Below are 131,923 nucleotides of genomic sequence, written 5' to 3' on the forward strand. Positions count from 1 at the left end.
ATGATAATCTATGGGCATATTGACTTGCGGATTAGCTATGCAGGAGACCCACGTGGATTCCGCAATTCAAATATGCCCGTGGACATGAGGCCTAAGGCCTTGAGCACACTAGCATATTCGTGGTCATATGCTGTCTGTGTTACTTCATGCGTAGCACATGGCCCATTATAGCCTATGGTGCCATGCAGAATAATGTTTTTTCACGTGGGTTGATGGTCTGCGTGGAGAAAAAGATAAATATCACACTGCATGTTCTATTCTTGTCTGCATCACAGACGAAAAATAGAACAAGCTAATGCAGGTCTATGAGTTGTGTCCATGTAAATTGGACAGCATGCAGACTCCTGTGTGATGCAAGTTGTACCTGAGCCTCTTGGACACAACTCGGACACCCAGCAAGTGTGCACCCGAACTATATTTTCATTTTTTCCCCCCACAGCCCCTTCTAAGGATGCATCCATTGGGGATATGAATGCAGGGGGAAAAAACTGTCAACAAATTCCACGTGTATTATATGCACATTTTTTCATAGACTTTGCGGCAGATTTTACCTGAACGTCCACAGCATCGAGTGATCATCTCTGGATTTAGGACGTGAGCCTCGGGAAGAATAAAAGCCAAGACTGAAAGAAAACAATACCATTACTGCTTTATTCAAACACAAAAGTCTATGAAAAGCCCGACGTTGTATCCTCCTCGGAAGTCTTTCCAGCGAAATTTCTGGGGATTGGCACTTCAAGAAAATGTAAAGACGACCATAAATTCATGTATCACATATTACAAAACATAAAACACCACAACGGCTATGTAATATACAGTGAGACTATATACAACTGCCCTCAGAATACAAAAACGTAGACACAACATGACAAGAAGTAAGGCACTGGACCTGTATGGATTGTACGCGTCCTGAAGAGTCGCTGCATTCGTCTTTATACAATATTACCGGTCAGGACTGATAGTAGACAATACAATCATTCGCCCTCGATTGGGTTTCTCATTACAAACCATGCCTATTAATATCCTGTAATGGTTTGTATGTGGATCGATTAAGAACGGGGAGCTCTGTAGCATTAAATAAAAGGACAGGGTGAAAGACAATACTGAACAGAAACAGAACCCCCACGATGGCCATTTCTATAGGTCTGACATACGTTCCATTGCAGGCACAGTAATGGTGCATAACAGCATAGGAATTGGTCCATTTTCCCGGCACAAAGTGTCCTCAAAGCTGAGAAGTGGGGAAAAGATTATTAGTAAAAGTGGCTATATTAACTAATGTTAACAAATAAAGGTTTGACACTGCTTGGTACGGGGCCCATTGGCTAGTGGACCCATTCTTCATCGTTCTTGGAGGTCCAGAATACAAGTGTTCTCTTTGAAAAACCCAATCATTTTCACAAGTAGAGGAAAAGTAATGCAGCCCTTTCTTGAACGGGTGTCTTGCTTGGAACGGTCTTGGAACATCTGGTCCATGTTCATGGTCTCATGTACACCCACAAGTCTTTCAGAGAAGTATAACAGGCCTGGTCTGAATTGCATACAATCCTAGAGATTTCCGAACTCCTAAGAGTGGCTGAGTGGTTAGTTCTAAGGGTCTTCCTTCTATCTCTCTAGAGATACGCATTAGTAAATGCCACCTGGCAGACAAAACAAGAGGAGCGGTTTTGTCTTACGGTAAAGGTTCAGTCTCCTGAAGTTCGTCACTTGTTTGAAGGTTTCCTTTCTGCACCTCCAACTCCTCTGCACTCATCATAGCTGCGTCTATTGCTGCATATCTGGTGCCATGGAACTGTCGCAGGTGGATCTGGAAAAGAAGCAAGCAATGAAATTGCAAAGATCCTAAATGGATAAACATGATTGGCGTCCCGGCTTGCCATTGCCTGTGAACGCTATTGAAAGCAATAAGGCACTGGGGTACAGAAGTCCTGCAATGCATTATCATAGCCGTCATGGTTCAAGTCTCCAACAACGACATTAAAAGAAAAGTGTAAAAAACTTTTTTACGCAACCTCCCATTTTTAAAAGATCCCACATACTTGGTTTCATTGTATTCGTAGAGATCTGTACAATAAGTTGAATACGCTATTTATCCTACATGGCAAAAAATAAAATAAAAGCAATAACACTGATCAATAAAGCCGTATGTACTCCAAAACGGTACCAACAAAAACTACAGCCTGTGAAAAAAAAATAGGCCCTCACAGAGCTCCATCCATGGGAAGAAAAAAAATGTAATGGGACTTTGAATGCAACCACGTAGAAAAAAGAATTTCCAAAAAAGGGTGCAAAGACCTAAAACAAATTACAACATTTTGGTATCATAATTGAAAATAAAATGCATCATGCAATTTATGCTGAATGATTAACGATGATTTAAAAAAACTAAAAAAACTACCAATGGCAGAATTGATGTATTCTATCCTTACATTACATTAGCTGCACCCAAAAATGGTAGCAATAAAACTACAGTTCGCCGTGCATAAACACAAGCCCTCAAATGTCCATGTCCATGGAATAATTGTTGCGTCCTTTAAAGGATAAAGTATATGTGCACCTTTGCACTGTCTTTTAATGAATAGGTTTTTGGAAATGAAGACCTTTGTAATTGGTTTTTAGTAAAAATTTCAGATTGTTTGATTTCTATGCTTGTATTGTTTTTTTAAGACTGGAGGACTGAAATCTTAGTCAACTGTCATTCAGAGTAAACTGACAGCCCCTCCCCTAGCTGCTCCCTTGTTGTGAATAGAGGAAGTAGCAATGCCATTCCCTCTTCTGTACCCGGTGATCCCCGGCAACCCCCGCCACAGCAGGGCTACCGGGACTTAGCATGTTACTGACCGATGACTATTGTCACTATAGGGGAATGCTTTTCCCTGTAACTGGGGCTCCTTATGGATGCGCCAGTTACACTGAAAAACTAAATAAAAAAATATGACAATGTGAATGTCCCCCAGAGGTCTTATAGGACATCATGGGGGACATAGATTTTAAAACAAATGGTTACGAAAACCTCTCCCTACCCCCCCCCCCCAAAAAAAAGACAAAGCACCGCCCACATTAACCCAAGTAGTCGCCAAAACTGCCCTGTAATCCAAGACTATACAAGTTGTATATGAAAATCAGAATTTAAATGGGGAATGCATTCCTAGATTTTATCTTAGTGCCAATATACCAATTTTAAAATCAAGAACCTTGGGAAAAAAAGTGTATATAATATATTACATACATTTTTTCCCCCCAATACACTAATCATTAACCCCTTTATGACACGGCCCCTTTTTCTTTTTCCATTTTCGTTTTTTCCTCCCCCCTTCAAAAAAAATCGTAACTCCTTTATTTATCCATCGACGTCACTGTATGAGGGCTTGTTTTTTGCGGGACGAGTTGTATTTTTCAGTGGTGCTATATAATGTACTGAAAAACGTTTAAAAAAAATTCTAAGTGGAGTAAAATGAAAAAAAAAAAAAGACATTTCGCCATCTTTTAGTGTGTTTTGTTTCTATGGCGCACAAACAGCAACAAAAGCGACATGATAACTTTATTCTATGGATCGGTACGATTACTACGATACCAAACTTGTATAGGTTTTCTTACTATACTACTCTTTTTTTTTTTCAAAGACATTTAATTTTTTTCAATTATTTCCTGCAGTCATTATTTTTCTGTCGACGTAGTTGAGCAAGGGCTCATTTTTTGCGGGATGTCCTGTAGTTTAATTTGGAGTACATACGGCTTTTTGATCGTTTTTTTTCTGTAGTTTCGCTTTTTTGTCCTGTAGTTTCCTGTAGTTCAATTTGGAGTACATACGGCTTTTTGATCGCTTTTTATTGCGTTTTTTCTGAGTGACAGGGTAACTAAAAAAGTGCATTTCTGGCGTTCTTTATTTATTTTTTTCGGACGACGTTCACCGTGCAGGAAAAATAATGTGCTACTTTGATAGATCGGACTTTAGCGGATGCGGCGATACCAAATACATATTTTTATTTTATCATTTAGATTTTTTAATAATAGACATGGCAAAAGGGGGGTGATTTTTAAAGTTTAACTTTTTTTTTTTTTTTACAATTTAAAAAAAACTTTATTGATTTTTTTTAACTTTGAAGTCCCCCTGGGGGACTTTAACATGCGATGCTTTGATCGCTCCTGCAGTATGATGTAATGCTATAGCATTATGTCATACTGCAATTTAACAGGCAGTCTATCAAGCCACCCCACGGGGATGGCTTGATAGGCAGTCTGGTAAGGCAGCCCTTGGGCCTTTCATTAGGCCCCCGGCTGCCATGACACCTGCACGGCTCCCCCGATCTCACCGCGAGAGGACATCGTTCGGGGGATTTAAATGCCGCTGTCAGAATTGACAGCGGCATTTAAATGGTTAATAGCCGCGATCAGCCGAACAGCCGATAGCGGCTATTGCCCACGGGTGTCAGCTGTTATAAACAGCTGACGCCTGCACTGTATGAAGAGAGGTTGCCACGCAACCTCTCTTCATACATTTACCGCCGCTCCATGGCGTACCGGTAAGTCATGGAGCGGGAAGGGGTTAAAGGGTTCAAGAGGGCCTGGATGCCTTCCCTTCCTGTGTGTAATATTACAAGGTAGAATTAGATTACCGGAGATTGGTCATTGATTAGTGAATGTTTTAGAGTCTAGAAACGATTCTTTTGTTTAATTCGCTTCAGTTCTGATGGGTTTTTGCCCTCAATTCGATCAACACTGCAGGAGAACTAGATGAACTTCTGCCATTATGAATCTGACCAACAATGTTACTATGACAGAGTCCACTGAAGACTGATGCATACTTGTACGTAGAGGTTGACTTCTGCACTCCTACACAAGTACGGGAAGTTGCCCCCAGTTTTCAGGTGGGCCCTCCTGGCGTTGGGGTACAGCTTGTACATTTCTTCTTTGGCATCTGTTGAAAGAGCACTCTGATCGAAAACCTGCACAAAGCAAGAATAACACTACATGTAAGTGAGATAATAAAGTGGCTTGAGTGACATGACAGTTACATGGTAGGTTTCAAGTTCACAATCTACTAAGCTAAACACATCTGATTTTTTTGAGTGCACTTATGTCGACTTGCATGTTCAAATATATGGTTATATTCACAATTACTATGGTACATCCCATGTATTTATGGGCATGGGGCATTTTGTAGGACTACGGTAAGTTTAAGTGACTTCTCTTTGCCTTACTCTATAGTTTTCCTATACTAGCCTGCAGTCATTAGGAGTTATGGCAGTATCTGTATACTGCTCAGCTACTTGAAGGCTCATTGCAGAGACTGGTGTCTTTTCTCTATATTCTGGGACAGCCAAAATATCAGTTCTCGCATTTATGGCATTACATAGAGTGAAGCCGAGTAGCTCGGAGAATGCCCATACACAGCCTCTAGGCGGACCTCTGCAGGTAGGACCATTGCTGGTTGTCTACAGCCCGGTCTAACGTCATCTAGGGAAGCATGTCATAAGGGTATGTGATAGTAAGGGATTCATAGGGACAGTCATTTGGTCCCTTACTTTATATGTAGTTGCTGGAGATTGATCCGTCAATAAATAGAGTGATGTCGCACTGATTGTCTGGGATCCATCCAACATGTGAGAGAGCTGCTGGAGTTGGCAAGAACGTTCTAATTATTATGTTATTGCTCGCTTGTATCTGCTTATGGATTGTAAGCAAGATTGTAAATATTCATTATTAAAAGTTATGTTTTAATTTGACCATTTTTCACCCATTCTTGTAATTGATTGTGCCTGGCTGGTGATTGTCTTTGTGCACTAAACCATATAAAAGTCCTTTTCCTTCTATATTTCCATGGAAACAGCAAAGCATGGAGAATCACTGAATATACATTTACAGAAACACGAATGGTGCACAGACACGGCAACATATAAAGGGTTTTATAAAAGAAACGGAGTCACAATTGGTCCTGAGTCCTAGCTGAAAATAATCCAAAAAAGCAGTCAGTGGCATTTCTGGAAGTGGCTAGTCACTTCATGTGTGTGGCGTGCCATGGCTGGACTCCTGGTTATACATAAGGGTTATGATGCCTAAACGTCTGCCTCGAGACATTGCCATTAAATGCTATTCTAGGATGGCATAAGCAGTTACAGCACAACTTTGAGCCTGGCACTGTATAGTAGATTTCACCCCATATAGTTTGGGCCAAAAGTTTCCAATACACGTTTCGTATAGAAAGCTCTTATATGAAGATTTGGGTCTCCATGGTTATAGACTATAATCAAACTGTGTGTGGACCGACCCAGCAGTGTTACTCTACTCCAAGCTGATATATCAATAGCACTGCTATAAGTGTCAAAATGTCAAGGTATGTTTTCTGAACAGTCCTAAATAAGTAGTAAACTCTTGATTATAGCGAAGTTGCACTGCTATGCTGATGAAGAGGAACACTCACATCCATTATGGTGACAGCGAGGTCTCGGATTTTGTGTGGCTCCACATAAGAGTTCTGGCAGTTTAAGGTAAGACGAGATGCAAGTTCACTCTGATTGAGACTTTCCAGCTAAGAAACGAGAAAGGACCAAATTATTATTCTGAAGCCATTAGTTAAAAAAAAAAACCTGTTGTGTAATAAGTAACTAGCCTGTTAATAAACACATCTCCATGAAACAATGCGGTGAAAAAAAATCCACACCATTTGATACGGATTCGCTCTAGATTTGTAGAAAAACAGTTTTTTCTACCAAAAAAAAAAAAAAAAATGATCAAGATTTTGATACAGAATTTTTGGCAGATTTATTCCACTGCGGAAAGATTACAGCAAATTTTCCAAGTGTGAACAAACCATAAGGGCAGCCTTTGACGAGCATAAGTGCATATAAGCTTGCTATGGCACAAAATCGTGGGCTATTGTGCCCAGATCAGTGCATTCTACTGTACTTTACTGTGCTGCCGAGACCGCTCGCATCAGCACCAGGATGGAGTAGGCCAAGGCAGCCTACTTGTAAGCTGGTCAGCTGACTCGGGAGGCCCAAGTGTTTGATTAAAGGGGTTCTGTCATTAGAAAAACCTATACTTGCCTATTTCTCCCCAGGCAGTCTTCCTACCAGATCCTATGCCGGGTTATTGCAGAGACTGCACATGCACGCTGTCTTACCGCGAGTGTTCATATACTATTGCCACAAGACCATGCGCAGTCTCGGCATTAGCCAGTCATAGGATTTGGCATTCCCTGCTAGGCAGTGAACGCTAGGTCACTAGTGACATAGCATACATTGACCTGCAGGAAGGAGAATGCCGAGAATATATGTAACGTCACAAGAAGAAGAGGATCCGGATGGCTGGCGGTGAGGCGACCTGGGGGACTGCAGGAGCCAGGAGAAGATCAGCAGGCAGAAGATGCGGTAAGAAGACTGACGGGGAAGGAATAGGTAGGTATTGAATTTTATTCTAATGACAGAACCCCTTTAAGCCCGCGAAATCATGCAGTTCCCTGTGCGATTTGAGAAAGACAATGGCCTTCTGTGCACAACTGCGCAGAAAAATAGAGCATGTTGCTTTTTTTCCCCTGCGCTTGGAATGCACAGGAAAAAGACCACACGCGAAGAAACCCATTGAAGTGAATGTATTATTGCATTGCGGGCGCAGATTTTGCAGCTGTAATTGCGGCTGCAAGTGCACTCGTTTGAGGCTGCCCTAAGACCGCTTCTGCATGGAATTAATTTAAGGCCGGCTTCACATGGACACATGTGAGCACACAAAACACAGAGAATAGAACCCATTGATTTGAATGGATTCATTCACATGTGCGTATTATTCCTGCAAATTTCAGTTGCACACAAAAAAAACAAACACAAATACACAGAGCACGCTCCGCTTTCCTGCGCATTTGCAAACCAAAATTCCCCACAGAAGTTAGTGGGGATGCGCAAATGCGTGCAAAATACACATTCTGAACTCGTTAGACTAATTTGCCATTTGAAATCGATGAGACTTTGTTTGCTGCATGCAAGTGAACCAGGCTTGCGAGCGGAAAAAGTACAGTAAAATACACCAATGCATGCGCATAAAAAACAGTGTTCAATCTACAAAAACACTGCGTTCAGGCGCGTGTATATACGCATGCGCTTGTGTGAAGGGGGCGTTCGACAATCTGGACCTTTGCATATGTGGTTTTTCCAATTAGATGGTTGTCCAGATAAGTCTGAGCTTTACCTTCACATGCAGAGAAATGTCAGAATGGTTCCTGCTAAACAAGCGTCTGCGAGTCCCCATAAGGAAGTTCGCTTTTTATTAACCATTAAAACACCGCTACAGTGGTGGTTGAATCGTGAAGTCATTTACGAAGGGCAGATGATGGGAACTGGAGTACAATCTGTTATTTGTAGTTTCATGACGAGAATCGCTAGATGTACATTTCTACAGTAACGCCACCAAGGATAGTGATTGTCTGGATAATGCTCAAAGTGATCAGAGCTCCCAGAGCGGAATGTGCGTATTAGATAAAGGTTTGCTTACCCGATCCACCATAAAATCAATGGCATCAGCCATTACAGGATCCACAGGCCCAGAAGAAAAGTTTCCCAGGACAATCTTCTTAAGCATAAATGCAGGCATGAGCCAAAAGCTGCAAAGACATAACATCTACAATGAGACACGTCTATCTACAACCACTGTAAGACACCGGACAGAACACAACTAGAATGTGGAACTAGTGAAACAAAACCAGTGGTTAAGTGATTAGCGAGGAGTTTGGGTAGAATAAGGCCGCCTACACTCGAACGAGTCAGATTCCGCAGCAGAATCAGACCCTGTGCCTGGCCGGTGTCCGCACGTACCTGTAGTTTTGCCTTTTCTTCTGTACTGTAGATGGTCCGCACAGCTCGCCGTCGGACATGCGCAGTACAGATTTTTGGTTTAAACTTCTGCTTCTCGTGTCATTGCCTAGCAATGATGTGGAATATGTAAACCCTTCCGCAATGTCAATTGCAGAAGGACCGCAGGTGGGTCGGCTTCCACTGACTTCAATTGGAATCAGTCCGCGCAAAACCGGAGCATGCAGTGTTTTTTTTTCCGCAAGCAGAAAAATCACAGTCGCTGTCTGCTTGTGTGAGCGGACATGCAGATGCTCCGTTGGTTTGAATTGGTGCAGATGCCACGGATCGTCCATGCGGAGACGATCGCGGATTCTGCAATTCAAACCCAGTCGTGTGTAGGTGGCCTTAATCCTGTGTCATGTCTTCGTTTTACTATGTGCTCTGTCATTAAAGAGGTTCTCTCATGAAGACAGGTCCTTCTTGAAATGAGATTCGGCTTCTCTAACCCCATGAGCTCACTTTGTATCACCAGGGAAAGCTAGACTAGTTGTCACTTCCCATTATATGGCAATCAAAGAAATGGGCAACCAGAGCGAGAGCCATGCTCTATTCCGGTTCATAGAGCGGGGGATCCCCTCAATGATTGTCATATCCCTACTATGGTGACTATTGCTTATTCTGAATTTTCACTGCCCTTAACTACTATGATATGGGCCAAAATAATCACTATATTTGCAAGTTGTAATTGAGACATGACCTTCCCAAAGAACAATGTAGAATGCAAAGTACTTGGGGAAAGGAAGCAGGACAATAGCAAATCATGAGCAATTTTTAATAACATGCAGCCTGATGGGTCAGTAAATGAACACTTACCTGTTCGCCGTCCAAGTCTGGTTGAAAATGGAGGTGTCGCTGAAGGCATTACACAAGATGAGTGACTGGACCCTGGGAGACTTGTGTGTGTACTCTGCAAACTTCTGGGCCAGGAAACCGCCAAGAGATGCTCCAAACAAATGAACCTACATATGGAGAAAGAGATAGAGACTGTGTCCTGCCAACGGTAAGAGAGACCCAAAGATATGGATTTCACATGGTGCTTTGCCAAGGACCTGCCTGTAACGCGACACTCACAATAACACCCGCACGTCTCCCTGCAGGGAAGGGGTTACGGGAATTGACAGCGACATTTAAAGGCTTAATAGCCCCGTGGCTGATTGCAGCTATTGCCTGCAGGTGTCAACTGTAATACACAGCTGACGCCTGCGCTGTATGAAGAGAGGTTGCCCCGTGATCTCTCTCGATACATACTTTTAAATCTGTAATCATTTTTTTTTACACTTATTTTTTTAACATCTATAAACCGCATGATGTCATTTGTCTGGGGGCATTCATGACGTCTTTTTTTTTTTCTTATCTCACAGGTTTCCACTGTAAGGCTGGTTTCACACGGGCGATCGCAATTTTGCCGCAAGAAAGTCATGACAAAAATTGCAAATGTGTTTAGGCAATTTTTCATCATCAGCGATGCTTTTTCTTGTAAAAACATTGCTGCCGCCTGAGATTTTTTAGCGCAAAAGACAGGAGGAGTTTCTAATGTTTAATATGCGTTGTACAAAAAAAAAATAAAAAATAATATTGCAAGTTTGTGCATTGTGATGCGATAAAACGAAGGCTCCATAGGAAGACATGGGCGATAAAATGCAAGACAGAGAATAATAGGACATGCCGCAATTTTTTTTTTTTTTTTATATACCCGCAACAACGCATGACTGTAAACATCACAAATGTAAAGGAAACCATTGAAAAGCATGGGTTCCAGAATTCTGCATTTTCACGCGCTCTTGCATCGCACGGTTTTATCGCCCATGTGCATCAGGCTTAATGGGCATCCATAGGAGCCCCAGATACAGGAAAAACATCCCCCCTATAGTGACAATAGGGAGGGGGGCTGCCAAGACCTTGCAGCTCTGCCATGTTGGGTGTCACCAGCGACGGCTGGGTCAAATAATGGAGACTGCACTTCACTTCCTTTATTCTCTACATGTTGCTCGTTGAACGCTCTGTAGCCTGCAAGAGAGATGGCAGAAAAGATTAAAAACTGCTCTGTCTTCTCCCCGGGTCCTGCTAGGTTGCAGGAACTTTAAACCAGCGCCATATTTTTACTATGGCACAGGATTAAAGCCCAGGACCAAGCACCGTGCAATTTACTGCACTTGGTCCTTATGGGGTTAAGTGTCTTTGTCCGATGGACTGAACTATTTCCATCACACAGATCTGAAGATAGGATGAGTGAACACCCTGAAACTGGTAATCTTGATAATAAAAGAAGGACTTTGCTATTTGTATGAGGACAACCTCAGATCCTGCTTTACATGTTGCACCGTCAGTGCATGGCTTAAAGGGGAGAGCAATGATATACTTTTGCATTGAGGCAGTAATACACTAGAAGAGTTTCCTAGTCCGTCTGCTCTATGGTTTTATTGACTAAACCTGCAACCTAGCAGGACCAGGGGAGAAGACAGAGCAGTTTTTAATCTTTTCTGCCATCTCTCTTGCAGGCTACAGAGCGTTCAACGAGCAACATGTAGAGAATAAAGGAAGTGAAGTGCAGTCTCTATTATTTGACCCAGCCGTCGCTGGTGACACCCAACATGGCAGAGCTGCAAGGTCTTGGCAGACCCCCTCCCTATTGTCACTATAGGGGGAGGTTTTTCCTGTATCTGGGGCTCCTATGGATGCCCATTAAGCCTGATGCACATGGGCGATAAAACCGTGCGATGCAAGAGCGCATGAAAACGCAGAATTATGAAACCCATGCTTTTCAATGGTTTCCTTTACATTTGTGATGTTTACAGTCATGCGTTGTTGCGGGTATATAAAAAAAAAAAAAATTGCGGCATGTCCTATTATTCTCGGTCTTGCATTTTATCGCCCATGTCTTCCTATGGAGCCTTCGTTTTATCGTATCGCAATGCACAAACTTGCGATACTATTATTATTTTCTTTTTTTTTTTACAACGTATATGTAACATGGCAGATAGCACTGACATATGCAGTGGGGCTGTATATGTACAACTTGCTCATGCAACAATCCAGTGAGACTAACCTCTCAAAAGATTAGATATGAATGCCCGGAACAAGCATGCAACCTTTTTGACTCAACCATTAGCTGAACCTAATCAAAAATCACCACTTTTATCCTACTTTTGGCCTCTTTCACACATGCGATACTGCCACAAGAAAACTGCAGCGATATTGCACCACTACAAATTTACGCGACTTTGTAGCGCTCTTTTGCAGACATTTTTTGGGGGAGTGGGGGGCTTGAAATAAGCCCTAGCTGCATAAAAAAAAAATTATTAAAATACATCAACTAACAGCCGCGGTGCACTCCATCGCACGTCTTCTCTGCAGGTCCCCAGCACTTGTCTTCAGGCAACGCTTCCTGGTCAGAGGTTTGAATAACCCTGCCTTCAGGAAGCGCTGCCTCCGATTGCCTTTTGAGTGCCGTGGCTCAGCCAATCGTAGACAGCGCTCGATAAACCAATCACAGCCATGCAATGGCTGTGATTGGTTCGCTCGACCAGGAAGCTCTGTTGAGGGACTTCAAACAAGTGCCGGAGATGCAGAGGGGACGCGCGGCGGAGCCGGACAGCGCCCTTTAGGGGATTTTTTTTTTCCATGCAGCTATGGCTTATTTTAGGGGAAACAGTAGGATTTCCTACTGTAAAAGTTGCATCGCACAGCACTAAAACTGCGTTTTTGTGCAATGCAACACAAAGTACTGCTCCATAGTGAAACATGGGCTACAAAACCTTGTAAATTGCGGCGGTATTCAGCAACCCGCAATTTTTTTTTTTCACGCAATGTAGCAGCTTACAAAACATCTCTTATGTGAAGGAACCCATTGGAAAGCAGGGGCTTCACATACATGCAATTTGTAGCACTGTCGCATCACAAGAAAAATAGCGTGATTTTGTCGCCCGTGTAAAACTGGCCTTTATCCAATAGGTGTAGCAAGTTTTAGTTCGTGAGGAAAGCAAAAAATCCTAAAACTGTTCTCTCACCTTATCCAAGTGCAGGTCATCCAGAAGTTTTCTAAACCCATCACAGAATTCTAGATGATCCCAATACACCGGGTACTGCAGCTAGAAGAGGAAGCCGAAGAATTATGTTTGCAGAAAACTTATGTAAAGTTGTATTTATGCAGTTGTGAAAAAGAGTGAAATGCATTTACGTCAGGCCTTGATCACAGCAGCGATCTTCTTCATTGGGCTGCTCAGTTATAGGAGCAGGATAAAAAAGTGACAATGGTGACAAATCCCTCAAATGCTGGACACCAACAACACCTGATGGACTTCTCTGATGGGCTTCCGTGTGGCATTTTACGGGACTAAATAGCACAGCATGCTAAGCTATTTTGTCAGGGGTTTTTTTCCCCCAACGTATCTGTGGTGGAGGTCCGGGAGTCTCTAATGCGGATATGAACAAGACCTTCAAGGGGTTGTCCAGTTGCAAATGATTGATGGGCCCATCTGCAGCACAGGCCATCAATAGTAGACTGGTGGGGCTCCGCTGTCCTGGACCTCAGCTGTTTTCCAGGCAGTGGACCCCCGCTGATCTGTTATTGATTGCCTATCCTGCAGCTAGGCCCATCAATAGTTTGCAACTGGACAGCCCCTTTAAAATTAACATTTGGAACAGGTATCAATACGTGTAGAGAAGCCTACAGTACATACCTAGCTCATATCACCAGTTCTCAGTGTCTGCATCACTGCAAAGTTCAGTACTTACAGCAATGACTCTATATCCCCAGCCAGTCAGTGCCAGGATCTGATGGAAGAAGACGTCCGCTGTGCCACTGACTGGAGGTAGAAATATAATGGGACAGCGCACACTTCGGGGGCCAGCATCATACAGAGACCACACTTTACTGTCGTCATCATCCACGATGATCTAAGGCAGAAAAAAGAATCACACATTTATATCTCACCAACAGGACAACTTTTATCGACCACAGGACTGCTTACTATTACTAAGTGGGGCCACAGGGAGAACATTATTTCTATGGGAGGCACTGAAAAGTTAATTAGGGGTTGCAGCAGGGTGGGATGAGTAAACAGAGGCGAGTCGTGGCTGGAAAAAAAAAATCTCAAAAGGTCAGTCTGGGCCCAGAGAGAAGAAAACAGAGTATGGAGAACTCCAAACAGAGATGATATAACCTGTGACCACTGGAGGTAGCTGCGCTGTAAGCACTATTAGGAAACGTCCACACATGGTGGAAAGTGGTTGGGATTTTCCACAGTGGAAAATCCATGCCAAAATCCACATCATGTTCGGTGTCGAAATCCACACCATTTGTGTGGATTCTGATGTCAACTTTGGCACAGTTCCACAGTCTATGTCACACTGTCAATGGAAAGAGTGAAATCCGCTATGGATCCACACCAAAATGCACAGCAACTGTGTACATTTTGAGCCCTCCAATGGACAGGGGCGACTTGTTATAAATTCACAAACAAACCAGACCGCCTGCTGGCAGCTAGCCTGTGGAATAGGGCGAGAATTAACACGGTCTTTAAGGTTAATACCCCTCAGAGGACCACGGCGTCTGATGCAGATTTGATCCATAATACCTTTCACGACTTTTATACCACATTTTATAAAGCCCAGGACAGTCACGTTTCGTCCCCAGGAGTTGCTTTTTCAGGTGCATTAAATTTTCCCTCCCCTTCTGACCCCCAGAGACTCCCTGAATGCTGACATTCTGAATACCATCAAAAACCTTAAACTAGGAAAGGCCCACCGGGACCCGATGGATTGACCACTCTATTATAAAAAGACTCAAGGACATACTAGTCCGACCTCTGAAGAAACTATTTCAGGGGCTCCTGAACGGAGAGACTCCTCCGCAGGAGTTCTTGGACTCACTACTCGCGGTGATCCCTAAGGGTAGTAAAGATCATCTCTCCCCCGAAAAGCTACAGACCTATCTCAATACTTCATTTAGACTATAAGATCTTCACATCTATTGTAGCAACCCGACTGAACCGCTTACTCCCATCCTTGGTAATTAGGGATCGGGTTGGATTTATACACGAGAGACAAGCCCCGGACAATATAAGGAAAGTTCTAAACATTACAGATTAGGTCATCTGGGATTTTTTTGTGGAGAAACTATTGGCACTAGACTTGGAAAAGGCCTTTGATACACTATCATGGGGCACACTGGGTTCCAGGGGCCCTTTCTCTCCGCCCTCTGTTTCTTAAGCTTCCATCCACTAGAACTAACCCCATACAGATTTTACAATAATCTAGGACATCCCATCTAACAGATCTTTACTTCAAAAAGTCATTTCTTCTATCACATTTGTTTTTTTTTTTAAATGATTAACCCAAATACATGGAGTTAATCATTAAGGAAAGGAAAGCTCTAGATTTACATAGCACTACAGGGTGTAGTAAAAAAAAAAAAAAAAAAAAAAAAGAACAAAAGAAAAACTGCTCCAGTGCTATATTTCAGTACTAGTGTCCTATATTGAGATAATACATACTTTAACCCTTTAAGGACCAGGCTGATTTGCACCTTAAGGACCAGACACTTTTTGGGGATTTTACCCACCTGGTGGTTTAACTCCACTATTTTTCCCCCTTCAGCTACCAAGATTATTTTTGCTGTGTTCCCCCACATGACATATAGGGCTATTTTTTAAATATCTTTTTCACTGACTTTTTTTCCCATTTTTTCAATTTTATTGGGGTTAAAAAACTAAACAAAATGATTTTAAAACTTTAGTTATTTTTTTAATTAGTACATTTGTGCTAAAATAAAGTATGGGAATAGGTTTCTCATTTTGTTTTGGACGTTTTGATATATAATATGTATGGTTCTGGATTACAGGGCGCATACAGCAATTGTTTTGGTTGGCGTCAGCTTTGGGTTATTTTCTTTATGTATATATTTTTATTTTATTCTGTAATTTTGTTTTACTGATGTATGTAAATGTTAAGAAAATTGTAGATCAATGTATCAGTTAAATGTTCTTTTATTGCATTGTAGACTAGAAATATATAGCATGATGCTAGTATAAGTAGTAAAGGGGTTAAACGAAACCCTTCCATAGTGCATGTTTACTGATGGGACAGACAGGAGATAAGACAGTCTCCTAGACCCCCCCTGCATTCCTTTGCACTGAATTCATAAGGGATTCATTGTATGTTATAGTAACACCTTAAGGCTGGGTTCTCACTGGGCGGATTCCCGACGGAAATTTCGCGGTTTGGCCGCAGCAAAAAAAATGCGAGATTTCCACAGGAAGAACCACTGCTTCAAAACCCGCGGCGCTTTTGAAGCAGCCCGGCCGCTCACTTTTCCGCTGCAGCCGGCGCTCCCATAGAGGAGAGCGCGGCCGCAGCGGAAAAAAACCCCAAAAAAACAGACATGCTGCGGTCGGCAAATCCGCGCCACAGCAGCGGCTTCTGCCGGCTTAGCCGCAGCGGATTTGCCGTCCTCAGAAATCTCGTCCACATGGCTGGCTAATCCTGGGATTAGCGGCCGCATGCGGATTTGCCGCAGCGAAAATTCTGCACATAATTTCCGCGGCAAATCCGCCCCGTGTGAACCCAGCCTAAAAGGTGTAACTTATGTAAAACATTTTAGTTTCAGCCTATTATGTATTCTTATTAATCTTGGAGGTATATACTTTTTCTGTGATGTCATTTATGGTACATAAGCGGCATACACCTTAGAATAAAGTAGAAATCATCTGATACCGCAAAGACTGGTGTGATTTGTATTTCTCCTGGGCTCAGACTTCTGCACGAGATCTGGGATCATCTTCTCTTTGATAAACAGATAAATTCTCCTTACAGTAATTATTCTTTTTACTATCTGTGTCTCCCATGATGTCATATAAGACCTCTGGGGAGCATTCACATGTTTTTGTTTTTATTAGACACTTTTCCACTGTAGCTGGGGCATCCATGGGAGCCCCAGTTACAGGGGAAAACATCCCCTGTAGTGACATTAGTCACTGGCAAAGCTGATCAGGGTCTGCTGGGACCCTGCAGCTCTGCTGGAGCAGGGAATCCCAACGGTCACGTGACTGCCGGCTCGTGTAGTAGAAGTTAGGCTGGGTTCACACAGAGCGGATTTGCCATGGAAATTCCATGCGGAGATTCCGGTTGCGGCCGCTAATCCCCGAATTAGCCAGCCATGTGGACGAAATTTTTGAGAAATCTCGTCCACATAGGACGGCCAGTCCGTCACTGCAAAGCCGGCAGAAGCCGACGCTGTGACATGGATTCCCCGGCCGCAGCAGTTTTTTGTTTGTTTTTTTATTTCCGTTGCGGCCACGCTGCTCTCTATGGGAGCGCCGGCCACTACAGAAAAGCATGTAGAAAAGCATGTGGCAAAGCTGCTCCAAAACCCGCGGGTTTTGAAGCTGTGCTTTCCCAGCAGAAATCTTGCAGTTTTCGCTGCGGAAAACCGTGAGATTTCTGGTGGGATTCCGCCCAGTGAGAACCCAGCCTTATACTTCCACTTTCACGTTTTAGTACATAGCACTCATTGAACGTTATGTACTCGGGAAAGGAGAAGGCAGAAATGGTTTAAAACCATTCCTGCCTTCTCCCATGACTAACAGCTGACAACCCGACATGCTCCTGCTTGATTGCAGAAGCAGGGGCTTTAAACCTGTGCCGTATTTTTTACAATTGGCTGGGTTTAAAGCCCAGGACCAAGCGCCGTAAATTTACAGTGCTTGGTCCTAAATGGGTTAATAGAAAGGCATGGATGCAGTAAACCGTTGCAAAGTTGAAGAATAGCATGTGAGAAGCAGAAATCCCCTTTCTGTGTTTCTCTAAGTCCTGTGGGACCGCTGCTATGACTAAAGTAAGGAAAGCGTCTTGGAAATTGCTCCCTCCTGCTATGATGCACATATTAAGCCGTTTGACAGTGCAGTCCAGGGGTGACGCCATCATTGTGGGACTGTATTAGTGCACAGCGAAGTGTCGATTCAGTGCAGCTGCGATGCATATTACAAGTAAGAGTATGACCCAATCAGAAAACAATGCAAATTTCAACATACGGGATGGAATTTGGCGCAATTGCCTTGTTAGACCAGAGTTCATTCCGGGGACTCAACGCGGATTGGGACAAGAATCTCCTGCAGACAATGGTGGATGACTTCCTGGGAAATCTGCTCCTGTCATAGCATAGAATGGTAGAGTTGGAAGGGACCTCCAGGGTCATCGGGTCCAACCCCCTGCTCAGTGCAGAAGGAGACCACATCAAGTACGCTTTCCTTACTTCAATCATAGCAGCGGTCCCACGGGACTTAAAGAGATGTGGAATGCGGAATTCTGCTTTTCACATGCTACTCTTCAACTTTACTTTACTCTCTCTCTTAAAGGGGCCACAACACAAAATATAAGTCTATATTCTAGGGCCCCCAGGGGTCATACCATCATGTAGCGCATCCATGCCTTCCTATACAATATGCTATTATTTCAATATAAGTACACAAGTATTGAGATATAGTGTTGCGTCTTTTTGACTCCCCTGTATATCCTAGTGCATACTGACCAATGTATTCTGAGCATCAGATCATGGATTACCATCATTAAGGGTACAAAGTCCTTAAGATCACATGCTGTTTGTGAGAAAAATATTTCCTTACACGACTGAACATAAGATTCAGTTTCTCCTTTATTCCTTCAGTGAAATCAATAAGGAACGACAACCCAGAATGTATAAAAACTAGCGTCACGGTGCAAGACATATGCATCAAGAGTAGCCTTCCATTTATATGTATACAGTTGTAAGTCGCAGTGGACACTTCTTATTTCCCAAGCATAGTCTATACAGTATAGTAATACAGCGCTCATGGTTATTTGTACCCATCTTAGTTGCTACAATAAAGGGAATGTAGAAGCGATAGTGGATATAAGATGTCTACATACCCTCTTCAGCGGGACGGTGCTGCGGAACCAGTTGTAATCCGGGGAGATCTTGATGGCTCCCATGCTGCAGAGTGGCAGAGGAGGAAGATCTGCGGGGAGGAGAGCGGCATGTGACGAGTCAGTCAGGAGACACATAATGCTGCCACTTACACACAAAGCCTCGCTGTCTGCAAGGTCTTCCTATGCTGGGAGACCAGCAAGGAGATGACGGATATGGACACTGCAGATATACAGGAAGCGTTCCCCAGCATATAAGGGGTTATATAACCCCGTACCAAGAAACATGCTAGGCACTGCTGAATGATCGCTTCATGTCCTCCGATAAGCGCCGGCTGGACACGGACGTTTTCTACGGCGTTATTTACTTGTGTCTTATCTCGCCAGCATATAACGGTTATGTAGCCTCTCTGACAGAGCATGGCCGCGGGATTACTCAAACATACAGCTTTATTGCCGTCCATTGAAATTGGCTCAAATATGTGTGTATAAAGGTGCTTTTACACGGAACGATAATAGATTCTGGCGGTCCAGCGAGAATCTGCATGATTACTGGTCATGTAAATGAGCGCACTGACCGAACGGCGAATGAGAAGATTTCTGTTCAGGAGACCGAAAAAGGTATCGCTCCGTGTAATAAGGCTGTCGGCCACTTCCGAACGACCGCCTGCTTACTGTGAATGGAGGCGGACAGGCCGGAACGATCCCTTCCCGCTCCTCCTCTACTCATTAGCGATGCTCGTTCCTGTGTAATTACATAGAAGTGATTGTCGTCGGGACGAGCGATCAGGTATCTGTTGTCTGACAGATCATCCTGTGTAAAAGCACCTTAAGGCCGGCGTCACACTGGCGAGAGAAAAAAAAACAAAACGCATGATTGTCTCACGATGTGAGAGTGCGTAAAAATGCATGATTATGAAACCAATGATTTTCATTCTCATTTGCGACGTTTTCACTCCTGCGTGAAAAAAAAACGTAAATAGCAGGATCTCCTTTCTTTTTGAGATATAGCCCATTGAAATCAATGGGAAAAGATGGCGACCCCCTGCCACCAGGGTATCCACAGGTTGTCTATGGGGATGGCGGCAGCAGCGCCGGCCCGACTGAAAACAGTAGGAGAACATGATGACCTCCTGTGACAACCGCAGCGGGGATGAAGGGACCCCGAGCAGGGGCGCGAGGATGTTTCTATGTAAAAACACCTTGCATCCAGCAGTTTTCGGAAGGATTGCGTGATTCGCGGCCCGATATCGCTCTCGCCAGTGTGAAGGAGCCCTAAGGCTACATTTACAAGAATTTCGCATGAGTTTTGTGTGTTGCAAGACACACAAAACACGTGCGATTGTGAACTCCATTTTTTTGAATGGAGTCATACATATGAGCGATTTTTTTCCCCCTCACAGCAATGCTGCGAGGGAGGGAAAAAATGTAAAAATAAAAATTGCTGCGTGTCCTTTTTTTTTTTCATCCCTCGGAACGCATCACCCTTGGTTTTCAATGGGAAAGACGAACACATCGCATGCCGCGTGATGTGAGGTTTCCCACTGAAATCAATGGGAAACACTTACCGAACCTCCGACATGTGTGAAACAATTGCCGGAGGGTCAGAACTTCAGAGAATTTGCCCCTAGCAACCAATCACAGCGCAGCTTTCATGTCTTATACTGCTGAGGTAAAATGAAAGCTGCGCTGTGACTGGTTGCTATGGGCAACAAAGATTTTCTTGTAGGCAGCCTTCATAACCGGTCGTTGCTGGACTACTTTTTTTGGGCACCCTGTAAATCAAAGTCACCACACAACTGTGTGTGTGAAAATATTACATATCTCCATCCTGGGACGGGCTTTCTACTACCAGCCTCGTATACCATAATGGGGCTGCGTGCCGTCCACGGAATTACAGACAGCACACAGCCCAAAACGCCGCTAGTGTTCACCTAGCCTCAGGCTATATTCACATGTGTGCAAATCTCACACGCATTTTGTGTGTTGCGAGACGTGCAAATATGAGCGTCATTCTTTGGAATGGAGTCATACAAATGAGCGATGCTGTGAGGTAAAAAAACAAACAAAAAAAAAAAAAAACAACTTCACTGCATGTCTAATTTTTCACGTCCCTCGGAATGTATCGCCCATTGTTTTCAATGGGACAGTCAACACATTGCATGCTGGGTGATTTCCTATTGACATCAGGGGGAAACACGTGCCGGTCCTTCTTCGCGCGTGAAGCAAGCGCCGCAGGGTTGTCATTTTACTGAAGTGATGCAAGGATTTTTTGCATGAAAAGTGCCTCGCATCCGCGGGTAAAACGTACGCCGACGTGCGATCCCGCGCTCGCCTGTGTGAATGTAGTCTTAGGGCTCGTGTCCACCATTGTGCTTTCACCACACATCACACGTGTAACACGGACGCGTGATATGCAGTGGATGGAGTCAATGGACTGTCATTGATCCATGCACACCGGTGTATCGATACGCAAGAGATATAGACCGCAGCGTGAGCCCTATGCACTTGTATGAGCTGCGGATAATACGCTGTCCACATACAATACATCGAGTTTTCATACGCATCCCCGCTCTGTTCAAAAAACACACTGCGCATGTCTGTGAGCGTGTGATTCGCGGGCATACGCAGCTATACGTGGACTCCTCCAACAGTGCGTATGGCTGGAAAATGCGTAGAATGTTGCGGGGAGACCTGGCCGTGGACACGAGCCCTTAGAGATGTACAGCTCTGCAGAATATGTTGGAGCCATGTACACCAAGGACATAAAATAACTGAAGTTATCACATGATGGCAATTCGGCAGCAGCCAGTCACTGGCCTCAGAGGTTCAGCGCCGCAGCGGTGGGGACCTGCAGAGAGGGGGCGCTGGAGTCAACTCCTAAATACCGCTTATCTTGTGGAATTGTAACCAAATCTTTGCTCCATGACAGATACCATCCTGACCTAGTCACGCAGCTGAGCGTTTGCTACAATGTATTTCAGCATTCCTCCGAGTTCAGGCCCCCCTCACACAGACGGTTTCGTACAGCGTTTAGCGCTGCCTTTTCAGCGCTGCGCTCAACGCTGTACAAGGCTCCTATTCATTTCAATGGGGCTGTTCACACAAGCGGCAAAACGCTGCGCTTTGACAGCGATGCATGTTCTATCTTTGGCCGTTTTCAGCCCTGGGTCGCCAATTGAAATGAATCTGGCACACCTTGGTACTACGTTTTTGGCACTTGTCATCACCGACAAAGCATCTATTGCTAGCAACATAGATTGAAATCCCCGCCTCCCAGCAAGAGATTGCTCTGATTGGTTCAGGAACACCGGCTCCGCCAATCAGAGCCAACGCTTAATGCACCAATGACAGCCATTCACTGTATGGCTGTGATTGGTGCATCCAGTGCTGGCTGTGATTGGCTGAGCCTGCTGACACTCAGCAGGCTCAGCCAATCAGTGCAGTCTCTTGCTGGAGGCGGTGTGTTCAAACCCCAATCACTAGCAAAAGAAAAACACTGCATTTCTGCAAATGTCTGTGTGACGGAGGCCTAATACATACTACCTGCATCAATATATTGTCACACGGATTCACAGAATGCAAGCAGAGGTCTTGAAAAGGATCAGAAAATTAAGAAAAAAATATAATAAGAAGCTGCAGAACTTTTCATTACATTCCCAAGTAAATGGGATCCACTGGGATCTGCAGCCAGTTCCCTCTATAACACAAACCACACGCTAGATGAAAATGGAACCCAATCCCTGTTGTTCCACTGAAGTAGTCATTATACCTGGTACACACCCCTGCAGAACAGCGCCTCCCCGCGGCCGCCACCGGCCCCTGCAGAACAGCGCCTCTCCATGGCAGCCACATAATATCTGCAACACAGCGCCCCCAGCGGCCGCCACCTGCCCCTGCAGCACAGCGCCTCCCTGTGCCCATTGCCCAGTACCCACCTGTGTCAGGCCAGGCTGTACCGCAGTTGCAGAAATTGTTAATATGCGTACCGCTCTCCCTCCAGCACTGCAGAAGACCCCTCTCCAGCTTCCGGGTTCAGAAACAGAAGGTCGGGCACGTGACCCATCACATGCTTCAGGACGGTTCTGTTTATCGGGACCATCACATCCCGTGACGTCACGTTCTCAAATAAACTTTATTGTTCTTCTACGTAATGGGTAGTGTTGTAGTGAGCCGTACGCGATACCGCAGGTAGTAAATATTGCGTCTATACAATGACCTAAAGCTCTCATGTAGTAAAACTACAACTCCCAGCGTTCTCCGCAGCTAACGATCATCTCCACACATCCCATCATGCCTTGGAGCTGTCACATTCCTATCACGTGATAAAAGGAATGTAAGGTCAGGGTGAGTGAAAACGTCACGGCAGCGAGCCGCCATTTTGGATGCTGTCGTGAAGAAAAAGCACTTTAAGAATCAAGTACTGTGAATGCATAGTGTACAGGCCTGTTGACGCGCATTTATACATATTACCCACAGACGTGTGCAATAGCGTATCTCGCAGTGTAGAACAGAACTCCAAGTTCTAAACTACAACCCATCCATAAGTACGTCACTACTTGTCATTGACAGTAGTAAAGATGGCGGTTGCTTTTCTATTGGTCAATCTCAGTACTTGGAACGCACGTCAGTTGGGACACTTCAGCGTAGTGACGTAATGAGAACGTGAGAACTGAACGTCCCAGTCAGCTGTTCCAACCTGTGCTCGTGATTGGTTGGGTCGTTGAACTCAGCCGGGCTGACGACACAGTAGGCTGCAGGCCGGGCCCGGAACGCTTGGGCTCCGGCTTCACTCTCGTCTGTCTCAACTGGTATCGGCTGGGGCTTTATCGTGTGCAGACCGCCTTGACACCCGCGGCGGGACCATGTCTGGCCCCAGCTGTTCTTGCGCAGCCAGGATCATCTCCAGCTCCCTGCACAGAGGTGAGCAGCCCCATGGGAGTAGTAGGAGTAGCAGCCGTCCCTGCTGCCGCTTGTCAGATCGGTCATCTTTCTCTTAGTAACTATAACTTGTCTCTTCTGGCTCCATTATCTGCAGTAAACAAGGAAACTTCTGTAACTTCTACACTTCATCATTCCTTGCCTCCTCAGTGTAAAGATCTCCGCTTGCTGTCAGTGAATGGAGGCGTCCCCCCCCCCCCCCCCCATGTAATAACCTACTGACACAGTTGCAGGACTCGCTAAGGGCGCTCTCACACCAGCGCATGGTAATTGCGTATTACGCTGTACCAGTATCGCATAGGCAGCCGTGTTGCCGCTCACGCGAACTACATATATGACACGTGCAAGAAAAACCGCTGCGTGTTTTATCTTGGTGCATATAACACGCCAAGATAATACGAGGCGATGGGCGTCCCTGAGTACGGCGTGTGCGTATCTTGCAGCACGTGTTCAGATTTCCATTTTTCACTCCCGACATGGCGACGGAAAAACGAACCTGAAGGCAGCGTCAATCCGTCCCGTGATGGACGCCGCACCCCTGTAACTATAACGGGGTCCGTCGGGTTTGTATCGCGGTATCCCAGGAGGTTTTATTCCCCGCGCCTGCGTGACGCCGCAGTGGTGACGAGGATGATGTAGGGCAGATACGCAGGCCAGAAAAGACACTCCGGACCGTTTAGGTGCGTTTAGATGGAACGACCATTTTCCAAAAACCGCTCCCACGAACGAAAGCTCATTTCCTACACAAGCGACTAACAGGAACTGTGTCTTGTTGAGTGTAAGAGGGCCATGTGTGTGGAGCGCTCTACAGATTGGCGCACGTGTCAGTAGGACTAGATCCCAACGTATTTAGAGTCTCAAGCAAAAAGGTTCCCGTTCACTGACAGCAAATAGAGATCCTGACAGTGGAGGAATTGAAACAAAATGTATTTGACCGTTTCCCAAGTATTGTTTAGTTACACGTGGAGCGCGTTCACAATCTGCAGTATTTGATGCGGACCTGACAATTTATGCAGTAGGTTTTTTTTTTCAGTGGGTTTCATCCCCTTATAAGAGGGGGCGACATCCGCAGCAAAATCTGCATGTAAGGCTCCTGTTGAGGCTCATTTACACGCAAAGACAATCTCTCAAACAATTGAAATATTGACAGTTTTAGCGATCATTTTGCATAAAGTACTAATGGGCTCTAATCCCCATTAACACTTTATTAGCTTAAATTGCGTGCAAATAAGCCTCCAGGAGCTGCTTGTAGAACAGTCTGAGCTCTGCAGTCAGCTCCTGTTTGTTCTCACACAGGCAGTCAGCTGAATACAATGTAATCAGCCACTCCCGTGCAGAACATATTGTGTGGTCTGTTATCTACTCTCCTGCTGAACAATGAATTTTATCACCTTAAAATCATCACCCAGTCCAAGAATGAAAGATGGTTTGTTTTACACGCAACAATTATCATTCATATGCCATCGTTTGAATGAATATTGAGCGATAATTGTTGCGTGTAAATGGGCCTTTAGACGGCTCGAGTCAGTGACGTCACCAGCTCATTTGCGCTCGTACAGGCAGATTTACTTGTTCGGTGTTTTATATTCACCAAGTAAAACGCTGAACGAGCCAGTGATGATTTTTATGCCTGCAGAAACTGAATGACGAACAAGAAGCAAATGATCCTCATGCGTCATTCAGTCGTTGGCTCGCGTTTAGACTGAACGATATTGATTGTTCCTTTGAAGGATCATCGTTCCGTCTAACAGCACCTTAAGCCTGGATTCACACGGGGCGTATTCCCGTCGGAAATCTCGCGGTTTGGCCACAGCAAAAACCGTGAGATTTCCGCCGGGAGGCGCGGCGGCTTTGAAGCGGCCCGGCCGCTCGCTCTTTCGCTGCGGCCGGCGCTCCCATAGAGGAGAGCGCGGCCGCAGCGGAATGCAAAAAAGAATGGATATGCTGCTTCTTTTGAAACCGCGGCTGCGACGGCCGCATCCGCGGTTTCAACCGGATTTACCGCAGCGGATTAGCCGTCCCGTGTGGACGAGGTTTCTGAGAAACCTCGTGCACATGACTGGCTAATCCCGAGATTAGCGGCCGCGGGCGGATCTGCTGCGGCAAAACCGTGGCAAATCCGCCCTGTGTGAACCCAGCCTAACTTGTGCGGTTTGGACCGGGATCCACACCAAAATCCAAGGTGAATTTTCCGATCTGGGAATTGCGCAGGGTGTGAATGTTCCCTCGGTGGTCGTTTCCAGCCGTTTAAAAAAACTACTGTATATGGCTTATCTTACACGTCTTAGGCCGCCTGCACACGGGCGTATTTCCATTGCGGAATCCAGAGCGGGCGTACGCCTCCAGATTCCGCAGCAAATACCGCCCGTAGCATGCTATAGAAAAGCGTTTTTTCCTGCCCACGAGCGGAAATCAGCTGTAATTTTCTGCTCATGGGGAAAAAAAAATCGCAGCATGCTCTATTTTCAGGCGGATTCAATGGCTTCCATTGAAGCCGTCAGACCCGCAGCCATCCTGCAATCATTATTGTGGAAAGGTTGCGATATCCGTTATCGCCCAGCGACGGCGCAGCATTATTTGTACTGCGCATGTGCGCCGGCCGGCACATTCGCAGTACACAAAAGGAGAATCCAGACAGGTATGCAGGGTCACCGGCAGGGTACAAGGTCAGGCCCGCATGCGGAATCTGACCCAGCCGTGTGCAGCTGGCCTAATGTGGTCCCAATCGGGGGGCTTCACATGTTACGGTAGTGTGTGGAGTGATCAGAATCTATAGACCGCTCTGCCTGAGGCCGTGGTAATGGCGACCTCGATGAGAGTACAAGAGGGGCCTGGGCGCCTTACTATATTACATATTTTAGTCATAACTTCAGAAGGGTCGGTGATCCGCGGATTATTCTGATTGCCAGATTTGGGGTCAGGAATTTTTTCCCCTTAAATGAGGAAAATTTGGCTTCTGTCTCCTTGGGCTTTTTTTGTTTGTAATTTTGCCTTCCTCTGGATCAACATTGGGGTAATAGAGTGAACTGGATGGATATATGTCTACTATGTTACAAGGCTAGATTTCACATGTTTTACAGTGAGTTGCTCTGGTTTTGGGATACAGTTAGACCGTGCAGCAGTGATATCCTTTATGGCATCACCGCTACGACCGTGTAAAGAACCCTAACGGGGACGTGAGCGGTAGAACCCTCCGACTCCTTCATATGACTTCAAAGTGATGCATTGAGGCCTCTCTTGCATGGGCAACAATGATAACACTGTGAGAAAATCGCAGCAATATCGGAGCTGTGTTCTGTGCAGTAGCCGTGCGGTTTCTCACGGCGATATTATGTCTCTACAGAGTCGCGCGACTTTGTAAGACTCTTTTGCCAGGATTTTCAGGGGGTGGGGGGCATGAAATGTAAGCCCTAGCTGCATTTAAAGAAAAAAAAAAACATTCAATGCGATGGCTGTGATTGGCTGAGCCGCAGCACTCGAGAACCAATCACTGCACTGCTCGATGAACCAATCAGAGCCCGCGCTTGCTGGGATTATTGAAACCCCTGACCATGAAGTGCTGACTGAAGACTAGAAACAAGTATGCCGGAGCTGCGGAGGAGAATTGCGGTGCAGCGGACAGCGCCTATTAGGTAATGTGTGTTTTTTAAATGCAGCTAGAGATTATTTTAGGGGAAACGGCAGGACTTCCTACTATAATAGTTGCACCACACGAAAACCAAGTTTTCGTGCGATGCAACACGAAGGAAGGTCCCATAAGCAAACATGAGCTACAAGACACTACTAATCGCGGCTGTATAGATCATGGCGTGATTTTTATTTTTTTTTCCCGCTAATGTGAAGGAACCCATTGAAAAGCATGGGCTTCACATACATGCAATTCGTAGCACTGTCACATCGCGAGACAATTGTGTGATTTTTGTTGCCCGCGTGAAAGTAGCCTTACTGTAGTAGAATGGTAATAGAGGAGAGCGCGGCCGCAGCGGGCTAAAAAAAGGGACATGCTGCAGCCGGCTTCTGACGGCTTTGCCGCAATGGATTCGCTGTCCCGTGTGGACGAGATTTCTGAGAAATCTCGTCCACATGGCTGGCTAATCCTAGGACTAGCGTCCGCAGGCGGATTTGCCGCAGCGAAATTCCGGATGGAACCCAGTCTAAGGCTACCTTCACACGGGCGTGCGTGATATCGGGCCAAGAAACCCAGCCCAATATTGCATCTGTCAACATGCGCTTTACCCGCGGATGCGAGGTGTTTACATGCACAAAACACGTGCAAGGTTCTCACCGGTGAGAATGTAGTGTCACAGCGATGTAAGCAAAGCCTGGCGGTAGAACTGGACTGGCAGGAGTTCTATGCCGTTCCCTGCTCTTAAATAATCCTACAACCTCTTAAGTAAATGCGGCGTATTCAGCTGTCTTTTGAACGGTTGGAGAACCCCTCCAAGCCCGGGTCACATCTGCGGTGGGGGTTCCATGCAGAGCGGGCAGATCTCACATAAATCTCACTAAATGCTGTAGTGTGTTGCACTATTTCTTCTAAGAAAATGCCAGTTGGAGTGCCGGAAGTCAGACGCCCCATTATAGTCAGTGGGGTACGTACAGATCCGGCATGTGGCAGTTCTGGTGTTTTCTTTGTTTATCTCCAAGGAAGAAGCTAAATAATGGAAATGGACCGGAACCGCGAGTGCAGGTATGAATGACCCAACACGGTCCCGCATGTCCCGATGTCTGTCCACTTGGGCTTCTTTCACACAGTGTAATTCTGCTGTACATTTGGGTGCAGATTCTTTACCACGGGAGGTCCGGGAGTTAAAGGTGCCTATACACAAGTCTAATCTAACAATTAGACTAAAGTTGGTGAAAATGGACAATTTCAACTCGTTAACGGAAATATAACAACGAGCGATCATTCTAGCCGACAGACCATCATCGTCTGTAAAGAAGTTTTTGACATTTTCTATTGGCTGTCGGACAAAAGATCCTTCACAAGTACATCCCCAAAAAGATCGTTCATCCATCGGCCAGTATGATTGGACGTGGGCGGCCATTTTGAATCATAGTAACGACTAACATGGAATAAGAGGTGTATGGCTTCATCTGCAAAACGGACGTTCACCAGACGATGGCTCATTCGGCAGTTGTTCAACCGTCGTCCTACTTCTGTCTAGTATCTAACGCCATCTAAGGCCTGATGCTCAGCTGCTATCGGCAGGGGACCTCCATGCAGCTGCTTGGTCTCTTCATATCGTTGGGTGACCACAGGTGTCGGATCTTCCATTGTGGCCAGCCCTTTAATAGTTAAAGGGTTTCCCTCGTTAACTGTAGAAGAATAGTGATGAGTGGATAATTGCTCCTTTAATGATATGAAGCAGCTGTAGACCAGTAATGTCCGGTTTGGATCCCCCGCAGTGTAGATTAGTGCCCTGGTGGGCCGTACTGTTCTGTCCTTCAGACACATGTGGGATAGCGTCCTTGACATATAGATGTAGAGAGATATTAGACTGTTTGACAACTACCCCCGGTTCTATAAGCCGCTGCCGTATACAGATAACGGGGCTGCTTACGTGTCTCTGCTGGTTCTCTTTTGTAACTGGTGTGTGGAAAATCCCTGACCTTTGTTCAAGGACTGTATTATTCAAGGGGGGTTTGGCTCTTCCTTTTTAGTGTAATTATAATGTCCAAATTGACATCTGTATGCCTCAGGTTTCACTTTCCATAGTGCATGCCGTCCTTCCGCCGGTAATGGGAGGCTATACGATATGTCGAGGCTATACGATATGTCGAGGCTATACGATATGTCGAGGCTATACGATATGTCGAGGCTATACGATATGTCACTGCGTGTTTATTTTTTTTTCTCTTTCTTGTTCTATGTTGTCGGGTGACGTATGTAGCACATAAATATTTGCAGTCCTCCATAGCGTGCTACAGTGTCACAGAACTTACATCATACCTCTTATCTAACACACACAATGTGGGGAGGGGTTAGGGGCCCACATGACCCCATTTGCCCGGCTTTTGCAATTCTTTAACCTTCTCCAACCCAATTTCTCTGCCACCCACACACTCGTCAGATCTTATTTATTTTTGGGTGGGAAAGTGCGTTGTGGAATTCCTTGGAATTACTCAATAGAAACGCATAAAAATCACCAGTCATGATTTTATTAGCAATTTTTTTGAAAATTAGCAATTTCCAATCCAGTGTCTGCATCAAGATTTTCTTTCATAGCTCAGATGTCAGACAAGTTCTGACACGTTTCTGACACTAGGCAGGACGGAGCTCCGATGTCGGAGACCATTCTGCGTATGTATGTTACATTAGGCAGGACAGCGCTCCGATGTTGGAGGCCGTTCCGCCTGCGTATGGTAGACTAGGAGGGAGGCGGTTCCGCCTGCGTATGGTAGACTAGGAGGGAGGCGGTTCCGCCTGCGTATGGTAGACTAGGAGGGAGGCGGTTCCGCCTGCGTATGGTGGACTAGGAGGGAGGCGGTTCCGCCTGCGTATGGTGGACTAGGAGGGAGGCGGTTCCGCCTGCGTATGGTGGACTAGGAGGGAGGCGGTTCCGCCTGCGTATGGTGGACTAGGAGGGAGGCGGTTCCGCCTGCGTATGGTGGACTAGGAGGGAGGCGGTTCCGCCTGCGTATGGTGGACTAGGAGGGAGGCGGTTCCGCCTGCGTATGGTGGACTAGGAGGGAGGCGGTTCCGCCTGCGTATGGTGGACTAGGAGGGAGGCGGTTCCGCCTGCGTATGGTGGACTAGGAGGGAGGCGGTTCCGCCTGCGTATGGTGGACTAGGAGGGAGGCCGTTCCGCCTGCGTATGGTGGACTAGGAGGGAGGCCGTTCCGCCTGCGTATGGTGGACTAGGAGGGAGGCCGTTCCGCCTGCGTATGGTGGACTAGGAGGGAGGCCGTTCCGCCTGCGTATGGTGGACTAGGAGGGAGGCCGTTCCGCCTGCGTATGGTGGACTAGGAGGGAGGCCGTTCCGCCTGCGTATGGTGGACTAGGAGGGAGGCCGTTCCGCCTGCGTATGGTGGACTAGGAGGGAGGCCGTTCCGCCTGCGTATGGTGGACTAGGAGGGAGGCCGTTCCGCCTGCGTATGGTGGACTAGGAGGGAGGCCGTTCCGCCTGCGTATGGTGGACTAGGAGGGAGGCCGTTCCGCCTGCGTATGGTGGACTAGGAGGGAGGCCGTTCCGCCTGCGTATGGTGGACTAGGAGGGAGGCCGTTCCGCCTGCGTATGGTGGACTAGGAGGGAGGCCGTTCCGCCTGCGTATGGTGGACTAGGAGGGAGGCCGTTCCGCCTGCGTATGGTGGACTAGGAGGGAGGCCGTTCCGCCTGCGTATGGTGGACTAGGAGGGAGGCCGTTCCGCCTGCGTATGGTGGACTAGGAGGGAGGCCGTTCCGCCTGCGTATGGTGGACTAGGAGGGAGGCCGTTCCGCCTGCGTATGGTGGACTAGGAGGGAGGCCGTTCCGCCTGCGTATGGTGGACTAGGAGGGAGGCCGTTCCGCCTGCGTATGGTGGACTAGGAGGGAGGCCGTTCCGCCTGCGTATGGTGGACTAGGAGGGAGGCCGTTCCGCCTGCGTATGGTGGACTAGGAGGGAGGCCGTTCCGCCTGCGTATGGTGGACTAGGAGGGAGGCCGTTCCGCCTGCGTATGGTGGACTAGGAGGGAGGCCGTTCCGCCTGCGTATGGTGGACTAGGAGGGAGGCCGTTCCGCCTGCGTATGGTGGACTAGGAGGGAGGCCGTTCCGCCTGCGTATGGTGGACTAGGAGGGAGGCCGTTCCGCCTGCGTATGGTGGACTAGGAGGGAGGCCGTTCCGCCTGCGTATGGTGGACTAGGAGGGAGGCCGTTCCGCCTGCGTATGGTGGACTAGGAGGGAGGCCGTTCCGCCTGCGTATGGTGGACTAGGAGGGAGGCCGTTCCGCCTGCGTATGGTGGACTAGGAGGGAGGCCGTTCCGCCTGCGTATGGTGGACTAGGAGGGAGGCCGTTCCGCCTGCGTATGGTGGACTAGGAGGGAGGCCGTTCCGCCTGCGTATGGTGGACTAGGAGGGAGGCCGTTCCGCCTGCGTATGGTGGACTAGGAGGGAGGCCGTTCCGCCTGCGTATGGTGGACTAGGAGGGAGGCCGTTCCGCCTGCGTATGGTGGACTAGGAGGGAGGCCGTTCCGCCTGCGTATGGTGGACTAGGAGGGAGGCCGTTCCGCCTGCGTATGGTGGACTAGGAGGGAGGCCGTTCCGCCTGCGTATGGTGGACTAGGAGGGAGGCCGTTCCGCCTGCGTATGGTGGACTAGGAGGGAGGCCGTTCCGCCTGCGTATGGTGGACTAGGAGGGAGGCCGTTCCGCCTGCGTATGGTGGACTAGGAGGGAGGCCGTTCCGCCTGCGTATGGTGGACTAGGAGGGAGGCCGTTCCGCCTGCGTATGGTGGACTAGGAGGGAGGCCGTTCCGCCTGCGTATGGTGGACTAGGAGGGAGGCCGTTCCGCCTGCGTATGGTGGACTAGGAGGGAGGCCGTTCCGCCTGCGTATGGTGGACTAGGAGGGAGGCCGTTCCGCCTGCGTATGGTGGACTAGGAGGGAGGCCGTTCCGCCTGCGTATGGTGGACTAGGAGGGAGGCCGTTCCGCCTGCGTATGGTGGACTAGGAGGGAGGCCGTTCCGCCTGCGTATGGTGGACTAGGAGGGAGGCCGTTCCGCCTGCGTATGGTGGACTAGGCGGGAGGCCGTTCCGCCTGCGTATGGTGGACTAGGCGGGAGGCGGTTCCGCCTGCGTATGGTGGACTAGGAGGGAGGCCGTTCCGCCTGCGTATGGTGGACTAGGAGGGAGGCCGTTCCGCCTGCGTATGGTGGACTAGGAGGGAGGCCGTTCCGCCTGCGTATGGTGGACTAGGAGGGAGGCCGTTCCGCCTGCGTATGGTGGACTAGGCGGGAGGCGGTTCCGCCTGCGTATGGTGGACTAGGCGGGAGGCGGTTCCGCCTGCGTATGGTGGACTAGGCGGGAGGCGGTTCCGCCTGCGTATGGTGGACTAGGCGGGAGGCGGTTCCGCCTGCGTATGGTGGACTAGGCGGGAGGCGGTTCCGCCTGCGTATGGTGGACTAGGCGGGAGGCGGTTCCGCCTGCGTATGGTGGACTAGGCGGGAGGCGGTTCCGCCTGCGTATGGTGGACTAGGCGGGAGGCGGTTCCGCCTGCGTATGGTGGACTAGGCGGGAGGCGGTTCCGCCTGCGTATGGTGGACTAGGCGGGAGGCGGTTCCGCCTGCGTATGGTGGACTAGGCGGGAGGCGGTTCCGCCTGCGTATGGTGGACTAGGCGGGAGGCGGTTCCGCCTGCGTATGGTGGACTAGGCGGGAGGCGGTGCCGCCTGCGTATGGTGGACTAGGCGGGAGGCGGTGCCGCCTGCGTATGGTGGACTAGGCGGGAGGCGGTGCCGCCTGCGTATGGTGGACTAGGCGGGAGGCGGTGCCGCCTGCGTATGGTGGACTAGGCGGGAGGCGGTGCCGCCTGCGTATGGTGGACTAGGCGGTGCCGCCTGCGTATGGTGGACTAGGCGGTGCCGCCTGCGTATGGTGGACTAGGCGGGACATCTTAAAGGGGTTGTTCCGCGCCGAAACGGGTTTTTTTTTTTATTCAATAGGCCCCACGTTCGGCGCGAGACAAACCCGATGCATGAGTTAAAAAAAAAACCGGATAGTACTTACCCGAATCCCCGCGCTGCGGCGACTTCTTACTTACCTTAGTAAGATGGCCGCCGGGATCTTCACCCACGGTGGACCGCAGGTCTTCTCCCATGGTGCACCATGGGCTCTGTGCGTTCCATTGCCGATTCCAGCCTCCTGATTGGCTGGAATCTGCACACGTGGCGGGGCGGAGCTACGAGGAGCAGCTCTCCGGCACGAGCGTCCCCATTCAACACGGAGAAGACCGGACTGCGCAAGCGCGTCTAATCGGGCGATTAGACGCTGAAATTAGACGGCTCCATGGAGACGGGGACGCCAGCAACGGAACAGGTAAGTGAATAACTTCTGTATGGCTCATATTTAATGCACGATGTATATTACAAAGTGCATTAATATGGCCATACAGAAGTGTATAGACCCACTTGCTTTCGCGGGACAACCCCTTTAACATTGGCCGAGGTCAGGCACTGGTTTGAAAAGGCTTTAAAAACTTGTAGAAGAAGCATTAGAAAACTACATTTCAGGTACGGGAAATCTAAAGTAAAAAAAAAAGTAATTTTTGTAATTGTTCTGAGGATTCAAAAATCTGTTAAGTTATTTTTTTGGGAACTTCACTTTTTGTGTGTAGTCACTGTATGTACGAGCCACCAAACATGGAAACTGTAGGGACACTTTTAGGTTTTACGCAGCTTATTACAGTACTGAAGTTGCGTATGGCTGGAAGGATTGGCTTTCAAAAAACTGCTAGATCCTTCCAATACAAACAATAATTGTTCTGTGTAAAGCATGAAAATCATCGTTGGCTCGTTCACTAATCGCCCGGTTTAATCATTCAGTCGTTCTCATTCTCTGTTGGCGTGAATGTGAAGGACAGAGTGATTTAGCGAGTGTAAGATGTATCTGTCTGTATAACGGGCGAGGGGGACAAGGAGCTCCTGCGAGTAATAAATCATGACACGTAAGAGTACCCTAAACATGACCCCATGTCAGAGTGTTTCCCCGTGAACGCAGAGTCCCTCAAGTGAAGTCTTCTACTGTTTCACTCCGCTCCTAGTTCCTGGGACCGCTGGATGACTGTAGGTCCCACAAGGGACTATATGTAGGGCTTCCTAGAATCCTCATCCACCTGTATTATTTTCCTGGTTTTTATGGATTTTTTACAAGTAGAAGCTTGAGTATAAAACCTGAGGTGTGTGGAGATATACTGTATCAGCCGTAGCGGGCAATATGTCATATCCGTACAACTGATGTGTAATTTGTTTATAGCTGCTCTCGGGAATGGAGAATGACACTACAATGACCAGCGGGGCAGATAACTCCTGTTGGCTTAGTTGTATAGTAAAGCGCTACGTCAGCCTCTCCGCGGAACAATAGGTTACATTGCAGTAACATAGCGCCCCTCTAAACCAACAGTGCCGTTGTAGCAATGTCCGTACATAATGTAACCAGGGCCCAGCCGTGTACGTATCACTGCACTGCACATGTTTGTCTGATTGCTTAATACCGTGTCCCACTCCCCCACCCCAGACACGTTAATTTTGATGTTCCCCAGGTTGAAGAAAGGCTGGAAAAATTCTATTAGGATGAGGAATTTGCCGCTGTATAGCTTTTTTAGATTTTTTTTTTTTCATTGATGTCAGATAATTTATAGTAGTCCAGCAAAAAGTTAACAGCTCCAAGCATTGGGAACCAGTCCTAATAAACTCTACAGGATTTATTACATACCCTGAATGTACTTAAAGGGGTGCCCTGGTTAGCAGCTTGGTATCCAGTGGGCCCCTATGATGCTTATAGAAGCACTCCAACTTATTTTCGTTTGTGCTCCCCTTTTTGTAAATTACACTAGGTAAAAGGTGGTGCAAGGAACTCGTAGCCGGCGCTTTATTGCAGAATTATGAGCTATGGTTCCACTCGCCATTAGACCACATGACCATTGCTCTACCCAAATCCCATGGTGTCTGCTTTATGGACCGGAATACAAGCACTCTATGCAGGCCGACGAGACTTGCATCAACATGGTCGGTGATGGGAAGATGGGCCTATATCAAAATACTAACGATGACCTGTCCGTCTGTGCGTGAGTGAGTAGGAATGGTTTTATAAGTGACTAACATGCTCCGCCCCTGATCACATGCCACTGACTCCCACTCCACACCCACCCCAACTGAGGCCACAGGGGTTTGTAGTCCGTCCGTAATCTGCACAAGCATGCAAGGCCTTTGATGACGTCACCATCATGTGATAAGGGGCGGATCATGTAACTCCCTCACTTGCGATGAAGCACCTTTGATGGCATCACTGTCATGTGATCAGGGGGCGGAGCATGTAAGCCACTCGGAATGAGCGTCACCATCGTGTGATCAGAGGCAGAGCATGATGGTGGCGTCCTCACAGGTCCTTTCTCTCTAGTGCTGTGTTGCTTCTGATCAGTGTTTTATGGGATTAATGATGTATGTAGCAGAGCTGTGTGTGTGACGTGCATGTAGCAGAGCTGTGTGTGTGTGACAAGCATGCGCCACCAGAAACACGGAGACTATTTTTTCCTAATAGTACAAACCTAAAGAGCGATTTGCTGGGTGTCCCAGTTGGAGATTCCTCATAGATATTGATTTTCTGTTCTAGATGGGACAAACTTTGCATTTATTGTGATACCAGGGTGCAGAAAGTTATCTTATCTGATTTTCAGGCTATTGTTCCCTTATCGTAACACAACACCCATTGTAAATAAGTCAGTGTGAATAAACCACCCTGATAGCGCTGTATATCATGATATCACCTCAAACTATTCTCCTTTACCTGACGGAACAAGATGGTACCGTCCTCACCAGCTCATTGGCAATCGGGCAGCTGAGAACCATACACTCCCTGGGCACTAATCACCCAGGGGTCACATCCCTATGTAATACACTAAACCATCAGTGTTTGCAGGGCACATGACGTGCCCGAGCCGGTGCCAATGTTTATGCTGGCTGATACTTAACGAAGATGCGAGGATCTTACAATTCCTGTTTGGCGTTCAGTCGTTTGCCTGCTTTTCAACGGAACGGTTATTGCGCAGTTTCACTTGTTTGGACATTTTCTGAATAACACTGCACAACAGTTTTTTGTTTTTTTTTATTATTTCATAAACGAAAGTAATTGATGTTTCTGTAAAATTAAAACCTGATTACATCGGTAAAACTGAATATTAGCGGCACGTCTTCTTTTCAAGCAATTTAACCCTTTCCACTCCCATGTCTGACATGTTCCAACACCATGAGCTTCCTCTATAGCTCCCATGTCGGAACAGGTCTGCAACTGGAGTACATCTGCACCCAGTCATCAGACACATCGGGTGCAGATGCACTCCTGCACTGGTCCTCATCGAGGACCCCCGAGGAGAAGGCAGAAAGTGCTATGTAATGCAGAAGTGTTTAATTCCGCCCAGCGAGCATGTGACCACCGGCACCCTCCTGATCTCGGCTATCAGTCAAAGCCAAGATCAGGAGGGTGAAGAGAGAATGTAGAAGTATTACTGCTGATTTTGCCCAGCAATCATGTGACCGCCGGCACCCCTCTGATCTCGGCTGTCAAAGATCAGGAGGGTGAAGGGGGAATGCCGAATGGGCACTGAAATAAATTGGAGCTGGGGAAAATGGAGGGGGAAAAAATGGATTGGAAAGGGTTAACCCCTTAGTGACCAAGCTGGTTTTTTTTGTTTTTTTTCTTTTTTCATTTAAAAAAATCGTAACTCCTTTACTTGTCTATCGAGTTTGTTAGACTAGTACTTTTCAATGGTACTATTTAAATTCCGTCATCTTCTGGTGCATCTTGTTTCTACAGCACATGAACTGCAACAAAAATGACATGAACATTTTATTCTATGAATCAGTACGATTACTACGATACCAAACTTGTATAGTTTGTGGAGTTTTTTTTTTTTTTAAGTTTTTTTTTTTTTCAAAGACCTTTAATCTTTTGTTTTTGTTAATACCTTTTTTTATTTTTCCGTCCACATAGTTGTGAAAGGTCTCATTTCTTGCGAGACGTCCTGTAGTTTGCGTTAGTACCATTTTGGAATACAAACAACTTTTTTTTTTTTTTTTTTTTTATCGCTTTTTATTGCATTTTTTTTTCTTGGAGACAGAATGACCAAAAGCTGCTTTAGAACTCTCCCCGCTGTCATCTCCCTGCTCGGCTTTCAAATCCCCCGCCGTCAGCGCTGTGGAAGGAAGCTGTGGCGCTTGATTATTCACGGCACTGACGGCAGGGAATGACGGAGCCGAGCAGAGAGGACAGCCAGAAGGATTCCAGCCGCTGGAGACAGACGCCGGCTGGGAGGTGAGTATGGAGGGTGTTTTTTTGTCGCCCAGCATATACTAGAGTATAGCACGGCTAATACTCGAGTATATACAGTACATTATTCCCCATAACTGGAAAACCTCATGTGGCAGAAAATACTGACATCATATTTGAATTCAGAGCACTAAAGTTTGTATTTTCATGCTTTTATAAAAAATTAATGATAACCAAACGAATTCTCATTCATCGTTGGCTGTGTTTACATAATGAACAACAGCCAAGATGGAAATGAAGGGAACACCTTGCATCCAGGGGTTTTCACAAAGACTGCGAGGGCGATTTCAAGCTGTGTGTCACGGCCCGATATCGCTCTCATCAGTCTGCAGGAGCCCTTGTTGTCGTTGTCTTGCCAATAAACAATTTTCTTTAGTCTACTATAAGGCTGGGTTCACACGGGGCGGATTTGCAGCGGAAAATCTGGATGGAATTTCGCTGCAGCAAATCCGCCTACAGCCGCTAACCCTGCGATTAGCCAGCCATGTGGATGAGAATTGACAAAAATCTTGTCCACACGAGATGGCCAATCCGTCGCGGCAGAAGCCGACGCTGCGGTGCGGATTTCCCGGTCGCAGCATGTCTGTCTTTTTTTTTTTTTTCCCCTGTTGTGCCCTCGCTCCTCTCTATGGGAGTGCCATCCACAACGGAGAAGCATGCTCCAAAACCCCCGGCTAAGTGGCGTGGGTTTTGAAGCTGCGCTTTCCTAGCAGAAATCTCGTGTTTTTTTCACCCGTGTGAGCCCAGCCTAAGGCTTTCTTTGGACAATTTTTTTTTTTTCCATTTTCTTAATTCCTGCCGTTTTTTGGGAAGGGTCTTTTGGTCACACATGCAGGGTTTTTACCTACAGAGGAGCCTATCTGAAAATGCCAGAAAAAATGCCTGACCCAGAGCATGTAGCAAAAGTGAGAAAAATGCCATTAAAAAATAGTTTGTAGTGTGTTACATACTTTCCTATAGACCTATAGCTTTCATTTAGTTGTGGCATTTTGGGGGGTTTTTTGGGGTAGGGGGGTTGCAAAAGAAAAAAAAAATTCCTAAATTGGTGTTGTAGAGGCTGTGTTCCATCCTCCTATTGGAAAATGACCAGTGATACCAGCCGCGGGGCTCGTTCTCATCTGTGCCTAGGAGGTTCATTGTCCTGCTCCTTTGTGGGGGCAAGAAAACTGCTCCCACCGGCCAAATGCATTCATCTTATGACTGAAAGGCGTCAACCAAACACCATTGACGGACGCCAAACACACTCTGTTATAGTTTGATATTTCACAGGACAAAATACTGCTGCATGCTGTGCTATTTTTTTTGTATGCTTTAATGGAATTGAGGTTACAAAGAAATCTCCAACGTTGATGTGAACAGGCCCCTAGTCAGCCAAGGGGTGAGTATTAGTAGTGGAGTGCTGTGACGGGCCGGGTTTGCTCTTGTCTGTATAAATACTTTATGGCATTTCCTTTTGGGTAACTCTTGACCTTTGAAGCCCTGAGTTCTGCTCTGTAAGGGTATATTAACAGATCGGGTCTTTGTCTTCTAGGAGTTTCTTGCAGCCGGGGACATCTGTCCGTATTTAGAAGACCTGGATCTCTGGACGCTCCTGTAAGGAGGAAGATACCATTTAGATCCTTCTCTGAAACTTCTGTGTATTTCGCCTCTAAAGATGGTGCCAGCAAGGACGGATCGGGAGATGGAAAGGTAGTATTAGTCTGGCAGACCGTTGTTTCCTAATGCTGAAGAATCCTTTTTATTAATCTTATGAAACTTCTCTACAAGCAGAAAACTGCGAGTGAAGGAGGGGTTAAGAAGTCCTCTGGCGGTTCAGGGAAAGGGGGCAATCAGCTGCGCTGCCCAAAGTGTGGAGACCTGTGCACCCACGTAGAGACCTTTGTCTGTAAGTACTAGTGTTATCCAAAGTCATAGCTTGTCCTTGTCTTGGCCTAACCTTCCTAAGAACTTTTCCTCTTTCTCTCCCTGCAGCTTCTACCCGTTTTGTCAAGTGTGAGAAATGCCACCACTTCTTCGTTGTGTTGTCCGAAGCGGATTCAAAGAAATCTATAAACCGAGAACCCGAGACTGCTGCTGAAGCTGTGAAACTAGCATTTCAACAGAAACCTCCCCCACCGCCCAAAAAGGTGCGCGCAGCAATTCACCCACACCTTAAATGGAAATTGCCACTGTATTTGAATCTATTAAGGCCTCATGTCCACGGGCATAATTGAATTGCGGATTCCGCATGTGTCACCCGCACATGTGATCTGCAGTTCAATCAGCCCATAGACAATCATTGGGCATCCGCAGGTGATTAAATACCTGCAGATATAATTTTTCCCGATTTGCGACAGTCAATGAAGGGCTGTGATTGGGCATCGAGCCAGCGCCGACAACCAATCACAGCACTCTATTGCTGGCGGCAGGGTTCTCAAACCTAGCCTACGGCAATAGACTTGGAAGTGCAGAGGAAGCCCGGATCAGCGGCAGAGACTAGCGGCCGTCACCCGGACTGCAGCGGCTAGGTGAGTATTCCTTTTTTTTTTTCCAGCATCCTTGGCTGTGCTTTCAGCCAAGCTGAAAACGCAGCCAAAACGCTGGCATAAAGTATGCCAGCGCTGCTGAAACCGGGCGGCATCTGCAGTAAACGCAGCGTTGAAAAACGCTGCGTTTCTGCAAATGCCCTGTGTGAGGGAGGCCTAAGATATATTCATAAGCATGTTTGTTTTTGTTTGTGTGTGTTTACGTTGATCAGTATCAACTAAGGGTCCCTTTTAAAAAGGACACCTGTCGGACACAGGAGCGCCTAACAGTAGTCAAAGCAATAATCGCTCATTTGCTTTTACACAGAAGCGAGGATCGCTCAGTGAATGGAGGCGGAGTGCGACAATCGTTCTGGCCGACGCCTCCATTCACAGTAAACAGGCAGTTGTTCATAGATGACAGACTGCCTGTTCACACAGACCGATCATCATTTGATTTATATGCCTGCACAATCTGAACGATGAATGAATTCTCATTCACGTCATGCAGGAATTTACACTGACTCATTATCGCTTAGATTCCCGTGATCCAATGAGAATCTGATCGATAAACTGTTGGTTGTTGTTTTTGTTTTGTTTCCATCCCTCCGCTGCCACAGATACACAAGACATGTATTTGCATGACAGCTGCTGTAATGTTTAGTGTTGATGAATAATATTTCCATTCTAGATCTATAACTACCTCGACAAATATGTGGTGGGACAGTCATTTGCAAAGAAAGTGCTTTCCGTTGCTGTGTACAATCATTACAAGCGGATATACAATAACATCCCGGTCAGCATAAGACAGCAAGCAGAAGTGGAGAAACAGGCCTCTCTAACCCCTCGAGGTAAGTATAGATGCATGAGCAATACAGCCATTGGTTACTCTTCCCAAAACCTATGTGGGCATCTCGGGTGGCTGCATTCATCTCTCATACCCTGCCTATCAAATGGTATGCAATCAATATTCAGATATTTAAAAGGGCATGTCCATCTTGTAAAGGCAGAACATGTTGCCTAGGATATGTTACCTCTGTATGTTCGATGGGGGTCCAATCTCTAGGACCCTCAGCAATCCTGAGAATAAAAGGGCTAAAGCTCTTATTTTAGTACTGCAGCCTATTCACTTTTTCCTATACACAATAGCACTTACAGCCACCTAGCTGTGCAGGATGATCCATTTGGCCCGTTCACAAGAATGAAGTTTTGCTGTAGTTCCCCAGCCAAGTGGCTAGGAACATCACTGCCAAGGAAAAAAGTGCGAAGGGGCTGCATTGCTGAATCGGTGCTGTGGAGTCCTTGCATTAATAATCGGTGTGGTCCCAGAGGTTACAACCTACCCACCTTTCATAAAGTGATGCCATATCCTAGTGATATGTCTTAACTTTGAGCTAAAGCTTAAGACACTGAATTATGTACAATTTGTATTTTTAAGTATGCAGACTAGTCGGGCTACCAATAGTTCACACACTATCTTCAGGATCGGTCATCACCGCCTGGGACCCCCTGTAATCAGTTATTCCTTGTGGAATGTGCGTTCATGCACTGAGCTGATTTCTGCAGGAAGCAGACAGCTCCGTTCCGTTCTCCGTGCGGTGGTGAGGCTTGGTATTACAGGCAAAGGTTTGGGGATCGTTGCATGCAATGCAAAGTCTGATCACTGCAGTGAGAATGGAAATGTTCGCTTCCTACAAAAATCAGCTCCGTACGTGTACTCAGTACTGGCCTGGTGAACAGCCGATCAGCAGGGATCCTAGGCGGCGGACACCCACTGTTCTACTATTGATGACCTATCCTGAAGGTAAGTCTTCAATAGTTTACAACTGGACAGCCATTTAAATAATGTAAGTATGAATATAATAAATTGGAAGTGGTGCCAGGGGTTTACTATATGTGATGGTGTAGTCTGCACCCTGCTGACTGACTACAGGGAGTTTGCTTTTCTTTCTGCTTTCCTTCTCTAGCTGAAGATTTCCTTGATGAAAGTGTTGAATGGAATTGCAGATAGTGGCATTCCCAAATATACTTTACCCCATGTACATACAAACCAGAGTTACACATTATTCCAAGTGCAGAAAACAAAGTTCCAGGCAGCATCAAATAGGTGCAGTTTAAAACGCAACCAATATGGAAGAGAATCTTTATTGCACACAGCCCATTCATAGCAGCAACGTTTCGACCCAAAATACAAGCTGGTCTTTGTCAAGAGCTACACGTTATTGCACAAATATGATGATTCTTAACCCTTTCCAATCCACTGTCTGACGTCTGAAGACATTATGATTTAAGGCTGTACCGCTCCGATGTTGGAAGACATCTGTCGAAATTCTCTTACTGTATATTGCCAGCCTCTCTGCTGTCGGAGCCTATCCAATGTGTCACCCCATGCAGTACTGGCTTTAGCCAGCAGATAGCGCCATTGTTAACGGTAAAAAGAGAGTAAGCCCCCTAGAAAGACCAGGATACAAATTGGATTGGAATGGGTTAATAATCTTCCCCAATACAGAATCAAATGGGTCTGAACTATAGATTTACCCTGCGATGAATCTATGGTTGATACTATGTTTCAGCAGCAGTCATATACAGTCACTTTAAACCCGGTCATTCACACATCCAGTATACAGCCTTACTGTATTTCCAACCGTAGGTTTGTGTTCCCCTCTTGGGGGGCAGAAACTACTCTGCTAATAAGTATTCTTACTTCTGTATCTGTCCTTATAATAAGCAATAATCCATAATTTAACAGGTGGATAACAGACGACGTGGTCATATTGGATATTAGATACCATTTCCAACTTTGCTTCTGTCACCTATTGCTACACCCGTCTGTGAATCGTCCGCCATACATAGTGCTTGCGTATTGTACCTTTCTCTGGATACTGATTAACCCAGGTCTTCGCTCTATTGCATGCTTGCTCTCTCTGACCTTTCCGTCATGCTGACACAACTGGGCTTTGCTGTGTGCAGACGTCATGAAAAGTAAATTATTGATTGTTCCGTTTTTTAGTTTTCGTTGTTCCACACAAAAAAAATTGCACGTATTGATATTTCCTCATCTGTCACCTTGTTGAAAATCCTATTTAGCGGTCTGTACTGGTGACCACTAATACAGCTAGGGATAGGGTTCGCATAGAGATGGTCACAGAGCTTTCCCAATGGCTGAGATGAGAATACCCATCTCTACACCATGGCCGAGATTACAGAAAAAGCTGATCTGGTTGTTCCGTCCTTTTATCCCTATCCTCTATCAGTTGAGCGTATTTGTATATGTCTGTAATATGGATGTATTACATATGGCATTGCATCCATTTGTCATCTGTATTTCACCTACATTCGCTTCCGTATTTCTCTTATATTTTCTACTGGAAAAAACGGATCAGCTTTTTGCACAATAAAAATTACCATTGAATGCAAATTCAGACGACCTACTGATACTTCCATATTTTAACCTCTTTCCATAAACTTCAATGGGTGCGTAACATCCTTAAAACGCATGAAAATAGTGGATGTTGCATTTTTCAAATACATGTATATTTTATACACCCTTGTAAATAGATCCATGGATTTTAATTAGTTCTGTATTACAGTTTACAAAACGTGGATCAGTTATGGATTAGAAACACGATTGTATGAAAGCCGTCTAACTCGCATTGAAGTGAATGGGACTTATGGAATCTGTATATAGAAGCAGCAGTACTGGCTGCTCTAATCCTGGCCACCACAGCGTACGGATGGGGATTCTCATCTCGGCCGTCATTGATGGGGGAATACACTGTTAACTACTTGACAGGAGAGAGACTATTGGTAATTGGGTTTACTAAAGTCGCCATTGCACACCATGGATACATTTGCACGTGCCAATAGTCACTCTAATAATCGCTCAAATGAGTGATTACGTGCGACTGTTGGCCTGTGTAAACATGGCGCCTGGTGGCGTACTGAGCGAGAATATGCTCATTAGTCGCGTCGTTTCAGCTCACTAAAATGGAATGATTAGTGAGTGACTTCTCACTCAGTATAAACAGGCAGTTCATCTTTGAACGACTGCCTGTTTGCAGTGATTGGAGGCGGTCAGTGAATTGAGGTGGAGTGCGCCAGAGATCTCTTCCAAACGATTGTTGTTCCGCTGTGAAAGCACAGGAGCAATAGTCGGAGGGACAGCTGTCGGACGTTGAAGCACCCAACAGTCGTTCCAACTAAAATCACCCTTAGCCTTATTGTAATTCACATCCAGTTTACAAGACAACAAGATACTTGCACTCTTTGATATTGACTTGCCCATAAAATGGCCATCTGTACTGGGTTATGGAACAGGTACTTTCTATACAACGAGGTGAGATTTTCTCATTTGGTAGCGTAAAAGCCATAGATGTTGAATGTGATTTATAACTTCAGTCTCATTTGCATTTACACTGGACGAGCTGTTGAGAAAAAAAATGTCCAACAGCTCGGCCCAGTGACACTCGCTCTTGGGGTGTTACACAGGAGCAAGTATCCCTCACAGGACTGCCGGCATGGAGGTGGAGCGGCCGGGGAGCGTTGTTCCCCGCCCGCCTCCATTCACAGAAAGCGGATAGTCATTCAGAACTGAACGACTGCTGTTTATACTGAACGGCGCCTCCTTTAGTTTTCTGCACGCATTAAATGAACGATTAAACAATTCTTGTTCAGGCGCTGCATGCCTTTACAAGGGACCATTATCATTCACATTCCTGTGGGAGTTCTGAAAACAATTCTGAATGATAATCGCCCCTTGTAAAAGAACCATTAGGGACTCTCGTTCAGTAACAGAACCTCTCCTATGTAACTCTAACACCTTATCTGGCCCAGAGGACGATCGCTACACCTACAAGTACTGGGTTTTTCTCTCTTCTAAGCAGATTGCTTATGATTTCTTCCTGTTACTGTTTTAATCCCCTCTCCGTAGAAATAGAGATAAGAAGACGGGAAGATGAGTACAGATTTACAAGTAAGTCTCCTCTCTCGGCATTGCTCTCCCTGGATTTTGCGGTTCCCCTTTTATCTCGGCAGACTGTATGTTCAGGCAGCGTGTTTGCAGCCACAAGTTTACCTCCGTGCATTATAGTTTTTTTAGTATATTCCCTATAATGAGCACGGTCTGACCCTGATCATCTCATAAACTTACACGATTCATGACCCAGGATCCTATCACTTTAGTCGAAGTGTTGAGAAGATGATTTTATGAGCTATGATCTCCTTTCCTATTGGATGTTTATTGACTCTGCGGTCTGAACATATGCAAAGCTCTCCACGCATGACTTGTAATACTAACTATATGTCTGCTAGCTCCTGGTCACTCTGCATATCATCTGTCGACTTTGTGCATGAACACTCGTCACGTCATTGGCCACTTCTGTATAAGATGAGGTTTAAGTCTCACATATTTCATACGGTTTTGGGCTATATTGATCGCTAGTCCAAAGTTTGGTGATGGAACACATAAGGTTAATGCTTTTTGTGTGAAGAATGGGGTTGTATTTAGCTAGATTACATGTTCTCTCTCCAGAACTACTGCAGATTGCTGGGATCAGCCCGCATGGCAATGCCTTGGGTGCATCTATGCAGCAGCAAGTGAACCAACAGATGCCACAGGAGAGGCGAGGAGGCGACGTGCTGGACTCCAACAATGATGATATCAAGCTAGAGAAAAGTAATATCCTGCTGCTCGGCCCAACTGGGTCTGGTAAGAGACTTCATAACATGTTTTGTAGCACGTAATGAGAGACTGTTTCATCCACGACTGAGCAGTTGGCATTCCTTAATACTGTAGCAGTTCCTGGAAGGTATATCTTAGCAGCTTTAAGGACCATGAAAGTGGAGATTGGCATACTTGCTCCATGTGCTGGTGATCACCTGGGCACCTTCTAATTCCTGCCAACTCCATGTAGCTCTTGCACCAATTAATATGATGAGACTTATTCTTCCTATGCCTGCGGACTGTAAGTTGGTTGTTATACAGTTGAGGTGTATTTGCCTCTATAGAAAGCTATGAGGATTAGTCAGTATACATATGTATACAAGATGTGATACGGTTGGGCATGGAGGCGCTAGTACCCTGTTGTACCTCCTCTAGCTTGGATACAAGATGTGATACGGGCGGGCATGGAGGCTCTAGTACCCTGTTGTACCACCTCTAGCTTGGATACAAGATGTGATACAGGCAGGCATGGAAACTCTAGTACCCTGTTGTACCACCTCTAGCTTGGATGTAAGATGTGATACAGGTGGACATGGGGACATACAGGTTCCGTATTGTATCCTGTGGCATAATGATCCACATTTGCTGTAACTAAGCCTCTAGATCATGCAAACTCTTAAGCCCCATTTACACGGGACGAATGTCGGGCAACCGATGCCCGACACTCGTCCCTCTGTTCTCACTCCCATGCTGTTGCACAGGAGCGAGTATCGCTGGCTCTCTGACAGAGCGGCTAGCAGGGGGCAAGGAGGAGATTTCTCCCCTCGCTCTCCCCCGCCCCTCTCCATTTACTTTAGCCTGCCTGTCCATGGCCTTGGGGGAGGAGGGGGAGAACTAAAAGCTCTCCGCGATAAGCCTATATTAATGATAGGCTTACCACGGAGAATCGCGGTATTCTGCGACTTCAATCACGTGAGCGGAAAATCGCTGTGATTCTCCGCTCGTGTGCAGTAGGTTGCTCTTTCCATATTTCTCCTATGGAAAGCGTGTAATGAGAGCGCCGCATGCGATTTATCTCACTATGACACCTCGCTCATGGACAGCCAGCCTAACACAGCAACTGTTCAATACTGAAGGGCTACTGTTTACAGTGAACTATCATCGTTCGGGATTTTATGCAGCCTGAAAGATTCTCAACGATGATCGTTCATTGTAAACAGCAGCCCTTCAGTACTGAACGGCCGCTGTGTTTGTGAATGGGGAGGGGCGGGGGAGAGCGAGGAGTGAAATCTCTTCCAGCGATACTCGCTCCGGTGCAGCAGCATGGTACCGAGTACATGCGGGGACGAGTGTCTGGCATCGTTTGCCCAACAGTCGTCCCATGTAAATGGGGTTTTAGGCTGTTGAAGTTGGTGTCCCAAATCACCCCATACAGTCCTATTGGTGATAAATCTGGGGGGTTTCAAAGGCAGTACATGTAATGGTCGCTGTGAGACCAAATGTACTTCACTGAAGTGCCTGTAATGATGGCATCGCCTGTCTCTGGATGGCAGACAACAAAACGGTTGGAGCCGCTCGTGCTGGTCAGACAATCAGGTGATCTTCTCTACTGGTGGTCTGTTGAGGGTATTCTCAGCCTGGTCACCGTGTGTGCGTGCGTGCGTGCGCGCGCCTTCATATAACCACTTCTTCCAACACCTAGAGAGTGTGGACATGCCTCTCCATTCCGACCAAGGCGACATCGGACCAATGTTCTTATAGTCATGTGTAATTTTGATTTATTTCTAACTTTGCTCATTTATTAGGATGTTCAAACTCCTCCCCCCACCCCCAGTATATGTTCAGTTGGGTAATATAATGTTATGACCATTTCATCTCTTCTACGTTTTACGCTTTCCCACCTTTCAGATAAGCGGTGAGGGCAGCGTTTCTGTGGAAGCAGGATAATGGTATGATGTGGCCCTTCTTAGGCCCCCTGCACATGGGCGAAACTTCCGCGGCGGGATTTCCACCCGTGGAAGCTGCCATAGAATTGCCTTAGCAAACGCAATCCTATGCAGACGGTCGCAATTTGCACGAAATCGCGCACAGAAAACAAATCGCGGTATGCTCTATCACAAGCCCCGCACAGAAATCTCACTCCCCAGCCGCTGGCTTCGGTCTGCGCATGCGCCGGCACATCAAACAGCCGGAGCCGCAAAAGCAGCTGAGTACGCGCTGGTCCCTGCAAGGGTGCGGGTCGGGGCCCGCTGCGAGACTTCTCGCAGCTGGATCCGACCCAGCCGTCTGCAGGCGGCCCTAAACACCCCATTACTCTGTATCTACAGTGTGTCCTGTACATTTCCCTGAAGTGAAAGTGCCCACTCTTTACTGCACTGCATAAAGTATTATATAGGAAATCCAAATAGGTTTCCTTTAAATGAGGATTATTCCACTATTATCTGGTCACGTTCTGCGAGTTCCTGCGTGCCTTAGCAGGATTAATGACACCCATGGCTACCTGAACTGTTAGCCTGTACATATAATTCTATAATGCGATCAGATTATTAGATTAGACCAGTAATGTAGATCATGTCCGTTCCATGTGACTCGTGTCTTTTGAGCTTACACTGTTGTTCACGTGCTTATTACAGTTCAACTTCATATTTATCTACCAGGTATTTTCTTTGCAGTCAACTCTGTATTAATTTGGGTTTATTGCCTCACAGGTAAAACACTTCTTGCACAGACACTGGCAAAATGCCTGGATGTCCCCTTTGCTATATGTGACTGTACCACCCTGACTCAAGCTGGGTATGTGGGAGAGGACATTGAGTCTGTGGTTGCCAAACTGCTACAGGATGCCAATTACAATGTGGAGAAGGCGCAACAAGGTCCGTATATCTTATGTTCTGGTTTTTTAAGATTAAACGGGTAGTGCTACTATAGGGTTACTTATTCATATGCCAGATTAGGGCATATAAACATCATAGAGTGAAGTCCCTCACTCAGGACCCTTCGCTGCTCCCCAGAGCAGGGAGCTGCTCCCCAGAGCAGGGAGCTGCTCCCCAGAGCAGGGAGCTGCTCCCCAGAGCAGGGAGCCTCTCCCTAAGGCGGACCTTCTTCCATTTGGTTATTACAGGACAGCCATTTATGTGAATGGTTGTCCTGTAATACTTCATTTCCCCAGTAGCAGTCACTGCTGATGGGGTAGTAGAGATCTAGACTCGGGGTAACTAGTTGATCACCCGAACACCTGCATTCTCAAAGGGATTGTGCATCTTGGTACAATGCCCCTTTTAAGTATTTCTAACATTGGGTATATTCATCTTTCACATTGTTGATTACTCCCAGAGTAATCCATGACATCATAGTGACTCATGTGACCTGATGGAGTGCCCAGCGCTCGTGATCCAGCTGATGCAAACATGAACAGCCTGTAGAGGGAGAATCTTCTTTAACCCACTACATTCTAGCAGACCAGCCAGATCCCACCATAACTAATAATCAGACTGAGAACCGGCTTTATACTTAACAGGTGTCCTTGCAGTTTCTGCATCCATTTCCATGCTGCACAACAGTCTGTCCAGGATAAACTGCATAAGAACCTTTGCGCATCGCCATTTTGATTCTCTGCTTTCAATCCTGCTTTTAGATGGAGCACAGCCAGCACAATCCGATTATGTGCTCCAGTATTGACGGACAGCTAGAGCCATGTGTTCTACACTCTGAGCATGCTCAAAATCTAAAGATGAATATATCTATTGGTAGAAGGAAATAAAATCGCTGCACTCTAGGCAAAGGGTTATTCAATGAAGAATGAGGCTAACTTCGTTGAGAAGTCCACTATGGGAAGGGACTCCTCTAAAATCCAGAATAGCCTGTAGTAAATCTAAATAGATGGTGTAGAAATCCTGGGTTTTTTTTTTCTCTTAGTCCAGGTGAGGTGCCCTGCCTCCTCTGCCGTGTGTCTGGGTTGCCCGTCCTCTCCTCTCACAAGGCGCCAAACTCCAAGGCTCCAGACTGCGGCGCCCTGTGTAAGATGGGTGGCCAGGCCCCTGGCATAGGAAAGTTGGGCGCGCCACCTGGCCTGAGAGGAAAAAAAAACAGATTTCTGAACAATCTACTTTGATTTCCTACAGTCTTTTCTGGATTTTAGAGGAGACCCTTCAGATAGTGGACTCCTCCTACAAAGTAAATTAACCTCATTCTTCATTGATTAACCATTTGCCTAGAGTGCGGTGACTTTATTTCCTTCTGTTTTGTTTCATAGGAACACCCTGGGATTCTCCCCTGTGATGTTTTTTCTGTGTGCTGAAGACCTCTTCAGGGATTTGGTGCTTTGGAAATTTAAATACATGTAAAACTAACTTGGACCAGCGGTGTGGATGCCTGTCACCCAATGGGCGATCCATACTGGATGAGTCCTTTTCCAATCCACTAATTTACCATTGTTTGGAGTGATATCCATATATTCAATCAAAGTTTTTTGTTTTTTTTTGTTCTTTTTTCTTTTCCTCCTCAGGAATTGTATTCTTGGATGAGGTTGACAAGATTGGCAGCGTCCCTGGCATCCATCAGTTGAGGGACGTTGGTGGAGAAGGTGTGCAGCAGGTAAGGCTGATTTGTAGCTCTTTCAGTTATATGAGGAGTCTATGTACTTTTAGGGGTTAAACACATTTTACCAATTTTTTTTCACTCTCACCTGCTTTGTATATAACTTTAAAGCTCCTTTCTTGCAGGGTTTGCTGAAGCTCCTTGAAGGCACTATTGTAAATGTCCCAGAGAAAAACTCCAGAAAGCTGCGTGGTGAAACTGTTCAAGTTGACACTACAAACATCCTCTTTGTAGCATCTGGAGCTTTTAATGGCCTGGACAGGATCATCAGTAGGAGGAAGAATGAAAAGGTTTGTTTTAAATTTAAAGATGTGGTTTTTTGTTTGTTTGTTTGTTGTTTTTTTTTTGTTTGTTTTTTTTCCCTGCAGATGCTTATGGCATATCCCATGGGTATACCTTAAGGGCTCCTCTCCACGGGCGTTGGGAATCTCCGCCGCGGGAGCTGCTGCTCGGGAGCAAGAGCCGGCAGGTGGATCTCCGCAGTCAGCCTATCTGACAGGCTGACCGCGGAGAATTGCGGCAATTCGCAGCATGCGGAGAACTGCCGACCATGAGCGGAGAATCGCAATGATTCTCCGCTCATTGACAGGGGGAAAGCGTGCATTGCGTGCCCCGCAGATGGATTATCGCCGCAGGGAACGCAATTCAAAAACACCTGTGGACAGGCAGCCTAAATAATTGTGATGCGGGGCTCCCCTTTTAACCTTCCAACAGTTTAGGATGAGCTCTGTTTGTTCTGCAGGAAAAGAACATTACAATTTTGGATGATCAGAGCTTGTTCTATCAATCCTACTAACTTGCTTTGGTATCATTTTAAAGCTAAGATCCTTGGCTTTAAAATTACACAAACATGTCCATGTGTGTAGAGGAGAGGGGGAGAAGGGGCAAGCGGGCAGCAGAGAAGATCTGTGATTCTACTGTCTCTTCCCCTGTCCCAGAGGGGAAAGGCGACATGAATTTTTGTTCATTATACCCCAGTCCACATTAAAACAATCATGGAGAATATGTGCTCTCTGATTGTCACATATGGGGTTTTCCCCAGAAAATAAGTGAAATTATAAGGGCTCTTCTAATCACTTCTGTGTGCGGTCTAACCCCACAGATGCTGCAGTCATTGCAGACTGTGGCATCTAAATGTGTTTTACCTAAGAAAAAAAAAGGGTAAAACCTTCCCTTACACAAGGCTTTTAAATACTGCACAATTAAAAGGAACAAAAAACCCTTCACATAATTATTGCCACATCCTTAACAACCCATGCTGTAAAATATTACACTATTTATCCAGCATGGTAAATTCCAAAAAAAAAAACAAAATCTCAAAATAGCACTTTTTTGATCAACCCGCTTCCCCAAAACAGAAATAAATGTAATTTTAAAAAGTATATAGCCCACAATGGTACCAATAAAAACTAGATATTGTCCCACAAAAAACAGGCGTCATACAGCACTGTTGATTAAAAAATAAAATTGCTATGGTACTGGAATGTAGCGCCACACAAAATGTTTGTTTTTTGTATTAAGAAAAAAAAAGGATTGTGCAAAAATAGTAAAAGTGAATAAAACTTCTATAAACTTGGTGTTGTCATAATTGTACTGACCCGTGGAATAAAGTTAACGTAATATTTATATCACTTGGGGAACACCATAAAGATAAATCCAAAAAAACTATAGTGAAATAGCTTTTTTTTTTTTCCCATTACCCCCAGTGGAAAAAAATATATTATTGAATACATTATATGTCCCTGAAATTGGTTCCTAGAAAGAGTATAACTCGTCCTGTAAAATACAAGGTATCACAGCTGCATTGACGAAAAAATAAAGTTATGACTGCTGGGACACAAAAGGGGATATGATTTAGTGGCTCTTATGGCTAAAATTAGTTATGTCACTAAGAGGTTAAAAATGCACTTATGGATACTAAGTCCTGTGTAAAATATATATTTACATGAGACATAAATTACAAATCTACAATAAAAAAGTGACCTATTTTTCAGGAGGGTTTTTCCAATTTTAATATGACTTTTAGGGGTGTTTCCAGGGATACTCTCCCACCCGGTCTGACAATGAGCATGTGCAGTACAGTCACCCAGAGAGCCATACAATATTCGGAGCATTGTACACCAGGTTTCCCCCACCCCTCAAACGGCTCATATTTTCAGGATTTCCTCAGTATTGCCACAGATGGTGTTACTATAGGATATCCTGAAAACATGACCTGTTGGGGTGCCCGAGGATTGGAGTTGAGAAACACAGGGTATGGCTACCCAGCCAAAAGAAATCTGGGGATTGCTGCGCTGTTATCTAGCTAATTAAAAATCTCTGATGCCATGCTAGGACTTGGGGTTCAAGTAGCAGGAAACCTATAATAATGTGACTTTGTCTTCTGTTTGGAGTTTGATATTATTTGGATTTCTAATAATAAAACCTTCACTGTTATGGATGCTGGGCCTTCCTGTTTTCCTCCAGAGTATCCCGGAAGTTACTTTACAGGGGGTAGTCTCGCTCTTATCACCGGGGGGATAGTTATGGCCATCCACCTAAATATAGTGTTACATGGCGGATATTAAAATGAATGGCCATCCATGTAATAAAAGGACAGGCCTGATCTGCCAGACCAGAAGCTGATACTTAGGGGTCTGACTCGTAGAGGGGCATCCCAAGCAAGGAAGTAGTAGCATAGTACAGGCTGTGACCGCTTTTAAATGGACATCTGGAGGTGCTGGTAATAGCTTTGTATGTTCTAATGTTTTGTTTTCTCTGCTTTTCAGTATTTGGGATTTGGCATAGCCTCTAATATGGGGAAAGGCCGTAGAGCTGCTGCAGCAGCAGATTTGGCAAATGCCAGTGCAGAATCGAATGCGGTACAAGACATTGAAGAAAAGGACCGACTACTGCGTCTTGTGGAAGCAAGGGACCTCATTGAATTTGGCATGATCCCGGAGTTCGTGGGTCGCCTCCCTGTAGTGGTGCCCCTTCACAGCCTTGACGAAGAGACTCTTGTACGCATCCTCACAGAGCCACGTAATGCTGTTGTGCCCCAGTACCAGGCTCTGTTCAGCATGGATAAGGTTTGATTTTAATAGCTTTGAATTAAGCTCTTTTTTTTTTTTTTTTTTTTTTTTTTTAATATATATGCATGATTCCGTATCTTTCGGGGTTTTTTTTTTCTCATGGTAATCTATTTTATTTTTTTTTCAGTGTGAATTAAATGTCACTGAAGGTGCTCTGCGGGCCATTGCCAGACTGGCTCTTGACCGAAAAACTGGTGCTAGAGGCCTCCGGTCCATCATGGTAAGGCCACATAATTTCCCATCACTAGAGCTATTGTATCCTTCTATTGTTTAAATTCTAGACCATGACGGCGTTCCGCAGTGGCTTACAATGTGTTTTAGTGATGGAAGGTCTACTAGCTAGACAGCAATAAGTCTGAGGTAGTAGAGGGGATGCCAAAAGTTCACATCTGACCTGAGCTGCGAGGGTCTCTAATGGTATCTCAATAAATTGAGCAAGCCATAGATCATGTTATCCTAAATGTAAATGGGTTTGCCATTGATATTCCTTTCTTTCCTCTTTAAGGAAAAGCTGCTTCTTGAGCCCATGTTTGAAGTTCCAAACTCTGATATAGTTTGTGTTGAGGTGGACCAGGAAGTGGTTGAAGGGAAAAAGGAGCCAAGTTATATTCGGTAAGTAGAAGTTGTAACTCATCCGTGGGGGAAAAAAAATATACCAATGTTTGTCTAATGTCTTCCATATCAGATGGAACAAGATTGGCACTTTGCTAACTTTTTTTGACTTGCAGCACTTGCATGACATTCTGGGTATCCTTAAAGGGGTTGTCCACATTCAACATGTTTCAGTTTATATTTGTTTAATGTTGGGGCCCCTTTTCACTGAAGGATTATCGCTCAGATTCTCGCTGGATCACAGGAGTCTGAACGATCTTTCAGTGTAAATGCCTGCATGATCTAAATAAACGGCGATTATTCATTCGTCATTCGGATTGTGCAGGCATAAAATCAAACAACAATCGGACTGCGAATGGAGACGGACGAACCAGCACAATCCTAGGCCTGCTCGTCCTCCGTTCAGTGAGCGATGATCACTCCTGTGTAAAAGCTCGGGAGCGATTAACGCTGGGACAACTGTTGGGTGCTTCTGGGACAGTCATCTAGTTGGAAATGGCCCCTAATTTAGGAAACCATACAACTTTCTAAACATTGTCAAAAAAAAAAAAACGAGAGTTGTGCCGTGATTTAGATGAATGCTCTTGCCACCTGAGGCCCTAAAAGTGGTTCCATTGGCTCTCAGAAGCTTTCAGAGGCTCCTTGTGTGTAGGGACCTCTTCTTCCGCTTGTGTGGAGCTTGTTGACCAATCGACTCCTCTACGATGCACAGAAGAGATTTCGCCCAGTTAATAGTTTGAAAGGGGAGCATTATTGGGATGTGAGAAGCTGGATGGTTATATTGATGAGTTGTCCCCCACCGGCCATCCTGGCCAGACTGTTAGTGGTTTTTGGGACCAGTGGCACACCAGGCGACTGGGTTCAGGACGCCCTGGACAGACTATAAGTAGAGAGGATCATCTGACATCCAACAAGCACATACATGATACGTTTCCTTTTACTTGAAAATTTACTTTTTGCCTTAAATCTACATAATTTCTTTACTCTTTCTCTCCATAGAACCCAGAATAAAGAGGTGACGGAGGAGGAGTACGACTCTGGAGTGGAGGAAGAAGGCTGGTCTCGACAAGCCGATGCAGCAAACAATTAGACTGTTCTTGTTCACTACTGTTCTCCTTCAGTGTTAAAATTGCTTATTCCCCTTTAGCGACAAAAAAACAAACCCCTTTTCACAATGCTAAATCTAACTTTTATTACCTGGAAACCTCACTTTGGGAGAACAACTAAGAAACTTCATTTTAAGGAACTTCAGATTTCTACTGTAGAGAGCAGTGTTTATACAAGTCAGACGGTAACTGTGTATAATATCCAGGGCTTTTATAAGACGAGAATCTTTTTGTTAACACTTCTTAAAGCTTCATTTACTGGGATTACCATGGTTAATTTTAAGATTATGTTCTGTAACAGTTGTGCAGGCATGCACTTTGCTAAAACATGTTGGTTGTGTGGGCTACACAGGGGTCTCTCACCAGCTTCCAAACTTTTCCATTAGCGCCGGTATTTCTTGTCAATTTGGAGACCTGTTTTTATGTCCTTTTTGTTTGTGTTTTTTTATGTCACGGCTGGCGCAAACTGGAACCGTACATGAAGACTAAAGATTTTAGTGCTCTTATATCTACAAGGAATATGGTTATTATCTTGACCCCCTCTCCACCCCTCCCTTAGCATGAATTTATACCGGTGGGTGCTTTACACGTGCCTATGGTCTAGTCATCGGAGTCACTGCATGATATGATATAACGACAGCTATCGTGCATGTTTAATATGGGCACCTTCCTCTCCGGAGTTGTACCTGCTCCCAATACCGATGGAGCTGAGATAATATAACATGCTGCATCCGTGTCCGGCTGAAATCTGGTGGTTCTATGTCCACTGCTAACCAGCCCTAGGTAGCCTGTCTAATGAAAGCCTTTGACAAATTCTGCATTTCCCGTAACACAGTAACTTCTATAGTAAAGGGATTGTTGGTTCTTCATGCAATCATATTTGATTGATTTTTGTAATTTCCTGCTGGAAATGTATTATATCATGCTGCAGACCCCTCAGTAGTGACAGGGTTGATATGAGAAGCTTTTAAGTTATAGAGAAATGCTTGTCTGCTGAATTTGGTTTCGTTTTTTTTTGTTTTTGTTTTGTTTTTTGTTCTTTTTGATTTTAGAATTTCACAGAAACTGGCTAAGATAATGTTAATTCTGTATAACCGTCAACTGAATAAACGTCTTTAGCCAAAAACAAAGTAAAAAGTGGATAGAACTTTATTTCCTCTTAATGTGTTTGCAAGTGAAACAGAGTTAAAATTTATTTTTTGGGAAGACCATTTTCAATTGTTTTATACACTGATTTTACAAGCAACCCTCGGATGTCAGACAATCTAAAGAGGAGAGAACGCTGACTGGTGAATATGCTTAAACCCTTAACCCCTTCCCGCTTCAGGACGTGCATTTACGTCCTAGAGCGTCGCGGGCGTCAGCTGTTTACTACGTTATTAACCCTTTAAATGCCGCTGTCAATTCTGACAGCTGCATTTAAAAGCCCCTGTGGGATAGCTTCATAGGCTGCCTGTCAGAATGCAGTATGACGTAATGCTATAGCGGTGAACGTTGTCCAAAAAAAAAATAAAGAACGCCAGAAATTCACTTTTTTAGTTACCCTGTCTCCCAGAAAAAACGCAATAAAAAGCGATCAAAAAGTCGTATATATTCTGAATTAGTACTAACAGAAAATGCAGGACATCCCACAAAAAATGAGCCCTCGCTGAACTACGTCGACGGAAAAATAAAGTTATTGCGCGCACAAGATGAAAATAATTGAAAAAAAATTAAATGTCTTTGAAAAAAAAAGTAGCATAGTTAGAAAAAAAAAAGTTCAAGTTTAGTATCATAGTAATCATACTGACCCATAAAATAAAGTTGTCATTTTTGTTGCTGTTTGTGCGCCGTAGAAACAAGACGCATTGAAAGATGGCGGAATGTCATTTTTTTTTTTTTTTTTTTTTTCATTTTACTCCACTGAGAATTTTTTTAAAAGTTTTCAGTACATTATATGGTACTTTAAATAGCACCATTAAAAACTACAACTCGTCCCGCAAAAAACAAGCCTTCATACAGCGAAGTTGATAGATAAATAAAGGAGTTATGGTTTTTTAATGGGGGGATGAAAAAACAAAAATGGGGAGGAAAAAAAGGGGCAAGAGTGTGCCCCCCCTCTAACAATTTTTACTTTGGACAAACCCTCATTAGCAAGGCACACCTTAGCTAAGCACCACACTACCTGCAACCAAGGACAATCACTGCCTGGAGGTCACACCCGCTGCCTCTTCTCCTGGGTTACATGCTGCCCAACCCCCCCTGCACGACCCTGCGTCCACACCGCACACAAAAGTTTCCCTGCCCAGCCTTCAGCTGCCCTCATGCCACACGCTCGCTTCATAGCTACACCACCCTCATGTCTATTTCCAAGTGCGTCTGCAATGAGGAGGAACCGGAGGCACACACTGCAGTGGGTTGGCAGGGCCAGGCAGCGACCCTCTTCCAAAGGGGTGGGCGATAGCCCACAATGCTGTTGAGAATTGATGAGAAATTGACATTCGATCTTCACGTGAGCGGGCCCAGGGTCAAGCTCGTTTCCAGCCTCTATCTTGTGTGACCCAAGGTGCCACGAGTTACATAGCTGTGGGCAATCCGGGTCCCCTCACACTATTCATTCTGTGTTGGTGTCGGATAGCTCAATCGACACCGCAAGGGGAAAGCCATCTGCACTCTGCACCCTACCCAAGTCAGTCAGTGACTTTGTGCCAAACAGGTAAAATACCGCTATGGGAAGTCTGTGTGCACCCACAGCATAGATGCGTCCTGGGCGACCCAAGACATGAACCATGAAGAAATCAGAGTGCCCAAACATGGCAGACTTTCACTGCGCCGAGGACATAGGCCTTAGGCCACACCCTCAGCAAACGCGGGCATAGAGCGGACTCCGATGCTAGTACAGCTGTGAACGTCTCATTAAGGCAGTAACGCTCCTCTTCTTTGGCCCAAACGAGTTTCTCAGATAACTGGTAACACGAGAGAAAATCATATTGGCCTCGGCCCACAATTCATGCCCTAGTCAGTAAGTGTTTTTGGGCCAGATAGGTAAAACACCGCAATGGGAAGTCTGTGTGCACCCATAGTATAAACAGATCCCTGTAACATTCCAGTAAAAAAGGTATAAGCAGACCCCAGTAACATTTCAGTTGCAGTAGTATAGGCAGACCCCTGTAACATTTAAGTGGCAGCAGTATAGGCAAACCCCTGTAACATTTAAGTGGCAGCAGTATAGGCAGACCCCTGTAACATTTAAGTGGCAGCAGTACAGGCAGACCCCTGTAACCTTTTATGTAGCAGCAGTATAGGCAGACCCCTGTAACGTTTATGTGGCAGCAGTATAGGCAGACCCCTGTAACATTTATGTGGCAGCAGTATAGGCAGACCCCTGTAACATTTATGTGGCAGCAGTATAGGCAGACCCCTGTAACATTTACGTGGCAGCAGTATAGGCAGACCCCTGTAACATTTACGTGGCAGCAGTATAGGCAGACCCCTGTAACATTTATGTGACAGCGGTATAGGCAGACCCCTGTAACATTTATGTGGCAGCGGTATAGGCAGACCCCTGTAACATTTATGTGGCAGCGGTATAGGCAGACCCCTGTAACATTTATGTGGCAGCGGTATAGGCAGACCCCTGTAACATTTATGTGGCAGCAGTATAGGCAGACCCCTGTAACATTTATGTGACAGCAGTATAGGCAGACCCCTGTAACATTTATGTGGCAGCAGTATAGGCAGACCCCTGTAACATTTATGTGGCAGCAGTATAGGCAGACCCCTGTAACATTTATGTGGCAGCAGTATAGGCAGACCTCTGTAACATTTACGTGGCAGAAGTATAGGCAGACCCCAGTAACAATCTTGTAGCAGAAGTATAGGCAGACCCCTGTAACATTTACGTGGCAGCAGTATAGGCAGACCCCAGTAACATTTAAGTGGCAGCAGTATAGGCAGACCCCTGTAACATTTATGTGGCAGCAGTATAGGCAGACCCCTGTAACATTTATGTGGCAGCAGTATAGGCAGACCCCTGTAACATTTATGTGGCAGCAGTATAGGCAGGCCCCTGTAACATTTATGTGGCAGCAGTATAGGCAGGCCCCTGTAACATTTATGTGGCAGCAGTATAGGCAGACCCCTGTAACATGTATGTGGCAACAGTATAGGCAGGCCCCTGTAACATTTATGTGGCAGCAGTATAGGCAGGCCCCTGTAACATTTATGTGGCAGCAGTATAGGCAGGCCCCTGTAACATTTATGTGGCAGCAGTATAGGCAGGCCCCTGTAACATTTATGTGGCAGCAGTATAGGCAGGCCCCTGTAACATTTATGTGGCAGCAGTATAGGCAGGCCCCTGTAACATTTATGTAGCAGCAGTATAGGCAGACCCCTGTACCATTTATGTGGCAGCAGTATAGGCAGACCCCTGTAACATGTATGTGGCAACAGTATAGGCAGACCCCTGTAACATTTATGTGGCAGAAGTATAGGCAGACCCCAGTAACATTTACGTGGCAGAAGTATAGGCAGACCCCTGTAACAATCTTGTAGCAGAAGTATAGACAAACCCCTGTAACATTTTTGTAGCAGCAGTATAGGCAGACCCCTGTAACACTTACGTGGCAGAAGTATAGGCAGACCCCTGTAACATTACTGTGGCAGAAATATAGGCAGGCAGACCCCAGTAAAATTTCTGTAGTAATAGTATAGGCCAACCTCTGAAACATTGGGGTACCATGAGTGTAGGCGAAGGGAGGAAAAATTAGTTGGATAAGAGTGTAGGCGTGAGCCCGAAAAATTAGTGTACCAAGAGTACAAGTGTACCTCTGAAAAATGTATTAACCGAGAGGGCAGGTGAAGCCCATAAATATTTTTAGAAAGATACAGCTCGCTGTTGCTTAATTTGTAACAGAGCCTGGAGACAGTCCTGTTAAAAAAAATTGGTTCATGTTAAAGTATCAATACTTTTGAAACTTTAAAAAAATTGTTAGATGAGCCTTTTGGGCCGCAGAAAAATTGGCAGTTCAGCGCGATGACATGTTGTTTCTGGAGGAGGAGTAGCAGGAGAAGGACGACTAATATCAGAGACAGATTGACAAAAGCTAAATGCCCTGTTTTTCCAGTGATAGAGAAGAGTGCTTTTATCTGCAGTTGCAGCGAAAAGAATCTTTAGGTTCCGCTGCTCTCCGCCGGTGGAGAAGAGAAGTCTGGGGAAATCCAGGCTTTGTTCATCTTTATGAGTATAAGCATGTCGGCACTGGCAGTTGACAGGCGCGTTACTTATCCGTGATGATTCCCGCAGCTGCACTAAACACCCTCTCTGACAAGACGATAGAGGCAGGCCAAGCCAGCACCTCCAGGGCATACAGCGCAAGTTTGTGCCACGTGTCCAGCTTTGACACCCAATAGTTGTACGGAGCAGAGGCATCATGGAGGACAGTGGTACGATCGGCTACGTACTCCCTCACCATCTTTTTACAGTGCTCCCTTCGACTCAGCCTTGACTGAGGAGTGGTGATGCAGTCTTGCTGGGGAGCCATACAGCTGGCAAAGGCCTTGTAGAGTGTTCCCCTGCCTGCGCTGAACATGCTGCCTGATCTCCACGCCTCCACTGCTACTTGGCCCTCGGAAGTGCGCCTTCTGCCGCTAGCGCTGTCAGATGGGACGTTTAGCATCACTTTGTCCACCCGGGCCCTGTGGTATTGCATCACTCTCGTACCCCTTTCCTCTTCAGGAATGAGAGTGGAAAGGTTCTCCTAGTAGCGTGGGTTGAGAAGGGTGTACACCCAGTAATCCGTCTTGGCCAAAATGCGTCTAACACGAGGGTCACAAGAAAGGCAGCCTAACATGAGTTAGCCATGTGTGCCAGGGTGCCAGTACGCAAGACATGGCTGTCCTCGCTAGGAAGATGACTGTCAGGATCCTCCTCCTCCACAGCCCATACATGCTGAACAGATGAGAGGTAAGCAGCATGGGTACCCTCTGTAGTGTGCCCAGCTGTCTCTTCCCCCTCCTTCTCCAAAACGCGCTGATAGACATGAGGGTGGTCTGGCTATCAAGTGACATTCTGTCATCCCCCGTCTCCTGTTCCAACCGCAAAGCGTCGGCCTTTATGCCTTGCAGTGAACTTCTCAGCAGGCATAGCAGCAGGATGGTAATGCTGATGATCGCAGCGTCACCGCTAGCCATCTGGGTAGACTCCTCAAGGTTTCTGAGGACCTGGCAGATGTCTGCCATCCAGGCCCACTTCTCGGTAAAGAATTGGGGAGGCTGACTACCACTATGCCGCCCATGTTGCAGTTGGTATTCCACTATTGCTCTATGCTGCTCACAGAGCCTGGCCAACATGTGCAGCGCAGAATTCCACCGTGTGGGCACGTCGCACAGCAGTCGGTGCTCTGGCAGATTAAACCGATGTTGCAGGGTCCTCAGGGTGGCAGCGTCCATGGTGGACTTGCGGAAATGTGCACAGACGCGGCGCACCTTGCCGAGCAGGTCAGAAAGTGCGGGTAGTTTTTCAGAAACCGCTGAACCACCAGATTGAAGACGTGGGCCAGGCATGGCACGGGTGTGAGGCTGCAGAGCCACCACCAGGTTATGGCCGTTGTCACACACGACCATGCCCGGTTGGAGGCTCAGCGGCGAAAGCCAGAGCTCGGTCTGCTCTGTCAGACCCTGAAACAGTTCGGGGGCCGTGTGCCTCTTGTCACCTAGGCTGAGTAGTTTCAGCACGGCCTGCTGACGCTTGCCCACCGCTGTGCTGCCACGCCACACCGACTGCTGGCGACGTGCTGCTCACATTTCTTAATTGAAAGGTAGAGGTTGCGTAGGAGGGGGAGGGTTTAGAGGAGGTGGCATAGACTGCCGTAGATACCAGAACCGAGGAAGGACCCGCTATTCTGGGTGTGGGTAGGACGTGTGCGGTCCCAGGCTCTGACTCGGTCCCAGCCTCCACTAAATTCACCCAATGTGCCATCAGGGAGATAAAGTGGCCCTGCCCGCCAGTACTTGTCCACGTGTCCGTAGTTAAGTGGACCTTCCCAGTAACTGCGTTGGTCAGGGCACGATTGATGTTGCGGGAGACTGCTGGTGTAGGGCTGGGACGGCACACCGGGAAAAATAGTGGCGACTGGGGACCAAGTAGCATGGGGCCGCTGCCATCATGTTTTTGAAAGCCTCCGTTTCCACAAGCCTGTATGGCAGCATCTCCAGGCTGATTAATTTGGCTATGTGCACGTTTAAAGCTTGAGCATGCAGGTGCGTGGCGGCGTATTTGCGCTTTCGCTCCAACGCTTGAACTAGCGACAGCTGGACGCTGAGCTGAGAGACATTGCTGGATGGGGTCGATGATAGCGGAGGTGAGGGTGTGGGTGCAGGCCGGGAGGCGCTCGTGCGTGTGTCCTGAGAAGGGGGTTGGATCTGAGTAGCAGGTTGGGCCACGGGAAGAGGCAGTGGTGTGACTCGGAGGCAGTGAACGGCCTTCATCCCACCTTGTGGGGTGCTTGGCCATCATATGCCTGCGCATGCTGGTGATGGTGAGGCTGGTAGTGGTGGCTCCCCGGCTGATCTTGGTGCGACACAGGTTGCACACCACTGTTCGCCAGTCATCAGCGCTCTCACTGAAAAACATCCACACCTTTGAACACCTAGGCCTCTGCACGGTGGCTTGGCACGAGGGGGTGCTTTGGGAAACAGTTGGGGGATTCTTCGCTCTGGCCCTGCCTCTACCCCTGGCCACCCCAGCTGTCCTGTCCTGCAGCTGCACTTGCCTCGCCCTCTGAAGACCTGTCCTCAGTAGGCGTAGCAAACCAGGTGGGGTCAGTCACCTCATCGTCCAGCTGCTCTTCCTCCGAATCCTCTGTGCGCTCCTCCCTCGGACTTACTGCCCTTACTACTACCTCACTGATAGACAACTGTGTCTCATCATCATCGTCCTCCTCACCCACTGAAAGCTCTTGAGACAGTTGCCGGAAGTCCCCAACTCCATCACCCGGACCCCAGGAACTTTCCAAAGGTTGGGCATCGGTCAGGACAAACTCCTCAGGTGAGAGAGGAACCATTTTTTCCCAATCAAGGCAGGGACCCGAGAACAGTTCCTGGGAGTCTGCCTGCTCATCAGAATGTGTCATTTTCATGGAGTGAGGAGGCTGGGAGGAAGGAGGAGCAGCAGCCAGAGGATTCAGAGTTGCAGCAGTGGACTGCGTAGAAGACTGGATGGTCGATACATTGCTGGATGCATTTTCTGCCATCCATGACAGGACCTGCTCACACTGGTCTGTTTGTAATAATGGTCTACCATGTGGACCCATTAATTGTGATATGAAGCTGGGGACCCCAGAAACTTGCCTCTCTCCTAATCCCGCAGCAGCCGGCTGTGATTCACCTGGACCAGGAACTCGGCCTGTGCCCACACCCTCACTTGGACCTCCGCGTCTTTGCCCGCGTCCACGTCCTCGACCCCTACCCCTCAGCATGGTGGATTACGAATAGAGCAGACACAGAGCGGTGTAAATAATTATGGAATTATTTGCGTACACTTTCACGCTGAGAGTGGTATTGTAACGCTAACTCCAGGCAGAAACAAAGAATACGGAAGGCTGCAAACAGGCCTAGCTGTGCAATAGTGATGCACTAAAACTCCCACCAAACACCCAGTAAATAGCAGACGGTCAGAGGTAGCCCAACGAATGAGCTTTTTTTTTTTTTTTAGAAAAAAGAATACAGGCTGTATAGTGTGTATATCACTTTCCCTTTAGAAGTGGCTGTGTTGGCCGTACGTTGTGCGTCAAATTCACTGTAGACACAGACCGGTTTAAGTAATTATGGAATTATTTGCGTACACTTTCACGCTGAGAGCAGTATTGTAACGCAAACTCCAGCCAGAAAGAAATTGTAAGGAAGGCCGCAAAAAGGGCTAGCTGTGCAATAATGATGCACTACAACTCCCACCAAACACTCTATTAAATGCAGACGGTCAGATGCAGCCCAACGAAAGAGCTTTTTTTTTAAAAAAGAATACAGGCTATATAGTGTGTATATGACTTTCCCTCTATCAGTGCCTGTGGCCATATGCTATGCGTTAAGTTCACTGCAGACACAGACCGGTGTAACAAATTATGGCATTATTGGCGTACACTTTGAGGCTGAGAGCGGTATTGTAATGCAAACTCCAGCCAGAAAAAAATGATACGGAAGGCTGCAAACAGGCCTAGCTGTGCAATAGTGATGCACTACAACTCCCATCAGACAACCTGTAAAATGCAGACGGTCAGAGGTAGCCCAACGAAGGAGCTTTTTTTTTATTTTTTTGAAAAAGAATGCAGGCTATATAGTGTGTATAAGACTTTCCCTCTATCAGTGGCTGTGGCCGTACGCTGTGCGTAAAGTTCACTGCAGACACAGACCGGTGTAAATAATTATGGAATTATTGGCGTACACTTTGACGCTGAGAGCAGTATTGTAACAGTATTGTAAAAAATTATACGGAAGGCTGCAAAAAGGGCTAGCTGTGCAATAGTGATGCACTACAACTCCCACCAGACACCGTGTAAAATGCAGGCGGTCAGAGGTAGCCCTAAGAAGGTCCGTTGGGGTTCTTGTAGACAAGATCCTACACTACCACTGTCCCTGTCTCAGCACCACTTTCCCTATACTCTGTATTACAGACTGCAGACTTAGAACGCTATAGCTGTAATGGCCTGCACAGTCCGAGATGAAAAAAAAAAAATTGTGCAAAACTGCTCCCAGCCAGCCACACAGCACACGGTCAGATGTGGCCCTAAGAAGGACCGTTGGGGTTCTTGTAGACAGGATCCTACACTAACACTTTCCCTATCTCGCCAGCAGCACTTTCCCTATAATCTCCCAGTGTGTGTCTGAGGCGAGCCGCGGGCGGGACCGCTTTAAGTACTCAGCGGTCACTTGATCTCGCCAGCCACGCACTGCAGGGGGGTGGGATAGGGCTGGCACGTCACAGGAGGAAGTGGTAATGCCTTCCCTGCATGTCTATTGGCTAAAAAATGGCGCTAAACATGCAGGGAAGGAAATGGAATTGACTCGATTACCGCGTGGTGCTCGTCTCGAGTAACGAGCATCTCGAACACCCTGATGCTCGAACAACCATCAAGCTCGGACGAGTGTGCTCGCTCATCTCTAGTTAAAATGTGAAGAAATACAAGGCAGCATTGGGGGCCTTCAGAAACCCCTGACTGCCATGACAGCCAGATGAAACCTCACAATCTTATCATGGAGGGTCTGCTCGGGACCTCTGAATGCTGATCGGGCATTTAAAGCGTTTAAAGGTTTAATAGCTGTGATTTGTCATGACTGTTGATCAAACACAGCTTACACTGGCCATGTATGGAGTGGACTACGCTCCCAATCTCATACACCCAGGATGTACATATAGGTCCTGGGGTCTGAAGGGGTTAAAGGGTTTTAACCACTGCAAACCATAGACATTTATCCACAATCTAAGAGCTTATTCAGACGTCCATAAAAACCTGGCCGATATACGCTGCCCCTCTCCGCATGGGGAGAAGGCGGAACAGGCCGGGAGCAGTACAATGAGCTCCCACGCCCTCTCTGACCCTCGCCACTGTTTGCAATGGGAGGGGTGGGGCTAACTTCTGTCATGCCCCCTGCCATTGCAAATAGAGGCAGAGAGGCCAGGAGCTCATTGCACTCCTCCTGACCTGTCCCGCCTCCTCCCCCTGCAGAGAGGGACAGTATATATCGGCCGGAGGTGAAAACCAGGCCAATATATGGTTGTCTGAATAAGCCCTAATCCTGAGTGCTAAGGCTTGGGGAGATCCTGATTATGGTGTCCAAAAATACCCCTGTGAATGGAGTTGTGGTGGGCAAGCTTGACTACCACTTTATTCACTTCTATGGGACAAGCAGCGATTGATGTGCTTCGTAATCACCATCCATCCCATAGAAGTGAATGGAGTGCTGGTCATGCACACACACTGCTGCTCCATTCACAAGGGTGTTTGGATTTGTTGACGGTTGCAATAGTTGGACCCCAGTGGTCAGACAATGATCAGGATAAATGTGTTTGTGGTTAAAAAAAAAAACTATTAAAGAGCCCCTGTTAGCAGATTTATTTTGTCCTTTCAAAGAGCGGCATAAACTAGTGACAGTCCCTGATTGCAGGAGCGGGTCACTGCACAGTATAGGAGGAAGACTGTCAATCTACGAGGCAAGCTGCAGCTCATGGACTACATAGTTCAGGGTGGATTACGTAAGGTCCTCGTTACAGTGATTTGGTGCGATCAGTTTTTTATGCAGTTTCAATAAATGATGCCTATTGTATAATTTATGGTAATATAAGATGCTTCTTGATTCGGCCTGGCGAATAATTTAGATGTGTGGTGGATCTGGAATGCCTCCGAAAAATGAAAACCCAACGGACAAGCACTGCCAAAAGTGAAGAAGTGTCAGCGAGAGAGACAAGCGAAAGTGACCAATAACTTTATAATGAGAGCCAGGACATCAAGGGCTACAGAGACCCTGGAACAGCATCAGGCCTGGCTTTCAAAAAGAGAGACAGCGAATGTAGTAAATGTGGCAAGGGATTCCAGTTTGTTAGGTTTTCCATATGATCTTTACAAGTACTACGATTAACATCTGAATGTTGTTGGTGGACAAATGGACCAAATATGTAGCTACTATCATGCCAAGAAATTTAAACAGCCTTGTGGCATGTGCTGTAGGAGTGGAAACCCAGGCAACGGCGGATATATAAGGTAGTGCTTTAGTACACATAGTATATCGGTGATCAGAAGCGCGCGCTGTGAAGTCTACCAGTGGGCTGTACAGTATAAAGTTTTTAAATGGGCTGTCTAAGATAGAATTTTGTTAAAAATGGGTCCTCCCACAACACGAAAATGAGCTAATACTACCTCTCCTGGTTCCCCGCATGACTCCTGCCACTGCAGCAGATAGCCACACTGACTTAAGCCCAATGTCCACGGCAGGCACTGATTCGGAATACGGAATCCCACACAGAAACCGTGCGTGCCCGCAGGCGTGGGACATTTTCTTACCTCTTCAGATGTGGTGAGGGTTGCGGCCAGATCTTCTTTCTTCAGCACGGCGGATGCGTCCGTTCACAGCGGCCGACGCACATTAGAAGTGCCTTTTTTTCCTTTTTAATCTTCTGCTTTCCCGCTGCAAGTCCGCAGTATCGGCTGTGGGTGTGCCACGGATCAGACGGCTTCCATTGGTTTCAACGGAAGCCGTCCGTGCAGGATCCACGGAAAAATGGAGCGTGCTGCGGTTTTCTCCTGAGGGAAAAATTACATCTGCATGCTTTTAAATAGTTTGCGGCCACTAATGCATCCCTATGGGCGGCTTGAGTTGCGAATCTCTTGCAAATGAAATCCACCCGTGGATAGTGGGCCTTATTGTTTACAAACTGTCTACAGCAGCCTGTGACGCCCTGTAGACAGGCTGCTGCAGTAATCAAAGATCCCAGCACACGATCGCTGCAAAGAATATGCAGGGGGAGCAGGAGGGAGAGAGGTGCGTACTAGCTTATTTTCTGTCCTGGGGTGCAGTTGTTTTTTTTTTTTAAACATAAAGCAATTGTCCAAGTAATTTTTTAATACAGCAAATTGACAGGATATTTCCATCTCAGATGTGTGTTCTTATACAAATGTAGTAAAACATAAAAACCTATAGTAATTTATGTCCCCCAGCATAGTGCCATTGTAAAATACGTTTTTAGCAACAAAAAAAAACCAACATGGTTACATTGATGGAAAAATAAGTTACGGCTCTTGATATGCAACTATGACGGGAGAAACGGGCGTCCTTGTTGAGGCATTAATGGCAGCTGCTTCTTCACCAGCTTCATTTGACTTGATATGGGACATCATCCTCAGTATGCTGCCCGTGTTAGATCACTGGCCCAACCTATTTTAACCCTTTAAAGTCACAAGTTACTTATTCAAATCAGCAAAGTCTGCCTACTAGGATGCCAGCTGTCATGCCCAGAACCACTTTGTCCCAGGCTGAACTCAACCACACTTTCTAAAAAGAATTTTAAAAAAATGAAGCCCCTAGTAGAAGCTGTCGTTTTGCTGCAAAACTCTGCATGCAGTTCCATTTTAGGCAGATATGCGAATGATCAGAGTTGTGGTTGATTAGATGACTGGTCTTGCCACCGTGGTGTAGTTGCACCCTTGGCTCAGAGGCTCCTTGTGTGTAGTGACCTCTTTTTCTACTTGGGTAGAGCTTGTTGACCACTAGACGCCTCTACGATGCAATCAAAGAGATTTCGCCCAGTTAAGGCTTCCTACACACGGCGCAATATTGGGCTGTAAAACTCGTGTGCGTCTATCCAAGCTAGAGGCGGTACAACAAGGTACTAGAGCCTCCATGTCCAGCCGTATGATATACTGTATCCAAGCTAGAGGCGGTACAACAGGGTACTAGAGCCTCCATGTCCAGCCGTATGATATACTGTATCCACGCTAGAGGCACAACAGGGTACTAGAGCCTCCATGTCCAGCCGTATGATATACTGTATCCAAGCTAGAGGCGGTACAACAAGGTACTAGAGCCTCCATGTCCAGCCGTATGATATACTGTATCCAAGCTAGAGGCGGTACAACAAGGTACTAGAGCCTCCATGTCCAGCCGTATGATATACTGTATCCAAGCTAGAGGCGGTACAACAAGGTACTAGAGCCTCCCTGTCCAGCTGTATGATATACTGTATCCAAGCTAGAGGCGGTACAACAAGGTACTAGAGCCTCCATGTCCAGCCGTATGATATACTGTATCCAAGCTAGAGGCGGTACAACAGGGTACTAGAGCCTCCATGTCCAGCCGTATGATATACTGTATCCAAGCTAGAGGCGGTACAACAAGGTACTAGAGCCTCCATGTCCAGCCGTATGATATACTGTATCCAAGCTAGAGGCGGTACAACAAGGTACTAGAGCCTCCCTGTCCAGCTGTATGATATACTGTATCCAAGCTAGAGGCGGTACAACAGGGTACTAGAGCCTCCATGTCCAGCCGTATGATATACTGTATCCAAGCTAGAGGCACAACAGGGTACTAGAGCCTCCATGTCCAGCCGTATGATATACTGTATCCAAGCTAGAGGCACAACAAGGTACTAGAGCCTCCATGTCCAGCCGTATGATATACTGTATCCAAGCTAGAGGCGGTACAACAGGGTACTAGAGCCTCCATGTCCAGCCGTATGATATACTGTATCCAAGCTAGAGGCGGTACAACAGGGTACTAGAGCCTCCATGTCCAGCCGTATGATATACTGTATCCAAGCTAGAGGCGGTACAACAGGGTACTAGAGCCTCCATGTCCAGCCGTATGATATACTGTATCCACGCTAGAGGCACAACAGGGTACTAGAGCCTCCATGCCCGCCTGTATCACATCCTGTATCCAAGCTAGAGGCGGTACAACAGAGAACTAGAGCCTCCCTAAAAATGCTCAGTTCTCCATGATAAATCCTCCTTTGCTCCGATTCTGTAATCTCTTCTATCAGCCTTACAGTCACACACAGTTTCCTTTGATTCCTTCTGGCGTGTTGTGATATATGTGTGTATATACACCCTCTGGGTGCTGTTCAGTGGCCCAAACTCATTTAACCCTTTGAAACACACTCCCAGATTAATGCCCCTTGTTCTTTACTTCTTTCTTCAGTCTCTTATCTGCGCTGCCCTTAGGGCGACTCTCTGCAATATAAACTATTATTAAAACAAGTTCTCTCCTTAATGGACGAGGAAAAAACAAAGAAAAAACTATTTCTTGCGAACAACAAATTGCAGGATAAGAAAGCGACTTCACAATTGTGAGGCAATAAGGTTTCTAGAAAGCGAAACCCTTCCCGTGCACTGCCTCCTCCTAGCCGGCAGGTGTCGCTGTCGCCAGTCCCGGTACTGCTGGCCCGCGCCTGCTGCTTTCTCACTTCCTTGTTGTCATGGAGAGGAGGCCGCGGCCCTCGGTGAATGGGATGAGGGACAGACCGCGCTATGATAACAGTTCGGCACAAGGTCCACCGGGGTTCCGGCATGAGGCGCCTCAGTACCCGCCGTCCCGTCCTCCACCAGGAGAGGCGCCCCCTCGAGTATACCACCCTGACGGCGGACCCTGGGAGGGCCGACCCCCTTATAACGCCGGGCCGTATGGAAGGTCCGAGCAGAGAGACAGCCGACTAGATGAGCCACAGCAGCATGGAGGTAGGAGGCCTGGCATGCCTCCCCGTGGGCCTGTACTACAGGAGATCCTATCTCGGCCCAGTCTACCCCACATGCACAGAGCTGAGGAGCTGTATGGCAGCGGGGGGCTGCAGGCCCCCATTATGCCTGATGACGGTTCAACCCCAAATATCCTCCAGCGTTGGGCGCCAGAGCCACCGCAGGGTGTGATGCCATACAGTGCCCCCCGGGAAGGCACTCAGGAGTCGTTTACTCAAGGAAGACCCCAATTCGGGCCACATGAGGCACCCCAAGGTGTGATGCTCCCCTTGGACGGCACTCAGCTGTTGCCGACTTTAGGAAGACCACAGCAGCGGGCATCTGAGCCGCCCCAGGGTGTGATGCCGTATAACACCCCACAGGATGGCAATCGGGCACAGACCTCAGGAAGGCCATATAACCGGGCAACTGAGCCCCCCCAGGATGTGATGTCATATGACACTCCCCGAGATAGTTATCAGCAGGCGCCGACTTCAGGAAGACCCCTGCCACACAACCGGGCACCAGATCCCCTCCAGGGTGTGATCCCATATGACGCCCCCCGAGATGGTTCCCCTCAGGCACTGATTCCAGGAAGACCCCAGCCAGTCATATCTACATATGCTCATGAAAACGTGTCTGGAAACAGAAGAGAAAGTCAAGATGGGATTCATCGGCCAACCCGCCACAAAGATGTATACCGGTCAGGAGAGAGACATGATCACCGTGGAGAACCCGAAAATCTATCGGATGAGCGCCATGACCCTATGTACACGGAAAGTCCATTGTCAATGGGTGAGCATTCGGACAGGTACTATCGGGGTGGTCCAAGCAGATTTAGAGATTCTGATCCAACACCGTATCTGTACCCTAGCAGCCACTTTAGTGGAGGACCACCAACGGGCTTCCAGCATGAGCGGAGTAATCTGCAACTTGCATACCAAAATGAAGAAGCCCAACCTGGAGCATCGCGGGCAGGAATGTATAATGTGAACCCCCCTCCAGTACCCGATACTTTACACTACAGGGCACCATCCCCGGGCATCCAACAATACTCTATGCAACCTACCCAAGACCCTCCACAACAAGGCCACTATCCTTTACCCCAAATTCAAGGACATCTCCCCAGTTCTTCCTACGCTTTCCACCCACCGGTAGGCACTTTCTTCAGTGGCTCTCTTGAGGAAGGTGACTTGGAGGTCCCCAGGCTCTACGGCAGTCATCCACCCCACCTGCCCCAAGATAGACGACAAGGTCCGGATCCTCTTACGTCTTCAGGAATGGTCGCCGAGAGCCATTTGGAACATGATGTTCTTTTTCCTCAACATGAAGTCTTAGATGGGCGCATGGACCCAAATCTGTTACTGCAGCACGGCAGCCCATTTGTTTCGCAGCCCACCCCTCACATGGAGGACAGTTTTCTGCACTTGGACACGCCAACTGATCTAGAGAAAGTTGGGTCTGTTGATAAAGAGTACTTTGTTCAGTGGCTTAACGGCTTCTTATCTCATCCAAGAAAGAAGCCTCCGACCAAGCCTGAGACGGTGGAGGGTTACTCGGTAGCGGAAGCTCGTGAGCTGATATACGGTGCCCTTCGATTGGTAACGCAGCTCGAATCCTTGTGCCAGACTCTGGAAAGCCGTGACAAAAAAGGAGAGCCGTGGACAAAAGATTACGAAAAAGCAGCTGATATACAGGAAGATCTAGAGGGAAGACTAAAGAAGCTGGAGAGGCCGGGGTATATCCAAGGGGTCAAGAGGAAACTGGAGAGATTACGCAAAAAAAGGCTTCGCTCGCAGCGCAGGAGGCAAGCGGGAGAGGAGGAAAAGGTGGCAGCCGAGCGTTCTGCGGAAAAGGAGGCCAGCATTGACTTATGGAGAATGCAGTGTATCCAGCAAGTAGAGGAGAAGAAACGGGTGAGCGTCTTAACGAAGAGTCCACATCGCTTCTGGTTAATTAGAACAGATTTTCTTTATATACAGCTGCTATTTCAGGAAGAGTTTAGCTGTCACCATAAGGCCGGGTTCACCCGGCTGTAACCGAAAAACACTGCAGGGCTCCCACAGCGTTTTACAGCTGTGGAGCCGGCCGTGATCCTGCGTATGGTGGAGCAATTGTACTGCGCATGACCGTGTTCTCACGCCCGCTGTCATACGCAATACACCAAAGTCTACAATGAAACTTCCACTTTGGAAATTGTGTCTCGTTTGGATGTACCCTAAGGGTACTCTTACACAGGACAACTGTCTGGTCTTTAGATGCCCAACAGCCAATCCAAGGATTATTGATCTTGTACTTTCACATTGGAGCGATACTCACTGAACGGAGGCGTAGGGCCGTGGAGATCTCCTCCGGCTACCCGCCTCCATTCAGAGTAAACAGAAAGTTGTTTGTAGATGAATGATTTCCTGTTTATGCGGGCCGACAGTCGCTTGGTTTTTAGGTAAGCTGAAAACCCTAGGGCTGGGTTCACACGGGACAGATTTATTGCAGAATTCTCACGGATTGGCCGCACTGAAAATCCGCGAGAATTCCGCTGAAAAACCGCAACTCCGGCTTTTGGAGCGGCTTCGCCGCCTCCATTTCTGCTGCGGCCGTCTTTCCCCATAGAGAGGAGAAAGGCCGCTGCAGAAAAAAAATTTGACATGCTGCGTCTTTAATTTCCGCGCCGCAGCGTGTGGATGAGATTTTTGCTAAATCTCGTCCACTTTGCTGGCTAATCCCAGAATTAGGAGCTGCGGGTGGAATTTCCGTGCGGGTAATCTGCATGGAAATTCCAAAGCAAACCGTTTCGCGTGAACCCAGTCTAGCAGTTCAGAAAAAAACTTCCCTTTGTATTTCCAGCAGCATCCTTTTCCTTTCTAGTAGTAAAAATGTTAGCCCTTGTACCATGATCACTTCTCCAGGTGTCACAAGTCATCTCCCCACCACTTGCTTAGTAATCACATCAGTCACCCTGTTCCTCAGTACTACAACTGGAAGTAGCAAGCTGCCAAATGCATGATGGACCTTAGGCAAAACCCATTCATCAGGACATATTTGGTAGCTGTTACAGCGGCCTCATGACCAGGTTTTGCCTTGCCATAAACGTTTTCTAAACTTTAACTAAGAACTTATTATTACTTCCCCTTCATTATATTATCTTATGCTTCTAAATACAGGGGCATCAAAACCTTCTAGGGGTTGTCCGGCCTTCAGAGAATTTTTTTCTATTGATGACCCATTATTGTTGGGAGGTGCATTTCCACTAGCTGACCATCGCTGTGATTACTGATAATGGAAATCTACTTTTGTATACTAGGGAACTGCATGCCAAGCAATAATACCCTGATACACTATGTTAACAAAAGTATTGGGACACATAGAAGTTGATGAAATTTGATTATTCACATTTTAAATACAGTGTTGGGCCACCTTTTGTCCTCAATGACTGCAGTAGCCTTCTTAGGCCGCTTCCCACCAAATGCCAATAGATGTGTAGAGGGACTTGCCTTCATTCCTCGAGGAGAGCTTCAGATAGTGATGCGAGGGTTGATCGGTGTGTTGGACATGCATAGATACGGCGTTCTGGTTCGTCACAAAGATGCTTGATGGGATTGAGATCCGGACTTTGGGCGGCCAATGAAGCTTGCAGACGTTCTGCTCCTCATAACCAGCCTCTCACCGCTGTGTGCTGTATGACATGATGCTCAGTCATGTTGGTAGAGACAAGGAGCTATACTAAAGTATTACACAGGTTCCTCCAAACTTGGCTGCACTGCAAACTCACCGGATGGTTTCCATCCCTAAATAACACTGCTGACCGTAGACTTTGGAAGGTCCAAAAGCGCTGCGATGTCCCGTACTGATGGGTTGTTCAGGTGACGTCCCACCACCAAACCCCGCTGGAAGTCTGTCCACTTTACACCTTTTGGAATTCTGATGGTTTCTATATTGGGGCATGCCTGTGTGATACTCTCCTCTTATACCTAGTGTTCACACATCCGATTTGTATATTCCCTTTGCCTGGCAGCACAGGATTGGTGGGAGTCCCAATACTTTTGTCAATATAGTATATATACCCATTACTGCAATAGCTCTTTGTACATGTATTCCATGAATGAGAAGAGATGCCCATCTGTATGTTACGATAGCCCTTCTACATAAATGGCACCTGTGTTAAGCCGACATGAGCTTCTCTTCTGCTCGGTGTCACGTGATTATGCTGAAATCTTGTTCTTGCCTTTTGCAGGAGCGAGAGCTTAAAGCTGCCGCAGACCAAGTACTCGGGGAGGTGCGGAAGAAGAAAAACGACGTTAAGAAAATGCTGGATGTTTTAAAGTCTTTAGAGAAACTACGGAAGCTGAGAAAAGAAGCTGCTGGAAGAAAAGGTAGTGGCAGTATTATTTGCCTTCTTCCAGGCAGGAACTAACTAAGATGTAGTAATGATGTATTACTTGTACCAGTCAATGATGATCCTTACATATACTCACTCTTGCTTCATGAAATGTAGGAATTCCTTCTAAGTATCCAAATACATCTCTGCATCGGACTTTGGTCGAGACGTGTCAATATAAAATCAGCTCCCCCCCCTCCCTTATATTTCATTAAAAAAAAATTTGTCTGCTTGCTGTGAATGGAGGCAGGTGAGGGGAGAATGCTCCTCGGCCCACTTCGCCTCCATGCCCGCAGCGCTGTGAGTGATGCCAACGATACTCGCTCCTGTGTAACAGCACAGGAGTGAGCTTCACTGGGACAAGTGTCGGCATCGTTTGCCTAACGGCTCGTCCCGTCTAAAAGCACCGTAAGTATAGATGATTTTGTATTGACACGCTTCATCTGAAGTTAGCTGTGTTTGGGTTCGTGGTCGAATCTTGGAGCATAACTATTTCCACTGATGGTGCTGGAGGATCTTTTCTACTGTCTGGTTTAGGAATTTCTTCTAGTCCTTTCTTTAGAGAGTCCAACTTCTGGAAATACCTTGTGAATATTTAATACATTGTTTTCGTTAGGCAACACGTGCTGCCAGTCAGTTTCTATTATTACAGCTAATCCTTAACCCACTCTTTACTTTCAGGTGTCTGTCCGCCACCGTCCTCTGATGTAACCTTCACAAATCACATAAATAGGCTTCGAACAATGGTGCACAAGCGCAGCGCGTTATATGATGCAGAAGAGAAGACTCTGAGGGTCATACTGGAAGGAGAGCAAGAGGAGGAGCGGCAGAGAGACAACGATAAGAGACTGAAAAAGTTAAAGGAGAAAATGTTACAGAAGCAGCGAGAACTAGACGACTCGTTATTTGGCGACACAGGTCTGTGGCAGTTTGCCTTCAGGGCTCTGCTGTTTTAACACCCACCTCGTAGACGTTACCATTAAGTAGATGCATATTCTTATATTGAATAGTCCACAACAGAGGAGCAAAGGAGGAATGTTTGCCTGTTACAGAGATGGGCATTGTAGGGTAGGATGATGACACATGGTCTATCAGTTATGTGGTAGTACGATGGCTAGATTCTAGTGGTTGCTTCTTGTATTGAAATCATCCTGCACTTGCTATTAATACACTTTCATGTCTTCCTTCATCTTAGAACCGCTACCCAGTCTGCACCCTCTTCAGCCATTTCGTCAGTATTATTTGCAAGCTGAGCACTCGGTTGTGTCCCTCGTCCAAATTCGGTGAGTCTTGCTTCTACATATATTATGTATGGCAGATACTGGTGGTTCCTTACCTGCATATCACAGAAAAACCAGCCTGTACCTCAAGCCTAATCAATAACAGTCATGAATATCCATAGGTATCGCAGGACAACCTTTTAATCTTACTTTTCTAAAATCGCCATAAACTCTATACACATAAAGTAGAATAATATACAAGGGTTATTGCGAATGATCCTCCCAATTTAAACACACATTTCTCACGTTTAGTGACGCTCAGATATATAAATTTGATATCAGTGAAAATAAGCTCAAAAACTTTCATTTAGCAAGTGTCTAACAGTAAGACTGCCCTTGCTGCTCATAGCTAACCAATCACAGCTCAGCTTTCATTTCTCAAGCTGCTGAGGTAAGATGAAAGCTGCGCTGTGATTGGTTGCTAGGGGCAGCAAGGACAGTCTTACTGTTGGACAGTTTCGCTGAATAAGGCCTAAAAGGTTTATTCTGCCGTAATAGCCACTAGGGGAATATGAAACAATATGGCTGCCAGCGAAGACAGGAGAGCGTTTTGTGTCCTTGATTTTTAAATCTACCAGTCTTATTAGTGTGCAATGTCATTTTTGAACAAAGTTTTTAGTGATGATCCGCCCAGTGGGCACACAATCTGTAAGTGGTACTCCAATTTTAAGGAAAAAGGTGAAAAAGGGTAATCGAAAATCATCCAGCCATCCACCGGTGGAAACAGTGGGGTTTGTCTGTGCAAGTTTTACACTAAGTCCTTAGAAATCCACCATCAGAGCAGGCAGTGAATTGGACGTCCCGCAGTCAAATGTGTCGGAGATTCTGCACAAATGTTTGCGACTTTATTTCTACTGATTGCAGTTGTTACCGGCCCTGATATTGGACAACAAAGCGCGGCGACGTACTTTCTGTGAGAGTACACAAACCCTAATGGAAACCGGTGGTTTCATGGAGTGTTTAGTGGTGAAGCCGCCTTCCACCTTTCAGGCACAGTTACCAAACTTAATGTCAGCATATGATGGATTGCCGAACAGATGGATTGGTCGTGCAGGTTATGACGATAGTGAACTTTTTCCTTGGCCTCCATTTTCCACAGACCTCACGCCTTGTGATTTTCTCTCTGGGGGAGTGTTAGTCTTAATGTCCGCCTTACCACCCACCATGCATGATCTGCGAGTACACATTGCAGAAGCCATTGCATTAGTCAATTGTGATACGCTACAAGAAGTATGGCAGAAACTTGACTAGGGGCTCGATGTGTGTCGATTGATAAAGAGGGTCACATTGAACACCTGTTATGTGGAAAACCTCTTTGATGTTGTGCAACAAAACTTTTTGAGTTTCTCTTTCCATTGATATCAAATTTATGTAGCTGAGCGTCATTAAACGGGAGTAATGAGGGCTTCAAATGGGGAAGATAATTTGTAATAACCCTGTATAAATAGGGAAAAAATCATTAGGACAGCAGGCAGGTAATCGTGCATCAGGGACAGTACTGCAGGGATGGCAACCTCAAGCTCCTGCTCCCTTTTATCAGCCTGCGCACACCAGGGATTCTACTGCAGGGCACTGATCTACTGCTACCCGCTATCAGCAATCTAAGAGGGTAGAAAAGACTAGCACTATACTGATTCTGCACTCATATCCTTGCCTTGATTTTAATGAGAGCTGTGCCTGCAGTTACAAGTGCCTGCCACTACATCGGGCACCTGCTGTAGTGGCAGCAGGTGCTCAATGAAGGTGCTGCTCTGACCCATGTGTGTTGCAACACTGACAGCAGGTGCCCGATCAGTCCTGATCTGAATACCCGAGTTGATCAACTATTAGTAGTATTTACCTGGAAACCCATCTTAAGAATGTAGCTATAAGAGTTCTCTAACAACAAGCCCCTCCATATGAGGGATTTTCATAGTAGTAAGACTTTGGTAAGCTGGTGCCACATGAACTTTCTCATTTAACATCTTTTTCTCAAATTTATTTTTCACGTAAAATACTTTAAAGTGAAAGCACACTGTTCCAGCCCTGCACCTGTCACCTCATAGCCTGTCACACGCTGACCGTCTTCTACGTATATTGCAGTCACTTACATGCACGTACCACAGTATCTGCTACTTATCATCATCTTGATGATGGATTTCTCCCTGCACATTTTCTCTATGCTTTAAAACTCCCAAGATGCATCAGTACAGCATCACATAACCAGCTAGAGCCAGTGCCATCTCTGCCTGCTGGGAGGACCCTGTCATAACCTTCTGTATCCTATAGTTACTTAAATAAACCACAGACCATAAGTATAGAGGCATAGGATGAGCTGTGATTTTCTTCATTATAAGCCTATGCTCACGTGGGGTGCAGTTTGCGGCGGAGTGTCCGCAGCAGACATTTTGCACAATGTTCCAAGTGCAAATTCTGCATCAAAAGTCGTACTATTCGGTGTGGATTTTAATGTGGAATTGTTACGTAATTCACCCCCTCATTTGAAGAGGTGGAATATGCACCACAAATCCAGTGCTATAAATGACATGCTGCGGATTCAAAATCTGCACCGCAGGTTGACTTCCGTATGGATTTTGTATGGATTTTTTGCAGATTTTGAAAATCTGACCCAGGTTGTTGCTACTGTAGATGCTACAGATTTTCTGTGCAGAGAGTCCGGACAGGAAACCCGCAGAAAATCTGCCGCATGTGAACGTGGCCTAACTGCGACAGGAGCCTTTAATCATTAGCAGTAAGGGATCATTCATATGAGCACATTGTCACCACGTGATATGCAGGGAATTAAAAAAAGAAAAAAATCACACTGCGCATGTCTGTGACGTCAGATACCCGGGCATGCGCAGTCCCAATCGCAGCTCGTACACGCTCTCTGCCAGCTAAGTGTATGGGCTGTAATGCATACAATGCAGCGGGAAACTTGCAGCATTGTACGCATATGTCCGTGTGAACAAGCCTTAACTGTGGTAGGATTTTCTGTAACCACCCCCTCAATTTGCAGTAGAGTCCATGTAATATCGTCACACAGGAATTATGCTGACTGAAAAACTGACTTCTTGAGAGAACGTAAAGCCAAGTAATTTTCAGATGATCAGAATCAGATGACACGACCCACCTGAGGAGGAAGTTTTAGATAGAAAATCATAACCAAGATAATTCTAGCCGACTTATATATACTGGGGACTAGTCACATATTTTAACTAAATTAAGCGGAGTGGTTCTCTAAGATAACATTATGCATTAACTGTAAAAATAAATAAGCTGCATATTCCTTCTTTCAGACACGAGTGGGATCAGTTCCTGGTTCCACCTGACCACCCTGATGGCAGCAGTATTCCCCGTGGATGGGTTGTTCCTGCACCCCCCTCTAATGACACCTGGGCCACAGCCTTGAACCAGTTGGATTGATGAAGACTTGAAGACCCCACATTATGTATTAAACGATTCTGGACAAGAGAATACGCATACAGCCTATGTCGCTGGGTTCATCCTGTTGACACTACCTAGCATGTGTTTCAGGCTGTATTGCTAATAAACCTTTCCCGATTGCATTAATTGCAGGGCTGTGTAAAAACAGGGTTATTACAAATGATATTCCATATTTAAAACCCTCATAACTCACATTTATTGACAATCTGATACATAAATTTGATCAGTGGAAACAGAAACTCAAAAAGTTTTGTTGCACAACATCAAAAATGTTTTCCCCCTTTGTCACTGAACACACATGGAGCCTGTAGTCAAGTTCTTGCCATACACGTTATAGTGTATCGTGACTGACTGATGCAACAACTCCTGTGATACCGCAGATCATGCATGGTCAATGGTAAGGGGGGGGGGGCACGTAGAGTTTACACTTCTCCAGAGAAAAAAAAAAGAACAAGGTGTAAGGTAAAAATCTCATTCACACGCTACCGACAGTCCACATGGAAACTGACATGCGGCGCGGAAATCAAATCTGCGACATGTCAATTGTTTCGCCATTTCCGCTGCAGGCTCTCTTCTCTCTATTAGGCCTCCTTCCCACGAGCGTGACGGGCTCCGCAGCGTAATATTCCGCTGTGAAGCCCGTCACGGCGCCCCCCAGAGCCCCTATACTTACCTGCGGGAGATAGCGTGAAATCGCTTCCCCGCCCACCACCGCCGCGTCACCGCTCGTCACCGCTCGTCACCGCCCACCGCTCTCGCGTCACCAGCCGTGTCACGTGACGCGGCCGGACCGCGTCATTTGGCGTCATATGACGCTCGGCGGTGGGCGGGAAAGCGTTTTTTCACGCTATCTCCCGCTGGTTACAGCGGGAGATAGCGTGAATGGACGGCTTCCATTGACTGCAATGGAAGCCGTCAGTGCGTACAGCCCGTCCTCACCCGCAGAAAATAGAGCATGCTGCGGGTGAGGACGGGAGAAATCGCGGTGCGTAATTCCGCGGTGGAATTACGCATCGTGAGCATGGAGCTATTAGGTTCAATAGAACCTAATAGCTGCGTGCAACGCAGCGGATTTTCGCCGCGAATTACGCGGCGGAAATCCGTTCGTGGGAAGGAGGCCTTAGGAGAAATTTCCGCAGGGGAAAAGGCATTTCAAACCTGCGCCAAATGGCACAGGTTTTAAAGCAGCCTTTCCGCTGCAGAAATCTTGCGGAATCTCTGTGCAGTCCTGCTGCGGACATTCTGCGAGATTTCCATCCCGTGGGAACCCAGCCTAAAGATTCCATGAAACCATCGCTTTCTATTAGAGTTTGCATACTCTCGCAGAAAGAACGTCGCCTCTAGTTTTGCTAAATGAAACTTTTTGAGTTTGTCTCCATTGCTGAGTGTCATTAAATGTGAGCTATGAGTATTTTACACTGGGAAGATCATTTGTAATAACCCTTTATATTATCTTTAGAACTTTCTAACTGGCATAGAATGAATTATTGAAATTATTTATTTTTCTGAATAAAGCAGAAATAAAATGTGTTTCTAAAGTGTCCCTGTGTTTGTGTGACGTCTCTTTATACTAGTTGAATCGCATTTCTGAGTAGCAATGTCATTCAGACAAACGGAAAACCTCCATCACCCTCGTTTATGCTATACTTTTTGGCCTGACGACTGGCAGTAATATGGAGTTGGGCTATAATAACGTCTAGAGATGAGCGAGTATACTCGCTAAGGCACATTACTCGAGCGAGTAGTGCCTTAGCCGAGTATCTCCCCTCTCGTCTCTAAAGATTCGGGGGCCGGCGCGGGTGACAGGTGAGTTGCGAGGGGGAGAGAGGAAGAGAGAGATCTCTCCTCCATTCCTCCCCGCCGCTCCCCGGCCCCCGAATCTTTAGAGACGAGCGGGGAGATACTCGGCTAAGGCACTACTCACTTGAGCAATGTGCCTTAGTGAGTATACTCGCTCATCTCTAATAGCGTCCCGTCTTCTTGAAAGGCGTTTGACAAGATTTTGGAATATGTCTGGAATTTGCACCCATTCAGTCAAAAGACCACTTGTGGGGCCAGGCACTGATTTAGGACAGAGCCCTCCACAAACAGACATTTGGAAGCACACAATGGTCTAAAATATCTTTGTATCTTGGAGCATTAACATTACCCTACACTAGAAATAAGGGGTCCAGGGCCAGTCTGATGGACAGTCTCATACCATAGGGGATTGGTGTGGATATGCACTGAAATCCGCAGCATATTTTGAAACCGTGAGTTTTGCTGCAGAGCCTCAACAAAATTCGCACCATTTGGTTGGATTTTGACATGGATCTGCAGCTGATTTCTGCCTTCAATCGAAGTGATGAAGTCTGCTGTGGACTCTTGCATACCATTTTATCTTATTATCAGAATTCTGTGCTCATCAATTTCTAAATATACCCTTATAGTTGGCCGAGGTTTGTTTTTCTGAAACATGATGTTCTTGAACTCGGATTAACTTTTAAATCTATGTTCTATGCAGGGGATTTGGATCTCCTACTAGAAAAACAAAGCGCCTTCCACTATAAAGTTACATTCAGAAGTTAATCGGCACAGAATTATGGACCAAAAAGGGAGTGAATTTCTTACCGAAAATTCCTTTTTCCCGAGTCATCCTGACGGCAGACATGGAGGTTGCACTTTGACCTCGTAGGCACAGGAAGCAAGAGACTTTAAAAGGCTCCTCCCGTCTCCCATTCACCAGTGTCTTCTAAATTACTTACATGGACATGTCGTGGTTAACCAAGGAAGATATTTATTTGCTCCGAAAAAAATAACATGGTTAGTTTCATTTGAACATAAACAAGAAGAGGGTAGCTTACCCAGACTTAAACACAGGAAATATGCACAAATTTACCGCATGAAGGGAAATGTCCAACATAGGAGCGTCTGGGCTACAGATTCGTGCCCGCATAAACGTTAATATAAACGTGTGAATTTTTGGGAGGGAAATACGTGCCGTCAGGATGACTCGGGAAAAAGGAATTTTCGGTAAGAAATTCACTCCCTTTTCCCGGCGTCATCCTGACGGCAGACATGGAGTATACCAAATTAACTCTTAGGGAGGGACCACTGCTTGCAGGACCTCTCTCCCGAAAGAGAGAGATCGGAGGAGAGGTCCGCATTCGGCCTGTAATGTTTTGCGAATGTGTGCAGGTTGGACCATGTGGCTGCCTTACAGATTTGGTCCGGCGTCGCCATAGCCCTCTCTGCCCAGGAGCAGGATACTGCCCTGGTAGAATGGGCCTTGAGTCCTTCCGGGATAGCGCTGTTGCAGGACGGAGTAGGCCTGCTGGATGGTGGATTTTATCCGGCAGCTAATGGATCTCCTAGAAGCCGCTCTTCCTCTGCCTGGCCCCTGAAATTGAACAAAAGACAGTCAGCCTTCCTAAAAGGATAATGTCTGCTCTGGGTAGCATAGAATGGCCTTCCTTGCATCCAGGCTATGGTAGTCTCTTTCCCTATCGTTTTGGGGATTTTGACAGAAGGATGGGAGAATAATTTCTTGCTGTCTGTGGAATTTTGAGGCTACCTTTGGAAGAAAAACGGGGGTCTGTTTTTTTGTATGACCCTATCGTCCTGGCTTAATAGTTAAGACGTCTTACAAGATAGGTCCTGGGGCTCGCTTACGTGCCTTGCTGCTGTGATAGCTACCAGGAACACAGTTTTAAACGTGAGGAACCTAATCGGAATCTGATCAATAGGTTGAGGGGGTCTTTGCAGAGGCTTTGGAGAACTAGGTTCAGGTCCCATGGGGGGAACTGTACTACGGCTAACTGACCTCATTCTTTCTGCCGCTTTCATGAACCTGCGGATCAGTCTATGATCCGCCAAAGGTTGGTCTAGAATGGCTGAGAGCGCTGCTACCTGTACTTCCAGGGTTCGTGGTCTCAGGTTTTTATCTGGAGGAAGTCCAAAATCTCCGCCACCAAAGTGTCAAGATTGGAGACCTCCAGCCCCCTCGAGGAGAAGAATTTTTTCCCCGATCTTATTATAAGTAGCTGAGGTTACAGGTTTTTCGGGACTGGCGTAGAGTCGCGATAACTCTGGAGGACAGACCTTGTCTTAGCGTCTGTTCCTCAATATCCACACTGCGAGGTTCAGTCTCTCTAGGTTGGGGCAAAGAACTGGGCCCTGTGCTAGAAGGTCCTTCCTGGATGGAAGGCGGATTGGCTCCGAGATGGCGAGCTTTAGGAGCACCGGAAACCATGCCCTTTTTTCCCCAGTGTTGGGTGATCAGGATCAGCGTGATGTTGCTCTGCTGGACCTTCTGAAGAACTCTCGGGATCAGGTGTATGGGGGAGGGGGAAGGCGTACGCCAGACTGAAATCCCAACTATGGGAAAAAGCGTCTAACCCCTCGGACTTGTCCCTCGGATCTAGGGAAAAATAGCCGGGACATTCTGAATTTTTGCTGCTCGCAAACAGGTCCACCTGTGGACTGCCCCAGGTTTCTGTAATGAGACGAAATTCCTCTTGATTCAGAGACCATTCCCAGGGTCTAGGCCTCTTTGACTTAGAAAGTCGGCTGTCAGGATCTGGGATCCTTTGAGATGGACCGCTGTCAGGACTGTACCGTGGACTCGGCCCATCAGAAAATCGGGGCTGTTAATTTCAGCAGGTGAAAGTTTCTGGTGCCTCCCTGGTGGTGAATAAGTGAAACGGCGGTCCCGTTATCCGAGAAGATCCTAATATGCTCCCAGATGGCCCTAAGCTCTCTGGAATTTGAGGTCTAGGCATGCAATGTCGGACCCCATTTGCCCTGGAGCAAACGCTGCCCCACTTGCGCTCCCCAGCCAGGCTGGCTTGCGTTGGTGACTACGGAGATGAAGGGCTCTGTCACCCATGGGGACTCCGCCTCTAGGTTGCCAGTTGACCGCCACCAGCGGAGGGACCTTGTGACCGCTGATGACACGGGCATTCTGCGGTCCAGAGAGGTTGTTGCCCCGTCCCAGTTGCCCAGGGTGGCTCTCTGTAGCGTCCTTGAGTGAGCCTGGGCCCAAGGAATAATGCCGATACAGGAGGTCATGAGGCCCAGGAGCCTCGTTGCGTCCCTAATCGTTATTTGTTTCTTCTGGCCGCATTTCTGCGCTGCCAGCCTAAGGTTTTCCTGCCTGGGTGGAGGCAAAGACAAGATCTGAGACACTGAGTCTATCTGTACCCCCAGGAGGTCTTTCGCGTCTCGGGGAGAAGACTAGATTTAGGGAAGTTAACTATCCACCCCAGTCTCTGAAATAGGGAGATGATTCGGCTGGTATCCTCTTTGAGGATCTTCGGCGAGGATGCCATTACCAGCAAATCGTCCAGGTATGGGACAATGTTTATGCCTGCCACATGGAGATGCGCCACCATCTCTGCCGCTATTTTAGAGAATATCCTGGGTGCCGTTGAAATTCCGAGGGGTAGGCACTGGAATTGAAAATGGTGTACACGGCTGCCCATCCTGATGGCAAACCGCAGGTACTTGTGATGTTCCGACAGGACTGGGACGTGGTAGTACGCGTCCTTTAGATCGACGGTACTCATAAAGTCCCCTCTTTTGATCAGAGTTACTGCAGACCTGATGGTTAAACCTTTTGTAGGTAATCAACCTGTTCAGGCCCTTCAGATTAAGGATCATCCGAAACTGTTGTTCGGTTTTTTGATCAGAAATAGGGGTAGAACCCCAAGCCCTGTTCTACTGCGGGGACCTGGACTACCGCCCCCATCTGTAGCACCTTAGAAATTTCGTTTCTAAAGATACCCTGCAGGGCGGGGGATCGCGTGGGGGCCGGGAAAGCTCAACAGTCTGGCCCCCACCTGGTACTCGCCTACAGGGGAAGGGGTTGTTTTTGTTTTACTCCTGCCTCCTTTGGGGTAGGACCAGCACCCCGTCTTTCCTTTGCCTCGGTATGGCTTGAAGGATGGCTGAGGTTTGTGGGGAAATCCCGTTCTTGCTTGGTCCGGGAAACTGCGGGTCCTGTCGGTAGCTCTTTTTAGGATCTCCTCCAAGTCCGCGCCAAACATGTGCTGGCCATGAAACAGAGATGTTACACGGCCTTCCTTTGGAAGCCGTATCTGCTTTCCATGTTTTCAGCCAGACCGCCTGTTGCTGATCTAAATAGAGGCATGCATTCCAGTAACACATCTCTAGAGGCCTTCTGTTTAATCTGGTCGTCAAGTTCCCCCAATCAGAGGAACATCGACCTTGCCACAGAAGTCGCTGCTACCTTGGACTTCAGCGTATAGGCCGTTGTTTGCCAGGCCCGTTTCATCAAGGCGTCGACCCTGTCCATCGGGTTTTTAAGATGAGAGGAGTCCTTGAATGGCAGGGCTGTCTTTTTGGCCATTATGGCCACCTGTGCCCGACGCCGCGCGCGGCCGCACCGGCATGCCTGGAGGAGAGAGGCATCTGAGCCTATGGCCCGCCGCTCTCCCCAGCTGAAACCACTGCGCCGAGCTGTGGCAGGGGAAGGAGGGGACCCAAGGACCTCTGGTCCGCCGCTCCGACTGCTGCGGTGGTGAACCCCGGGCGGTCAGACCTGTGGCCCGCCGTGCTCCCGGACCGTGCGTAGATGCTCACGTCTTTCTCCGCAAAGCGGAGTCTCTCTTTATATTCGCGGGACAAATAGAGGTGTTTGTACGCGCAGCCCACTCATACGTGATTACTTTCTTCAGGGTATCATTAACCAGAAACACTGTGCGGTTCCTTGGTCTGAGCCCGCCGGACACGACGTCCTGTACGGACCTTGGCTCGACCACATCCTCGACCTTCCTTGTATCCCTGACTGCTTTGATCAGGTCAACCAGGTCCCCAGATGAGAAATAGTACTTTTTATTCTCATCCCTGGCGTCAGGGGGACGGTCAAAGAGTTCGCCATTTGACAAGTCGCCCCGGGATTGCTCAAACTGTGAGCTCGTTAGCGGTATGTGGCTCGCCCTTTTAGCAGCCCTTCCTTCCGCTGAGCTGGGGGGGGGGAGGATGGGGGGGGGGGGGAGACTGGAAATTGATGCCCGGACCTCCTCTCTAACCAGGGATATAATATCTTCCCTGAATGCAGCCTGTTCATCCGTAAGGATCTTGGAGGTACAATCGGGGCATAGCGGCTTTTTTATATGCCTCGTCCAGTTTTCTTTTTTTTTTTTTAAAGACACAGAGCGCCTTTCCTGTGTTTTTTCTTTAGGTCCTGTTTAGACCGAGTGGATTCCCTGTCCTGCAGAATATACATGCATGCACATAAGGGAAAAACCCCCACACAATGCTAAATCCCTGAGCATAACATTCCTGCAACAAGTAACACTTACAGTTTGCAGGGCTTCCATCTCTGGTTCCTTTGTAGTCATGATGCAGAAACGCAGACAGAACCAGGTAGACAGATAAATCCTTCTCTGAAGGTGTGCTGTCAGTGGAAGCTTGTCGGGGGGTCTCCATTTTCAAATCTCCCGCTGTTCCGGGTCAGCTGACGGCGTCTGACGTCACCGCGTCACGCCGCGTCATTGGCTCCGCCCCCCCGACGCCGCGCGCGGCCGCGCCGGCATGCCTGGAGGAGAGAGGCATCTGAGCCTGTGGCCCGCCGCTCTCCCCGGCTGAAAAACAACTCCGAGCTGGAGGAGGAAGGAGGGGACTCAAGGACCTCTGGTCCGCCGCTCCGACCGTTGCGGTGGTGAACCCCGGGCGGTCAGACCTGTGGCCCGCCGTGCTCCCGGACCGCGCTGACTCTCCGGAGGGGAGATGAGAAGGGAAGCAGCCCTGTGGACCGTCAATCCCTCCAGTCAGCCTGCTTGGAAAAGGGTGAGGGGGGAAAACAGCCCTATGGACCGTTCCCCCAGCTGTCATCCTGCAGCTCCCTGGAGGGAGCTCCTCTTGCATGTCCCTGTAGGGACAGGAAGCACTGGTGAATGGGAGACGGGAGGAGCCTTTTAAAGTCTCTTGCTTCCTGTCCCTACGAGGTCAAGGTGCAACCTCCATGTCTGCCGTCAGGATGACGCCGGGAAAAATGACCTTAGAGTATCTATGATTGTTTATTGTGGAGCTTCATGGGATTAGAAGACTGCATATGTTTGCTGAAAATGATATCCCTTCTGGTGCCTATGGTTGCTTCCCAAAGCCGTAACCTTCTTCTTTTTAAATAAACACTAGCTTGGCACACAACTTGTGCCCCTCTGCAATATTTGGGGTAAGCAGAAGTTAACATTCGTTGGATATTTACAGTGGATGATGCAAGGGAGTATATGACACAGGTCCTGTCAGCTCTATGCTACAGCTGACACAGCTCAGGGATAACTCCAGTCTCAGCTGATTAAACCATCAGATGCCATGGTTAAGAACGACAGCAGCATCTAAGCAGTTAGTAGGGTGGGGCTTTCTCACTGTCAACTAATCGCTTCCATGCAACATGATGGTGGGGATACTGAAGGGTTGTCATGGCACCCAGTATTGCCATCTTAGTACTCCTGTTAGGACCTGGGCATGGTTTAATAGGATAATGCTAACAGGCACAATACACTGCAGTACAGAAGTATTGCAGTGTATTAAACAAGTAATGGCATAGTAAAGCCCCCTAGCAAAATTTTAAAAAAGGAAACCAAAGAAGAAAAAAGTTAAACAACATTTTCAAAGATTAAGTAACAAATGTATTAAAAGCAAGGAAAAAACTCTCCCATTTAGAACGTTACAATACACACTGTAAAAAACTGTAAATAACATGATAATTGGTGTTGTGGCATCTGTAAATCCCCAAAGTATTGTCACATGTTCTTTATCGCACATGATGAATGCTGTAAAAAGAAATAAATAACAATGTGAGAATTGCTGTTTTTGCCCCCCCCTCCAAAAAAAAGTAATCAATAGCAGTATGTACATCAAAACCATACCAATAAAAACTACAACCTGCCCCACAAAAACAAGCCCTGATATACGGTCATTGGTGGAAAAGTAAAGTTCAGGCAACACAAACCAATTTCTTTTCGCTTTAAAAAAAATATATATATATATACTTGCTAAAGTAGTAACGCATAACAAAAAAAATATATAAACTTGGTATTGTCATCTGCAGAATAAGATTAACATGCAATTTTTACCACATACGTGATTCCTTAAAAATAAAACCCAAAAATAATCCCAATTTTGCACAATTGTTTTTCTTTGTACTTTACCCTATACATTTTTTAACTTACCGTATATACTCGAGTATTAGCCGACCCGAGTATAAGCCGAGACAATAAGTTTCACCAAAAAAAACTTGGAAAACTTATTGACTCGAGTATATACTGGGTAAAAAAAAAACCCTCCATACTTACCTCCCAGTCTGTGCAACACGCTGCTTGAATTCTTCCCACTGTCATTCGCCGTCCTCCTCTCTGCTTGGCTCTGTGAGCCAATCACAGCCGGCACTCGATCCAATCACAGCGCTTACTTACAATGCTGACGGTGGGGGATTTGAAAGCTGAGCAGGGAGATGACAGTGGGGAGAATTCTAAAGCAGCTTGATCGGCACTCGATCATTCACAGCCAATCAAGCTGCTTTAGAGTTCTCTCCACTGTCATCTCCCTGCTCAGCTTTCAAATCCCCTGCCGTCAGCATTGTAAGTAAGCGCTGTGATTGGATCGAGTGCCGGCTATGATTGGCTGGCGCTTGATCCAATCACAGCTCTTACTTACACAGCGCTGACGGCGGGGGATGACAGAGCTGAGCAGAGAGGACGGCAGGGTATGACAGCGAAGAGAATTCAAGCAGCCTGCCGCACCACCGCTGGAGCCACAGATGCCAGCTAGGAGCTGAGCATGGAGGTTTTGTTTTTTTTTAACCTTTCCCTGACTCGAGTATAAGCCGAGGGGGTCTTTTTCAGCACAAAAAAATTTGCTGAAAAACTAGGCTTATACTCGAGTATATACAGTACTTGTTTCTTTGCTGCAGTCTAGAGACACGTATCTAATCTCCATATTGGGAAGCTTCAGTTGTCTCTAACAAATTGAGCATTCTGAGTACTAGTATTTGCAGTTTGAGTTCCCTCCTGGGGTGCACATTAGAATTTAAAATATTAAAGGGTTTGTCTAAGTGATGTAAAGGCCATCTCAACAGATCCTCCGTGGTGTAAAATAACAAAAAGCTTATGCTCACCGCTTCTCACTCGTCCTCCACCAGCGGCTCTGGATTTCTCTCCTGAGGTCATCTCCACAGCCTGATGCATCTCCAAGCAAGCTGCTGCTGCAGCCAATGACAGCGCTCAGCGATAATCGCATTAGTAAAACTGTGTCTACACATACTCTTAGGCCTCATGCCCATGACCGTCGCGGGATACGCCCGCGGATTTACGCTGCGGGAGTACCGCGTTGGTAATTGCGGAAAAATGCACATTTTTTTGCAGTCTCTAGTAATATATTAATGGAGATCTTCCGTGGCAGAAAAATAGAACATGCCGTGATTTATTTCCCACTGTGCAAATCTGCGGTAAAATTCCACGTGTCGGCATTGGCTGGCAGAAAAGCTATTAGGTTCAATAGAAACTAATAGCTGCGGGAAACGTGTCAGAAATCCGTCCGTGGGCATTAGCCCTTAACTGACCCACACAGTGCAGGCAAGGCCAGCAAGAGAGCAAGGTAAAGTTGGATGACAACCAGTGGCTGCCATTACAGCTTTCACGGCAGCTGTCACCCAGCTTTCTCTTACTACTGAACGGAAACTATGCCATTATAGGTGATGAGGGGTGCGTGTTACCGGAATGCTATGCTGTTACACCATACAAGAGTCTGAAAAACGTAGCTGACCTCTCATATGGCAGCAATTATAGTTCACTTTTGGGTTTATCATTTAGCTTTCTAGGCTCCTGAGTGGCAAATATGTTTCAATGACGACTAAAGAGTTACTGTAGGAAGATGTATATTTAAGAAGTCAGTGTGTTGTGTGACTGTCATTATGGAGTCGGGAAGGAATTTTTTCACCCAAAATGGGGTAACTTGGCTTCTGCTTCATTGGGTTTTTTTTTTTTTTGCCTTCTTCTGGATTAACAGGGGGAGGGGGGTGGAAACAGGCTGAACTGGATGGTCATTTGTCTTTTTTCAGCCTAGCATACTATGTGATAGCATCCTAATACAGTATTTCTGTCCTCCCATACAGTATATAGAAGTCAAATGCAGGATAGGGTAATCAGACTGTAATTATGGAAAAAAGCACCAAGGGGAGACATTGAGTTAGTAAATATATGTATTTAGTTTTCTCCACTTCTGCTAATGCAGGCATGTGTTCTCCACAGTATATGTAAAAACCAAATATATTCTGGAAGTGAGTAATATTTCAAAATACACGGCTCAAAAAATGTAAGGGGACTTTTAAGCATCACAGTGTAACCGCGAATGACTTCAACCGCAGCGATAGCAATCTGTCCAGTTAGGAAGCAAAAGCAGTGCTGAATCAATCTCACCTGCTTTACGGCTCCTTCACATATGTTTGCTCATGTGATGTTTGCTTTTTCCTGCATTTTTCTCGTGCGCTAGAATACAACAGATGTTGCTAATGTTAAAAATGCATCGCATTGCACGAACATCGCAAGTTTGTGGGTTGCAATGCGATAAGTCAGAGGCTACATAGGGAAGCATGGGCAAGAAAAAAAAGCAAAATGCAGATAGATGGGGCATGCAACGATTTCCAAATCTCGCCACATTGTAGGACGGAAAACATCGCAGATGGGAATGAAGTCATTGAAAAGCATGGGTTTCATAATTCTACGTTTTCCCGCACTCTCGCATCGCTCAAAAATCGCACGATTTTCTTGCCAGTGTGAAGGCAGCCTTAGCGTAAATGAAAGTGATAGAGGGTGCACTGGGGAAGCAACAGCAAGATACCTCCAAAAAAGGAATGGTCTTGCAGGAGGTGGCTGTAGAGAATTCTTCTCTCCTTAGCCCTCTTGACTTTTCTTCTCTTCTCCTTAGCCCGCTGGTCTCTTCTCTTGTTTTACGTTTCGCTAATGTCCTTGTCACAACTGGTACATGAGGCGGTACCTGCAGGCTACTCAGGTTGCACAGCTGTTATTCTCCTCCAGGACACTATTACTACTGTGGCTACCAATGGGGCTCATTATTATTACTGGGGCCTCTAACAGGGTCACTATTACTATTGAAGTCACTGTTACTGAAATGGTCCCTACAAAAGTAGATTTTTTTTAATGTTATTAAAAATTTTAAAAAATAATAAAAATTAGGGATTTTTTTTGGTAAATAAACACAAAGCATTTGAACCACAATTTAGCACAAATATAAAGTACAATGTGTCATGAAAAAAGATTCTCAGAATCACTTGGATAAGTAAAAGCATTTCAAACTTATCACACATAAAGTGATATATGTCAGAACTGAAAATTTCCAAAAGGGCAAAACTTACTATAAAATTTAAATTTACTACATTTTCTTGTCTTAGGTTTTCAACTACGAGATACAACAATTCTCTATTTTGCTTCAATGCACATTAATGCCTGATGTTAATTCTGTGCCTGCAGGCGGTGCAGTTCCCTCTTGGTCACATTTCTCTACCTTATATCCGCTCGTGCTTAATGGGATTAGTTGGCACCTTGCTTTGCTTGTGTTGTGTGGGGTGATGTTACCTACGTGTCACACGTGGCTTCATTAAGCTTTTAGGCTGCTTACTATATCTGCAGAGTAGTTGTTACCTGCTGTCTTCTCATAAACATCTCCAGACGTCTTGTTTGCATATATTCGCTGACTTGGGATACTGAGTCTGCAGCAGGGAGTTCTACGCTTCAAGGGGTATGTGTAACTGCTATACATGGAATGACTTTTTAATTGTTAGTTCTTCTTGATGAGTTTTATTATTTATTATGCTACATAGTACAGTCATATACTTCTTGCAATGATTCATTTGGTAGAATCTGAAGGTTATTTTGAGGCATCAACGTATGAATATTAGTGTTATCCACTACCATAATTGTTCTGCAGGATCATTTATGTGCTGGTTGTAACACAATGGTTTGAATCAATCGAAATCAGACGGACATACTATCAGATTTGGATGAAGATGAGCATTTTTCTTGATGGAAGAACACATTTTCCGGACGTTTTACTTGCAATGCATCTTCAGGTCTTCACACGGGATGGTGTGCACAGATCCTACAGAAATGTTGACTTTGCAGGCAGGCTCTTCCACAGTCAATCTCGGTCCTTCATAACCCATTGCCCTACTCGGACAATCATGGGGTTGAACTGGATGGTGCGTGACCTTCTGTAAACTCTCACACCTGCACATTTTTCATGTCCATGACACCCTCACTACATGTCTCACTCATAGAATCATAGAATGGTAGAGTTGGAAGGGACCTCCAGGGTCATCAGGTCCAACCCCCTGCTCAGTGCAGGATCACTACATCATCCCAGACAGATATTTGTCCAGCCTTTGTTTAAACACTCAATTGATGATGAATGTTGATGAGTGTCATTCCACGCAAGTGAAGAAAACGGATGATTACGTGCTGTTCTTGGAACATGAACGGGGTCATTTTAAGTATTGAAAATGCTTTTAACTCCAGCCACTGTCACGTGGGTTCTGTGCACTGGACGATGTTGCCATCTGTCTCATCCCCGAAGAATGCCTGCGTCTTCTAAAATTTGTCCCATGTCTCTATCTGCTCCTATTCCCAAGAGAAAAGTTAGGAAACCTTAGAACTTGAATGTACCTCTTAGGAATCTTGTTAACCCTTTGTAATCCAGTTTTGGATTCAGGGTTTCCTAGGGGGCTTTCTCTTTCTGCCATTATACAATGGAACCATTTGCTGGCTAGAGCCAGAACTGTGGTATGGAACATGCTGGAGAGGCCCCTGACAACAGAGCGGCCAGCAATATACAGTAAGAATACCCTGCTGGATGTCTTCTGACATCGGAGCTGTACAGCCTTTAATCAGAATATCTTCAGATGTCAGACAGTGGATTGGAAAGGGTTAAGACCAGTTTTACACAACCATAATACGGTCAAGTTCCAACATCCACATTACGGTTCTTGAACGTTGCCCTTTGGTTCTGCTAAACCGAATGTAGATTATTTTTAGGGTTCTGTGGTGATGTGCTAGGAGTCTGGGTCTTGTGACCAAGAAAGGGAGAGGCCATATTACGTAAGGTATAGTCAAGGATATTTCTGAATTGCTTCTAACATAAGACATTACAATATTGAATATAAGACATTAGTAAACACCTTCCAAATGTTGTCCGTGTTATATTGAAATGTTATACTATGTTTACAGCTGATTAAAGGTACAAGAACAAATTTCAACCTGACTGTTCAATGCTCTGTTGGGGATGGGGACATCATCTCCATTTCATTCCATTACTCCACCACTGTAGGTCAAAAGTGGTGTTGTGTCTCCTTAACGAGAGCACCCTAAAAGTGTGTGGAGACACCTAGGGGGTGAGTGGGTCGGGAAGGGGGGCATTGTAATGATGAGAAGGGTAGTTAGTTGTCAGTTGCTCTGATCACCTCCAAAAATTGCTCATATGCTTACCACTACTGGCACCTGAACGTTTACCAGACTCTAGCTTCTCTTCTTGACTTTATTGACTCATGGTTGATCCAGTAGCATGCATGATTTTCCACATCTGTGATATTACTATTTTATTGCTTCCTTTTTATGCTATTGTTTTATGATCAGTTGTACTAATTATGGGATAATCTATGCTAAGAAAATACAGATTTAGTCATAATCTATATTTTTTCATACCAAACATAAATACTGAATCACATTTGGTTGAGTGTCTTCCCATTCTGAGCTTCGGTTATCATTGTTTAGGCCTCACCTATTTTGAGACTGCATTGGAATGAGTGTCCTCGATGACATCCCATTCAAATTGTATGATGGATTCACCCTTGTCCCCTCATCTGAAGAAAGTATACCAAACGTCTCAAATGTTAATGTTCCAGACTGCAGCGATATACTAATGTGTACTGTGGTGAGTCATGGAGATCAGCTACATCTACCTGCATATACCATTCCTATAGTATTTATATGTATCTCTAGATGTTATTGGTTTGCTTATTTCTATTTAGCCAAAAGGGATGTTGGTCTACTAGACCTCATGCACACGATGCTGTATTATAGGGCAGTTCTTCTAGAAGAGAATAACTACATAATATTGTATATGATTAAAGATATTATTTTATGGAAATAAAAGACGGATGGTGATACAGTAAAGCTCCATTTACACGCAAAGATGATCGCTGAAAATTCGTTCAAAAGATAGCTTTAATGACAGTTTTGAGCGATCATTTTGCATAAACTACTAAGTAGCTACTTATTAGCTTCATTTGCGTGCAAATAAGCCTCTCTTTGCTGTATGCAGATAATCACAGGTGGTCTGTTATCTGCTTACAGCTCTATTTTTCTCCAGTGGGATAGCAGCTGAAGCAATGTTATCAATGCTTCTGTGGAGAATTACAGCATGCGGTCCCTGCTATCAGCTGGCTGCTGAACAATGGTTTTTATGCTGAACTAAAAATCATCGTTTGCCAGAAAAGCAAACAATGGTAGAATTTACACGCAACCATTATCTCTCAAAAGCCATAGTTTGAACGAATTTTGAGCGTTGTGTGTAAATGGGCCTTTAGGCTTTCAGTGCCCTATTATAGCTCCATATAACTCGGAGGTTGCACTGAGCCAGAATGCAGTAATGTGCATGGGGCCTTAATGCCAACATGCTATTACCAAGCAAAAAAAAAATTAATATGGAATGTGAAGACAAATGCTAAAGGCTCAGTCAGCTCTACAAGTCAGTTAGCACTTATGGAGACTCTTCTCTGACCCTACAGAATGACCTTACACGGTTACCTTACTTAGGCTCTGTTCACACTTCTGTTAGGCCATGCTCACTCAGATGTATTATTACTGCATGTTGTACGGGTGCTGTACGCCCCTGTGATATGCGGTAACGTGCAGGCAATCAATTACATTGCCTTAGTTCTAATTGCATTAACACGTCAGAATTGTGTAATGCACGAGCGCAAAAAAGAACACAGCATGTTCTATTTGCCTTGTATATAAGTGAGATAGAGCCCATTGTTCTCTATGGGTGCATATATACACCCGCCCACACGCAATTGCATATTAATTCTTCAGTCATTTTATGCAGGCATAAAAATCATCATTGGCTCATTCACTTATTCGGTTTAAATACCGATCGTTTAATCATTCTCATTCACTTATACAATGAATGGGAATGACTGAATAATTTCTCGTGTTAACGAGCCAAGAACGTAACTGTCTGTATAAACAGGCTGCCTGAGCGAACTCTGGCATCATTCACTCATTCAAACGAGAGATCGTTAGGTCTACACGGAACCTTAGACTATTAACCCTTTGCAATCCAATTTTGGATTCAGGGTTTCCTAGGGGTTTTTCTCTTTCTGCCATTATACAATGGTGCCATCTGCTGGCTAGAGCCAGTACTGTAGTATGGGACATGCTGGAGAGGCCCCTGACAACAGAGCAGCCAGTAATCTACAGTAAGAATACCCTCTCAGATGTCTTCCGACATCGGAGCTGTACAGCCTTCAATCAGAATGTCTTTAGACGTCTGACAGTGGATTGGAAAGGGTTAAATATAATAGAGCCTTACCTCCAGTTTTATCATAGCTAGGAAACAAAAGAAGCAAGCAACTATGTTTTATTTGATTTCAGCTTTGATATGACTTCATTGTGACTTTGTCTACAGTAATTTCAGATAGTGACATTAGCTTGTAGTTGTCATATATCACCATGTACTGCGGGGCTGGTAACAGTCTGGGGCCTGTCAGTGACTTGAAGAGATAGCAGTAATCCAGCACTCCAATGGATATCAGCAAGATTAATCTACTGTATTAAATGTAAAGAAAGAATAAAAACATCTCCAAAGATTAAGATTTTTATACTATGAATAAGATCTCTGTTCGAAACGTGTAAGCTCTTCGTCTTTTGAAATGTTTTTACTCCTTGTTTGCATTTAATAAAGTAGATTAATCTTGCTGGTACCTATTGGAGTGTTGGACTATTGCTATCTTCCTCTTGTACATTTTGGTATACCTGCACTAAGTTGCATCCAAGGCAGTTATAATTTAAGGGAGTGGTGAGCTGCTTTTCTTTAGTGCTTTACATGCTGTCAGTGAACTGGGCTTGTGCTGGATTTATTGTATTACCCCTAAATCAGAGGTACCAGAAGGTTTTGGCAGTCCCTCATGCCTCAATTTTAAAAGGACACATACGTTTCAGACAACATATGGTCATCTAATAGCCTGTGCGTGTCTCATCAATTTTGTAATATACTTAAATTAAAAATTGTTTTGTTTTAACACTGTAAATCAAGTTTGAAGTGTAGCCCATCTGCAGTCTACTGCCTGTTGTTAGGCATTTTGCTTCTCTAGCAGCTAGGACTTTTGGATTTTTCTTCATAGGCTCAGCAACCCTACACTAATACAGCTCTCAGATCTGAAGTCAGTGTGTACACAATGTCTGCCTCTCCTGATGTTAGATTTACCTAACCTGATATGTGAAGTTATCTTTATGTTGGAGGAAAAGCAGTATAATTCCTATTGGATTGATCTTTATTAGCTGTTTTACTAAGTGCTGTGTTTGCATGGTCACCGCATGTATTTAGATCTGAGATGTAACCATGCAAATATACAATATACAACAGTCAGTAAAGCAACTAATAAAGATTAATCCCATAAGAATTATGCTGCTTTGCCCACAGCAAAAAGGAGAAACCTATAATGCCACCAACATAAAGATAAGTTCACAAAGCAGGTTAGGTAAATATAACATCAGGAGATGCGGAAATTGCGTACACACCAGCTGCAGATCTGAGAGCAGTGTGAGTGCAGGGGAGCTTCTAGAGAAGCTACATGTCTAACAAAAGGCAGTGGATTGCAGAGGTGCTGCACTTCAACGCTGATTTACAGTGGCAAAATAAAAAAAATAATGATAGTATATTACAAGATTGATAAGACACACACAGACTGTTAGATGAGCATAAGTTGTCTGGAAGGTTATGTTCCTTTAAAATTAAGCCTGTTTAGTAACTGCTAGTTTGGGCAATAGGAAAAATAAACATAAATAAGAGTTCTGTTTTTGGACAATTTTTGTTACAATTTAAACATTATATGCAGACAGAATAATATTCCCCCACAGCTAGTTAAAGGGCCACTAAAGTGAAAATACATTTTTCCATGCCTGCCTCCCTCCCTCACCTGATTGCCATTTACACTCTGTACATCTCCTCTGTGGATTTCAGTGACTTCCATGCACTGCAGCCTCCTGTCAGATTTTTTACTTTAACTATAATCCATTAAATGATGCATCAGCCCAACATTAGATAAGGCTATACCATTTTTGTCTGCAGGGGGAGCAATTTAATTATCTTTACTTTCTGTATTCACTTAAGTAAGCCTCAGCTCATAAGTATACAGTCAGGAGGATTGGCTGTGATCTCCTCTACTATAACAGTGTGACCACAGCTGTGTGATTATAATTAGTTACTGTGACAGGGGTGCCTGTCTGTTCCTCAACACAGTTGCAGTAGTAGATCCATGTAACAGCATCACACAACCTGCAAAATTGACTAGAAAATGAATCCATAACCCCCAAGCCGAGCTAGTCAGAACTGAGATCACATGACCGACTGAGGAAAAAGAGGCTGGGAGTTTCAGATCAAAAGAAATAGCTAACTTGCTTATATATACTGGGGGGATAGCTACATAATGAAGCTGGAGTGGCCCTTTAAACCTTCCTACTATATGACGTACAGCGCGGGCATCAGCTGTTTATTACAGCTGACATCCGCGGGCAATAGCTGCAATCAGTCACATGGCCGATTGCGGCTATTAACCCTTTAAATGCTGCTGTCAATTCTGACAGCGGCATTTAAATTCCCTGAACTATGTTTGGGGGTCCCGTACAGCCCCCCTGTGACGTGCAGGTGTCATGGCTTCTGAAAAGCCCCAGGGCTGTCTTGGCAGACTGCCTATCTGTCATGTTGACTGCCTGTCAGACCGCAGTATGATGTAATGCTATGATATTAGATCATACTGCAGGAGCGATCAAAGCATCGCTAGTTGTGGTCCCCTAGGAGGGGGGCTAAAAAAAAAAAGTAAAAATAAGATCAATAAAGTTTTACTAATTGTGAAAAAAACTATTAAATTTTAAATCACCCCCCTTTTGCCATATCTATAATAAAAAAATCTAAATCATAAAACAAAAATACATATTTGGTATCACCGTGTCTGTAAAAATCCGATCTATCAAAGAAGTGCATTATTTACCCCCACGGTGAACGTTGTCCGAAAAAAAAAAGAACGACAGAAATGCACTTTTTCAGTCACCCTGTCTCTCAGAAAAATGCAATAAAAAGCGATCAAAAAGTCGTATGTATTCCACAATGGTATCAGCGTAAACTACAGGACGTCTTGCAAAAATTGAGCCCTCGCACAACTACGTTGACGGAACAATAAAAAGTTATTGCGCGCAGAAAATAATTTAAAAAAATTAAATGCCTTTGAAAAAAAACATAAGTAGTACAGCAAAAAAAAAGCTATACAAGTTTGGTATCGTAGTAATGGTACTGACGCATAGAATAACGTTATCATGTCATTTTTGTTGCAGTTTGTGCGCCGTAGAAACAAGACGCACTGCAAGATGGCAGAATGTCTTTTTTTTTTTTCATTTTACTTCACTTTGAATTTTTTAAAAGTTTTTCAGTACATTATATGGTACATTAAATAGCACCATTGAAAATTACAACTCATCCCGCACAAAACAAGCCCTCATACAGCTTCCTTTCAAGGATAAATAAAGGAGTTATGGTTTTTTAGAAGGGAGGAGGGGGAAAAAATGGGAAAAAAAGGCCCGCATCATTAAGGGGTTAAACTTTAAGAGGTGCAGTAAACCAAGAGTGTCCCAAGTTTCTTTTAGTCGGTAGTCCTACATTACAGAATGCTTTTCATCGGAAACCAAAGGATGGAGTATCAGCTGAGAAGTGATGGCCAGTCCTAAAATCCTGGACACAAGTACCAATCTTCTATGCTGATAGCTTCCTCACAGTTAGACCTGTCCTCATCCAAAACCATTGGACATCTCTAATACAAAAGTAGAAGACAGGATACAGTGCAATAAAGCTTTGGCAACAAGAGGTGTTGCCCTTTAATTATGTACCTTTGTGATACTTTTTATATCATCTTATTTTAGTTTATGTAAGCTATTGGTTCTATCAGCCTACGGGGGGGGGGGGGGGGGGGGATTATGCTAATGTGTCTGGGATAGACTATGCTCCAGAAGAAGCTGTGGAAGTGAAAATCGAGTCGGGGAGAGAAGGAGTTTCCATATTGGATTGTTTATATGTTGTTTTAACTTTGCCGTTTAGGAGTATAATTAAAAGGGACATGCCTATACTTCTCTTGTTGACAAAGCTTGGAGTGGCGATCACTGCTCTACTCGCATTCCATTCTTTGGTTTCCACTGAAGCGCATATTCTAGCAAAAAAAAAAATTATACATGTCAGTGCTGCCAGCTTAAAAATGAACAAAGCACTGTAGGGGGGAACTCTTGTATACTACTGAAGAGAGTATTTGCTAAAATTAAAAATAAAACTTTTCGACTTTTCTTTATCTGCAGCATGATTTCTCTGTGGAGAGAAAAGTTCTAGACTGGGTGAAAGAAATGTACAATCGAAAGGCCCCAACGTCCGATGTCAGACCCACTGCACCTCCATACTGGATGATGCATGAAAGGAAGGGGATATCCCCAAACAGACGCAGTAGTCCCCAACAACCTTCTTTACTCATGAGAAGGTGCAGAAGCTTGAGCTCATCAGATGTTATCTCTAGTCGTCCACGAAGCAGCTGGGGAGCGGAAAACGTGGATAAGGAGGGAATCTTTGAAGAAGATGGATATTCTGAGGATAATGAGTATTCTTCATCAGAGGACAGCGAGAGAGAGGCTCGACAAAGAGAAGCAAGGACACGTTTGAATAGGAGCCCTCAACCGCAGTGGTCTAACAGACCGCGTACTTCTCCATTTGTGCCCAGCCCACCACCCAGATGTTGCTGCTCTCATGTTGAATCTTCTCCACCCCACATGAAAAGGAAAAAGTCGGCTAACTCCTCACACATCTCTAAGAATGAGATGGAGTCTACACATAAAAGAATTCCAGCCTTGGTGCACCTACCGAAGGGAAACTTAGAATCCAGAGGTAACCCCCAAAGTCAGCACCAAGGGAGCAAGTGCTGTGGACACGTCTTGACCCCAACACCCCCTCCAAATCCTAACTGCTGCTGCTTCAAGAGACCTTACAGTGCGGGCAGCATTCCTCCAATACGCTGCCACAAACCCACTCATACGGTAAAATATATGCTTATGGGGGTATGTTAACCTCTGACATTTAGGATCATCACGATAAATACTAGACAATGGCTTATTTTTTTTAAAAATTATTATTGCAAAACATCAATAGTTGATCAGTTTGGGTATGACTCCCATCACTCCAGTCCTCCGGGACCGCCAACAGGTCATGTTTTCAGGATTTCCTCAGTGTTTGACAGGTGATGTAATTATTGTCAGTGCCTCACACATTGCCACAGGTGTTCTAACCATAGGATATCCTGAAAACATGACCTGTTGGTGGTCCCTGAGGACTGGAGTTGGGGACCCCTGCAGTATATTGTTTACTATGTGCACTCTAGGGGTGCATGCATACAGCAATGTCGGAGCCTGCATGGCAGCATGTGGATTCCCTGCTCCTGGGCGCAACTGGGAAACACAGCAAATGTGTAAAGCCCCATTTACACTTATAGATGATTGTTCAAAAGTTGCTCAAACGATAGTTTGAGTTACAGTTTTGAGCGATCATCTTTGCATACTTTATAGTAGCTAATTAGCTACTATAGAATATGCAGCTGGAGCGGGACACCACCGCGGCCACTAATAGAAGACTACAGCTGCTTCGCATAAACAAACAGCTGTATTTTTCTCCACTCTGACTGCTAGTGTCCCCACTGTGAATTCACAGCAGGACACATACAGAGAGAATCTTATCAGCGCAGCTGGATGATAACAGCCTGCTCTAATGATAACAGCTAATTACTCAATTCTAGCAAGCTAGAATTCAGCGGTTAACGACTCTTGCACGAAAACTATACGACATCCCTGCATTTAGACAGAACGAGAATTACTCAAAAGACGGCTTTGAGCGATTCTCGTTGTGTCTAAAACGGCCTTAAGATGCCTTAAGAGATCTAATTCTAAAAGCTTTACTCACCCTGTAGTCTCTCTATTAGGCTAGGAGCACACTAGCATATTGTGGGGCCACAGTCAGCACACGGCCCATTATAGCCTATTAGACTGTATACATGGATGGTGTTTCACATGGCCCCATGGTCCGTGTGACAACACTCATGACATGTCCTAATCGAGTCTGTTTCACCAATGAGAAATAGGACATGCCAATGCATGTGAATGTGCTAGGTCGATGTATACCAGACAGCACACAGAATGTTGTGCGTGTGCTGTCTGATGCGAGTTACGCCCAAGTCTCTCGGATCAACCTGCAGTTACAGCTAGTATGAACCTAGCCCTATGCTTAAACATTGCAAACTTTTAAGGTTCGAATTGTTTTCTGAAATGCTATATATATGCTTGTGTACCTCCAGTCTCTGAATCCATATTCCTGCCTCCCACCTACAAGAAGACATTCTGATTGCTCCGGCGATGTCCTGTTAGCTCTTAGCCAAGAAGAGCGTGACGTCATCGAGGCTGTGACATCTATGGGGTATCCACTGCGTAGAGCTATGATTGCAATGCAGAAGATGGGAGGACAAAGCCTGGAACAGGTAATGACAAGATTTGTAGACCATGAAGTATTTTTAGGTGTCCTTCGTCACTAAAAAAAGTTCTAGGTTTGTAATAACTTTATTGTATTGTACATATGTTACTATGAGATTCCTTGTGGAATGTTAGTATATATTTAGTTTAATTAAAACATGAATTAAGAAGGCCTGTTATTCTGAAAGCAGTAGGAATTCATTGTCATTCTATTTCTTTAAGACTTTCTTTTTTTATATTGAAACTTTTCAACTTTTTTAGTGTTGCCTGTCTTTAATTTATGCTCCTGGCGCCATTACATTCTCCTGGCCGGGCTTCCAGACCTTTTAATATGAAGTGCTTTAAAAATATGTCCTAAATAGGCTATTGCATTAACCATTTAGTCTTCAGTACTTGTGTGCATTCTTCTCATTAACTAATTAGTTCAGCAGCGAGATTAGTTCTTTTCTAATACTATTAGAAGATCGTTCTTAGATAATGAATTCACGACATCTCGTCTATCTGCACACCGAGAAACTCCAAAAATAAACTTGTCTAGGACGGCTGTTCTGCTCAATCCCATGGTTGACTCTTTATACAGTACTGAGAAATGAACTGTGAACTATTTAGAGAACTATTCCGGATTCTAGAACAGTCAAGGACCACATTAAAGGAGTATAGTCAAAGTCTACCTTATTAGTGCTAGTCACAGTGCCTCTAATTGTGCCCCCCAATACCACTGTTCCTCTGACCAAAGTAGTGCAGGACCTGGAAGACCCTCTAATGACTCACATGCATCTTCCAAGCCATGCACTAATCAAATGAAATAAAGTTCTAAGAATCTGGATGACTGCTTAAATATATTGTATGTGTTCATATTGCTTTTGTAGGGGCAACAGATTCAGCAGCACTGTATAGAGATTGTCACCATTCTCATCCGACCCTGTCCACAATAAGGCTCCCAGTCTAATTTCCCTATGTTAAATGCAGATTAAACAGGTGTTCTGGCACATTTTTAACTTTTGCTATTGATGACTGACAGGTCATCAAACAATGATTGGTTGGCGACCTGCTACTCAGATCCCTACCGATCAGCCATTTCCCAGCGATGCTATCGCTATGGTCAGCAGTGGAAGCTGAGAGCGCTAACAATAGCATAGAGGCCTGGGTTGGTATTGCAGGCGCAGCTCCCTTCAAATGTAATGGGAGCTGCGTTGCAGTACCAACCCGGGCCACTGTGCTATGGTCAGCCCTTTCTGTATTCCCTGCTGACCATAGCGACAGCGGCACCGGGAATCAGCTGATCAGCAGGTTCCCGGGAATCATCTATTGATGACCCAGAATACCGCTTTTAAGGCAAATTTCATAGGAACCCAATTGACCAACAGAATGTTTTTGGAGTATGGGAGGAAACCACAGTTCTTGTGTAAATTAATATTTGCTCATCATATCTTTTGCTTCTAGGTTCTGGGTTACCTGGGAGCTACAGATCGCCTTCGTAAGCTTGGGTATGAGGAAGCGCAAGTGGAAGAAGCAATGGAAATGTTCCAGAATTCTGAGATAAAGGTAAAGAGCAACACTCACCCTGTTTGTCTGTACATATGTTGTTCATGTATGGTACATATCCCAAAAGTATCCAAAGAAGAAATACAACATTAACCCATTCATCCGTGACCAAGCCTGACCACTTTGATGGGAGTGGCTTTTTATTTCCCTTTTTGTGATCCTTATGATTTTATATATATCCATTACTTGCAAATTTCTCATTTGTTGGCATATTTTTGATAAGTGTGGACTGTGCTCTACATAAAATTTTTTCTGTAACATCTACTTTTCACCCATTTGAAGGTTAAATTAGCTATTTATTAAGAAACCAGTAATTAGAACAAAAGACAAAGTCACTTAACCCTTTCCAATCCACTGTCTGCCGTCTAAAGACATTCTGATTGAAGGCTGTACAGCTTCTGATATCCGAAGACGTCCAGCAGGGTATTCTTACTGCGCAATATTGGCCGCTCTGTTGTCGGGGGCCTCTCCAGCATGTCCAATACCGGAGTAATGGTTCTAGCCAGCAGATGGCGCCATTGTTTAATGGCAGAAAGAGAAAAACACTAGGAAACCCTGAATCCAAAATTGGATTGCAAAGGGTTAGTGAAGGTTTTTTTACTTCGACACTTAGACATTCCTCAGTTGTCTGGTAGCAGCCGTTTTTGCACAAGGGACAACAGATCGTCCCGCCATATTGGCTATCATCTTTGACTGAGAGTTAAACTATGACTTAAATAAACTTATGAAAAAAACAGTCAGAGTTATAATGTATTACATCTTGCCTTATTTGTACAAGATGTCATTTATCCTTGAAGTGGTTAACTTTACACTGTAGCATTCCTAAAGTAATACATGAATGCATATAGGCCTTCTATAAAAAGGAATAAATAATAAAATCCATGAAGAGAAGTGTAAATGGGACCCTCTGAGACTAGAGTCATTTTCCCCTGCGCTCAGTGTCAATGGGCTGTGGTTTCGCAGTTCTGTAGAGCAGTTTTGTCCGATGACATGTCTGGGAAAACTCTTCATTTCCTGTTTGTATGAAGCCAAATCAGAGATCAGACATAGACTGTGAGAAAGTCCCCAACCAACTCTTGAGAGTCCTCGTCATAGGGTCAGGGAATCACAAGGGCCTCACTATGTATCAATATACACTGACTGCCCCATACAACATGCATCAGGTCTTATAGAATGACTTTCAGATGAAAACCTCATTAATATAGTTCATGTCCCCGCAGTATTGTCACTCTAAGTGTGATCACTAAATGTAGGGTTTATTTTGTCTGCTACACACATAACTTAATGAGAAACAGGGGAATATGAGTGTTTCATAGTTATACAGAATGGAATGCTTTATATTCCTTAATGAATAATTTAGTTGATGCGTTGGAAGCCGAAAAATGGGCCATGTAGTGATTGGAGTGGCTTTAACAAGGATAAAATTGTGATGCCCAGACCACTGAGTCAGAGTATCTCCAGAAATGGTAGGTCTTGCTGGGGGTTTCCGATATGCACTGGTTACTACCTACCCTGTTTCCCCGAAAATAAGACAATGTCTTATATTAATTTTTGCTCCAAAAGTTGCATTAGAGATTATTTTCATGGGATGTCTTATTTTCCCATGAACAACAATCTACAGTAAGGGTTGGCAAGTGTCGGGCTCTCACACATAGATCGAGTAGTCCTGATGGGACTCACTCCTATTACAGGTGCGTTGCGGGATGTCAGGTCCCTTGGCGTTGCAGCTGCTCTCTTCCGTGTTTCACTGCAGCCAAGTGTAGCAGTTGGTGACCGGAAGCAGCCACATTGCTCTAATATAATGAGCTCGGGAGTGATGCCGATCTGTGTGTGAGAGCCCGCCACCTGCCAATCCTTATTGTTTTGAGTCTCGTAGGGTATTTTGAGTGTGATTCTTTTGGGGTGTCTGCTTTTCTTGGTGAAGAGTCATGTGTCCTGCTGCATTCTATTGCCAATTGTTTTTACTTTTTTACATGTATAGCTGCCTGGACACTATTTAAATGGACTTTTTTTTATGAACTGTAACTATGGCTTATAGTTCGAGCATCCTTAAAAATCTTGAAAAATCACACTAAAGCTTATTTTCAGGGTAGGTTTTATTTTTTGGGGAAAAACTGTAATACCAGAAGTGGTCCAAGGAAGGACAACTGGTGAATTGGCAACAGAGTCATGGGTGCCCAAGGCGTATTCATATGTGGGCGAAGGGGAGACTAGTCCATTTGGTCGAGTCCTACAGAAGAGCTACTGCAGCACGAATTGCTCACAAAGTTAATGCTAGCCATGATACAAAAAACAAGGAACACATATGCAGCTTGCTGTGTAGCCACAGACCGGTCAGAGTTCACATTCTGCTTGGACTCTACGTTTGGCGTTTATATTGGCAAGGGCTTTTGACATACAGGAATGTGCAACAAATTGCCTCACATGCTCCATTTGGTGTTTGGTACTGAAAACAGTAAGTAAGCAGCATAAAACCTCCGTGAACTGTTGTAAATGTTTCTTTTATATCAAATGTTATTACATTTTAAATGTTTTTTTCCTATTATTTACAAGGTTTTATGCAGCTTACTTACTGTTTTCAGTACCAAACGCTGGATGGAGCATGTGATACAATTTTTTGCACATCCCTTTATATAGCACCGTACTAACACACTAAAATTAGCCAAATGTTTGCCAGTATGGTTCATTATACCTTTCTTTTACTGTATTGAAAATCATAGTTGACTACGGTATATGCTTCACTACATCTGGACTGGACCACTAGGAGATGTGCAGTCTCTCCACACTGAAATGAAGGAGAGCCGTGGAAATCTCAGTATGAGGCTGCATTCAGATGACCGTATGTTGATTGGGTTTTCACGCCCAGCCGATATATGGTGTCTGTCTGTGCAGGGGGAGGAGGCTGGAAGAGCCTGGAGCAGTGCACTGAGCTCCCGCCCCCTCTCTGCCTCTTCTCCACCCCCTGCACTATTTTCAATGAGGAGAGGTGGGATGGGGCGGAGCAAATTCCCAGGAACTTAGCCCCACCCCCGTTCCGCCTCCTCACATTGCAAATAGTGGAGAGGGGCGGAGAGGGGGTAGAGAGGGGGCGGGAGCTCAGAGCACTGCTCCTGGCTCTTCCAGCCTCCTCCCCCTGCAGAGAGAGTCACCGTATATCGGCTGGCGTGAAAACCCAGCCGATATACGGTCATCTGAATGCGCCCTGAAAGTCAGATTTCATAACTTCCATTTATTACAATGAATTACAGAGAGGTGAGGCCCCATATGTGTAGCCTGCTTTCCTAAGGCGACTTAGGCCCTATTCACACAAGCATATATAGGGAGCTCCAAGACCTGCATTAAAAAAATGGCGACCATGTGAAGCATTGGATTCCAATGCATTCATTCACATGAGTGATTTTCGGTCATCTGAAAAAATCGCGCAGTCAAAATGTTTTTTCTTGCTGCTTGAAAAGATAGGCCTTGGTCTATCTTTTGACAAAAACACTGGAAGCTCCCATAGACTCCTATGGGACCTGAAAAAGGGAACACGAGGAAGTTTACCTGTGTCCGCATCTTGGAAAAGAGAAGAGCTATTTAAGCTATTGAAGCTTTTAGAAGTCATTCCAAGGATTTCTGCTAACCGAAGATTTTCCTCGCTGCAGCATATTTTTTCCGTGATACACCCGTGTAAATGGACGGGAAAACACTTTCTAAGCTCACGACTCGATTATGGCTATTCTTCATTGATGCAATTTTAGAGCTGCAATACGGCCAGCTTGAAAGCGCTTACGCTTGTATGAATGAACCCTCAAACCAGAGAGTTATTGAGGTCATTGAGACCTCACCAATCAATGTGTTATGTAAATTCACTGTATCAGTTGTCAATAATCGATGAACTATAATGGGGAGATTAGTTGAAAGAGATAATAAGTTTCAAAGAACATCCTGAAAATGTGCAGAGTTCAGGTTTTTTTAAAATGATGTGTAGGTTCCAGCTTTTCAGGAAAAAGCCAAATATTATGTATAGTAACCGGTCAATGACTAATATGAGCAACTAAATCACAACACACCTCATACTTCCCATTCCTTCTCCGTGGGATTAGGATCCAGCTGATCAGGAGGAAAAAAGTTCACATTTACAGCATAAATTAAAATCTCTTGATTTTGATGTAAAGAACTTAATTTGTAAAGCCTGGGGAAAGAAGGGAACAGAGACGTGATAAACTGGATGGACTACATACCTTTGCAGACGAGTACCCACTGATTCCATTAATGTTTTTATTTATCTTCTAGACTCCCCTGTTCCTTACTAGACCGCCCAATTGACAGTAGATTAGCGGTGAACCCTGTAAGTTATGGGAGGCATTGCGACTGAATGGAGGAGCTAGAAACACAAATATAATAGCAGTGGATTCAGTGGGGACGTGGCTGTAAAAATATATAGACCGTCCGATAACAGGTACTCTTTTGGATGGTTGCGGTCTCTGGCTTGAATTTACAGTGGATACTCGCCTAGGCACTGCATTACCCTTCAGAATCATAAGATATTGTCTTTGGCACTGGATTCTTGCACATAGACAAGACACGTGCCAAATTTGCCCATATGATAAGTACAGAACAATATGTCTGATCTATGAAAAGATTTATAGGCTGTAGTCTCCCTGTGAATGTTCAGTGTTCTCATACACTGGATTAGAATAGACACTCTAATTACTTGTTTGCATAATAAAACTGTGAGATAATTGAAATTTTGTAGCCTGAGAGTGAAGAAGTTAACTTCATTGGAGGGTGAGTCATATATTTGGTATTCTTCATCTCAAGGCTGTTATTACAAGCGGACTTAGCATATTATAAAGAGACCATCAATCAGGAAAATCATTACAGCTAAAACCAAGGATATTCGTAAGGGGGGAACCTGCTCTATCTACAGCTTGGGGAAATGAGCTGTCAAGAGTCAGAAGGGCAAGCAAGGGGTCTGGCAATACTGGCACTATTCATAATTGACTTCTTGAGTTGAAGGTCTTCCTAACACTTGAGGGTTAAATCATGACAAATTAGGTTAACCATTACAAGTACAAATGAATAGCTTTGGTCTATGGTACTTCTGGTACCTTTACTTGGAAGGAGTTAACACTCAAGTTCTTTGTCCTCATCTTGATTTAATAAGTTCCACAATAAAGTAGATCATTTCTCTGAAATCCTTCCAGGCCAGACTTTTAACAGGGTGCCTTAAAATAGTGTGCAAGGGTAGGGGGTGGTGGGGGTAGGTTGGGCCATGTTCAAATATGAGGAAAGGCTTCCATCTAAGACGTTAATGTCTTAAGATGGAAATAGTTGAGAATATAGAGCAAGGTTCCCTGGAGTGAAGTGAATGCTATTTGTACCTGTTGTTTTTAAGAGTATGGCCATATTAGGATAATGACTCCATGTGGAGATGGACGAAGAGGGGAAGGGGACTTTAAAAGCAGTGCTCACTGGTAAACGTGCAGAAGAGGAACACTGCTGCCATATGGAATGGGTTATCTTAACTATACAACCTGCTGTCACATGTTAAGGAGTCTGGCAATACTGGCCCTATTCATAGTTGACTTGTGCAGTTGAAGTCTTCCTAAGACTTGAGGGTTAAATCATGACAAAAGAGGTTAACCTTTACAGGTACAAATGAATAGCTTTGGTCTATGAGTCTTCTGGTCTATGGTACTTCTGCTACCTTTACTTGGAAGGAGTTAACACTCAAGTTCTTTGTCCTCATCTTGATTTAATAAGTTCCATACTAAAATAGATCATTTCTCTGAAATCCTTCCAATCAACTGATTGTTGCAGGCCTGGCTGCTGAACTTCAGTGTTTATTTACTGTGGGATGCTACATATTTCCTCTGCATTCGTCAATGATGTAATACATGACATTTTGTAATACGTGGCACCTATTCAAATGCATGGGCAGATTTTAATGCAAGCACTGAAAATTGACAAAAGATGAACTACTATTCACACCTTCAAATAGAAACTAAAAAACTCAAATTATCATCATATCATGTAAAATCTTTTTACACTGTAGCTTTTATCTTGAGTCAGGGGCATAGCTAAAGGCTCATGGGTCCAGGTGCAAAAGTTTATCTTGGGCCCCCCCCCAACTTCTCTTAACTCCTTAACGCTGAGGCGTAATTTGAAGCATCTGGGCCCCAATGCAAAACTTGTGACAGGGCCCCCAACTATAATGGTTTATTCATAGTACTGGGTGAAGAGAGGCCTTATGGACCCCCCAAGGCTCCTGGGCAAGGGTGCAACTGCATCCCTTATAGTAACGCCAGTGCCTTGAGTACTATCCCACAATTACTTACCGAATCCCAGGGGTATGTTTACACATTGCAGAAAATCCACTGTGGATTTTGGTGTGCATCATTCTTAACAACATGTCAGAAGTTCACCCAGCTACCGCAGATCCTCTAAAGGATCAGTCTCATTTAATGGGGCTAATTCACGTGTGGATTTCCCAACACAGATTCAGTGTCAAGATTCGGTCAGTTGTTTTTTCCCATCACACGGATTTCTGCACCCTTTGAACTGTGGCGCAGATTCCTTTTTAACTTTTTTGAATTTTTTAAATTAATGTTGTTTTAGATATTTTGGAGCAGGATCCACATCAAGAAATGCCTTGTGAATGGGGCCAAAGCTAGTATGGAAATTCTGTAATGTGTGGTCATTGCCTAAATACAGTTTACGCAACAGCCGCCTCTTGTCTTAATACCTCAGCTCCCTTCAGATTGTAAACCTGTATGGTCATGGCCTCTCCTGTATCTCATTACTGTTATGTTTGATACATTTGTGCTCATGTTCTCATCCATTTTGTTCTACACTGTACAATTCCACAGATGAATAATTGGATGGGGTCATATTACATATACTAGGTGATATACCCGTGCGTTGCACGATGCTGTAAGTGCAGGGATTGGTTATTAAAAATTGGTCTTTCAAAGTTATTTCCTTCTTATACATAATAACTGATAATGCTGCGCCATTTTGCAGTGGTCACAAATCATTCATTCGTCAAAAATTTGATTATGAGGCGCTGCCTGAGCTGAGCACTACACTCTTATAAAAGCCGTCCAAAAGAAAATCTGTGTTGCCCATAGGAACCAATCACAGCGCAGCTTTAATTTTACCTCTGCAGTATAAGAAATAGCAACCAATCACAGCTCAGCTTTTATTTTACTTCAGCTGTGTAAAAAATGAAAGCTTAGCACTAGCAACCTATCACAGCGCAGCTTTCATTTTACCTTAGCAGTATAAGAAATAGCAACCAATCACAGTGCAGCTTTCATTTTACCTGCGCTGTAATTGGTTGCTATTGGCAACAAAAATTACAGGGGAAGTCGGTAAGTTTTCGATTTGTAATTACACCAGTATTCGTCGCCTAGTGCTGAAGAACGCTCCTGCAAAATATCACTCAAATTGATCCAGAACTGTGGATTTGTATACGACACAAACAAACAGATTTTGTGTTTTATATATAAAAAAGACATAAACTCAGCGGAGTGAAAAAGTTTATCACACAAAGCTAAATTGTAAAAGTAGAAGCCAGTGAGTACACCGGTTATACATTATCATGTATGTAGGGCCAATTGCGGACTATAAGTGACATCTGTGAGAATATAGCTAAGCTGTCTCGGAAGTATGTATCTTCACCCTTGTTCTATGTCTTCTGCAGGCTGCCGAATATCTCCGTCTCTTACTTCAGTTCAACGACATGGGGTTCCAACAAGATGACATCAAAGAAGTTCTTCTCATTTATGATAATCACAGGGATCAGTCTCTGGAAGAACTCATGATGAGAGCTCAGTGAGAGCTGAACATCCCACTTATTGACTGTAGACTATGAGCCGACCAAAGGGAATGAAAATAACTAATGCATTAGTCAAAATTAATGTACAGTATGTTTTTTTAGATCGTCGTTAATGTGTGTACATTATTAGCAGACATACAATTAATGAGAAAAGCAAGCTGGCCATACACTTTAGATATTCCTTCCGACTCCTCATACACATGTACACTTGGCTCCGTTGACCATGCACATGTTCTAAATAAGAAGAGCTGATGCTGCCAAACATCTTAACTGGTGGCTCCTCTATCCTCAAGACAAAGGGTCGGACTTTTCGAAATTCAAGATGCCAACTCTTCTTTCCCTCAACATCTGTTGTTGGAAGAGTGGTGGGACACTACCATACCATGAGATCAGTATTTTCCAACTCCAGTCCTCAGGGACCCCAACAGGTCATGTTCTCAGGATTTCCTCAGTATTGCACAGGTGTAGTAATTATTGTCAGTGCCTCGGACATTGCCACAGGTGTTCTTACTATAGGATATCCTGAAAAACTGACCTTTTGGCAGAGGCGTAACTTGAGGCTTCTGGGCCCCAAAGCAAAATCTGGAACAGGGCCCCCAACTATAATGCTTTATTCATAGTACTGGGCTCCCTGTATGGAGAAGAGAGGTCTTATGGGCCCCCTAATGCTCCTGGGCTCGGGTGCAACTGCATCCCCTATAGTTACGCCGCTGCCTGTTGGGGTGCCTTGAGGACTGCTGAAAATGGCACGTTCATTTGACATTCATCGAATGTTTATGGCCACCATCAGAAACTTATATTTGTTGCAGATTATCTGAAGGGCAGCATTTGTCCTTCTCTAATGAGGCACGTAACCTAATGTCTTGAAACTAGACACCCACAGCTGAACACCATAAGGAGTAGAGTTTAGATAACCTATAAGCCTGCTCAACTCAGTACTGAGGTCTTAAATGGTGCTGGTAAAATGCCATGAGCAGCGCTAACTTTGAGGGATTGTTATGGCTGTTTTCCTTAATCAATAAATACAATTATAGATCATCCATCCATTTATTATTTTTAGATGCATGTTTGTATGAGTATTTATTTTTGGGTTTAGGCAAACTTTTACGAGCTTTTCAGATTCAAAACAGATGTCAGTAGGAAAGACAATGCCATGAACCAAATGCCTGGAGAGTAAATAGTGACAATGAAGTTCATGGGAATGAATGTAATAAGACAGAATATAATGTCTCATACGAACCTTGTGTGATGCCAAGATCCTCTTCTGACTAATGTTATGGTTATAACCATGTTCCGGGATGCTACCACCTGACTATCTCTGTGTAAAACCTGAGACAAACACTTTCCATATGACCTATTAGGGTAAATGCATGTCATGACTTGGGATTCCCATTTATTAACTACAGCATATCTCAACCCCCCTTCACTCGAAAAGTGTTTTGCTCCATTAGACCAATCCCTGACGCAGAAGTGTATGGCTGATGGAAGTTTTCTTAAAATAGTTTTTCTTTCGTGAGTGGAGAAGAAATGTATTTCAAGGATATTTCCAGAGAGTTCAGCAAATGCTATTTAGAGTTTGTGTCTCAAATGTACAATACAACTGTTACATTGGTCTGATAAAAAGCCTAGTAAAACCTACGTAGGAGAGCAGCTAGTTTCTTCCTGTGTCTTACATGTACAATAAAACTGTTACATTGGTTTGCTAAAAATCCCATGTCTTATCTCTCTTTTTATATAATCCCACTAAAATCATTAATGCGATTTTCCAATTTTTAGTAAAATTGGGGAGAGGGTAGGAGAAGGATATAAATAAAAATCAAGTCGTACTCAAAGGCTCCCTCCCTACACCAACCGAGCGCTGCCGCTCTCATCCTCATTGCTGATCTTTGTTTACTTGGCTACAGTGATGATGTTCTATACACGCATGTGACCACAACTTGAGACCAGTGAGGTCAGTGATTGGCTGCAATGGTCACATGTGTATACAGAGTGTCACCACTGCAGTTTGTAATAAAAGGATGGCAGTAAGGAGGGGAGTGGTGGTGCCACAGGGGCAGTAGGGCCCACAAGGTGGTGTAGGTTTCTGCTATGATGTACACCAGTTTCTGGCGTGCATCACATGAAACGTGACAGACCATGCCCCTATCTCTAGGCCCCACACACTTTTTTTTTTAAGTGGTGGGGCCCAATGTAAAAGCCCCCAAAAGTCACAATTTTGGTTTGGGGTCGAAAATTGGAACATTTGTATGCCAGAAAACTGGTGTACAAAGCTTAATAGATATGCCTCATTGTGTCTGTTACATACAGCCCTACCCTAACTAAAATAATCACAAAACTCTAGTAGGCATAACTAAAAATATCTCTATGGGGTGACGATATTGTGTTTGTTGTAAAAATGGTAGAATCGAGCACCAGCAGGTAAAATTTAAGCTTCACGCTTTTTTAGTAAACAGGTTTTAAAACTCATGGTATGCAAACCATAAAATCACCAAGAAGAGTTACCAGGATGTTGAGCAATGTGCAAAACATGTCCTATAAGGAACGGTTAAAGGATCTGGGAATGTTTATCTTCCAAAAAAAGACTGAGAGAAGACTTAATAGCAGTCTACAAATAGGGCTGTCACAGTGCAGAGAGATCAGCCCTATTCTCATTTGCACAAGGAAAGACTAGGAGCAGTGAGTGGAACAGGCTGCCACGGGAGAGGGTGAGTTCTCCTTCAATGGACATCTTCAAAAAAAACCTAGACAAATATCTGTCTGGGATGATTTAGTGATCCTGCACTGAACAGGGGGTTTGGACCAGATGACCCTGGAGGTCCCTTCCAACTGTACCATTCTATGCTTCTATGACCAAGTTGACACGTTCCAGCTCAGTTCGAGTCCTTAATCATAACAGAGGTGATTCTTGGATGTAATAAATTTAAGTTGTGGGTTATGGCAGTGAGCTGATTTATTTCTTTGGTTATACATGATACTGTGTTCCAACCTGGGCCCTTAAGCTTGAGAGTGCCCAAAAGGTCCCACTACCCCATAATAAGAACTATAAATTACACTTAATATTTGCAGGGGGAATAAGAAATTTAGCACTAGGTTCTAGGAACTTCAAGTTGAATCGTAGAAGTTACAAGGACCTAGTTCTAATATACTAAGATAATGCTTCCTCTTCATTGTAATATGTTATGCTGCTTAGGCAGTTTTAGATGAAATAGCCCTAGATCCAACCATAGTGATACGATTAGGTCTTCTGCAGAGCTGTTAGTATATCCTCTACTATCCTAAATCAGAGCATTTATCTTTCTCAATGTCTAAATTGAATGGAACCTTATATAGCCAGCAAAGCCTCCAAATCCCTCTCGCCAAGATGAGGTCACTGCTTTATAGCTTCAGTATGTGAACTCCAAGATAAAAGGACCGGCAGGTTGGAGGTAGCCAGCTCACTGATGCACAGTCTGACCTCCTGTTTACCTGCAGCTTAACTCCTTCCCACGGCCTTAGAGGCTCCGGTAAAAAGACAAATTTATATCCGACTAACATCTGCTGTATGAACACTTAGCAGATGTAAAACTTTTTATTATATTGATGATATAGAGCCAGAATGTGACAAACGCAAGGCAGATGTCTGCTGATATTACCGTGCTGGAATGTCATAATGGGTATACCTACCTTTATTTTAAAAAATGCAGTTGGGCACATTTATAAAAACATTTGCTATGCTGGTGGTTTCCATCTGCGAAAAAATTGATGAACATTTTATTGTATACACGACATATTAACAGAAATGCTGAATGCATGCGAAAATGGGTCAAGCACTATTTTTTGAGATACATCTGCCATAAAGCCATCATCAATGCATAGAGGCTTACCTGAAAAGTTATCAACTATTCCAGAAAATATAGCAGTTTCATATGAACATTTCCTTTTAGAGTAAAATACAGCTAATATAGTTATTTAGTGCATAATAACTGAAATGCCATAGAGTAGATTAAGAGTCATATCTTACATTGCAACCGATAGAAAAATTCTCCTAGAATGCTCATCAGGACTGACCTGTTGAAGTCTCGCCAAGATTATTGTAAATTCTACTTTCTGGTCTGAAAATGATAACCTAAATGATCTGTGAACCAATCTTTTGCTGCCCATTGACAATCTGATCTAGAGAGGCCAGAAGGCCTTCTTCTCTTAACTGATGTTGAGGTAGACATAGATCAGACAGGTTGGTTCTGTCTACATTCTAATGGTGCCAGAAGTGCTTGGCAGCCGCTCGTTGTATCCGCTTCATTGCAATAACATGCTCTTTCAGCTAAGGAGAACTGGAGCTGATAAAGTTGCTTATGAATGCATTTAGGCATATATTCAATTCCTAAGAGCCATCTATGGTCAGGTAGTAACCACTTATACATTATAGGCAGACATTATGAGACCACATTTGTCAGTCAGTCCAGGCTGAATTTGATAAAATGCAGAATATTATAAGTCATTAGTTGCTGTTGTTCAAGTTAGAAAGTGCATGATGTTCTTTATATAAAGGAACAATCCAGGCAAAACTAATATGCTGTGTCATATCTAGTGCAGGGCTTGACCTCTACCTATTATTGTCTCTGAAGGTTGTCCTTGGTTTGGCACTGCACCTTGATGCGCTACACCAGATATTGTGTGTTAGTTTGTCCTGGTATTTTCCTTTGAGAGGATTTGCAGAATTAAAGGGGTATTCCCATCTCAGCATTTTCTGTCTGAGATGAGAAACACATGTCTGGTTTCCTCATTATCTTACCGGGTTTTACAAAAACAGCCAAAGCGGCAGCCTTACATGGTTACCGTAACCATCACTGAAGTGAATGGGTATTATGGATACAACATAGCACAGCACGCCACACTATTTATCTAATTCCCATTCTCTTCAATGGGAGTTGCAGAAACGGTGTAAGATTTAGCGAGGAAACACTGGGATGGGACAACCTCTTTAAGTGTATTTTTATGCTATTCTTCATGGTTCGCTTCAAAAAGTGTTTCCAATAAAGTTGATTTATGACTCAACTGTTAGAAGGTCAACAGCTTTCAGGAATAGAAAATATCACCTGTATAAATTTGGCACAAATCAAACTTCACTCGTGTTCCTGTATCACACATGCCCAGCATGTAATGTGGGCATGGCTGCAAGGGGTTAATCTATTTCTACTTCAGCAATCTTGAGCATAAATCATACCCCAGCACAGTCCACACACCCCACCATCATTGGCAGGCTGGCCAGTTGCCTTGCACTCGTACCATACAGGTGCTCACAGACATACACGGTGTTCTAGAAGTCAAAAAGTTAAGCATTCTATGAAAGGCTACAGTTTCTTTAGAGTATAGATTGACTGGACTTATTAACGTTTTAAGCTTTATTTCAACAGGCGCTGTGCTTACAAAAAGGTTGCAATCTCCTGATGCCTGTCTACGTTGGTACTAGATTTTAAAAAGGCTTAGGCAGACCCCCTTAACACTCCTCCTGGTCATGAGGAGGATTGGTAATCACATGTCAAGAAAGGACTGTTGCAGGACACAATTGTACTTTCTCTTCATGAGAAACTCTAGGATGGAAAATACAAGTATTACTGTCAAAGCATATTTTCTCTAGTCCATAGATACCAAGCATGAGGGTGAAATATTAATTAAGCCAACATTTTATTCTCTAGTTCCTGGTGCTCGAGATACATGAAGCGGGTGAATCCCCTGATCATAAAAACATAGTTGGGGGTTATCCAAAACATGGATTATGACAGGGATGGATTTGAAGTATGATATATTCATTTGTTCCATGTTCAATGCCTAGCTGGCTGTCCTAACATGCACTCACTTAACTAATTTCGCTATTCAGCTTTAAAAGTAAATCCTTTTAATTAGCAATGTTGCCTGACACTTTAAAATTATAAACTATTAGAAATGTGCAAAAAAATGGGAAAATGGCAGCAGTATGCTTAATAAATGAAAGTCAGAAGCGGTGTTGTGTCTCCTTAAGGAGAACACTCAAAAAGTGTTTGGGTACACCTAGGGGGTGAGTGGATATGGGAATGGTATATTCTCTCCCCAAGGAGATCACCCAGAAGGGATGTGGGGACACCTAAAAGCTAAGTAAGGAGACTTATAAGGCAATACCTAATAAATGAAATGTATGCTGTACAAATGTGCCACTTGCAACTCCACCAAGTCTCCACCAAAACTGCAGCCCTTTTTATAAACATGCCTTTATGTATAGCAATTGTGCAAGTCACCCTAGAGAGCTATTATAAAGGTCTCAGAATTTCTACCTCTCACTAGCATCTAGGATTGTATATTTTTGGGTGCATAATTTGCTGTCAAATGAATTCTTGTAATAATTCCAGCTGGAAAGATGGAGAGCGCCTAGTCAACAAGCTTAGATACAAGATGTGATACGGGTGGGCATGGAGGCTCTAGTATCCTGTTGTACCGCCTCTAGCTTGGATATAAGATATGATATGGGCATGCATGGAGGCTCTAGTATACTGCTGTGCCACCTCTAGCTTGGATACAAGATGTGATACGGATGGGCATGAAGGCTGTAGTATCTCATTGGGCTGCCTGTAGCTTGGATACAAGATGTTATGTGAGCAGGCATGGGGGCTCTAGTACCCTGTTGTACCGCCTCTAGCTTGGATACAAGATGTGATACTGATGGGCATGGAGGCTCTAGTATACTGTTGGGCCACCTCTAGCTTGGATACAAGATGGGATACGGGTGGGCATGGAGGCTCTAGTATCCTGTTGTACCGCCTCTAGCTTGTATACAAGTTGTCATACTGATGGGCATGGAGGCTCTAGTATACTGTTGGGCCATTTCTAGCTTGGATATAAGATGTGATATGGACAGACATGGAGGCTCTATTACCCTATTGTACCGCCTCTAGCTTAGATACAAGATGTGATACGGGTGGGCATGGAGGCTCTAGTATCCCATTGGGCCGCCTCTAGCTTACATACAAGATGTAATATGAGTAAATATGGAGGCTCTAGTACCCTGTTGTACTGCCTCCAGCTTGGATATAAGATATGATACGGGCATGCATGGGGGCTCTAGTATACTGCTGTGCCACCTCTAGCTTGGATACAAGATGTGATACGGATGGGCATGAAGGCTGTAGTATCTCATTGGGCTGCCTGTAGCTTGGATACAAGATATTATGTGAGCAGGTATGGGGGCTCTAGTACCCTGTTGTACCGCCTCTAGCTTGGATACAAGATGTGATACAGGTGGGCATGGAGACTCTAGTACCCTGTTGTACCGTCTCTAGCTTGGATACAAGATGTGATACAGATGGGCAAGGAGGCTCTAGTATACTGTTGTACCGCCTCTAGCTTGGATACAAGATGTGATACGGGTGGGTGTGGAGGTTCTTGTATACTTCTGGGCCACCTCTAGCTTGAATACAAGATGTGATGCTGGTGGGCATGGTGGCTCTAGTATACTGTTGGGCCACCTCTAGCTTGGATATAAGATGTGATATGGACAGACATGGAGGCTCTATTACCCTATTGTACCGCCTCTAGCTTAGATACAAGATGTGATACGGGTGGGCATGGAGGCTCTAGTATCTCATTGGGCCGCCTCTAGTTTACATACAAGATGTAATATGAGCAAATATGGAGGCTCTAGTACCCTGTTGTACTGCCTCCAGATTGGATATAAGATGTGATACGGGCATGCATGGAGGCTCTAGTATACTGCTGTGCCACCTCTAGCTTGGATACAAGATGTGATACAGATGTGCATGAAGGCTGTAGTATCTCATTGGGCTGCCTGTAGCTTGGATACAAGATGTTATGTGAGCAGGCATGGGGGCTCTAGTACCCTGTTGTACTGCCTCTAGCTTGGATACAAGATGTGATACTGGCGGGCATGGAGGCTCTAGTACCCGGTTGTACCGTCTCTAGCTTGGATACAAAATGTGATACAGATGGGCATGGAGGCTCTAGTATACTGTTGGACCACCTCTAGCTGGGATACAAGATGTGATATGGACAGGCATGGAGTCGCTATTACCCTGTTGTACCGTCTCTAGCTTGGATTCAAAATGTGATACGAGTGGGCGTGGAGGCTCTAGTATACCATTGGGCCACCTCTAGCTGAGATACAAGATGTTATATGAGCAGGCATGGAGGCTCTAGTACCCTGTTGTACCGCCTCTAGTTTGGATAAAAGATGTGATACAGGTGGGCATGAAGGCTCTAGTACCCTGTTGCACCGCCTCTAGCTTGGATACAAGATGTGATACAGGCGGGCATGGAGTCTCTAGTACCCTGTTGTACTGACTCTAGATTAGATTTAAGATGTGATATGGTTAGGTTGAGAGACTCTAGTACCCTGTTGTACCACCTCTAGCTTGGATACAAGATGTGATACGGGCGGGTATGGAGGCTCTGGTACCCTGTTGGGCTGCCTCTAGCTTGGAGATAAGATGTGATACAGGAAGGCATACAGGCTCTAGTATCCTGTTGGGCCACCTCTAGCTTGGATGCAAGATATGATACAGACAGGCTTGGAGGCATACAGGTTCCATATGGTATCCTGCGACATATCGGTCCACATTTGCTGTAACTGAGCCTCTAGATTGTGTATACTTGTAGGCTGTCAAAACTGGCATCCCAGATGGTCCCATACATGCTCTATTGGTGATAAATCTGGCAACTGGGCAGGCCTCAGAACTGCAATATTGTGAAGACATTCCTGTGACATCCTTGCTATGTGCAGCCGAGCATTATCCTGCTGGAAAATGTCTTTTGGAAGCCCTGCCATAAGAGGCAACACATGCGGCTGCAGGATGAAGTTGCCATTGTCCCTCGTACCACTACTAGGGGTAACTGATTGTCGAATGCAATGGCTCCCAAGCCCATCAAACCGGCACTGGGGGCAATTTGCTGCTTCACATCAAAGGCAAAATTGAGATGCTCACCCCTAGGTCTCCAGACACGGACACATAGCCATCGTCAGTGCCCAGAATAAACCTTGCATTTGTGAAGACAACCTGGTTCCATTCCGTAGCAGTCCAGTTTAGTCGCTTAGAACACCATTGGAAATGGAGGTGACGGTGGGTGTCAAAGGCAGTATGCATAATGGACATCGTGAGACCAAATGTCCTTAAGCCAAGTGCCTGGAAATAGTTCCAACAGACACAGGAGCCTGTAACGATGGTGCCACCTGTCTCTAGATGGCGGTCAACGAAACAGTTGGAGCTGCTCATTCTTGTTAGACAATCAGATGACCCTCTCTACTGGTGCTCTGTTAAGGCATCCTGAGCCCAGTCACCTTGTGTGTGTGCCCTCACACATCTACTTGTCCCAGCACCTCCTAACAGTCTGGTCAAAACAGCCCAACTTCTCACATTCCAATAATGCAGCCCCCTCTTAAACTCTGTTACTAGGCAAAAGTTATTTGATTGCATCATAGAGTCATGTCTAGTGGTCAACAAGCTCTATCCAAGCGAAAACACAAGTAGCCTCTCAGAGCCTTTTTATAGGCCAAGGGTGGAACCACTTTTAGGACCTCAGGTGGCAAGACTGCTCATCTAATCACACCACAAATCTAATAATTTGCATATCTGCCCGAGATGGAACTGCATGTTAAATTTTGCAGCAAAACAACAACTCTTTCTAGGGGCTTGATTGGGTGGATGACATTGTGTGCATGGGAGAAAAGTGCAGCCAAAGTTGCAAGATTTAGCATGGACTTACAATTTGATGTACAATCCTATCATACCGTAGTTTTTCCTATAATACAAGGGTTTGGTGCACCATTATTACTACTCTATGCAGTAAGTGCCACATTCAACAAGACAAGCACCCAGACAATCTGGTGCATGCAAAAGAAATGTGGATTTGATAAGAAGAAACGTGTGGCATAGACTGTTAGTAACTGTCAGAGGCTTCATAAACATGGTGTTCAACGTAAAAATTGGCCGAAATCTGTTCAGCTATGTGCCATCTGCATAATGGAGAATAACATATCAACACTCTATATCTGAACTGCACTTGTTAAAAAACAGCTCATATTCTAAGTATTCAAGTGTGTCTGGCAATGGTTCTGTCCTGCCAGGAAAGCATAGCGTTGAAATTAAAATTCTGCAAGAACAAATAACATCCATAGATCTGCACATGCTTCTCATTGTGATCACTTGGATGAAGAACAGGAGAAAAAAAAGCTCTATAAATTGTTTCTGAATATTTCATCAGTGATGCTTGCTACCATCTTGAGAATTAGGGCCAAAGAAAAAGTTTTTATTTCACATAAAGTATATAGCTTTGCAAGATGCCACTGCGCTAACATATCCAGGGGGCACGTACCATAGAGTATTATGCACTAGGGGTGCAACTAGCATCCTTTGTAAAGCCACAGACAAATTTGAAATAATATATATAGAGACTGAATGGTTTAACTACTCGTATATACAGTCTTTATTGAAGATAACAGTAAGTTATCCCGGAGTCGGGAAGGAATTTTCCCCCAAATAGGCTAATTGGCTTCTGCCTCTTGGGGTTTTTGCCTTCCTCTGGACCAACAAGCGTGGAGTTGAAACAGGCTGAACTAGATGGACATGGCCTTCATTCAGCCTAACATACTATTTTACTATGTTATATAAATTGGCCACACTGGGATGATTACTGCTCCTTCGGCCTTAGCACAGCAATACATACTCTCTGTAGCAACAGCCTCTTATGTAATTGTCTCCTAAGCAAACAGTGCAATTGTCTTGAAGTGGCTTTGCCTGGTTTACATCTGCGGCAGAGGCTCCATTGTGAGTGTCCTGTGCAGATCCAACATAAAATCCCGGACAAAGTTGCACATCATGCTGTACTATTTCATCAAGAATAATGCTGAAAGCCAAATAGACCCAATTAAAGAGTCAATTTGGTCCGTCCGATGCCATTCAGGTCCAGCATGTTTCATCCGTTTTCTTTTTCTTTTTAGATTTTTCTAAAAGTCACCCTTAACCCTTTCCAATCCACTGTCTGACGTCTGAAGACATTATGATTTAAGGCTGTACAGCTCTGATGTTGGAAGACATCTGTCGGGGGTTCTCTTACTGTATATTTCCAGCCTCTCTGCTATCAGAGCCTATCCAACGTGTCTGCTCATGCAGTACTGGCTTTAGCCAGCATATAGCGCCATTGTATAACGGCAGAAAAAGAGTAACCCCCTAGGAAAACCAGGATGCATATTGGATTGGAAAGGGTTACGCTTATTACACATTTTTGGGAAAAGGTCATAATCAAAATTTTTCTATATAGCTTCTTTTAAAAAAAAATAATCTTTACTTACTTGTATAAAGATGTAAAACATTACAAAAGCTATTAATATGTAGAAAAGCCACCAATCTACCCGCAGCATTGAGAAAAAAAAAAGAATTTTGTCAATTCCATTCCAATGCCTTTAACCAGAGGTCCCATAATGCCAGAAACCTTTATTTTTTTGACCCCTATGTTACATTCTAGAAACTTTTCAAACTGAATACAACAATTTATATAATGAATCCATTCATCTGGGGTTTATTTTCTGACAATTATTTTCCTGGCAAAGTATAATAACTTTATAATTGCTCCTCTATGCTAAACTATGTTCCGTTATTTTTTACTGTACATTATCCCCCAAAATACATATAACCAGGTCTAATACTAGTAAACTCATGGGTCCTATTTATTATCCTTAAAACATCCTCCCAAAAGGATCTTATTACCCCGCAAGTTCAAAACACATGCAGAAAGTTAACTTTCTCTACTTTACTCTGAAAATAGTTCTATTTGAAATACTTGACTCTTCTTTTCAGTGTTAATCAAAGTTGATGCAGAATAAACATTTGATATATCCTATAGGCCGAATTGTGTGGCATTCTAGGTAGATTACTATACATTTTATGTCATTGTTTATCCCTGATTTGACCTTTCCTATTATTCTGTTTGCTAACTCCTATTGTATGACAATCCCTAAAGACCTCACCAAGTATAGTCTAAGTTAGTGTGTTTCCCTTTATGTCCAATTTCTACTATGTTTTCATTTTTAACAGCAAGTTGATCACTTTTATCTATGAATGACGTATTTGGCTAGCTTTAGTGTCAGCATGAAAGAATGTACGACAAGCTTAAGTCTATACAAAGTATCAAAAAAGCATTCTTTTCTATAGATATAAACATATCACAGTTGGATTTATGGAAAAAAAGTTTGGTACCGTGTTAGTAGAGCAAAATGTGATTGTTCCCAGTAAGAGAAACCACGTAATCTTGTAGATATGATACCTTTTAATGGCTAACAAAAATACATGATGTTACAGTGAGCTCTCGGACCTCTCAGGATTCTTCCTCAGGCATAATGAAACAGATCTGGATGGGATGCCATCGTCTCTCCCCATGGAGAGCACCCAGAAGGGGTGCTCTTCCCAATCATTGTTTTACAGACTTGGTAAAAAGTCATACATTGATTTGAAAGACTGCTGCCATCCAGTAGGTGGCGCTTCAGAGGTTTTGTTCCATCTTCCTTATTTCCAGGTCTGAAGGAGAGATAACACACAGGCCTGTGACCCCCCCCCCCCCCCCCCTCTCTAACACCAATTTAGAGATCATAAAACTGTCACATTCCTTACCAGGGGACTAATTAAGTATTCAGTCCTCTGCTTATCTTGCCTGGTATTGTTTTAAGTGCAAATTAGTCTCACTATGTCTGTGCCTTTGCATGTGTGTACATTTGTATATATATAAGCCCCATCCAGATCTCTTTCATTCTGCCTGAGGAAGGATCCTGAGAGATCTGAAAGCTTGCAACAACATCATGCATTTTTGTTAGCCATTAACTGGTATCAAAAGTTGGATTTTACATGTAGTTGAATACTCTGCCTCAGGTGGCGCTCTTTCCCTAAGGAAGGGAGGCAGCAATTTAGCTGCAGCCTGCTTGAGCTCAATGAGTCTTGCAGGTGACCCACTGATCCTTTGTGGCAGAATTGGACATGAATTGTATTTGTGTCTTTAAGACGCGGGGCTCCCGGCAGGACATTAAGCAGAAGAGGCCCAGTGGTGGATAGAATGCGACTATGGGGGAGGTGAGTGACTTTATTTTTTTACTGTGGGGGACATTGTGGCTGTTATTACTACTATGCGTAGACATTGTGACTATTATTACTACAGGGGGACACTATGGCTATTTATTACTGCATGAGGTTATTATGGCTATTTATTATTACGAGGAGATAGTATGGCTATTTATTACTGCAGGGGGTCATTATAACTATTTATTACCACAGGGGACATTATGTATATTTATTTTTAATACAGGGAGACAGTAGGGCTATTTATTACTGGATGAGGTTATTATGGCTATTTATTATTACAAGGAGATACAAGGGCTATTTATTACTGCAGGGGGTCATTATAACTATTTATTACTATGGGGGCAGTATGGATATTTATTATTAATACAGGAGAACAGTATGTCTTTTTAATACTGCAGGGAGCATTTTGGATATTTATTACTTACTGAAGGGGATAGTATGGATATTTATTACCACAGTGGGACAGTATGGCTCTTTCTTTACTACAGGGGGACAGTACGGCTATTTATTACTACAGGAGACATTGTGACTATTTATTACTACAAGGTACATTACGGCTATTAATTACAACAGGGAAACAGCATGGATCCTTATTTACTACAGGGAGACAGTTAATTGCAGGCACTGGCATAACTATAGAGGATGCAGGGAATGCGGTTGCACCCGGGCCCAGGAGCCTTAGGGGGCCCATAAGGTCTCTCTTCTCCATATAGAGAGCCCAGTACTATGAAGAATGCATTATAGTTGGAGGCCCTGTTACAGGTTTTGCATTGGGGCCCAGAAGCTTCAAGTTACGCCTCTGATTGCAGGGGGACAGTGCGGTTTGTTATTCGTTAGTCAGGGGACTGAGTAATACAGTTATACTGTTATACAGAATTTAGGGCAAACCATGTGTGGTACTGCTATAAGTTTATACTAATTGTAGGGATTTTGTATATGAAAGAGCAAAAAAACCAAAGACATCTATGTGGTAACCTCTGAAAAGACAAATTGTTTCCAGAAGTTGTCAAGTAGTTCTGGACTGGATGGAGAAGAAAACGATGATGCTAATTAGAGATGACATCATGTGTGAGTCACAGTGTCACTGTGTGACAGTGTCATTGTTTATTCTGCCACTGGCTGCCTCTGATCAGTCATGTAGTCACTGTATGGTCTGTATAGCGATGATGGGTAGTAGCATTCATGTTTGTGAACTGAAAACTCCCATCATACTTTACCATTGTTCAGGAAGTACAAACTTAAATAGTAGGGGCTGATTTGACTTTACGGCGTATCCTTTTATCGATCTTGGTTCTGGTTCTTTATTTATGTACTGAGCTTGGTTCTGAGCGGTATTTATGTAATGAACTGTTCTCGTATTAATGACTACAATAACATATATTGGTAGCATTGTAATTGTTCTATTGCATTATTAGATTGGGGATAATTGTGCATAAACTTTTTTTTTCTTTCTCGTGAGTGAAGTAATGATTTTTTTGGGGGGTGGCGGTGGGGGCACCATTTTGCTATTCGCCTTAGGCTAGGGGCACCCCCATAGTTACTACACACATCCACTTAGTAGATAGGGTTGATGTATTCTTCTCATGTAAGACAGTAAAACTGGCTCACACTGCACATCAGATTGTGTATCACTCAGTCTGTTGTGCCAGTGATAGCGTTAAGGGATTATTCGATTCAGAAGAGATTTCCCCCCCTCCTGGCACAGTCTCTCAGTCTAAATATAGAGATGCCATTCTCAGTACTTTTCTGCATGTGTCTCAACATCAGTACAATGAAACCCGTCTCTGTATTGCTACAGTATATTGTAAGTGATACATTCCGCACAATAGTCTCTGTGTTGTCTATTTTTCCATCCATTCACTTCACAGCAAGTCATTGCTTCTAAATACGTATAAGTTATATTACACTGAAATATCAGAAATATCCGTTAGCACCAGCATGCACAATTTCAACATCAGGTTCAAGGTATCCAGAACTAGAAAGGGTATAAAGCTCCATAAAAAATGCTATATTGAAGTAATGTGCTGTATGTGCTTAGTGCTTCTTGCTAGTAATACAATGCGCATCCGAATGATAAAAATGATTGTAATCAAAGTAGTTTGAGAAATATATAAACATATTATCTATATATATAAAGACTAAAGCCCTCACTGACTGACTCACTCACTGACTGACTGACTGACTCGCCACTAATTCTCCAACTTCCCGATGTTGTAGAAACATGAAATTTGGCACAAGCATAGATTATGTCCAAAATAGGAAAAGTAAAGTGGTCCCAACTCGATTATTTAATTCTAGCGCAAAAGAACTAGCGTCCAAATTTTACGTACGGAATCTAATTCTCTCACTTCCCAATGTCATAGAAATTTAAATTTGGCGTGGGCATTAATTATGTCATAAATAGGAAAAGTTAATGGGTCCCAACTCGATTATTCAATTATAAGCGCAAAAGAATTAGCGTCCAAATTTTACGTACGGAATCTAATTCTCTCACTTCCTGATGTCATTTTATATAAAGGAAATGTCGCATGGTTACCTCCACATGGTGTTTCCTGGGTAACGCAGAGAACCATGCAAAATGGTGAACGACTTCATAAGATTTTCTGTGTGAACACCAGATAAGCACCAGTACCAAATAACTCAGGCGAAGCCGGGTATATCAGCTAGTTAGGTATACGATTGATGATACCAATGCTATATTATAAACTTCACTAGGGCCCCATGCCCACGGACGGATTTTCGCTGTGGAATTCGCGTCCAGACACCCACAACAAATTTTGCAGCAAAGTCCGTCCATAGCATGCTATGTTAAAAGATTCATTCCTGTCCACAAGCAGAAATCAACTGCGATTTTTCACTCGTGGGGGAAAATCGCAGTACGCTCTATTTGGTGCGGGAAATCGCACGGACAGCTTCCATTACAGTCAATTGAAGGTGTCCGATCTATGGTGATTCCAAAATTTAAATTTTGAATTAGCTGTGGTTCTGCGTAATTGCTGGCGCATCATGCCCTGCACTGCGCATGCACCCCGGCTCGTCGGCCAAGACATTCGCGGCATATCCGGACAGGTGAGTATGGGTCTCTGGAGGTCTCTGGCGAGGCAAGATTTCACAGTTGGAATCCGACCCGGCCGTGGGCATTCGGCCTAAATAGGCTATATAGCATTTATTGGTTCTATTAATCCTACCTACCCAAATCTGAAATTTGACCCAATCTGTCATTCCCTGCTGAATTCTCCAGAAATTTGGGAACATAAGATCTGGGCTGCTGTTTGTCCTGACTCTGGAGAGCAGCTGGAACTGTCCATTTGCATGCTGCACTGACATGATAGCATAGAATAGTGACTATATGGAGTGATTTTTGATGCCTTAGACCGTTTTATTTCTTGAATCGGTGAATTAAAAGCATTTTACCAAAATGGAATTTGGTTCATACGATAGGTGATATAAATTTGATTGGTGGGGTATCACCACTGAGACTCTCACCTATCCTAAAAATGGGGGTTCTGTGTTCCCCTCTCCTCCTCACTGTGGGTTCACTGCACCTCCCACAGTGAGGAGGAGATTGAATGGAGTTGCAGTTGTGCAGATTCGGTGCCACTACATTCATTTTCATTGGGAGTGCAGGAAATAGTTGTATTTGGTTATTTCCATTAGCCCCATTGAAATGAATGGAGCAACACTGTATATTCAACTGCTGCTTCATTCAGTCTGCACATCACTGTGGGTGGGTGCAGCGAGTTCGCAATGACAAGAGGGGGACAAGGGGCTTCCATTCTCAGGATAAGTGGGGTCTCAGTGATGAGATACTCACCAATCAGACTTTTATCATTATCTAATGGATAGGTGTAAAAGTCTATTTTGGTCCAACCCCTTTAAACCTACCATGTGCCACCTTGTTTCCCCTATGTTGGTTCTTTAGACAGATAAAACAACTCTTTAAAGTTTGGACTCCACCAAGAACCTCCAAAACCTTGGCTTCTATGAGGAGTATGACCAGAAGTGAAGAAGTTCTCAACAAGTTGAGACAATAGTCACGCGTGAGCTTTCATGCGTGATAAGGCTTTAAAGGGGCTACCCAATTCTGAAGATTAATGACCTGTCCTCAGTAAAAGTCATCAATAGCTGATCAGTGATGGTCCATCACCCAGATCCCCACTGATCAGCTGATCACTGGGCAGCTGTGTCAGTTTATAGAGCTGAAAACACACAGCTCTGTATACTTTGTAGTGGCCCAGCGTGGTACTGCAGGCATGGCTTGCATTCACTTCAAAGGGATAGTTCAGATAGTTCCTTCTATGACACTGTTCTGGCTATCTTCAGGATTGCTTTCATAATAGTATATATACCATTTTAGCACATTGGAATTGCAAATGACAAACTTTTGCCTCTAAAAAAAAGTAATTCCAGGACTGAGAGGAAGTTTCAGAGCAACTAACCACTGAAGGTCACCAGATGTCTCATGAACGTTTTCCCAGTGATTGTACAAAGTATTCTAAAGCTTCAATTCACAAAAACATTCACAGAATACTTTATGGAATGATATTGCTCTGTATTAATATAGCTTATATTCAAAAACACTTATGGTGCAGTAACCTGAGATGTGGCCTCAGCAGATTGGATGGCTGTGTAGAGATCAGAAATGTTGTAGTAATGAGCTTGCATAGCCCTATATTTGGGAGCTGGGTGCAGGAGGAGTTACAAAACTACAACTACCTATTGAAGAATAGGCCTCTATGACACATCATCCATGAATCAATAATACTCTATACTGAATACAAAATAACATGAATGTGGGAAGCACCATCAATAACATCATAAAGAGATCAGTCTTGTTGAACAGAAATATAAATCACACAGTCCGTACTTCAAGTCCACTTGAAATGCAGCATTCGACCCCAGTTGATCTGTCTCAATTGTGTAGGCTCTTGTCCCTATACCCTATCTCAAGTGACAACTTAACAAACATTTACTCTCTTTATATACTATCCTACAATAAACTAAACTTATATGTTAGTTGATGCATGTTCCCTGTACAATGGCCCACGTCAGCCGCATTCTGACTTCCGGCGGGCGAGAGGGTTACATGAAGAGCTTCCGGTTCTTGCGCTATGCTTCCGGGTTAGTGATCATTACTGGGATGACGTCCCATAGTGCCGATCACGTGTCTAACCCGGTCACATGATGCCTTAGCGTGATGACGTCATTACGTTTCACCTGAGTAGTCCCAGGCCTCGGACGGAGGATGCGTTACCATGACTACGGAACGCTATCCTCCGTACCGGAATCCAAGAGGCAATCAATATTTTGACACTCGTGAGAATCCATATCCCCGAGATCCAGCAAGGTTTAGGAATCAATATAGAGGGGGCAGAACAAGAGGTGTGTAAATAAGAGGAATTATGCATATTCAGAGTTTCATAACAACAGAAATACAGCATATGCGGGATCTAGATATAACCATAGGATGAATAGAGACAATATGACACAAACAGAGGGGGGACAAGGGTATACCTATAGAAAATTCAATGTGTCACATCCACAGGAAATAGAGGGAGAGAACACTGTTAGCCTACAATCTATGATTACGGTTGATGATACAAGATGTGAAATCACAAAAGATATCATTGCTAGTCCCATTGTTACACCTAATAGGAAGTTGGATGGTTCTAGGAAAACACCTGAGAGATTAAATAGTGATCATATATATTTTACCCCAGAACTAATTCCACATCCCATTGAGAGAGCCCTTTTAATATCCCCCTTAGGTAATTCTCCCACGGACATTTTAGATCTATGTCTAGCTAATACAACAACAAGACAAAAAGAAGGTGAGAAAAGCAACACTGGTTCGCATAATCAAATAACCCCAGGTCAAGTTTTTTTAGGGTCACAAGACACAATTCGTTGCCCTCTGGCCACTACCAATCAGATAGCACCATCTATGACGGTCAGGTTGGGGAATCATACCCCCACCCCAAGCGAAGCCAGAATTCACAAAACCACCAGTGGACTAGGAGCAAGGTCAAAAATTACACAGTTCTATTATCCACTAATACAATCAACCCAGATTCAGAAAAGAAGAACAGAGGGGATAAAAGAAGGGGCACTAGGGGGTGGGGGGGGGTGGGGGGGGGGGAAGCACAAGAAATGTGGAAAGGAATCCAACACAGATGAGGAAGTAATCACCTTTGAAGAAGCGAAGAAATATGGGATTTTCAATATTTCACAACATCTTCTTAGACGAAAAGAAATTGAAATTTTATCAAAAGGTCTTTCATTTAGTCCCACCCAAGGGTCTAATATGTTTGACCTTTTTGTGGATTTAAATGTTTTTCTTCGCAAACTTACCCTTAATAGGTATTACATACAACATCCACAAGAGAAGAAAGGAAGTACTAGCAATGAGGATGCATTAAAGGAATTTTCATTAGATGAACCCATTGTCACGGATTTAAAACCACATTCCAAGTTCTATCCAACAGAATCAAAGGGTGAATACCTACAGCTCTTTTATCAGAATGTCCTTAGGGACTTCAATATGATGTGTAAGAAGTCTAACAAAATGGGAAAATGCAATCTTAGTGGTAAACAGAAAAACACTTTAGATAGACTCTGATGAAGGAAAAGGAGGTGGTAGTAAGGCAAGCCGATAAAGGGGGGGGGGGGGGGGGAATCGTATTGATGGATTATTCATATTACCATAAGGAGGCATTAAGAATTCTTGATGATGTAACATACTATAAGAGGCTTACTAAGGACCCTATGGGGGAAATTAGCACAAAGTTTTATGACATGATGAAGAATGCCCTAGAGGTAAATGGGATCTCTAAAACAGAGTATAAATATATTATTAACATAGACTCAGATGTCCCCTATTTCTACCACATTCCCAAAATTCATAAATGCATACATAATCCACCCGGACGCCCCATTATAGCGGGCATGTGCTCTTTAACTAGCCACTTATCAGAATATGTGGACATGCAACTTCAACGCTATGTAAAAACATTGCCATCATACATTAAAGACACCGGCCATTTATTAGAGATTTTAAAAGATGAAGAATGGCATAGTCCATCATTATGGTGCA

The 131,923-nt window shown here is 45.0% G+C and overlaps 4 protein-coding genes across 5 annotated transcripts; 3 read left to right on the top strand and 1 right to left on the bottom strand.

Moving 5' to 3' along the window:
- Positions 1-624: 624 nt before the first annotated feature.
- SPG21 (SPG21 abhydrolase domain containing, maspardin) lies at positions 625-23,022 on the bottom strand. Its single transcript, XM_066592889.1, has 9 exons — positions 22,682-23,022; positions 18,747-18,835; positions 13,578-13,739; positions 12,851-12,931; positions 9,657-9,802; positions 8,485-8,593; positions 6,422-6,529; positions 4,806-4,946; positions 625-1,807 (listed from the first exon to the last, which is right to left on the bottom strand). Exons 2-9 carry the CDS (start codon positions 18,807-18,809, stop codon positions 1,673-1,675), a joined length of 945 nt encoding a protein of 314 aa, XP_066448986.1. The 5' UTR covers positions 18,810-18,835; positions 22,682-23,022; the 3' UTR covers positions 625-1,672.
- A 429-nt stretch (positions 23,023-23,451) lies between these two features.
- CLPX (caseinolytic mitochondrial matrix peptidase chaperone subunit X) lies at positions 23,452-56,392 on the top strand. Of its 2 annotated transcripts, XM_066592890.1 has the most exons (14): positions 23,452-23,666; positions 39,234-39,391; positions 39,473-39,587; positions 39,674-39,828; positions 40,898-41,057; positions 45,137-45,178; positions 45,737-45,913; positions 48,577-48,741; positions 50,373-50,461; positions 50,590-50,754; positions 53,233-53,532; positions 53,663-53,755; positions 54,041-54,147; positions 55,147-56,392. In XM_066592890.1, the coding sequence occupies exons 1-14, from the start codon at positions 23,609-23,611 to the stop codon at positions 55,235-55,237; spliced, it is 1,875 nt and encodes a 624-aa protein (XP_066448987.1). In that variant the 5' UTR covers positions 23,452-23,608; the 3' UTR covers positions 55,238-56,392. The 2 variants fall into 2 exon arrangements, with proteins under 2 accessions (XP_066448987.1, XP_066448988.1); XM_066592891.1 differs by lacking the exon at positions 45,137-45,178.
- Positions 56,393-70,201: 13,809 nt separating this feature from the next.
- Positions 70,202-81,064, top strand: PDCD7 (programmed cell death 7). Its single transcript, XM_066592893.1, has 6 exons — positions 70,202-72,369; positions 74,685-74,823; positions 75,510-75,746; positions 76,024-76,111; positions 79,387-80,119; positions 80,659-81,064. Exons 1-5 carry the CDS (start codon positions 70,231-70,233, stop codon positions 79,511-79,513), a joined length of 2,730 nt encoding a protein of 909 aa, XP_066448990.1. The 5' UTR covers positions 70,202-70,230; the 3' UTR covers positions 79,514-80,119; positions 80,659-81,064.
- A 13,284-nt stretch (positions 81,065-94,348) lies between these two features.
- On the top strand, positions 94,349-111,845 carry UBAP1L (ubiquitin associated protein 1 like). Its single transcript, XM_066589988.1, has 5 exons — positions 94,349-94,480; positions 100,168-100,893; positions 102,201-102,380; positions 103,816-103,917; positions 111,608-111,845. The coding sequence occupies exons 1-5, from the start codon at positions 94,349-94,351 to the stop codon at positions 111,740-111,742; spliced, it is 1,275 nt and encodes a 424-aa protein (XP_066446085.1). The 3' UTR covers positions 111,743-111,845.
- The last annotated feature ends 20,078 nt before the right edge of the window (positions 111,846-131,923 follow it).

This window comes from Eleutherodactylus coqui, chromosome 2 (assembly GCF_035609145.1).
Source record: "Eleutherodactylus coqui strain aEleCoq1 chromosome 2, aEleCoq1.hap1, whole genome shotgun sequence".
Lineage (NCBI taxonomy): Eukaryota > Metazoa > Chordata > Amphibia > Anura > Eleutherodactylidae > Eleutherodactylus > Eleutherodactylus coqui.

What these genes read in the sequence shown, in the direction of transcription:
- SPG21 (XM_066592889.1), bottom strand. Translation starts at nt 18,809, where the DNA reads ATGGGAGCCATCAAGATCTCCCCGGATTACAACTGGTTCCGCAGCACC. An exon ending in ATGACCTGCACTTGGATAAG is followed by an intron (nt 9,803 to 12,850) that starts GTGAGAGAACAG and finishes CTCCATATGTAG; the next exon opens with GTTCATTTGTTTGGAGCATC. An exon ending in TCGCTGTCACCATAATGGAT is followed by an intron (nt 4,947 to 6,421) that starts GTGAGTGTTCCT and finishes TGCTTTGTGCAG; the next exon opens with GTTTTCGATCAGAGTGCTCT.
- CLPX (XM_066592890.1), top strand. Translation starts at nt 23,609, where the DNA reads ATGTCTGGCCCCAGCTGTTCTTGCGCAGCCAGGATCATCTCCAGCTCC. An exon ending in CTCCAGCTCCCTGCACAGAG is followed by an intron (nt 23,667 to 39,233) that starts GTGAGCAGCCCC and finishes TTTGTCTTCTAG; the next exon opens with GAGTTTCTTGCAGCCGGGGA. An exon ending in TGTGGAGAAGGCGCAACAAG is followed by an intron (nt 48,742 to 50,372) that starts GTCCGTATATCT and finishes TTTCCTCCTCAG; the next exon opens with GAATTGTATTCTTGGATGAG.
- PDCD7 (XM_066592893.1), top strand. Translation starts at nt 70,231, where the DNA reads ATGAGGGACAGACCGCGCTATGATAACAGTTCGGCACAAGGTCCACCG. An exon ending in AAGTAGAGGAGAAGAAACGG is followed by an intron (nt 72,370 to 74,684) that starts GTGAGCGTCTTA and finishes TGCCTTTTGCAG; the next exon opens with GAGCGAGAGCTTAAAGCTGC. An exon ending in CTCGTTATTTGGCGACACAG is followed by an intron (nt 75,747 to 76,023) that starts GTCTGTGGCAGT and finishes CCTTCATCTTAG; the next exon opens with AACCGCTACCCAGTCTGCAC.
- UBAP1L (XM_066589988.1), top strand. Translation starts at nt 94,349, where the DNA reads ATGAGTGTCCTCGATGACATCCCATTCAAATTGTATGATGGATTCACC. An exon ending in GCCACAAACCCACTCATACG is followed by an intron (nt 100,894 to 102,200) that starts GTAAAATATATG and finishes GTGTACCTCCAG; the next exon opens with TCTCTGAATCCATATTCCTG. An exon ending in GAGGACAAAGCCTGGAACAG is followed by an intron (nt 102,381 to 103,815) that starts GTAATGACAAGA and finishes TTTTGCTTCTAG; the next exon opens with GTTCTGGGTTACCTGGGAGC.